Source organism: Parus major, chromosome 1 (genome assembly GCF_001522545.3).
Source record: "Parus major isolate Abel chromosome 1, Parus_major1.1, whole genome shotgun sequence".
Taxonomy (NCBI): domain Eukaryota; kingdom Metazoa; phylum Chordata; class Aves; order Passeriformes; family Paridae; genus Parus; species Parus major.
Window position 1 is genome coordinate 98,290,320 of NC_031768.1, and position 143,118 is coordinate 98,433,437.

At 40.8% G+C, this 143,118-nt stretch overlaps 6 protein-coding genes and 1 long non-coding RNA gene across 19 annotated transcripts in view; 2 read left to right on the top strand and 5 right to left on the bottom strand.

Moving 5' to 3' along the window:
* Positions 1-3,816: 3,816 nt before the first annotated feature.
* On the top strand, positions 3,817-36,610 carry MAP3K7CL (MAP3K7 C-terminal like). 2 transcript variants are annotated; one of them, XM_015645879.3, is made up of 6 exons: positions 3,817-4,286; positions 6,357-6,501; positions 7,021-7,129; positions 15,104-15,162; positions 23,403-23,518; positions 33,900-36,610. In XM_015645879.3, exons 3-6 carry the CDS (start codon positions 7,060-7,062, stop codon positions 34,078-34,080), a joined length of 426 nt encoding a protein of 141 aa, XP_015501365.1. In that variant the 5' UTR covers positions 3,817-4,286; positions 6,357-6,501; positions 7,021-7,059; the 3' UTR covers positions 34,081-36,610. The 2 variants fall into 2 exon arrangements, with proteins under 2 accessions (XP_015501365.1, XP_033373949.1); XM_033518058.1 differs by lacking the exons at positions 3,817-4,286; positions 6,357-6,501 and adding an exon at positions 6,710-6,764.
* Positions 36,611-44,305: 7,695 nt separating this feature from the next.
* LOC117245167 lies at positions 44,306-52,835 on the bottom strand. The gene is made up of 3 exons (XR_004499509.1): positions 52,198-52,835; positions 46,579-52,123; positions 44,306-44,516 (listed from the first exon to the last, which is right to left on the bottom strand). It is a non-coding gene; the product is annotated as an uncharacterized LOC117245167 (long non-coding RNA).
* A 6,162-nt stretch (positions 52,836-58,997) lies between these two features.
* BACH1 (BTB domain and CNC homolog 1) lies at positions 58,998-93,103 on the top strand. Of its 6 annotated transcripts, none has more exons than XM_033518078.1 (9): positions 58,998-59,100; positions 70,728-71,025; positions 72,802-74,187; positions 75,931-76,137; positions 81,187-81,279; positions 87,631-87,799; positions 89,893-90,684; positions 90,836-91,014; positions 91,118-93,103. In XM_033518078.1, exons 2-6 carry the CDS (start codon positions 70,786-70,788, stop codon positions 87,721-87,723), a joined length of 2,019 nt encoding a protein of 672 aa, XP_033373969.1. In that variant the 5' UTR covers positions 58,998-59,100; positions 70,728-70,785; the 3' UTR covers positions 87,724-87,799; positions 89,893-90,684; positions 90,836-91,014; positions 91,118-93,103. The 6 variants fall into 6 exon arrangements, with proteins under 6 accessions (XP_033373969.1, XP_033373972.1, XP_033373973.1 ...); XM_033518081.1 differs by having other exon boundaries at positions 87,631-87,740; XM_033518082.1 differs by lacking the exon at positions 87,631-87,799.
* Positions 93,104-93,855: 752 nt separating this feature from the next.
* PAXBP1 (PAX3 and PAX7 binding protein 1) lies at positions 93,856-116,455 on the bottom strand. The gene is made up of 18 exons (XM_015623983.2): positions 115,923-116,455; positions 115,036-115,164; positions 113,284-113,460; positions 111,978-112,199; positions 111,315-111,418; positions 110,728-110,948; positions 109,619-109,808; positions 105,503-105,626; positions 103,492-103,591; positions 102,911-103,026; positions 100,329-100,528; positions 98,816-98,960; positions 98,543-98,664; positions 97,846-97,922; positions 97,515-97,581; positions 95,859-96,005; positions 95,324-95,478; positions 93,856-94,142 (listed from the first exon to the last, which is right to left on the bottom strand). Exons 1-18 carry the CDS (start codon positions 116,380-116,382, stop codon positions 94,025-94,027), a joined length of 2,874 nt encoding a protein of 957 aa, XP_015479469.1. The 5' UTR covers positions 116,383-116,455; the 3' UTR covers positions 93,856-94,024.
* Positions 116,456-118,510: 2,055 nt separating this feature from the next.
* Positions 118,511-119,755, bottom strand: C1H21orf62 (chromosome 1 C21orf62 homolog). Its single transcript, XM_015617369.3, is given in 2 exon segments — positions 118,511-119,659; positions 119,661-119,755. Coding segments are annotated over 2 exon segments (666 nt in total). The 5' UTR covers positions 119,729-119,755; the 3' UTR covers positions 118,511-119,061.
* Positions 119,756-121,589: 1,834 nt separating this feature from the next.
* Positions 121,590-138,317, bottom strand: IL18BP (interleukin 18 binding protein). 3 transcript variants are annotated; one of them, XR_001521380.3, is made up of 8 exons: positions 137,319-138,317; positions 137,034-137,096; positions 136,747-136,812; positions 136,380-136,509; positions 136,135-136,261; positions 133,625-133,759; positions 132,285-132,396; positions 121,590-127,325 (listed from the first exon to the last, which is right to left on the bottom strand). XR_001521380.3 is itself a non-coding variant. In XM_015626323.3 (8 exons), exons 1-7 carry the CDS (start codon positions 137,326-137,328, stop codon positions 132,323-132,325), a joined length of 543 nt encoding a protein of 180 aa, XP_015481809.1. In that variant the 5' UTR covers positions 137,329-138,317; the 3' UTR covers positions 121,590-127,325; positions 132,285-132,322. The 3 variants fall into 3 exon arrangements, 2 of the variants coding, with proteins under 2 accessions (XP_015481809.1, XP_015481799.1); XM_015626323.3 differs by having other exon boundaries at positions 132,285-132,334; XM_015626313.3 differs by lacking the exon at positions 121,590-127,325 and having other exon boundaries at positions 132,282-132,396.
* A 308-nt stretch (positions 138,318-138,625) lies between these two features.
* Positions 138,626-143,118, bottom strand: part of RNF121 (ring finger protein 121) — a 15,454-nt gene continuing 10,961 nt past the window's right edge. For 2 of the 5 annotated variants that reach the window (XM_015626274.3, XM_015626280.3), the window contains exons 7-9: positions 141,928-142,061; positions 140,244-140,345; positions 139,816-139,936 (exon numbers count right to left, since the gene is read on the bottom strand). In XM_015626274.3, the coding sequence (XP_015481760.1) occupies positions 139,816-139,936; positions 140,244-140,345; positions 141,928-142,061 (357 nt within the window). Of the gene's footprint in view, positions 139,951-140,243; positions 140,371-141,927; positions 142,062-143,118 lie in introns of all 5 variants that reach the window. The other 3 variants (XM_015626264.3, XM_015626299.2, XM_015626289.3) reach the window with 3 other exon arrangements.

Consider the following 143,118-nt stretch of genomic DNA (forward strand, 5'->3'; position numbering starts at 1 on the left):
CTGTGGAAGTGATGGAGTTTTTCACTAGTCAGGTTTTCAAATAATTCACAATGTAGTTATTTGCAAATGATCTTAATGCAGGTGTGAAAATTTCTGGGTTAGCTCCTGTAAGTCTACATTACCTTGATTAAGCCAATCTTTAATTTTTCAGGAATGATCTTTATTAAACCTGTGTGATCCCATGTAAGTGAATTCAGCTATTGCATATCAATTTGCCATTAATTCTAAATTTGCTTATGCCTTCTTTTGTAAGTCAGTGCACAATGTGTTTTTCCTGCTGGTGTTAATGATTTTATTAATCTGGTGGAATTCAGCCATTCATGAGACTAGAGCTTTTTCTGAGTTAAAATACTACCTAGGCAAGGAGACCAGAGGTAATAACCTCAGAACAATAAGGAAATGCTCTCTTGGTTGCTCCAGTTGTCTGGATATGCGATGTTAGATTGTGAGAGATTTTTGCTCTGTGTGCAATTTCAGGCAATACTTTTTTTTTTTTTTTAATTTCTTCTCAGAACATCTTCCATATGCTAGAATATTTAAAGTGTATTTTTAAATAGTGACTGGCAATCTGCAAAACACCATTTTAGTATGAATGAGGTCATATGCTACTAAAATACTACTTATACTGGGACACTGAGATGAATTGAAAGTAGCACAGCTAAAAAGTGAAAGCAACAGGTGTTTTATTAGATTGCAGATATTGGCTTTTTTAAACATCTGTAGAATAACTGATACTTCATCCTAAAGCTTCTTGAAAATTTGCATGTTTCTACTACTGAATATCAGTAAGTCCCAGTCTTCCTAATTTAGAGTATATTCCTTAAAGGAATATACTGGTTTTGACTAATAAAACACGATATCCTAGCACATCACCAGTTTGATAATGTGATGCAGGACTGAAAGAATTTTGGTTGGATACCAGGCACCTGATGACTAAGAGTATTCTGGAAAAGGAACAGGGTAGACCGTGCTCCTACACACCCAAAAAGACCCAAAACCTTGGAGTTATCAGCATTCTGTAATTTTCAGAGAGATGACTGTAAGGTATATGTGCAGTCTATCAGGGAGAAGTATTTTTTGTGTTGCAAGAAATTGGAGAGTAATTTGTTTTGGTTAATCACCTGTTTAGTTAATTGAGAATTGTGGGATTTATCTCTACCCAAATGCTTTAGACTAGGAATTTGAGCAAGTTAATGAAGTGAAGCAACCTAGACTTCAATTTCCCCATTGTTTAAAATTGAGATCTTCCCTAGTTTACTCCTATAAGGATTAATTTTTTTTTTAATTTAAAGAATGTTTTAAAATATGCTGTTTGAGTCCCTGTTGTTGAGAGTTTTAGCACAATCATCTCAAGAACAGATAGATGAAAAAGCAATTACAGTCAAATCATTCATCCAGATGCTTCTAATTTGATCTTCTGTGTGCAGAATGCTATAGTAGTCTCACATTTTAAAAATATGTCAGCTCCCATAAAGTAGTAGTTTCAGGTGACTAATAAATTATGTAAAGCACAGAGCTGATACTTAAATGCAAATTTGGGACCTTTTGGTTTGTGCAGTTTTGGATCTTAGCCCACAGTTCAAAAGCAGCACACTTCACAGAAAAGTGTGACTGTGTCCAGTTCTGGGCTCCTCAGGACAAGAAAGACATGGAGATACTGGAGAGGGTCCAACAGAGGTCACAAAGATGATGAGGGTTCTAGAGCATCTCTTATGAGGAGTGACTGTGGTAGCTGGGTCTTTTTAGTCTGGAGAAGACTGAAATGAGGTCTCAATAATCCATACAAATATTTCCATGGAGGATGCCAAGAGGATGGTGCCAGACTCTTGTCAGTGGTGCCCAGTGACAGGACAAGGAGCAATGGCTATAAACTGAAACACAAGAAGTTTCGCCCAAATATGAGGAAGAACTTCTTTCCATGGAGCAGGGCAAAGCACTGGAACAGGCAGCTCAGGGTCTTGTGAAATCTCCCTCTCTGGAGACATTCAAATCCACCTGGATGCATTTCCTGTGTCATCTGTTCCAGATGACCCTGCCTTGGCAGGAGAGGTTGGACGAGTTGATCTCCAGAGGTCCCTTCCAAGCCTAAAAGCTCTGTGATTCCATGAGTCCATGAATAATACAGATGTAACTAGAAACAGTGAAATTTCAAAAACTTGGATACAGTGGCTACAAGACATAAAATGATGTACTTAATTTGCAAATGCACATGCTATTTAAACTGAGAACAACAGAAGTGTCATTCTGGAAATGTGCAGTGTTTGAGCCATCTGGAAAAAACCACTCTGCACTATTCAGACTTCATTTCTGTCCAAGATCCTTACTATCATGGCTACTGGAAATTTTGCCTGTCTTAATGTTTTATGTAAAGAGCCCTTCTTAGGCTTTACTGTAATGGCATGTAATAAAGGTACAAATACCATCTGAATACCCTCTGTCTGTACAAAACAATATCTTATGATTTGGGGAAAACCCTGGCTCCCTGAAAACTGATGCAGAATGTTTTTTGTGACTCCATTGGAGCCAGGATTTTCTGTATCTTCCGGCAAATACTTTCACAGTAATTGGATGTGGAGCTGGAGATCAATACCAGCTGCTGATGATATTGAGCTATAGAATGTTGTTTGCATTGATTGTTGTGATCAGAGGCAAGTCTGTCTTCTGCCCCTTCCAAAGGAGGCATTTAGGGAGGAACCCTCAATCTTTTCAGAAGCACATCAAGAGAAGAGAAAATGGTCAGTGTAGTCATAGGTGCAGTCCAGCTTTCCACTAGCTGTTTGGGCCAGAGCTCTGAAATCCTACTGCAGTTAAAGACAGCATCAAGAAATACCTAACTAATGCTATATCTGTCTGATGCCTTCCCAAGTCATTGGTGAGGTAAAGGTAGTATGGGTAGGATATTTTTGCAGTTTAGTAATTTTGAAGTATAAAAAAGGTCTTTTGAGGCCACAAGGGCAACTGCTAGCTTCCAGAGTTTTGCCCTAATGAGATCAGTCTTGGACTAGGGCCAGAAGGTGCAAGACTGAGGAAGGATGAAAATTTAACTTCAGACCTTTATGTCTTTATTTGTCCTGCAGCCTCTCTATATCTCAGCTGAGCCAAGGGAATCTAGGAATGTGTTTATACAGATCTGGGTTAGATAAACCCTTTCCATTTAGAATTTAAAGATGAAATATACCTTCACATACATTTTGAAGGAGACCCCCCTTTTCAAGCACAAAACAACAAAGATATTCTGTAAAATAATTTTGACATTTTCCTCCATTTTTCTCAATTTGTTCTAATGACAGTGGTAGCACTCAATCAAAGAAGTCATGTAGATAGTACATGTGCATGATAGGGATTAAACTTTTATTTTCATGCAACAGAAAGGAAATCTTTAGGTTGAAGAAATTAATTTCTTGTAATATTTCAAGATGTATCTATTAAATTGCTTGTCAGTAGTTTGAAAAGAAAAAGCTATCTGAAATCACACTGGGAAATCCTCTGAGTTCAGGCAAATCTCTGATTGAATCAGCTTCATTTATCACTGCCATCTCTGGCTGATCTATAAATACATCTGCTTTTACAGCCTACACATTCTGAAATTTGCTTGTTATCTCCTCAGAAGAGAAGGGCTAGTGGCTGTTCTTAAACAATCCTGGTTTAGCCAAAACCAACACAAAGGTAAGCCTGAAAGACCAAGCCCATCAGTTGTTGTTAGCTTTGATAGTCACTGCTATCATTTGCGAGTGTGCCTGTAGCCAGTCCAAGTTGGCAGCGTCAGCCCAAGCTGATTGGAGCTGCAGACATTTTTGCTGACTGGAGTCATGCTATCTTTGCCAGTTTGCTGGAATAGACACAGACACTGATTGGGTCATGCTGAAAACATTCCTGTCCTATGAAGCAAGTCTGTTTGTATTTCAGGTTTGCCAGGACTAATGAATTAAAAATCTTGGGCTCACAACAGTTTGCTGCTTAATAATGCCTGTGACAGAAGGATTTTTTACACTCCCTGAAGTGTGACAGCATCCTAATCCCTCATCCCGGGCAAGGCAAGGAAGGAAAAGCAGAATTGTTGAGAAACGTGGAAAAGGGTTATCTTTTGAGACAGCAAAGCCTATGGGAAGTGCAGGTAGCAGCTTGTTGCCCTGACAGCTGTCTCAGCTTCTCAGACCTTGTCAGTTTGTTGCTATGCAGCAGGTGCAGCCTTTTCTTTTATTGAAGCTTTACTCCATAAAGGCAACGACAAGCCAAGGCAGTGGCTGGCCCTGGATTATACAAGTGCAGACACTCCGCTAAGTGAGGTAAGGCAACAGGTGTGAAAAAATCCATAGAGCTGTAACAGCATTTAATCTGAGTTCTGCTGCAGGTTTTTTACAGAGGAACAGCAGCCAGACAGTTCTATAGGCAATTGTTGGGAAGATGAGAGCTGCAAATTAAATCTCATTCAGTTCCAGGTTGCCCACTCACTCTCATCTCTGTCTAAAGAGATACTGTTCTTCATCCATGGAGAAAGCATGTGGGAAATTGGGAGCAGTTGGTCTGCATGTTTCCTAATACCACCTTGTTTGCACACAGGCTTCTTCCATCATTCTCTGTTCTCTGTGATTGCTTTTTGTCATGAAGAGCTGGAGGATTTCACAAAAAAAGGAGCAAAGGGATAAATGCAATATCAAAAAAATCATAACAGGGTAAATGCTGTGTATAAACATGAATTATTTTTTTTCTGAATTAAAATCAAATGAAAACTTTCTTTTGTGTTTCAATAGAAATCACCATTTCTTACTGACAAGGCATTGATTTTTGCCCTCACAGAGTAAGTAGATGGTTAAAAGAGTTAATTCAAAAACCTTGCACACCACAGAGTATGTGATTGGGATAAAATAACAGTCTTGTAGCAACATTGTTATGGAAACTTTAAAAACTCTAGTAGAACATATAATTTTAATTTCTTAGGCTATGATGTGAAATGTGAAGTATGCTCTTATGAGGAAGACTACTTGAGATAGTCAATGTCAGGGAAAAGTGTATGAACAGCACAGAACAATGAACAACATTGTTTTAAGAATTTGTTTGCCACTCAAAATCTCATCATTCTGAGGGGTTTTTTCTTTACCTGTTATTGAGAAGTAAGGAAGGGAAATATGTTAAAGAATTTTTCATTGGTCATTCTGTTGCATTTTTAAAACAATGAGATGTTTTGGATGTTTCTTATAAAGTGAGGGTGGAGAAGAGATCTTGAATGCTTCGAAGGTAAAAATTGTTCACTCTGATGCAATGCACTTCAAAATAAAATATTTCAGTTGACTCCAAGGGTCCTTTCTTGAATCTAAAAGCATACATGGCTGCAATTTATTTGGCTTTTCTTTGCCTGTGCTCCATAGATAACAGTTCCATTTTTGTAGGTCTTTAATACTAGTAATGGGGAATTAAGATCAATCCCTGATACCCTTTGTATACTAGCAGAAAGATACACTTTTAGCTTCAAATAAAATTTATTCAAAGTAAGGATTTTAAATTATTTGTTTTTGTTGTAAGAAAAGATTATGCACTTCAAATAACAAGTAACCATATCACTCTGCTAGCTAAATATCGAAAGAGACAAAGCAAATAAATAAGAAATTCTGAAATCAAACCAAATTTGATCCTCTTCCACTGATTGCATGGCAATGATGCCAGAGAAGTGTTTGATTCACTTGTGCACCACCAAGGAAGATTATACTCCTGAAACAGTGTTCTGTTCTATTGACTTTTTGAGACTGACAAATAATTCAGTATGAATTAGAATGACTTGGTAGAATTTTCATGCAATACAATAGCTACTGAAAAAATGCAAGACTACTGGCTTAGGAAACTGGCTCTTGTTTTCATTAGCTAAATGCTCTGGTGTCTGCTGACAATGAATTAGTAAATCCACTGTATTTTTCTGATTAATTTGGTTTCTAAATCTCTGAGAAGTTTTTACTGTAACTTAAAAGCATAATTGTCCACATATTTGGTATGAATACAATGCGTGCTGGATATCAGTCCAGAGTCCTAAAATAATTTCTTTATGGGTACATCTTTTGCATGCAGAAAGTCCCACTGTCTTCACATTCTCCACACATGGTGCTCATGAGAAGATTAATCTTTTTTTAATTTTAGCAGCGCTTGTGTTAGATAATCAAGGGGATTGTTTGCATTCAGCTATTCAATAGGGTTTAACCAAAACTGTTCACTCAAAAGGTTAAATATACATAGTAGAACTCAGAGTACAACTTTTCAGGGCACAGAGATGTTTTAATTACACGATTAGAAAGTAGCTAATTCTTTTGTTGCTCAACAATTCTTTAGTGCCATATTTGAAATGAACTAGCAGTTTTCTTAATGGACAGGATTTCATCACAGTAAAATCACTTTTTGGAATTGATGGTCTCAGAAGAAAGACGGAAGACTGAGTAAGGTCCCAACCCAGGAGCCAAATCCATGCAGACAGACCCCTACACCTGCACAGGCTTCCACTGAAGAATCACCACCAAGGTTTGGAGACACCATGAATTTTTGGTCATGAAGTGTGTGACTTGCAGGCACGGTTGGACTGGGGGAGTATGGGTGGAAGGTAGGAGGATGAGTGCCTCCTCATTGACACCATGTGGAGTGGTGTGCACGGTTCCAATCACAGGGCAGGCTTGGGGTCATGTTACTCTCAACTCCCCACCCCTTCTTCCTTCTTCACCTTCAGAACCAGGCAGCATTGCCACGAGTCAAGGCTTGCTGAAGGGGCAATGGCGGGGAGCAAGCAGGTGAGAAGAGAGGCAGCTACCTTTGCCATCATTCTTTCTAATCTATAAATAGCAAAAATAAAAGGAGTCTCTGCACTGAATTTCACTTAAATTCTTTTTAAATGGAAAAGTGAAATGGCGCTCCCTTGACTTTGATTCTAAACATTGCTTAGCTAGGATGGGAAAGGCAGCTGTGAGTGCATGAAAAGCATTAAAACTCATTTGTTGAATGATGTCACGTGCTCTGTAATAAATATATTTTTTTGTATTATTGCAGCTGGAACAAACAAGTAAAAGCATTGACTCAAGTGCCCACATGATCACCACTGCCAGGGTACCTGCTGATAAGCCAGTACGAATTGCCTTCAGCCTTAATGATTCCCCAGGTAATTTATGGAGTTAAAACACAGTGCTTTTAAATTTAAACCACAACTGCTTTTAAATTTTACATTAACTTACCAGTGTTTACAATATCAAACCTAGTCCAGTGTAATGGATGGATTTTTTTTTTCTAAGTGGTAGCATGTGATCAGTTTTCCTGTCTGATAACTTTTAATGTTTCCATTAACAATTTCATTAGACTAAACCCACTAGATTGACAATTTACATCTTTACTTTCTTTCAGTGGTTTGTGGAATGCAATTAGGACTGCAATTAACTATCATATTTACCTACATATGCAGTATGTCTGATTTTGTGGAATGGTAAAACAAGAAAAGTAAAAGGAAAAACTTGCATGAGCCTAGAGCAGGAAGAGACTTTTTCTAGGAGGAAGGTTGGAAAGTGCCACACATGCCCAGCTTGGTGAAAGGTTTCAGGAAACAGGTGCCCCACATGGCATGTTCTCTGAGACAGCAGCAGAAATTTCATTGATGTTTGTCCTATCAGCTTGTGCAGAGGGAGTATTAAGCTATGTAAACACATGGACGCTTTAGAGTAGATAAATATTATTGGTTTGCACCTTCAATATTATTAAGAACCAGAGAGCTGTTGCCAAACAGTGAAAGTCAAAATTAAATAAATCAAAGGGGAATCTGAAAAGCATCCAAAAAAAGTTGGCTGTTGCTTTTGATAAAGGTGAGCGCGTGGAGTCAGGACTGAGATGTGTTTATGGCATGAGGTAAAGGACAGCTGAAACCTAGGCTGTTAAGTGCTTTATGAGACTCCATGCATTGTAGGATAATGTGTGAGGTCACTGCCTGAGGTTTGTGTGAACAGAATCTCAGCTTGAATGCAATTTTCTATTTTAAAAATATTTTAGAATATGCATTATCTGTCCTAGCTAATTGTTGTGTATTATTAATTTTCAGCTACAATACTGAAATATAATCTCATCCCCTAAGCAAGGGAATTAAAAACCAAATATCTTCATATATTATTAAATCTAACTTGCAATTCATAAAGATGAGTGACAAAGAAAGATTGGGACAAGGAATATAAAGAAACACATGGTAATTTATATACCCTTTTTCATAAATTAAAATAACCTAGTAATTACATTTTTATTTCAGAAAGCAGTAAGGAATCATTCGCTTCTCTCAAGGCACAGTCACATGGTAAATTTCTTGCAGCAATTATAGCATAAATAGGTCTTGAAGAGAAATGTAAAAGGAAGGGGAGTGCTTTTACAAATTATGAAAAGAGAATGCTAATGTGAGACACTGAAAACAAGTCAGGGAAAGCTGAGACCATGGGAAAATCAAAGAGAGCAGAGTGGTTTGTGACAAGAGACGGCAGTAGGAAATGACAAGGTTGTGAATAGCTTGGAAGAAGGGGACATGAAAGGCAGGAAGCCTCACTTCCTTGACATTGCATCATATTTTATTTTTTACTTTTTTACCCTGCTAATAATTGCAGCCTCTCTCTTAACATTTACAAAAATAAACTCAATTACAGAAAGGTAATCTTTTCCTTCTACATATTGTTAAATTGTTCCAAATGTTAAAATTGTTAATATTTTGAATGCTTTATTGTCTATATACAAATGTTCTTGCAGTATGCAATCCAGAATCTTTGTGAGTGCAGATCAAAAAAAAACCAGCAACCAGTGAGTGCCATGTTCCCCTCTGCATCACATCCCTTTGGGGGCTACCAGGAGGTGTAAACTAACATTATTGTTTTACTATGTCATGAGAACTTCAAGCATTTTTATGTTAGATATATTTCTAGAAGGCAAAGAAAATAAGCTTTTAATAGGTGTGAAAATTTCCAGCAAACCACAGTTGAACCAAGAGTGTACAAATAAATATTTAACACCTTTTTTTTAAGATGAGCTACAAAAACATTCAACAGATAGACCTTTAGGTATTCCTTAGCAGGTGCTTTTTTTTCCCCCTTACTCTTTTATATTTTTTCACCTTTTTTTTCTCATGGACAATGATATTTGCTTTCAGTTCAAAGTGAAGTTTGAACAGGAGTTACCTGATGTTTGATAGTAAAGCATCAGCTGAAGCTCATGCACTGCTAGGATATAGTAAGTTCTTGGCAAGGGCTAAGTGGTGAGGAAATCTCTCTGACTTAAGCTTTTCCCTAAATTCTACCTCACTTGAAAGACATGGTGACACATTTCACCAAGCAAGGCTGCATTCTCCTTCCGGGGGCTGTGCAACTGCTTATGAGGAGGAACTGACAGCATAACTGGATATAAAAAGAGGAATTGGAATGTTTCTTCTGGTTAGCAATTATCTCACTGGCTAGGATTGTAACCAAGCAGTGGGTGTGAGGAGCAGTGAAAGGAAAAACTACTCTCAGCTTATGAGAAGAAGTTACTTTGTGTTAACTGAACTACAAGACCAGAGCTGGCTTATCCTGAGTGTACAAGAAATAATGTGCCTTACATTATTTGTCAGTCAACCCCTGATGACTGAAATTCTGGCCAGCTTTGTGAGGTATTTTTGATGTAAAAGTAGAGTAATCAGTTCCTTAAAAGTCTCAGGAGCAGCCCATCAGTGGCTGCTATGTAAGAAGACAGTTTTATTGTGTCTCTTATTTCTGTATATGTAAATGTCTATATATGGCTCTTTCACTGATGTTCACTAATACATGTTTCCCAGGGTGTATTGCACACTGTGTTGTAACAGTTTGACTTAAGGTACCATTTTAAAGTAATTAATTAGAAATATACTATTTCCACCTACCTTACATCACTTGGAAATTAATGCAGCTTGAACTGAATGTTGTGTTCCAAAATTCAACTAAGTGTTCCAGAGTTGAAAATTCATTGTGGTTTGTCAGCATCAATTTCATTTAACTGGTGAAATTCACTATCTCCTAATTTTTATCAATCTTAAAAATATGTGAACTTCATGGAATTTAGACAGCTGGATTTATTTTGTGTAATAGTTCAAAGGGAAGATTTGTAAGTTCATAACTCTTCACCTTGCCTCCTAGAATAAAAGCTTGAATCTAGCTGAAAAGTTCTGCTCATAGTATGCAGTGATAAATGACTGTGTCTGAAATTGTTAGTGACTTCTTTAATTTTAACTTAGTCTACCTCTGATAGTACTTTCCAGAAAAATCACTGACAACAAAGACAAAACATACACCTCCTAATGAACCTGACAGACAGTGGAACAGTGTCATATTTTTGCAAGCATCGCAAAATTACTTATTTTACTCCTCTTTATGCTCATTATCCTAGTGCCTACAAGGAAATTTTTGCTTTTCTAGTTTAACATGCAAGACTGTTTTGCTGTGGTTGCTTCTTCAAAAACAACCTTCAGATTCCTACCCCACCCTCATATTGGTTATAATGGCCACAGAAGTTTTCCAGCACATTGATTGTCAAACAGCAAGGATTGCTAAAATATATGGCTAAAATTTACAGAGCTAATTTCCTAAATCTTCACCAAATCTACAGGGCTCGGTTCTTGGGGAATTAGGTGGGAAATCAGGTGAGATATTCTCAAAGGGACATTCATCTCAGGATACTCAGTCTTGAGTGGTGGTATATGAAATAGAAGGATTTTGCTCTTACCTGTTCCATTATGGACTGTTTCTATTTTTGGGAGGTCCACAACTCTTATTATTGAGCAAGCCTTCACATCCTATTCCTGGGTGCGGCAGTGACCGTTCCCCACTATTTTACGAGTGAGGTAACTGCGAGGTTGTGTAAGGTCGTGTCGGGCAGGGCTGTGAATAGAAGCCCTGGAGCTCCACAGAGCAGTGCCAAGTCGCAGTCACTTAGCCACACAGCCTTCCAGGATGAATCTGATGAGTCTATGCTTGTCTGTCAGTATCCAGGCCCAGAGCTGCTGGATATCACAGCCCTCCCAGGGCCAAGACTGGACCCTGACAGGCAGTTTGCCACTGTTGTTTGGGCAACTTGTGATGCTTGTTGTTCAGTGTTCAGTTCAGTTTGAGCACTTTTCCTGTGCAAGGGCTGATCCACTTACAGGATAGCAACCTACTTATGTTACCAATTTAATTCTTTAATTTAGAAGGGGAGATCTGAATACATTGGCCCACACATGTAGGAGGAAAAAAAAATAGGACCTGACTGTATAATTAAATACTGGATCATAACTCAGTTACTCAAGGAAGCAGAGCTGTGATTGGCATTTCCTAAGTTTCAAGTGCTTGATTTAGCAACCTTAATGTGCTTTCAACACATTTAATTTTTTTATATTCTATTTCTGTCTATCTAAGTGAAGATCATAGAGAAACTAATTTTTAAGATTATACTGCAAGTGAATCAGATGTTGTTCTTAAAGGATTTACTGCCTTTAGCTCACAGTTTAGTTAAATGGAACAGCCATATAGGAAAAGATTTAGGTATTACACTTCATTGTGCCAGACACTGTGTCAGTCAGCAACATGTGAAGGATTTCTCTCATTTGACTACATGATGGAGGTCTGGGATGTTGGAATCCCCAGGAGGCCAGAACATGATTAAAGAAGTGAAGCTTTCCAGAAATCAAGCTTCATTCTCAAATGTGCAACTTTAGCATGTATCAGGGCTAGTAGTGAACTTTTTGTACAATCAGTGTTAATAGAGTTCAGATGCTCTTTGTTACAAATGACAGTTTTCAGCAACTAGCCAAGTTGATCATCTAAACCTCATGAAACAAACATGAAAATCACACTATTTCATGCACATGAATTGAATCTTTAGTTAAGAACACATAGGTTTTATCCAGGATGCAGGACTTAAGGGCATTTTTAAGTATAGAACTGCAAAATTAGATTTGGGATCCATGGGAAATCAGGAAATGCTACTCATTCAGAAATTATGTTACAGATATATTAAGATATATTAAGCTGTAATGAAATCCCTGCTCTGATTCTTCCACATCACAGGATAGTGCTGTTGAGTTTGCTGGTATGGCCATAATATGCACATGTAGGTTTTCCCTCCTTTCTTACTTCCTTTTGACCAAAATCTTGACTCATTTTCAGGTGCAGTGAGTTGCTTTCTCTGATTTTAAATATATTTTTATTTTAAATGAAATAAGTTTTCAACACTGAGCTTGAATTATAAATCATTTTTCCTTATGTATTTTTATAGTGACTTTAGGGATGAGAGGTTGTTTTTACCTGGTGAAGAATCTGCCTAGATATTTTCAGAGATTTGTGGTACAGAAAAGCCACTAACTCTTTTATAAAAGGGGTCTTTGATTATATCAGTGATTCCTTATAATAATCTAGATTTTAATTAAAAATTGATAATTAATTGAGAAAAGGGGAAAGAGTGGTATTTCAGAGTTTTGTGTTCTAGTTAAGGAGAGGTAGAGAGAAAATAAACACAGATCAGGAGATTGTTCAGAGAATGTTTTGATCTTCAGAATCATTTCCTTGGCATTTGAGTCTTTTATTTTTTGATTTTCAGAGTCAATAGATTTTTAAGGCTAGAAGTCAATGTGATTTTGACTGGTATTCTGTGTGTAAGGGCAATAGCAGTTCTTCAGAAAAAAATGGAAGAGTTTGTATCTTTCCTCTTCCTGAAAACACCCTCAAAATTTTTAAGAGGCAAATGAGTGCTTTAATTTGCTTTCCTCTTGTGTGAAATTTAAGGTTTCATCATTACCGAGTGGGTTTTATTGTTATTGTTGTGGTTGTTACTTTGACAACAGTGAAATAAAGACTGCTCTGGGGCAATAATTTATTTCACTGAAAGCTGTGGGGAAAGGCTTTTGCTGATCTTTTTGTGAAAAACAAGATTGCAGTTAGCTATGAGGATTTCTGTTTATTTTTGTTAACTAAATACTTCAGCTGAAATGCTCAAAAGAGCCTAAGAGAATTAGGAACTCAGGATAATTTCAAAACACTGAAGTCTGTAGCATTTCTCAATGGTGTTCTGCACATCAGATGATGATTTAAACAAGTCTTAAACTAGTATAACTAAAAAAAACCCTAGCAGCTGTTCAATAGATGCTAGGGCAAGCCCATTATAAAATGTACTATGGTATGTCATAATGGTTAGGATACCAGTACATTCTATTTTTAGTACCATTGACTCAGTCACTTGAGTTCAAAAAATAAGCAGGGAACATCTGTTTATTGAAAGGATTTCCTCTCCGTTAATTTCTCTCTCTATTCCATCCTTTAAAAAGTACTTCCAAAATTTTTAACTGGTTCCTGTAGGAGTATGATCCAATTTATTTTCCAATATTCTGATAGTGCATTAATTTTCTTATTAATATCTGATGCTCTGAAAATGTAATTACTGTCTGATGTTTCTTCAAAATTTTTTTAATCATTTGGAGTGTTGCTTTTGCTATCTTTTTCTGAATTTCAAAGGTGTTCAAGATCCCTCCATAAAGCTACACTACCAAAGACTGTACTGCTGGAATTGCCAAAACAAATAGCAGTTTAACTGCCACCCATGACTCTGGTCCAATATCTCTGTCAGAATATTTAGCAGCTATTCAGCCAAATACTTGTAGAGCAGCTGAAGCCCTAGTCAGACTGAGTCTTATTCTGTCCTTCCTTTTAGCCTTGCCATACGACTCATCTTTCTTCTTTTAGCATGTTAGTCTATTTATATCTTGTACAAGAAAGCAGTAGCAAATTAAAGGTAAACACTTGCATATTAGCATGGTACAATTCTATACAATTAAAGCAATTTAAGTATTTTCCAGAATGGACATGCTTGACATATGGTGTGAAGAAAGAAGGGGGACACTCACATGACATGGGTATGACTTTTTGGTAATGCTAGCAAGACAACTACTCCATGAAAATGCAGAAACTTCACTTTGTTTTCTGAGGAAGTTCAAGAGCTTTTGCTTTGGTATCACTATATTTTTTCTTCTTCTCTGAACATCTCTTCCCAGAGACTGCCTGGCTCTAGCTGTATTATTGAGCAAAGCTGTGACCAGTGTAAGCCAGTATGTTTATTTTTCACAGGATAAGGTGACTTATTCTACTTTCTCCCCCCAGCTTCCATTTCTGTATAACCACAGGCATCAGGAGAAAGAGATAGCAACTATTTGAAAAATAATTTACATCCTAGCCTGTACTCTTTTAGAATCCTGTTTTGTTATGAGGTCCTCTTGATCTTTTTGGGGCTTTGTTGCTGTGTTCAAGTCTCTAAGTACACAGAAGGTTGCAGGATCTGAAATGTGTTAACAATTTTCTCCTGTAAGAGTCATTCTTATTTAATTTTGACACATTACAAACAACTGACTGTAAGCTAATAGTAACACTCTCCTCACCTCCCATAACCTGTAGTAAGATGAATAAAGTCATCATAATCCGATGCAAAACTGAGAGTGTGAAAGTCACTAAGAAAGAAATATTGCACTGGCGCTACCAAGTGTGATTCATATTTCTGATCTCAGTCCAGCTACTAGTGGGCAGGTGTCCACATCACAACCCTGACATAACTGGCACAATCTGTCCCACCTTTGCTGGAAGTCTGTACTAAAAATAAACAAAAATAAACAGACAAACAACAACAACAACAAAAAACACCAACCAACCAAATAAATAAAACACAGCTTGGTTTGTTGTCGTGATTGAACTAACTTCAGCCCACAAGGATTGTAATTGACAGGTTAAAGTCCTTTAAGACAGTCCTTTACTTAGCAGTGTGATGGAGAGAGCTCAGGAAGAAAAACAGTTTAGATTTGTTTTATTAAATTATCACATGTTCTACTGGACTAACTGCTTTGTTTCTTAGTCACTGCAATGCAAAATAGACTTGCTGTATTTCCAGAATGTAAACTTATTTTATTACCAACCACTAGTATTTTCAAGGATTCTACTGAGGCATCTCAAGTGTAAAAGATAAGATGTGGAGGTGTTTTCGGGTTTGCTATATTACTGTCCGTATATGCAAAATAGAACTTCATCAAACAGATTGCTTGAAATGCCTTCTTTGGTATACAATGACTTCTAACATCGTGTTTACCTTTTAGATGATGCTTCCCCTGAAAACTTCTCTTTGGCATTTCCAGAACTAGATCAGCAGCTGCAGGTAAACTTTTCTTCTCTTATGACAGTTCTACTTCACATTCACTGTATTTGTTCTTGTAAAAAGCCTTTGGTTTTTACACTATGGTGGAAGTGTTTAGTGGTGCTTTTCTAGCCCATTAACATTTAATAAGGTCATATATATCCATAGAAGAAAACATTGTCTTTTCAAGATCTACAGAAAATTTTTAGTCCAACTGCAGAGAAATTGCTATTTTAACAATCTTGTCTGCTTTTAAGATTTTCTATCCAATTCCTGCAATGAGGAAAGTTCTTGTTCAATTGATGGGAGAAGGAATGAGACAGGCATTATACATCCTGATGCCTGCAAGCTGTGCTGACTGATACCATCAGCTTTTTCAGAAGCGTTCCAAGAGAATTCTTTGGTGACCAGTCTGATTTTTCAGCATAGGATGATGGGCCACAATATACTGGACAGTGAGCAGTTGATGGCAACTCCATGGTTCACCGGGCACAAAGACAGTTCTGCATCCAGGGATTATTTCCCTTTCCTCTGTGGTGGTTCTGGTGTGTTTGCTGGCTTTTGTAGACTACTTCAGGTCATCTGCTTTCCCAGGAGCATTCAGACCTACTCTGATATTTCACTATGAAGGGAGTTGTTTCCTGACTGTAAATTGAGAAAAACATTAGTAGACCATCCATTGTCCAATAATGTCATCTTTCCTGTACCCATCAACTTGTGAAACAGCATGGGAGGGCTGCTGACTTCAAGGGCTGACACTTCTGTCCTCCTGCTCTCATCAAAAGGATGACTGAGAAAAGAATGGAGGAATACAGACTCTTCTTGCTCTATCCCTCTCATCCTGAGGATATGGCAGGTTCTTTAAGCATAAGTAGGAATTAATAATAGCTTAATATTTGGGACAAAAGGAACTGGCTAGTATGCTAACCTCTTTGTTCCACTAACCTTCCAGTGCAGCAAATATGATTGGTATTTTTTCTCCTTAGAATAATTCATTTTGAAAAAAGCAATCATGTTTCATGGCTGGAGCACTTAATTGAAAGTAAAGAACCTGCATTTTGTTTCCAGCTCTCTCAGTGACACATTGCCTAATCCTGGAGTTGCTTCATCACTCTATTAATCTCTGAAAGAGTTAATATTAATAATTAGGTTATTATTAATAATTAGGTTAATAATTTTTACTTTTTTTTGTTAAAGAGCATTAAGACCAGTGGGTGAAGATTTCTCTAAAAGAGCAAAGTATGATTATTATTGCTGCTGTTGATACATAAAAACAAAATTACTAGCATTATATATAAGTACTCTGCAGGACAAGCAATGGTGTTTTTATTATGACTTTTATGACTTCTACATTTCTGGAACCTATAATATATTCTAAATATGAAATTTCATTATAGGCTGAAAATGCTCCTCTGGAAGCATTCAAGTGTGCTGGATAGATAATAGTCCTTCAGTAAAAGTTTTTAAGTACACACTAGCACAATCCCACTAAATGTACCCAATTGGTCTGTTAAATACTTGACATTTGTTTCAAAAACACTTTCCTTTATTCTCACCATTTCAGTATGATAACAAAGAAACAAAGGCTTTCATTCATGTAATGTTCTTTTTATTATCCTTTATAAACTCTCTTGGTAATACCAGGGTAGCTGAAAGGATAACTTATGAGAACTACCTGTCTGACTCAAGCACTTCAAGAGTATAACTTTTTTGGTAGCACTTAATCCTTTAGCTTTTTTAGTTTATGTGCATATTTATATTTTAATGCCTTTCTGTTCATCCAAGGGCAGTGAAATCAATACAGGATTCTGAGCTGATGCAGAGGTTGCATTCACATTTAGCAATAAAAACTTGAATTTCCTTATTTTTGTCAATCTGTATCACAGCTTCATGTGATAACTATTTATTGTAATTACAATATTTTTAGTCTGCTTTAAAATTTCAAACAAGCAATAACTGTTGCAAAGTTATCATTTACCTTGTTAGATGTCTTAATAATTGTGGTTTTTTTCAATTGCTACAACCCAAACTGCTGCAGGTTTATCAGAACTGTATGGCATATGCTTGCAACTCATGCCAGCTTTGAAACAGGTAGCTCCTGTATTACAGAAACAAGTAAGATGGGCTTCACCAGAACCTACAGAAGTAGTTAACAGTGCTGTCCCTTGTCATTCCATCCATGCTTTTTTCTGTCCCAAAGTGCATTAATATAGAGCACACACATGAAGGGCTGTGTTAATGAACCTTTTAATCAACTGTGGCAATAGCAGCCTGAAATGCTTGAATTTGTAAGAATGCTGGTACATATGTTCATAATAAAAATACCATATCTTAGAGCCACAAGATTTTCACCAGTGTGCCATAAATACAGTCAGAAACATTTGAATTTTATTTAAAGAAGCAAACTATAAATGCAGGTTATGTGGCTATATAGTAATAAGCACCTTAAAAAAAAGGTAATAACTACAGATTTCAAGCATTCAAAGAAAAATTTTGAAACCTGTTTTAAAAACAAACAAGCAAACAAAAAGCCTAAATTAGCTGATCTTTAAGCTGGATTTTGAAAGCAACTTGAAAGCTATGTAAGTTCAGCGAGTCACTTGGAAAATCAGAGCCTTAGAATTCTATGTATGCAGGCAGCAGACCACAGCCTGAGTACCAAGCAATTTGCACCTCTGTTTTAGGCTTCAAGCCCTCGTCCTCCTATGTTAGGCCTTGGCAGACAACGTGGCTATTTGAGCAGAATTACCTACTGGTCCCACTTTTCCTCCCACAATCCTTCCATACCTATTCCCTGGGCAGCAGCATCAGATGGCAGGGCAAAGTTCAGTGCAGCCTCCCCTTGGCAGGGTAACAAACCCTGCTGTCCAAGCACTCAGCTCTACAGAGGTGGAGGTGGGATTGCCTGGAGAAAAGGTCCTTCTAGGAGACTTAGTGAAAAAGCTAATTCCCTGTAAAGACTCTTACTAAAGGACAGTTCTAGTTGCAGCTTCTTTCTGAAGAATAAAAATGATCAGTCTGTGTGTTCTGATGTACTAGCTAGCTTCAGACTAACATGTTTTATTTTCTAATTACTTTTTGAATGTTACGTTTTCCCACACATTCCAAGAAGTAGTTTGTAAGAAAACAACTCAACTACTATAAATCAAAATTGGTATGTGGTCAACCAGTCATGAAAGCCCCAACATGTGAGAACAGATTAGTTTAAGCTATATTTTCAGCTTTATTATTAAAAAAAAAAAAAAAGAATCACACATACAACTAAAATAACTTCCTGCTAAGTTATCAGTGAAACAATACTCATATTAACAAACTTCTTGCTTTCAATTCCTTTTTTTTGCAGTATTGGAAATTATTCTCTTCCCATTGACAAGCAATACCTGCTTATTTGGGCTTTGGTGTTTTTCCCCCCTCCAGTGTGGTGGGAAGTGCAGCAAGGGTAGGCTGGTTACACCTGTCACTGGGAATCTTTAAACTTTGCTTTGTGTAAAAGCTAGGCAGGTCCTAGGAAGGCACTTCCTTGCTTAGCTGCACAGTGACCCCTCTGATGGACACTTTACTATGGGTTATCTGCTGTATTTAGAAACATGCATCAGCATCCAAGGCCTTGTTGTTCAGGTCAGTGAATGGAGAGGAGGGTATCTAGTGTTAAGTACCTGCATTGCTATGTCCTGTGCGTTGCCTGTCGCATTCCAGCACTTCCTGTGACCTGCTCAGCTCATCTCTCTGTTCTCCATCAAAGTCTTTATTCCAGCTGAGAGTTTGATCCTCAGGAGGGAAGAACACAAGTCACATATGGATACACAGGGTGTTCTATAATTCTTAATCTTTCAAAAACAGGTTGGATGGGGCTCTGACTGACCTGGTCTAGTGGAAGGTGTCCCTGGCAGGAGGTTGGAACGAGGTGATCTCTAAAGTCCTTTCCAACACAAGACAATTCAATGGTTCTGTGATCTCTTCTCATGAAATTGTGAGAGAGACATTTATGTCATATTTTGTATTACAAACCTGTGTAGTTAGATGACTATAAAATTGCTGCAACAGAGAAAAAGCTCCAACCATTTATAACATCAATTTTTTAAGTCAAAGGATAGTTTTTCTTGCTTTAGTGGAGTATGCTCATATAAAAGAAGTAATGAAAATGTTATGAAAGGGGCAGTGTGTTGTGTATGATATAAGCATTTAGCAGAAACCTTGTTTACTCTGGAACTTTAATTGCTTCTACTTAATGCCAGGATTCTTGTTAGACACATGAATTTATTTTAGAAAGTTCAAAAGCATTATGTGTTTTTAAAGAGGATGCTGTAATATTTTTACTATGTATTGATTTCCATGAGAATTCCTAGAGCACTGTGTCGCTGTATTATTAGATTTTGATTGCCTATGAACTTGATAAGTCCCCTGTAAAGCTGCTGTGATAACTTTGGTCTTAGATTATGTAAAACAATTTTATGCATGTATGTTAGCATGTATGCATGTTCACCAAGTCAGAGCATCATACTAAGGTTAGAAAAGAATGAAAAATCTCCCAGGAAGGAGAGCAAAACTCAAAATTGCTCTCATCCATTTGATGAGAATGTTTGTAGGAAAGACAACCGTTTGCTTTCACAGTAAAACTAGACTAGACTAGATGTATCCTAAGATGGATATCTGAAACTGGTGGAAGAGTTCCATTTTCACAACAAAAAAGTAGCTGCAATGTGCTATTTTTGCTTGGCACAATGTGATTTTTTCTGTCATAGAAAAGTGAACAAGGCCATATAATGAACAATGGCCACATTCAAAATATTGACATTGTATTTTCCAGTTTTCCAGAAGAGTTCAGCTGAAAGTTATCAAATTTACAAAAAGCAAGACACCACTCCTTAATTGGATAAGTGTTGAAGACTTCTAGATAAATTAATGTGAGCTGGAAAAACTTTCTGATACATTTTTTTCTGGAAACTTCAGCTTTTTCAGATTTTTTTTTTCTCAGTTAAATACATAAATGCAAGTAAACACTGGTGAATCAAAAAAATTAACTGTTTTAAAGTTTTTGAACAGTTGAGTGGCACTGTGGAATGGATAGCAATATGGAATGCTGATTTTCATATGGCAAGGCAAAAGAACTTGTCATGTGAGTGAAGCAAAAAAAACCCCAAAAACCTGAAAACTTTCATTCTGTGTCACCCCAGAAAAGATTTTATTTAGAAGACCTCCTTCAACCTGCCCTATAAATTAGACAGAGAGGAGGCCACTCAGATGTTTAGAGGAATGGAGCACCTCTCCTACAAGGAAAGCAGATCCCTTCCAACCCAAACCAAAATCTGTGATTTTGTTTCTTCATGAACTGCTTTTGCATGTCATCTTCCAACACCTTACACTTCTGGATTCTGAACAAAAGCCTAAATAAACAGTGCATATGTCTTGTAAACATCTACATATATATGTGCAGTTACAAGATAGTCTATAAAAGGATCTCTTAGCATCTACCTGCTGAATTCTGTATAACATTTGTCAGTGTTACAGTGAGTTACTCAACAAAACACAAGGAAAAATCAGACTTTGTTGAAAATGAAGCATAATAGGACAGTCCACCAGTATAACTTATAGCTGTAGCTTTTGTACTACTAGCTTTGTGAACATAATCAGAGATGCTGGCATGTGCATATTTTGCCAGCACAGGAAAATGAGGGTGGATGACACTGAAGCCTGAAATAAACAGGATTAAAAGTAGCAACTGTTGCCATTAAATGTAACTTACTTTGGCAAGGATGTTTTTTGCCTGTCTAGCAGGTATGCTTTTATTTATATTAATTCATGGACAGGCAAGTGCTTCTCAAAGTAGCAAGCTCAGTCTGTCCTAAGAGGAAGTCAAAGTATGGCTGTTTGCTTCTAAGTGAAAAAAAAACCGCAACGTTCTGTAAATTTAACTTAATTAAGGCCTTCTGAAATGAGTCACCTTGGTAAACTAGCAACCTCTTAACATAAAAATGTTATACAGACTTCACGGAATGCCATTGGGCATTCTGTACTGCAGTATCTGCAGTACTTCCCAGAGACATTTTAAAAAGTCCTTCCAGGTGGGATGGAGATTTGTATCTCTCCTTTTCCCATGTTACTGCAGTAGAAGGTGTTTGCTAAATAAGCCCGTTTCGTATCCTGCTGACCAGAAGTTACTCATGGATGTTGTAGATACTGTCTCTGGAGCCTTTCTTAGAAGAGAAGCAAACCAAATTCTCCAGTTCTGGCTCCCCCATCCCTGGCAGTGTTCAAGGCCAGGTTGGACAGGGCTCGGAGCAACCTGATCTAGTGGAAGATGTCCCTGCCCATGGCAAAGGGGATAGAATTAGATGTTGTTGAAGGTCCTTTCCAGCCCAAACCACTCTATGATATGATCCAAAGATATTCTATCTACTCATTTGAAAACATAATCACATTTATGTTTTAAAGAAAAATACACTAATAATTTAAAAGATTCTTGCTATAGTGCTTACTACCATCAGACAAATTGAAAAGAATTTTATGAACAGAAATTATTAAACTGATTGTATAAATTAACTTAGATGCTAAAATATCAGTGTAAGAAAAAATGTTACTGAAGAGGAAACAATAATAGGAAGGGGTTTAAAAGTCAGCAACTGGTTCTAAGTGAGACTTAGATACTAAGTTTCAGCATGACTAGATAATTTTTAGCGCTCTCTATATATATCTTTTGAGTGGGAAGCTGGAATATAGAAACCGAACAATGTTTTAATTTTTAAACTGGTTTAAACCAGCTAGATTAGGGGAAACTAAACTGGAAGAAATTCCAAGGTGTTTTTCACTTTGTTTTGTTTTGTTTTTCTTTTGAAGTATCACTGTTTGGGGACTTTTCCCTTGGTACTGTTCAAAATGGTTTTATTGTGATGCACTTGTTGGTGGCTGATCTCTGGTAGATAGCAGAGATGCTGCTTTGGCTCGTCCATGCATTCTTGGATTAGAGCACTGAGACTTCTATATTCAGTCCTGCTAAATTTATGCTTATTATTTGGGTGGCTATATGAATGGTGCTATTGCTCATCCACATTGAAATGCAATTAAAAGCCCTTTATTAGGGATTAGATTAATCAAATATTGTGCTGCCCTTTTCCTGGGTTCCAAAAATCTTCAAGATCAAGAAGAATGAAACAATGTGGTGTAAAACAATTCTGCTGCAGCAGTTTTTGAATGTTGAATATGAGTGTCTGTGTTAAAATTTCAGTGAAGAATCACATATCAACTAAAAGTACTTGCAAGCTCCATATATTACTTACATCTGTGCTTTGGGTTATGTCTGATGCCAGTTTACCCCATCTCCTGAACAAAAATGATTTTATCTTTGTCTCTGAATATGTTTAGTAAAATTTAAATTTCCACTCCAGATAAAACAAAGGATTACAAGATCATAAATAAGAAAAGTCTGACTGCTTGTGCTTTTCTTTTCCTAATAAAGGACAGGAAGAAATGCAAAATAATCTACTAATATTGTGAAACACAACTGGATGTTATTTAACTGGGCAGTAAAGGAACTATTTTAAGTGTTTCCTATTACTTCAAACAGGTGGTTCAAGCATGCTATTTGGAGTTCACTTACAGTCAATAGATTCATGGTTAATAACTTAAAAATTCTTTCTAAAAGTGTTATAACCAAAATGTGGCAGTCAAACCTGAAGCCTGAATTAAGATGCATTATTTTTTAAGGAGCAAAAAGCACCTACATTTAACCAAAATGTATTTTCAAGAATTTGATTAAATTTACATAAGGAGTCTGAGGACAGCTTGGTTTTATTTGCCATATTTATTATATTCAGTGTGCACTGAAAAGAAGTTGATCTTGCTGCAATGATGTCCTGGCAGTGTAAAAATATATGTGATAGGTCTGACCAATGCATCATCTTTAGCATTTACTTATCACTAATTGAAAAAGAGGGAGATAAGGGGGAAATTATTTGAAAAACCTTCAGGGATATTTTGCAAAGCTGACAAGGAGAGTTCTGAAAATTCTCAAAATGTTTGAAGTTTTAAGCATATGCTTGAAGTTGTACGCATATTCTTACACAGGGAACTGTTTTAGACTTTTCCCTTCCATGAAAGGCCATCACTAGGAATAGCTGACCATATACTGCAGTTAAGGGAATAAAATCTTTAGATATTCTCACAGGAATTTAGATAAATATTGTATCTTTCAAAATATGTGGGTTTTTAACTAATATTTCATTCAAAAAGCAGTGGGGTGTTTTTTCTTCTTTTTTTCCTTAAAGCCTCTGCCTCCCTGCCATGACTCTAAGGAATCTATGCAGGTGTATAAACAGCACTGCAAAATAGCAGAAGAGTACCATGAGGTCAAGAAAGAAATTGCTCTGCTGGAAGAAAGAAAGTGAGTAACTTTCCCAAAGGATTTACTCTCCTATATTCTCTTTGTAAAACCCTGTTTGAACCATGAAGGTTTAACATTGTATGTTCTGACCTTATATACATATACACCTATATATGTATATACTTATTTATACACACCTTATAAATGTGGCCTTCCACTATCTGGAGGAAGACTACAAGATGAAGAGAGACTATTTATAAGGGCCTGGAGTGACAGAACAAGGGAATGGCTTCGAACTGACAGAGGGCAGGGATAGATGGGATACTAGGAAGAAATTCTTCCCTGTGAGGGTACTGAGGCCTTGGCACAGGTTGCCCAGAAAAGCTGTGGCTGTGCTATCCCTGGAAGTGTTCAAGGGCAGGCTGGACAGGGCTTGGAGCAAGCTGGGTTAGTGGAAGGTGTCCCCTGCCTGTGACATGGGGTTGGAACTGCATTATCTTTGGGGTCCCTTTTACCCCAATCCATTCTATGATCCTATGATTTCATGCCACTGCCTGATGGTCACAGAAGAGCACAAGTTGGCCATTGTTCTATAGGATCAATTGAGGCCACTAAGGGCTGTCATAGTTTTGGGCCCTCACCTTTGTGGATATCCCTTAAAACCTTCACTGACAAGCCTCCAAGTCACATAACAATCCAGTTCAGCTGGTGCAGGTTCCTTTTCAATTTTACTTTATTCAATAAACTTTGCACGCTTTACTGAAGAACAAAATGGATCCTCATTTAGGCTTTGAATGTTTGACAGTATTAGAAAACATGTTTCTGTGAGGTGCTTTGTTTTTGTGTACACTGGTTCAATATACATTGGCATTTCAGGTGTTCATACCCAAAGTGAATAAGCTGGAGACTTTTTTTCTTGTCTATGGCCTGTACTCACAGCCCTGTCATCTTTTACCTGACTATTAAATGGCAAAGGGCACTCTGTGGCTGTCAGTCCCTTTCCACAAGAAACCTGAAAAAGAAGCTCAGAGAGAGGAAAGAAGGTGAGTAGTAAATCTCTGCCCAGCTGACCTTGCAGTTCAGCCAAGTTTGCATGGTGTCTTGGTTTGAAAAGGCAGGCATCTGCTAAGGAAGGCAGAAACCTCCCTTGAAATGGAAAAATCTCCCCCCTCAGAATTATTATGATTGTGAAATCAAGGGGCTCTCAAGCAAAGATATGGGAATAAGAATAACAGTTCTTTATTAGGAAAATTAAAATAAAAATGCAGTAGTACAAAAAGCCACTGAGAGTCAGAGTACAACCTAACACCCTGTCGGTCATGGTGTTGGTAGTAGTCCGATTAAATGGTGGCTACAGTCCTCTTGGAGTGACAGATGTGGTTCTGTTGAAGCAGTGATCCTGTAGAAAGGGTGTAGTTTACCTCTGAAGGTCAGTGATGGTGAGATGGGTCTGATCTTCCTCTGGGAATCCAGTGGAAATGGCTGCTTGTGGTGTTCCAAGTCTCAGATTATGTCCAGGTAGGAATGCTGGGCTCCTCCCACTGAGTGGAGCATCTCACAATGGGATGATGTAATTTTATCAGTCATGTAATGAGACTCAATGGCCCATTATCAGAAGAGATCCCACTGGAGGGAGGATGGGTCATGGAAGAGATAAAGAACACTGCCCTGCCTGGTTTTAACAGCTGGTAATAGAATACATACTTCTGATTACATCTTGCATTGCAACCCAAGACACATGGGAATCTGCAGCTGCAGAAGCAGGATGATGGGAGGGAAACTGTTGAAATCCTGTAGTCTTACAGGACTGCCAAAGAACTCCCTGAATCCAAGCTATGCAGGGTAAGAAAGTGAGATATCTTTATTTGGGTTGATGGCTATAGGCACAACATAGTTACTTTTTGCCTAAAGTGTCAAAGCTAGTTGAAGTTTCCCACTGCAAATTCACTGAAGGATCTGTGTGACACTCATGCCACAGACTGTGTCTGTCGGCACAGATGCCAACAGACTGTAACAAAAGCTTAAAAAGAAGATGTCCAATGTAATGGGAGAATGTATTTTGTGTTTGATTCATATTTGCAGTGTTTGCATTTGATTCACCATTAATTGAACTTGGCCAATCAAAAGAAATTGGTATTTTTAAAAAGATTAGAAGATAAGTGATTTTTTTAAATTTGCAATGATTTTTCAAATTTTGTTGTTTAATGTAAGCTGCTTACCTATGTATCTAGCAATCAACCACGTGTCTTTGTCTACTCTACCAAGTGCAATATAAAATATTAAATGATTAAGTGCTTGACTTTAGTTGTATAAACACCAAAGGTAGCCTTCAATCATTTGAGTTTTAGAGTCCACTAATATAAATCCATTATTATTAATACTGGCACAATGTTGAATCAGTTATGCCTATTTATGAAGAATGCTTGGAGCCCATGAAAATGAGACATTCACATATATTTTTGCACTTTCTGGAATTAAAAAAAAAAAGTTGCTGTTTGAATGCAATTTTTTTTATCTATAAATCTGTGGTACTAGCTAAATTAGACAAGGTTTGCTTCTTGAGAACAGCAGGTAGATGTACAAAATTGTTTACCTGAACTCACAACTATCCTAATCAACCTCTGAACCCAGAGGTCAGCCTCTCAGTGGTGCTTATCCTGGATGAATTAAAGGGCTTCAGGCTGGCATTTTCCTTCATTCCACCAGTGGATGTCAACAGTGAAACAATGTCAGGAAGCTTTCACCACTGCCATCTTTACTGAACCTGTTCTGGGAATTCCATGCCCCAGTAAACATATGTTATGAGTGGCTGTATAAAGCAACAAATGGAATTGTATTACTGAGACTTTTATATACTTTCTAATTACATATTTGCAGCCTTGTGTTCACATGCTGTACAGTGTGAAATGCCTAAATGTGACATATCAGGGCAGCAACTTTCATACCTCCCATGTGTCTTAATCTGAAAAAGTGATCCTACAGCACTGGGATCAAAGATGTTTAATTTCCTACAAGCTGGTGCACTGTGGTTGCCTGATTTTGAGGTTTAACAAGCTGCAAATGCCAACTGAAGATACTTTTTCTCCAAATATGGGCTGTTTATAACCCCTTCCTCCAGGAGGGTTACCAGTTTTGTAGTATTTTGGAGCAGGTCTCATAAGAATGCCTTCCCCCATTACATATCCTTCCTTTCTGTAGCAGTCTGTTTTTATTAAACCCTCCAAAATTAACTGGGGTCTCTTTACCACATGAAGTTTGGTTGAAATTGAAAGGTTGATTAGAAAGTTATTAGGACACATGTAACTTTACACACACGTAAACAAACAAACCTGAACATGATAGCATTGATTTTTATCTAAAACTAGATAGAAAGGGAGTGTAAGTGTGGAGGCAAAAGAGTAAGTGAGAAGTAAAGGAGAGTTTTGCTCTCGTGTTCACTGATTTATGTGTAAAATCTTTCCCAGCACTTACAGTAAGAGAGTTAAAAGTAGTTTGGTGGCTAGCATATACTGAATGAAGAGTGGATTATAATGGCTGGTGTGGCATGCATGTTTTGCATTGTGTGTGTACATATATGTATATATATATATATATATATGTATATGTATTTATATGTGTGTGTATACTTATATATGAATATACTTACATATGCACCTTATAACTGTGGCATTTCACTACCTGAAAGGAGCCTGCAAGAAAGATGGAGAGACTATTTACAAGGGTGTGTAGAGATAGAACAAGACAGAATGCTTTTAAACTGATAGAGAGTAGGTTTGGATTGGATATGAAGAAGAAATTCTTCTCTGTGAGGATGTTGGGACACTGGAAATGGTTGCCCAGACAGCCCTGGCTGCCCCATCACTGGAAGTAGTGAGTATTCCATTTTTAAAAGGGAAGAATGCTTTGACTTGTCTAAAAAGTCTGATGAGATGCACAAGCTTTTAGCCTCAAAACCAATTACGAACAAATTGAAAATATGGAGTTTGGAATTTTCTAAAATTTGCCCCTGCTGTAGGTGTCTTCTTCTACATTTGAACTTGAATGTATGTAAACGAAGATTTCCAATTGTCTGCTACACCTGCTATCTATTGTCTATTTCCCTTAGATATTATTTTGATAAAATGGACAATGATTAAGTCCATCCCTTGTAATGGGAACAAACAGATTTTATAATGTTTTTCAATGTACATTTTTACCAAAGGTGATCATAAGTGCTGTTGGATGGTATCCTTGCCAGTGCTCCCAACTTCTTTCCACAGATCAATTCACCTGTGTCATTCCAATGACAAGTCTCACCTGTCAGTTTCTGCACCTATGGTGCCTGCTGATAGTACACACAATGCTGAGGGATATGACTGACAGAAAAAAAAGCAGAAAATTGATTGAGCAAATATTTTCTATTTGTTGGCTAGGAGGAAGAAATGTTACCCTGTAACCCTGTACAGGTATTAGAGCTATTTAGAGAAAGAAAAAAAAAAAAAAAAAAAAAAAGGGAATAGAGTTAATTCTACTTTGAACAATTTTATTTCCAACCTCCAAAGTTCAGTGTAACCAAACATAAAATAATATATGCAGGTATATTTTTATATCATTTTATAAGAAAGAGAAAGCTGTAAAACATTGTATTAACAATAGTGAAAAACATTGAATCTTACAACTTTTCAAAGGCTTTTATTTCTGCTCATCTTTACGTGTAATGTGAGCATTGAGTATGCCAAAGCAAAAAGTCAGTGAAATGAAATGACAAGGGTGGATTTTCATCAAGGCAAAAACAAAGCTTATTTACTTTTATTCTTTTGTGCAATATAGATGGCAAGAGAATGTACTAGGTTGGCAGTAGGAGAGATGACAAATATTTCACAGGAAAATGGGAAATGTGAGAGAGAAAAAGAGGTTGCGTTTTCAAAAAAGGGAAAATCAAAGGACAAAACAAATAAGGATGGGAAAAGAGGTTACTCAAGAAAAAAAAAATAAACAAGAATTTTAAAGAACATTGGGTAGATTTTTTTTCTAATTTAATCCTAGCTTTGTTTGCTATCTTCACTCAGACTTCACATTTATGCCAGAAATACATAGTACAAGGGAAAAAACCGCTCTGGAATGGGAGACATGATTGAAAATAAAGGAAAGGGTGTGGAAGCAAGAACACACCACATTTAGGGCACAGAATGTAATTTAATTTATGTTCCAGAAACACACACGTATTTCCATAACAGATGGTTTTGGGTATCTAACTTTGGGTGAAAGGGATGAGATGGCTGGTTATTTTGAGCACTTGTTATATTGCTATTACTAGATAATGACCCTGGATTATGTAGTTAAATATTAGAGTTGCCATGGTTGCTAGCTGTATCTTATATTCTTAGCACTGGATGGTTATCTCTTTTTCCTCCTCCAGACAATTTTAATATAACTCTACAGAAAATATCATTTGATTACCACCTGGTTTAGGATCACTCATTTTCTTGGCCATGGATATGATTTCTTTTCCTTCTTTTACACATTAGACATAGAATCATAGAATTGTTAAGACTGGAAAATCCCTTTAGGATTATCAAGTCCAACCACCAACCCAGCACCACCTCCCTGTTCACCATTAAACTGTGTCCTCGAGTGCCACCTCTACATGTTTTTTTAATACCTCCAGGGATGGTGACTCAACCACTTCCCTGGGCAGCCTATTCCAGTGCTTGACAAACCTTTCAATTAAAAAGTTTTCCTGATATCTAATCTGAACCTCCCCTGGGACAACCTGAGGCTGTTTCCTCTTTTCTTGTCCCTTGTTCCCTGGGAGCAGAGCCCAACCTCCACCTGGCTACATGCTCCTGTCAGGGAGTTGTGGAGAGTGAAAAGGTCCCCCTGATCCTTCTTTTCTCCAGGCTGAGCCCCTCCAGCTCCTTCAGCTGCTGTGGTGCTCCAGACACTTCCCCAGTTCCGTTCCTTTCTCTGGACACACTCTAGCCCCTCAATGTCTCTCTAGTAGTGAAAGACCCAGAACTGGACTCAGGACTCGAGGTGTGGCCTCAGCAGTGCCCAGCACAGGGGAATAGTCACTGACTGCCCTGATCCTGCTGGACACGCTGTTGGTGATAAAATCCAGGATCCCAATGGCCTTCTTGGCAAATGACATGCAGTGGAGATGTCTGCTTCATTTTGTGGGAACCTTTCATATGTTTTAGCTTGCTCTCATGACCATATGACTGTTTCTATGCTTTTTAGACCAGAGGATTTCTCCAGGTACAGCTTCTTGAGTGTCTTTCCCAACACTGTGAAGACAAGTAGTTTCCAGACTTCCAGCTACTTCAGAAAAGGATTGGTGTAAACCTTAAAGGCAGCATTTTAGCTCAATAATTTTCCCATTTGAGACCTTTTTCTTCATCATCTCGCATATATGCAAAATATATGTTACTTGCCAAATACTAGAAATTAAATTACAGCTTTTCTAATACAGAAAGACCTCCTCTTCTAGAAGAAATGTTCTTGCCTTTGGAAGGTCATTTCCAACTCAAACTGTTCTATCATTCTATGATGATTTATGTGTTGGTATCTGAGACACATTTTCATTTACATTAAAGCAGAATTTAACGCCTTTAATGGTGTTGTTGTTGAATTAGTTAGGTGACTTCAAACATGCAAGGACAATCTCCTCAGACAGCAGTTACCTTACACAGTCTCATAATTCCCCCTGATGGGAAAGACATGCCAAATGTGGGAAGAGGAAATGACCTTATGGCCACCAGTACAGACCAGTTGTTGGGAAGATACTTTACTGCCACAGATGCATGATCCTGAATAACTTGTTCATAACGGGGGAAAGGAAAATCTGATTCTTTGTATTTTGGAAACTGTTTACCTTGCGTTCAGTCCAACTCTAAATACACTTATCTCCAGACAGATTTATCTGCTTAGTCTGTCACTTTTCTTTATATTTCTTCCTTGTGAATATGAGTGTTGAGGAGCTCTGTTCTCTGCATGTTTAGTCATTAAGGCCAGAACAAGAGAAATAATTTCCTTAAACCATGCTGTGTTTTTCTCCTGCTTGTAGTTTATTGGTTTATGATGCAAATCACTAATGTTGCCCTCCCCAAAAAAGAACACTTCAAGTGCATGTTACAGATTGTCTCAAAGCTTTGAGCAACTCAGTTTAGAAAATACCTTATCAATACTGTTAATATTTAAACCTGGAGTAACCATTAACAGAAAACACAGATTACACAGTGCTACATGTATTTATTAAGCATCCACAACAAAGTCTAGATGGTGCAAGAGCTTAGTATGGTGTTCTTTAACCTCTGACAACTAAGTTCAAATCTTGGATTAGATCAGATGTAAATGATAGTTACTGTCCTCATCCTTTTGTGAGCTCAGTAAACTACACCATTCATAACATTTAGCAATTCCCTGGTACTCTAATTTTAGATCTGTGGCAGGCTGACAGTATTAGCCTGAAACATCACCCTATCCCGTAAACAGGTGTGGATCCTGATGGGAAGGGACTAAGTAGGTTCTGCTGACTCAGAAGTGGGCAATTTTACTACCTCAGTGCAAGGAAACTACTTTCTGTGAGGGAGGTTCAAGAGTGTGGACTACAGCAATGAGTATATTTTGATTTTAATGCACTTATAATTTGTTTGATAGCAAAGCTAAATTCTGGGGAGAGGAGAGGGAAGTTATCTGTGCTGCTTGAATATTACTGGAGAGCAGCATGAAAGCTATGCCAGCACAGAATGTCATCAAATCAGGACTGACCTTCATTACTAGAACTGTCTGAGCTTGCACGTTGTTTGTCTGTGCCTCTCCTGGCTCAAATCCAGGATAGTCAGTACCATTCCTGAAAGTTCCCACAGAAAAGGTTTGCTGCTTTTAAGATGCTGATTTCCTAGTGGTGTGTTCATTGTATCTCCCATTTAAGAAGGCTGTAATTACTCATCAATGTAAGAAAAGTAAGGAAGAATGATTCTGAATTAATTTGTTTGGACACTTCAGATTTAAGAGTTTTTGAAACAGTAATTTGAAAGAGCTTAATTTAGCCCTTCAGTCCAACATTGCACCAGAGAATAATTGCAAAGAAGTATTGCAGAAGTTCTCATTTGGTCTCCAGAGATAAGAGCCTTTCAGAGGAAGTCCAGGGAGACTGAAAAACAAAAACCAAACCAAACAAACAAACAAAAAAAAAACCCAAAAACAAGCATCTGGAGTTGTAAAACCTCATTGTCCCTGAATGTATTTCTCACATTAAATCACTTCTCCATGGCCTCTGGCCCATGAATAAGAGCTGTCTAGCAAGATTGTCTTGACTTCTTTGAAAACTGGTTTATCTACAATGGCCCAACCACAGAGAAATGAACCTATTAGTGGCTTGATGTGTTTAAAACTTGTACAGCTATATTGTGTTAAATGTAAACAGAATTTACCGAGCAAAAATACCCTCTTGATGTTTCCTCTCAAAGGCCTGGCTGAATGTACCTGTCACCTGGTGAAAGGAAAAATAAGAGGCTTTGCTGCAGCATAGCTGCTCTGCATTACCTCAGTAGTATAAAACAAAGATATCATATAGGAGGATGCCTATATGCTGCCTCTTTGGCTGATTTTAAAAATTCTGAAAAAGCTGACAACTGTCTTTTTTTTCTTTCTTTTTTTTTCTTTTTTTTTTTTTTTTTAAATCTATGGGAAGCACAGCTGGTAGAAATGGCTGTACCAAAGTGTCTCTTCTAACTTGTGACTCCTTTAACTGCAGCAACTATGACTGTAAACAGTCAACTAAACCATGGACAAACTCTGCTATCACTGAAAGCTGCAGTAAAGACAGAGGAAAGTCAGACTGATTCTTAAAGAGGGCCACACAGAATTGTTTTTCAAAAGCCAGACTTACAGTTTTGCAGTTCTAAGTGGGAGCTTGTCAGCTACAAGTAACATAAGTTATCAGCAAACACAGAAATGTTATCTTTTTGTGAATACTCTGACCTGTGGGAATAGAATTCCTGATCTGTAGGCATTTCCTGTCTGAAAGCACTGGTCTAGCCTGACAAGTGGGCTCCCTTAAGGACTGCAGTGAAATCTATCCACTATGAAGGCATTAATAACTTCCTGCTGATGATCTACAAGCATTGTTTTGACATGAGTGAGAAATTATGTCACAGGGCTATGAACAGTTAGAAGATTAACTAATCTCTGAGACAGAATGATCAAAAGAATCTTTTAGAAGAGGCTTCCTGTAACGGGTGAATTTTGGCTTAAAGGGAAAAAAAACCTCAGAGGCCAAGCTAGCCTAGTGAGTTACAAAGGGGAGAACAATTAGGTACTCTGTGAGTTACTCATGCCTTCAGTGTTTTAAAATCTCTTTTGTCTTAACTTATGCTGAGGTAATTTTGGTTGATACTATATGGGAAACTCCAGCTCCTGGCCAGCTCTGGGAATACAGGGCACTGTGACTCCATCCAAAAGAAGTAACAGCTTAAATCCTCTTGTGTCTGTACTTAAGAGGACCAGGAGGGGTCAGGTTTGCATCTATATCACTTTTCCTCAGCAACAGGGCTAAGGTCTGAGCTTAAACACATTATAGAAACAATATATGCAGTTCAGTGTCTACTACTTGCTGGATTTGTTTGTAGTAGAGAAAAGGAAACCAGGCTCACTTCACAGAACTTACTGATAAATCTAACCAACCAAACAAAAACACCTTGCTCTCTTTCAATGATATCTGGTATTAAGAGAAAAATAAGTTGTTATTGTTCTGTCAAAGTATTAGCAAGTCATCTCCAGGAACTTGATTCTCCACTGTGAACTGTGTGCTCAACTCCTACTGAAGTTAGAGATCACAGAATCATACAATCAATAGAATAGTTTGGATTGGGAGGGACCTTAAAGCTCATCCAGTTCCACCCCCTGCCATTGACAGGGACAGCTTCCACTAGACCAGGTTGCTCCAAGCCCCATCCAACCTGGCCTTGAATACTTCCAGGGATGGGGCAGTCACAGGTTCTGGGCAACCTGTGCCAGGGCCTCAACACCCTCATAGGGAAGAATTTCTTCCCAATATCCCATTTCCTGCTCTCTTTCAGTTTAAAGCCATTCCCTTGTATTGTCACCTGTGTCAAGAGTCCCTCTCCAGCTCTGTTGGAACCTCTTTTGGTACTGGAAGGTGGTCTAAGGTCTCCACAAAGTCTTCTCTTCTGCTGAACAGTCCCAAACACAGACATATGAACACAGTATTTTTCAGGCTTGGTCACTGAATAGCAAACCTATCCAAGATTTTGGAAGCATAGTCTTTTAAAGGGGAAAACAGGACTCCTAAAAATTAATTCTGTAGGTCCTTGTTTCACACAAATTCAAGTAATAAAAATAAGTTAACAACCCACAGCCCATCTTTGACCTAACACATGACAACAAATTTTTGCCAACTGCTATTTTTAATATTTGGGGTTTTTTTCATAATCGTCAGAAAGGAGCTGATTGCCAGACTGGAACAAGTGGAAAAAGAAAGCATGGATGCTGCTCAGCTGGCTAAGGAGTATGCAGAACTGACAGAGGAGAACCGAACACTGAAGCTGGCCCAGACGCAGTGCGTGGAGCAACTGGAAAAGCTCAGGATACAGTACCAAAAAAGACAGGGTTCCTCATAACTCCCAACTAGCTCATGTGAGGCAGTTCATACAGGATTGGTCCTGTGCTGGAAAGAGATTTTAAAATAAAGATCTGTTTAATATGTTACAACACTTTACTACAGATACAGAGTATGTAGAAGTCTATATTTGATTTAATGCTTGCCACCCAGTAGCGTATTATAATGGATATTTCATCCATTATATAATAGATGTTTTATTTCAAGTAATGTAATTGAAGTTAATCTATCCCCATTATATGTTCTAGTGGATCATGTTTCTTTTCTAAACATATTTCTTCCAATTTAAGAAGATATGGACACACTAGAAAATTATATAAATAGTCTCTGTGTTGGAAATTTGGATCATACTAAAGCATACGGCAGGGATGATGTTAATATATGGAATAGATATATGTTAATTTTAGTCCAGTGAATTCTTTTTAAATTATTTTCCTCATGCCTAAAGTGTTTGGAAGTTATCTTGAAGCAGATCTCCTCACTAGTAAAAACTATACTTCATGTCAACGTCACACTGTTGTATAAAATCTGAAAAACTGCACATTAAAAATTGAAGTTACAAAATATTTTTTTATCAAAAAAGTGCACTGCCAGTGATAATTTGCAAGTTATAAAATTAAAGGGAAACAGAAGAGATCAAATTTTTCTTCCTCAAGTGTAAAGATTACTTGAGTGTCTTTTTAGTGTACTTTTTGGCATGCAAGAAATGAAAAATTAATGTAAGAATCATAGTTCCATCATAGTTTCAACTGAGATTATGTCAGTGAAATTATTGTGAGGATCTTTTGTTCTTATTTTCTGGTCTATTTTGAAACATAAAAGGCTGTAAGTAGGGACAGGAGTTCTGTGATACACAAACAACTGGGAAGTAAAATGTCAGTTTCACTTGCTCTATTTATCCCTTTATTTTCTTAGATCAACTTAAAAATCTTCATTATACTTCTATTTCTATTCATACAGCAGTTTTTTCATTAAAAGTGGATGTAGAAAAGCCCTTTTATATTCTGAATGTTCTCAAATCACCTTGTATTTTAAACTCTGTTTGACAGATGCAGCTTGTTACATCTTCATGAGCTTGGAATTCAACTTAGTATGTTATTAGTACTGAAATGTGTCTTAGTAATTGAAATTATGAACTTAAGATTTGCACCAGGACTTAGCTTTGATTATTATCATTAATCTATCATGAAAATGGGATTTCATGTTTATCAGAACAATTCCTGGCAGCAAAGGGGACAAAAAAAATAATTGCAAGCTGCCTGTAATTTTTCTGTGCTAATTGCCTACAGTATTCCCTGCAGCACAGGTGGGAAAACTGGCTCTGCGTTACTCCAAGCACCTGGCACTGCAGCAGGACAGCATGAAGAGGTAGTAGGAGAGGACAACCTTGTTTCCACTTCTCTTCCTGAGCCACCAGGGCAGCATCAGCATCCAAACTTGGCACTCTTCCTGCTGTACCCGGGAAATCACCACTCTTGAGGCATGTGCTTCCTGCTGGGATGCTCCCTGAGCAGTGTAACACTCTATTATTCCTCTTTCCTTATTATCCGAGGATGCAGTTTGCACTGTACCTTGTGGGAGTTGAAGAGGGAAAAACCCCATAGTTAATAAAAACCACTTGGAATATCGGGCCTGGAAATGCTGGAAAAGCCTTGTTTGAGTTTTCAACTGATGGGAAACAACTTAAAGAGAAATCAGAGCTTTACTCTGAGCACAGACCACCACAGAACCTAGAATGTACTTTTTTTTTGCTTGTGTTTATGTGTTTTGAACAAGACAATTCTCATTTTAAAACGGTTTGTCATTTTGGTCAAAGGTTTTTCCATCTAGCCTTGAAAACATCATCCAATCAGAAAATTTCAGTGAATTAATTGAAAACCATATAAAGTACATAAGTACATAAAATTAGTTTATTGACAGACTGGCTTTGGATGCAAAATGGATCAGACAGCAGACCTTTACTTACTTACTTATTTACTTACAAATAACTGTGTTCACCTTGAAATTTTCTATATAAGTGCAGTCTCTATGCTTTAGATATCAGGAAAATTACAGACCATATGCTGGGAGAAAAACCTGAGGGAGGGCCACAGTCAGGTAGAGAAGGAAAGCTGGGTTTCATTTGTGACAATCAGTACTTTGAGAATAGTTAGGGAGTATGTTTTTCCTAACCTGTAGGCACTGACCAGTGTAGAAGAATTCAAGAAATATTTTACAGATGTGCAGACACCAAATTTTTGGTGTGGTCCAGCCTACCAGCCTGGATAAATATGAAATTCTTAAACCATCCCAAACTAATTTAAGTCAAAGATTTATATTCAACTTGGACTGTAGCTATGTGCAATCAAATTTTCCTCCTGCTTTTAGTTATGGTGAAAGTAAAAATAACAGTCTTGTATCAACATGTTTGCCTGCATGCATGCTCATGTGCCTGAGAGAAGGGACTCAGAGAAATTGTATTGCAATACAATTGAGTAAAACTGATAAAGAAATACCAAGGAAGAAAAATTAAAAGTATCTCTTGAAAACTATTTTTATGAGAAAAAATGCTTGGGGAAGTGGGATTCAAAGGCAAGAAGGTACAGAAGTGGAATTTTCAAAAAATATTCATAGACAAGTTAAATTAAAATGTAGCATAGTCAACATAATGCAGAAAATCATCCAGGTGTTGAAAAGAGCAAAGGTAGCTGGAACAACCTTCTGAGAGATGACTGCTGTATCTATCATCCATCTCTTGATTTGTTTATCAAGGGCATAATAATGAGAAATATTTTCACATTCAGTAACTCTCCAGTTTTGACATGCTGAGTTTTTCTCTAGATAGTGGAGCTCTACTGACTAAATAGCTGAAATTAAGTTTTTTAGCTTAATTTCAAGCATTCAAAGCATTTATCATACCGATCCTGTATTTTTCACATAGACAATATGATCTATGTCCTGGTTGAAGTGGTTTGTATGTTGGGTCCTGTTGTATGTATCACACTATAAAAACAAGTTTTATACAATTATTTCAAAGAAGGTTTTACATTGTATTTCACCCAAGAATTTAGAAACCAGTTTTTGAAATCAAGTACCAATGAAAGGTTCACTTTTATAGCATGTGATTACAACCTGTGAGAGCTGCAGCTGTATTACAAAGTGTATTTCTTGCTGTTATCCAGGTTATTCAGCTTAGAAAAAGTAAGCATGCCACCACCATGGTAAATGCATTTGCTTCAAACCACTTAAGAAGCAGTGAAGTACATGGGTTTAAAATAAAAACAAGACCTGTGCTTTCCACTTCTATCATTGCTAACTAACTTTCTTCCATCATAAAGAATGCTGAACAAACTCAGTTTAAGGCTTCCAGTTAAAAAGGATATGACTCATGCGGTCTTGAAACAGCCAGAGCCAAGGGTGACTTGACACTTGGAAAGTCTGGAAGATGAGGAGCTGTTTGAGTTCAATGCCTTTTTAAAAAAAAATGTTTCCCTTTTCAAGATTACCTCTGTTTTGTCTGTTTTTGTGAATTAATGGTCTTTGGAAGTGTGTCACCTTTCCCCAGAGGCTTTATTGCCATCTAGGCCTTTGTGAGGATTACACGCTGTTAACAGTGGGGACAGGTGGGACAGAGAGGTGTTCTCAGCCTGCCTTTGGGCTGTGTGGTTGGGGAGCTCTGCCACATGAGCCTTTGCTGCTTCATCTCCAGTCACAGGACACCTTGCAGAAATGAGCTAGTCACAGTAATAATCATGAAGCCACTTGGTGTTTTTCCCTACCTAAAATTCTTCTCTTGATCAATGCACAAAGTGGAAGTGTCTAAAGGAACTGGGATTCTTGTCTGGAGGAGACTTGCCTCTCTTTCTGTGGGGGTACAAAATGTGAAATGGTGGAAGAACAGGGCTGCAGGGAAAGGAAGTTTGGTCCAGGCAGTGATGTAACAGGAAGAGCACTGGGCCTGTTGAGCAGGATTGTGAAGAGAGTTAACAAAACCTGGGTGCTGCCATGACTTTTTTCTCCCACCTTCATACTCCCACAGCTATACCTGTGCACCCACAGTTCTGAGGATCTTCTCCCGCCTGGTGGAATGTCATAGCATGCACATGCATGGATGATATGGTGATAAATATCCTTGGAAAACCTATCATGGAACTATGAACTGTCTTCATGACAGGCCTGGAAGACGTGCAGCAATGAAAGACTAAGGCTGAACAAGTACCAAAAATCTGGGTTCTGCTGTCCATCTTGATGTACTTTTCTGGGACAAGACCAGACACTGACTGCATGACTGCACCATGGTGCACATTACAGAGGGAGGGGAAGGTAGCAAAGCAGAGCTGGAGGGGCAGCCTCGACCTCACCATTTCCTCCACTGAGTGGCTTGGTTTTGCAATGTTAAACTGGGAGTTATCAAGATGGTCTTTAAGATGCACACCAAAACTGTGAGGTTGACACTTCAAATTCAAAGTAGATTATTTTCTAAGAATGAAAAATCTACCTTGCTTGGGACAGTGCCAGTCACCTCTAGGTTCTTCAGTGCTCCTAACAAGTAATGTCATGTGTTACTCATATGAATGAAAGATTACAACCATTCACAAATCACTGTTATCTTCAACCCAGGCTTCCTCCACTGCATGGTTTATGCTGTAGAAAGCACAAGATTTAGCATATGAGTCACTCTGCTTTTATACACACCAATTATCAGTTCCCCCTTCTAAACCTCAGTTCCTTTAATTCCCCTGACCACAATCCATCCCCACTGAGTAAGTAGCGTCAGTCTAGAGCTCAGATCCAGCTGTCTGACGATCTTATGACATGGTCTGATGATCACCATGTGCTCAAGGTGGTTTCCAAATGCTACATATGATGTTTTGTGGTTCGGTGCTGGTATGTGACAGCAAGGAATTCTACCAGCCTGCAGGTGCCTGCTGTGAGACATGCTTGGTTTCCATGAAATGGTTAGAAAATATGAGAATAGGTGGTCTGTGGATTTTGTTATTTGTCTGAATCTTAGACTAAATTTTAATACAGGAATTAGGGAAACAAAATGAGGATGTGTGTGCTGATGTAACAAATGTGCAGCCAGATGCCAAACTGTGCTTTGGGTGCTCAGAATGAGTTAAGTGATATGAGAACTGTAAATGATGGAAAGGAAGTAGGTACAGCCAGGAAAAGGAACTGGTGAGCGAGCTGTTGCCTTAACTGCTTGCTTTCTGGCTGCTTATGGCTCGCACCAAGAGAATGCATAGCCTGTTGCCCTTAGCTCAGCATTAAGAAGCTCAGCATTTTGTTTGGATGTGTCCCAACACTTTTCCAAGTCTAGTTTACACTAAAATTTTGTACTGAAATATTCACTTCAGTAAGGTTATGTTTTTGTCAACTCTGTCTAGAATTAACAGAGTTAAGATGTGATACAGATGTCAGAGCATTGCAGATGGTTCTTCTACAGAAAGAGGAATAACAAGTATCAGGATATGACTATTCTGCTAATCATGAAATCATAGAAAATCTTGAGTTGGGAGGGTCCCATAAGGGTAATTGAGCCCAATTCTATGCCAACTGCTGTATTTGCATTAAAGATAAATAAAACCTTGGTAAATAGCCTGTGTAGAGTAAAAAATGCACTGAAGCAAGAGCACTTCAGTACTAAAATAACTGCAGCCCCACTAATGGTCTTTTGCTGCTTTCACTGCACGCATTTGGTACTTTCAGGAACTAAATCCCCAGTTTCCCACATGAAGGAATAGCAACAGTGTGATGTTCCCTGATTGAAAAGTTTCACCTCTGCCTTGTAACTTTCTTACATGTGTATGACAAACCTCAGTGCACAGCCCCGATTGTCTTGTGGCCACAGACTTCTCCACAGCCATTTCATCACAGTGTTCTCCCCAGCCTGGGTCTTTGACCCACATTTCTCTGCTGTGGGTGGACAGCTCAAATAAGCCAACCACTCTGAACATTTTTAAGCAGTCAGAAGTAAATGCATCATTTAACATTACCTGCTAAGAACCTTGATTGTCTTGTGGTCAGACCCTTTTTTCTTCCTGGTCTGCAAGTACATCAGTATATATGTTTACTCCTTAGATGTCAGTACAAAAAAATACAAATGCTAATGTTCATGGAAGACAGACCCACATTCAGACATACTCCTATGTATGATGTTCTAAATAATAGACTTATTCAGGTGTTCCCTCCATATCTGTGAAAATAAAAGCCAGTTACTCACATATGAAGAAGTACTTCCTGATGAAATTATCTGTGGCAAGAATGCAAACACTTCTTTTTGAAATAATTTCAAAAAAAGGAGTATTCTTTCAAGCAAAAAAACCCCAAACCACCCACATTACAGTTCCCAGCTAATATAAATTACATCCAGCTATGTACTAACTGCTAAAATTGTGTTTAAATCTATTTATAACCCTTCAAATAGCTCTCAGTAATTTACATTGGTGGTTGGTGGAACAGTCCCTTACATTTGACTGAGCTCCCTCTGGTGGGTAATGGGACATTATTATTATAAAGCAGAGATACCTAAGAAAACATCCAATTATGTTTGTCCAAGTGGAGCTTTATTTATTTGTTTATAGCAAATAATTTTTATATAACTAGGCAAAGGTCAGTGTACAAATTTACCACTATCTGATCACACTGAAACTACCCAAAGATCAATATCCAATATTTTTAAAATACTAGAGATACTTCAGTGGAGGTGTAGTTTTCAACAATACCTAACACTGAACAGCACCTAACAGGAACACCCAAGTTAAAAGAGTTCTGGTGTCCTACAAAAGCTGAGAGAGCTGTAATTAAAAATTATTACTGAAACTGAAAGAGGGTAGGTTTAGGTTAGATTTTTGGAAAAAAATACTTCTTTGTGAGTGTTGTGAGACCCTGGCACAGATAGCCCAGAGAAGCTTGGCTGCCCCTTCCCTGGAAGTGTTCAAGGGAAGGTTATACAGAACTTAGAGAAACCACATCTAGTGGAAGGTGCCTGCCCAAGGGGAGTGGAATTTAATGATCTTTGAGGTCCCTTCAACCCAAACCATTCTATGATTCTATCGATTATATAATAAAATCTCTGTTTGTTCAAACTACCTTTGGAGTTCAGTTGGATTTATATGCTTAGAAATCTGGCCTATATAGCTTTAGACAGTACTGACCGACTGCAGGCACTTTGCTGTGCTTATTTAATGGTATAATAACTATGAGTCAAATATGTTTTAAATAACACAGTACAGAACAACTGACAAACATACCTCTTTTTTGCTAGTAAATTTCAATATACCTTAAATCTCATACACCCTGGTATTAATAAGTGACTCATTTCTAAAAGAAAGTACAAGTGTTCTCTTCCTATTTTTCTCTTTGTATTTAGGCTAAGTAATCTGAATAGGGGAAGTGTCAGGCTTCGGAAGTGTGTCCTAATGCGTGGGCAAGGTTCCAACCACAGTCTGAGTTTCAACGACCCAAAGTGGTTGTGCTGGAATACTAGGACAGCTTTACTAGTAATGAATTTAGTGGCTCTTGAACATCCCACAGTCTATTTGAACAAACTTGTTTCTGGAAAATTTGGGTTCCTAGAGCATGCTGACAGAAAAAGAGCAGAAAAAGCATGCTACTAAGTTTGGTACTTTAGCTGCTTCAGAATTCATCTTCAATTAATAAAAAGAGTTTTGTCATTTGGCTGAAACATGGTAAGAGGTAAAATTCTAGTTACATCTAGTTGTATTTAAAGATGAGACATGAAGACAAAAGGTAAGGAGGATTTTACCAGACATCATTTTTACTGGCAGAGACCTTTGTATCTCCTGAGTATGACTGTATATGCAATGTTTTCAAATGTTTATGATATTCTTCTAATCCTGTAAATTCTGTTCAAGGAAATTTCAACTCAGTTTGATTGCCAGATAAATTCTAGCTCTTATATTACTGTCCAAAAGGAAATCATCACTGAATGTTTCTCACGAGAAAGTGGCATTTAAAACTGCTTAACATTGCTTTTGAAATGAAGGTGTCCAAGTTTAAATGAGCAAGACTTCCTGGTAAGAAATCAGTAACGCCAGAAAGGCACCTCATGGTAAACTGGATTTAGGCTCTGGTTCAAACAGCACTTACCATGGGGCACTGTGGCCACATCAAACAAATCTCTTGAACATATACCTAACTTGAAGCAATGAGTAGTTCTCACTGCTTTGCCAGAAGGACTATTCAAAATAGGGTTATTCATACTCTGAAGTGTTTTGCTGGGTTGAGGCCAGAGAGACCAGTGCCTCCAGCTTGATCCTTGACTGTTTTGTGATTAATTGGAATTTCTGTATGTAATTTGTATTATTTATTTATCTATGTAGTTGGAATTTATTACATACTTGGAGTTTTCAAACGGTGTGCTGCAACAGGACCTTTCTATTGAGCTGTCTACCAGGGGGCTAAAAAGATCTTCACAGCAGCTATCAGCAGGGAGGACCTTCGTGCGGTAAGGTGCGTACAAAACCATCTTGCTGCAGCACCATGAGCTGGTCCAGATCCAGTTGCAGCTGCCACACAAACCAGATGCTTGTAATGCAGAAGTGGTGAACAAAAAGTTCTCTTTGTCATTCCTGGTAAGCACATTTGTTTCCACTCACACAACTATAGCCATGCCAGCCCATAAGAAGTGACTCTGTAGGGTCATTTTATGAAACTATATGAGTTTAAAAATAAAAAAGCAAGAAAACACAGAAGAAAAGTATTTACAAAGCACTATAAAATACATTTAGAAATAGCTCTTAACTGGCAGACTAACAGCATAATGCTACTTTTAGTAGTCTTTTTGAATTTCAGAAATTCTCCTCTTGGTTTTTTTTTTTGGGGAGGGGGGGAAATATAGCAGAAATACTGGATTAGGACAAAAATGCCATGGGTGTCTGTCAGATAGATTCAATTCCTCCTTTTTTCTCTCTTTACCCCTCCCTGTTCCTCCAGCAAGAGGAGATCTCAGCTGCTTCAAAGATGAGATAATCAAATGTTTCCCACAGTTGTGGTTGTGGCACCCTTTTGTTGGAGAAAGTACATTCTGCTTTTGATGTAGGAACAGGGAAGAGGAGGAGTGTTTGGGTTAAAGGTGGGTCCTCTGCTCTCCACATGAATTGCTACTTGAATTTGGATGTGTGACAGGTAAATGAAATTTTCAGTTTGCATGTGGTAAGTAGAGATGCAAAGCTAAAATATTGCCCAGCTGAATTTATTCTGTAACCCAAGAACTTTGATGCACTGGCAATAATTCAGCACACAGATCTGTCTCCTCATAAATGCACACTTCACACAGGCATATGTGGTCACAGATAATTTTGCTTGTGATTTCATCTTACAATTTGATTCTTCCATGCTATCAATGCCATTCCTTTAGTCTTTGTAAACTGTTAAGGAAGAATATATCAAGCCCAAACACAAAATAATCCATATCTGGACCTAGGAAGGAAGAAGACTGCCTCTAAATTTGGCTTGAACCTGTTACTACTTTTTTGATTTGCTAATCAGAATCACCAATCAGTACTAATCAAAACCAAAGCTTTCCCTTCTTTTTCCCTCCTTCTTCCCTTCCCTCTTTCTTTACCTTTTTTTTGTTTGTTTGTTTGGGTTTTTTGTTGTTGTTGTTGTTTGTTTTTTTTACCTAGTCAGGAGTATTAAAAGCTATACCTACAAAAGATAAGGAAGTTTGAGTGCCTTTATAAGATGTCAGATAGCAGTGAGCTCAGACCTATCATGACATGTACAACTGAACAAATAAAATGACTGTCTTGGTTTGAAAAGACAGGTGTCTGCTAAGGAAACCAGGAGCCCCCTTTGAAATGGAAAAATGTAAACCCACTCTTCCCTTAAGAATTATTATAATTGTGAAATCAAGGCTCTCAGGCAAAGATATGGGAATAGGAATAACAGTTCTTTACTAGGAAAAATAAAATAAAAACACAGTAGTACAAAAAAACATTGAGAGTCAGAGTACAACCTGACACCCTGTTGGTCAGGGTGTTGGTAGTAGTCCAACTGGTTGCTGCAGTCCTCTTGGAGTGACAGATGTGGTTCTGTTGAATCAGTGATCCTGTAGAAAGGTGTAGTTTTCCTCTGAAGGTCCAGTGATGATGAGATGGGTCTGATCTTCCTCTGGGAATCCAGTGAAAAAGGCTGCCTGTGGTGTTCCAAGTCTCAGATTATGTCCAGGTAGGAATGCTGGGCTCCTGCCCCTGGGTGGAGCATCTCACAATGGGATGATGTAATTTTATCAGTCATGTAATGAGACTCAATGGCCCATTATCAGAAGAGATCCCACTGGAGGGAGGATGGGTTGTGGAAAAGATAAAGAACACTGCCCCACTTGGTTTTAACAAATGGTAATAGAACACATATCTTTGGTTACATCTTGCATTGCAGCCCAAGACACTGTTTTAGCATTTGTAGGTTTTTGTCTGATGAAGCACTTTCCTGTTTCAAGAGAAGGATTTTCTTAACATCTCTCTGCTGCAAGCAGAGGATTTATGAAACACATCAGCTAGTCTGAGCCTCACTGATACGTAATTGAGAAATTTTATTTTAAAACAACTAAATAAATAAATATTTCCAGCCCGATTTAAATATTTATCAAACACATTTCTAAATACTTTTTTAGTTAAAAGAGTCAGTGCCAGCTAAAGGATGAAGTTAGAAGGAGTAGTCTACACTGGGCTTAGATTTCTCACTGTGAAATTTATGCTGAGTTTTCAAAATGAAGTAGGATTTGTGTAAGCAGCATGCAGAGTCTCTTGGGACTTCATTCTCAGGGACTAGGGAATATAGCTTTCTGAGTATCATTTTTTTTCTGAAATAAACAAAAAATTGACATGCTACATCATGCCAGACTTCAGCTTTGAAAACTGAGACTGTATAAAGATCTCATCTGACATCTGACAAGAAGTTGGACAACACAGAAAATGCCCCAGTGAGATGTGAGCAACTAAGATCACATGTTATCTGGGGCTGATGCTGCTCTGGGAATGGGGTCAAGAGCAGGCAGTAAATGTTTGTACAAACTTTAAGTGCCTGGGATAGAGTTCTTTTACTTCTGCATTGACTATTTAGGGATGTAAGGGTCTAGCCACTGCCAGCTGAGTCTCTATGCCCCTCTTCCCCTGCTGTGAGGGTGCTGAGGTCATGGCACAAGTTGCCCAGAGAAGTTGCAGCTGCACTATCCCTGGAGGTGTTCAAGACCAGGTTGGATGGGGCTTGGAGCAACCTGGTCTAGTGGAAACCATCCCTGCCCATGGAAGGGGTGTTGGAACAAGATGATCTTAAAGTCTCTTCTAACCCAAACCATTCTATGGTTCTATGATTCACTTAAAACTTTGCTCTCTGCACTCAAGTGAGTGATGTCTTGGACTGTTATTAAGATTGAGACTCCTGGTATTCTGAGTCATGTTATGTGAATATAAACAGTACCTAAAACTCAAGTTCTGAGTAGCATCAGCACCATACTGTTCTGGCTTTGCTTGAAAAAACATCCCAGAAACTAACTACTTATCTACCAACTATTCTGCCAAATCACACAAAGGTGGATATGGCACAGGCACAAACACAACACAGGATAAGGAATTTCAGATCCTTATGATAAGTCTGTGAAGATGCAGACATTGCTCTCCTGGGTTTCATGTAAAGCCCCACTGTGGGCAACACCCAGCACAGCAGGTTTGTGTGGCCTCTGTTCCTTATGGAGTCACCTCCAACTTTTGCAGGGCAAAGCAGAGCAAAAGGGCTGCTCCCTCCACAACCTGATCTGCTGATTATGCCTGTTGCTCTTCACATAATTGGTAAAAGACATCAAAGTTTGTAGAGAACAGAAAATGTGGCCCTTTGTTACCAGGATTCCAGAGGCACTAAAGAGGTAGCAAAGAAGCCAAAACTATTTCAAGCATGCATGGGAAACAGTCCTGTAGCTCCAGAGAGCTCTAGTGCACTCAACAATAAAAAGAAAATCAAATGGAAAATGAGACTGAAAGTACAATAGTACAGTGGAAACATTCCTGTTTAAAAAAAAAAAAAAAAAAAGCAACAGTTTTAAAAAATATTACCATGTTCCTGCAATGAAGAAGTATGAGACACAGTGACAGTTGTCTATACTATATGGACAATTATATTCAAGAAGAACTTGAGCTTTTTCAGGGTTCAACTTGCAGCTTCTTCCAACTAGTGGAAATTCTGGAGAAAGACAGCTGATCAGGGGCAGAATGCTGCTTTCCTAACATGCTGAAAGAATGTTATTGCTCGGTGATCTGAGCTAAGAAATGCAGGAAATATACCCTAAAAATAAGTTTGCTCATCTGCACTCTTTGACCTCTACAAGGTTTTGATGCTCAAGAACAGACTTAGCAGAGTAGTAAAGGTCAGGAAGATGAGCACCATAAACTTTGTGACAGTGTGAGTGGGTCTTCTGGAACTTCCTCAGAAAACTGTTTGGGACCATTTCATTCACACACAACAAACAGGAGGAGAAAAGCATGCAGTGATTTCCTACCAATCCTCTTCTCCAGAGCCAGTCTGTAGGACCAAAAACTCCAGGACACATCTGCTGATTCATCTCTGGTGCTGCAGGAACTCCTGGAAACTCCAAGCAGGACCAGATCCCCAAGGAAGGGAGGGAGGAAGCAAGGGAAAGAGAGAGGCAGCCAGGCATAGTGCCTGGGCTGCTTGGCATCCTTTGCTGTGCCCACTTATCACACTTTGCCCTCACTCTGGACAGCAGATCTGGAATGTTATTTTTTTCCGTTGCTACTCCAGGTAATTCTTTCTTTCTTCTTGTTACTAATTTTCTTTAAAGCTGGGCTATGAAGTCAACTCCTGTTTCATCCTGCCTTTTGCCTAATTATTTCTGAAACCCTGTTCACAGTTTAACCATCCATCATTAGTTTGAGACAACAGTACTTTTTGATAAAGCAGAAAGGTTTAATCTTAATGCTGTTTAAGTCCCAGGGCTGAACTTTTCTGTTACCTGTTCTCTGCTAGAATTTTTGTTTATCATTTCCTTTTTTGAATTCAATAATTTCATTGTGTTTTGTGTTAGAATTGCTCTAACCTTCTGTCAGATGGCTCTCTATAGAAAAGTTAACTTAATACCCACACCAATGTTTTATTAAAAGAAAAGAAGGATTTATTTGTAGCAACACAACTGTCTTAATTTATTAAAAGCCAATTAATTTTCTTAATGGGAAGTTTTTCCCTGATTGTAAGAGTCTGTTGCAATTAACTACTTGTTTTATAATTACTCTGCTTTCCAATCTCTTACAGATTTGTTGATTTATTTTTCCTAAATGCTCTTTTGAACTCCTTTCCTTTTTAATTTTTTTTAACTAACAGCAACAGGTTTTCTCCCTAGTATAAGCTTATTTCTCTGTCACAGCTTGTAGGGTAGGGAGAAGACTATCTCTGGTATGTCTGCTCTGACATTGATATGGAGGCACCTTTCCTTTCTGGAACTCATTTTCATAGAAGTTTGTTTTCTGCTTTTAACTGATAATGGAAACGTATTTTGTACTTCAACAGCTTCTATAAGCATGCTGACTTTAAATTCAACTCACAGCAACACAATTTTTCTCACCACCTCTCATTTGTTTTCCAGAGAAATTTTTGGTTAACTAATTCTAATTCATTCCATCAATAGTTAAACTTGATGTTTTCACTGTAAGGATATTCCAGGGCTTTATCTACCTAAATGCCATTTTTTTCCTTCAGATGAAGCTTCATTTTAATATTTTATATATTATAAATATATATATATACACAGTAATACTTGCTCAACTATAATGGCTGTGTAGCCAATGAATCAAGAATATCTTGGATCTGGAAGTTAGCTAGCAGTTGACAATATTGTATTTTGCTCTTTGAAACTCTGACAGCATCTGAAAAAGCTCAGTTTAATCCAAGCTAACTATCACAGTTTTTATGGCCTGGTCCCTCTTTTTTATAACTCTTGTATTCCAAGCTTAAAATAATGCAGATGGATTAAAATAAAATCCAGGTGGTATCTTCAGAAGAGCAGTGTTTGATCAACATAAACAGGTTAATGTCTGGAGAACTAATGATCAGAAGGGGATGAGAAGAACTAAGGAAAACTGGTGATAGCAGTTTGGGGTTTTGTGGCTTTTTAGAAATTTCTACCAAAGTAATTCAAAGAATACTCAGAGGAATGTAATGGAAAGTCTTGTCAGCTTCAAAGACAGTGTCCCCCACCACCAGAAAACAGGCTGAGGAAGTCGGAGCACACAGGCAGAGGATGAACCCTGATCCTGTCATGTTGCAAATGGGTCCTTTACCTGCAACTTTTGTAATATTTTGTGAGAAGGGAGGGAAAACAAGAAACAGAACCCTAGTGTTTGGGTACCAGAGCTCTCCACCTAATTTCATGCTTCTGTTTTTGAAATATAATTCACAACTCTGAGGTGAGGGGTCAAGTCCTCTCTGTTTCCAGCAAGGCACCCCAGTCGGAAGGCAAAGGGCTGCATTTTGTCAGAGGCCGGATTCGCCTGTGCTCACAGACTGAGGACATTGGAAATGCCACTCCTGCACCTCAAAACTCAAGCACTGCACCTAATCAGGGACAAGGCAACAGCTTTCCTGGGCTGTGACTGGTCTGTGCATACACAGCTGGGGGCGCTGAGAAGATGCTCAGGTCAGACAGGGAAGGATGGAGTGAATCGAGCTGTGTGCAGCAGGACAAACAAGGAACATGCTGCTTAGTTTTGCATTTTGGATGTAAGTGGAGGTAAGTTTTAGAAAACCAGGTGTATTTGTATGCCTAGATATACCCAGGCATAGTTCCAAACTCCTCCCACAGAGCAGTATTTGCAGTTGTGCTACTCTGTCACCAGCTCAGGGCTGCTGTTTGAACTGCTTTATCAAATGCAGTGCTTCAAACACACCAGCTATTATGAAGTTGCCTCCCTCCCCTTTCAGAACAGTTAATATTTTACTTCTTCTAGCTCCCCAGAAGAATCACTAAGAGCAATACTTGCAAAATAAAACATATGGTCTTTCATTTTGGAACACAAGTTTTTGCTAATGTCTTTGCTATTTATTTAGGTAGAGGCCCTGCCTAAGCTTAGGGTAGAAGTGAAGGTGGGTCCACAGACCCCAGCTAATACAGTAACCCTTGCAAGGAAAGACACTGAGAGCAGCAGACCCCTCCAAGTCTGAGCTATGCAAACCCCTGAAAAGTTCCTGGGGTGTGGGTGTGCTCTGCTTTCCCAGGGGGCACTTGCTTTCAAACTAAGACCAAGAGCCTTGAAGAACAGGCTCCCCAGGGCAGAGGTCATATCTGAGCAAGCCTGCCAGTGCTCAAGGAGCATTTGGACAATGCTCTCAGGCACAGGATGGGATTCTTGGGGCTGCCCTGTGCAGAGTAAGGAGCTGGACTTCGAAAATCCTTTTGGGACCCTTCCAACAAAGGATATTCTGTGATTCTATGATTCTATGATCATGCTTTTCTTTGTCAGAGACCTCTATCACAGGCTTTATCTGGTGAAAATGCTGTCTTTCCTGATCGAGAGAAATACATTATTTATCATCATTCATCAGGGGATTTATAGTACCAGTGGCTTTGTGTCATCTTGCACATTAATTCACAACCTTCTGGTTGTCCACCTGTTCTGGTAAATCACAGCTTTCTCCAGCAGCAGCAGCAGCAGCAGCAGACTGCTCCCCAGTACACGTTATTTTTTTCACCACTCTTAAGATATACTGTAATTTAAGAAATGCCATGAAAATAACACAAAATAAATACTTAATCTAAATATACTTTTATATTTAATATTTAAAATAACACTATCTGAGTTAAGAAGTTGCTTCTAATGTTGATTTCTCTACTCTCACCACAATCAGCAGTGTAAAAACTTGGCAGCAGTTGAATTCAAACAACTGCACCACTTGTGATAATCAATAGTGTTATTTCAAAACCAGAAAGTACCTAGAAAATACAACTGACTCCTCAGCAGTTTTTTTTCTGCTGCATCATTTCCACTGCAATTGGCAAATAACAAAAAACCCCAAGCAAGCTGTTCATGTCCTGACAGAAATAAGTTTTCCTTTGTCCTGTGTAACTGAGAACCTTTAAACCCAAATCTATACAGAAATATACATTTGAGATGTTTCTCGAAATTTTTAAGTGGTTATCAAAAATGTTTCTCATTATGCAACAGCAAATATTGATACCAATGATAGCCAACTTTATATTAATAGAAACATGTGAAGCTTAGTCATCATGTCCTTATGAATACAACTGCTGGCAACAAAAACAATTAAAAGTTTCTTGTTGGAAGAAGAACAGTACTAGTCCGAATCAACGTGCCTGTGATGACATGTGACCTCTCTGTCAAACAGGCAAGATTTGGACAATGAGAGACAGAACGGGTAGAGCCTCAAATTGTGTTTTATCTATATGTTACTTTACATTTCAGCTAATCTGAATGAATAATGACAGACAGGTTTAAAAGCCTCACATACAGAACAGTTGTGAAAAAAGTAATTTTCCGAAGATGGTGAAACTGGTCAATAATTATTATTACACAAGGGCATTTTCCCCAAACTGGTTTTACACAAAATATCTATTACTCCTTGTTATGTGAGATTAGTGTCTGGAAGTTTCCTTCTCATTCTGCTATATCCTTTCAGTTTGTTAAATCATACTGTGCCATCAATGGAACTGCCAATTGGTATTAAAATAGCACAGATCAGAAGGATGAAGAAACATTTATCTGAGATTTCCTGATATGCAACAGAACAGGGTATGTTTTGAATAGATTTTTAAAGGCTTGGTCACTCAGATCTTAGTGGAGTGTGACTACTCTTCTACTAATGTACACGTGCTCTATTAAATGTCTTAGTCCTAGCAGAAGAGGGATTCAGCCCATACTATATTCCACTTTGCTCTCTCTTTGGAGTATTTAACTCACAGCCCTAGACTTGTATAATTTTGCATTGAAATTCCTTACACAGGCTATTAGTGCCAGTCCCAAGGCCTACATTCCCAGCTGCAGTGGCAGTTGATTTTCATTCCCAAATGCTTCTGTTATATTTGTTATTTTACTTCAGAAACACTGTTAAAAATGTCCCTGTATTGTTCACCCTCATGATCCACACCTCATGATCTATTAATAAGGCAGGAGTCACTACTGTGTATTTACATGCACTTTCTGCATGTATTTATTAAATTCATGTTCAGAGAAAAACATCTAATTTTGATTCATCTAAGGCATGTGAGGGAGCACTCAGAGCTGACAGCTTGTGTCTTATCATGTCCAAACCTTACTGTGCTCTGCCATGGCTGCAAGCAAAGATGTAAACAAGTTGACCCTAACTTGCAAACCTCCACCTAAACTCCAGAATCCCAAATTCACCAAGTCATTCTGAGGTGGAGGAATATGAGGAAAAGCAGGTAATATGCACAGGTACAACACACTACGGAGAACATCACTGCCACAGGGCATTTTGAGAGGTTAGTCAGCAGCAGACTGCTCTCCCAAGCACTTCCCCTGGATGCCCCAAGAGTAGCAGAGTGTTTGGCATAAAGTAGAGAAGACTACTCTGCAGGTCCTACAAATGGTCACATCCTCTTAGAAAGGCTGTAAGGGTCTTGCCCTCTTGGGCATCCACCCACAGACAACAGTCTTACACAAAGCCTTACTATAACCAGCTACATAATGAGACATCCTTGAGTCAATACAGCTGGAATTTGCTAGACAGATAAAAAGAGGAGAATTTTGTACTGGAGAAAAGAATCACAGTGGCACAGGAAATACTAAAGGAAAATTAATCTCCTAAGCAAAACAACAGTCTGGAATCACCTTACATGAAATTCAAGTTTGTAGGTCTCTTTAATCAGGAAGTAAGTGGGCAAAGAAGAACCCACAAAAATTGGATTCTCTCCCAGGTTTTTGGTAGTGTGGCAGCCCTTCACTTTCTCTGCCGTCCCTCCTTTTCCTCAACCTTCCAAATACTTGCTGAGAGGTAAAGCAGCCAACACGTAATTAAGCCGGTCTTTCCTTGGGATTGAAAGCCCTATGTGAGCTCTGCAAGAAACAGATAGGGGCCAATTTCAGGAAAGACACAAAGTTTGGAAAGAAACTATCACTGATATACTCACAGACTGCTTCTCACCGCTGCACTCAAGCCTAGTGTACACTTGACCATTTTGGATGTCAAACCAGCCCCAAGGCATACTGTAACAGTAGGCTGCTGCACAGTCCAGGATGTATTTAGAAAGCCCTCATTGACTTCTTCAGGTACTTTTTTTTGCAGACTGTTTTGTACTTTTTGCCAGAGTAGCACCCAGGCTCCAACAACACTCAAGACCTGCACTGTCATTAAGAGGATATATTTACAGGTTTGTATGAAAAAAAGCAAGCCTCAAAATTGTTTGAATCATGCAAGAACAGCACCAGAAAATTTTGCTGACTTAATATGTCTTTCACTAGGTATCTTGGCCTATTTCAGCCTTCCTTTAGTACTTCATCCCCATTAAGCAAAAGCTGAGGGAGGATCTTAGCAGGTGAAAACCAGAGGGATGGTATAAAGATGATGGACATGGGCTCTTCACAATGACACCCAGTGACAGGCAACTGGCACAAACTGGAGCACAGGAAGCTCCATCTGAACATCAGGGAATCCCTTTCCACTGTACAAGTGACCAAGCACTGGCAGAGGTTGATCAGAGAGACTGTGGAGTCTCCATCCCTGGAGATATCATAAAGTGTCTAGGCATGGCCCTGGACCCTGTGTAGCCCTGCTTGAGCAGGGGGTTTGGACCAGATGTACCTTAAAACCCCAGCCATGCTGTGATTCTGTGGGAATCTGGGGGAAAAGAAACAGTGTGTTCCTGAGATAAGCTTTAACACTGGTTTCAAGACGCTCCTACTTGCACTGTGAGAAACCCAGCTCCAAAAGGTTTCTAAAAAAAGGTTGTGAGTCTCCTCCAGTCCTGGTACAATCAGACTCCTGAGGTGTGGATCCTGAGTTGTGCAAAAGAGGGAGAAGAAAAGTACGGACAGTAGGAAAGTCGCTGATTATTGTGAGCTAAGCTATACCTCCTAAGACAAAAAATTAGCTAAGAACCAAGTTATCAGGAAATGACACTGTATAATCAGTTCCATCAGTTCTATAACTAGTTCCAGATTTGCAAGTGCACTTTCCAATTGTCAGCTTGCTGCTTTCAGCAACTTTCGTCCTCTGAGAAGCACCAACCACTAGTTTGTGCATCATCCAATGGTCTGGTTTTGAGAAGCTATCAGAGCCAGTACAGGGAATTGCAGGCTTATGTCTCTCTCTCTCTCTCTTTTAATTTTTAATTTTTATTTTTAATGTTTATGTTGATGGCAATATCTCCTTCTGTGTCTGATTTGCACTAAGCTACTTTCTGCTGTGTGTAGCAGCTTTGGTGACTTTCACAGAACTAAGCTAGAGATAAAATCAAAAGTAGAGTTAAAAATGGCCTCATTTTCCCTTCAGTAGAGTTCTGCACTTAAACCCTGACTCATCATGACTTGCAGTCACACCCAGGCCCATGATGAGCTGACTGGCCAGTCTTGAGAACAGAAGGCAATCCAGATAGACACAGCAGATGGGTGAAGGTTGGCTCCCTCCTCTTACTGGATCACCACAGTGACAAACAAACCAGAAATCACTCTGGTTTCTCAACTGAGGTTCCAGCTTGGTAATGAGTCCCAGAAACTGTACAGCCTCTGTTGTGGGGCATTTTAATGTGCAGCTCTAGACAGAAGTAGATACTGAATCAATTTTTCCTCTGTTATGACAAATGGGGAAATGCACAACCTCAGGAAAATAAATAACCTTTTCTGAAAGCTGTAACAGGAGAGTGACTATAACAGTCAAACAATTTTCCTGGCAAGTCACTGCATGATCAATACATGACTTGCAGGTTACAATAAGAACCTTATGCTGTAAAATTAAAACTTAGCCAAGTGCAGGGTGCTCTTCCCTACTTTTGGTGTGCTTTCCAGCCTTAGCCAAGTCTTCAAATACATCATTCACTTCTGCAATCATTCTGTGTAGCAAAGGCAAAGTGGGTGATCATAAAGAAGAATTTATTTAAGCAAAAGAGTAGCTTCATAAGGTACTTTTAAAATTTTATCATCCTGCAAAAGATATATTGGTTTATGCAACTGTCAGACACCTCTGAAAACAAATGCATTTTCATTCTTCTCTATTCTTGTCCCCATATATACACAGTAGCCTTCAGACAGCCTAAGTACAAGTCCTTCAGAAGCTTTCTACCAATAAATGTTAAAATTAATCTTTCTTCAGGCATTAGACTCAAAAAGAAAATATGCTTTATTTCCATATTTTCTTTCAGAGTACTTGAACTGTTTCAGTCTAGTGCCTGAAAACCTAACCTTTTGAGTCATTTAACCAGTGTTTTTGTTGCTCATCTGTCTGTCTTGGTTGCGTCTGACCTCTGGGATGATTGCAATAGAAAAAACACTCAGTTTTTCTTTCTTTCCTTTCTTCACTATGACTCAACATCCTTCTCCTCTCAGGGGTATGACTACAGTTCATAGGGAATAGGTCCAAAGTTTCAACATTTTAAGTTTCTCACCCACAAATACTTTTGTCATTTAAGAAATCTCAGGGTACCTATTTTTGCAGATGTACTGAACATTCCCTGGGTTATAATCTGGGGTGGGGGGTTTACATTTTTCTAGAGAAGCAACAAACCAGTACCCCAGATAGCCCCAATAATGAAATTCTGAGGAATAAACTTCTGGGTTAAGGCAGTTCAGAGTGAAAGCAATAACCAGATATGTGTGGGAATATTGCACTACCAGCAATTACTTATCCTAATCTAAGCATATGCAAAGGGGTCATCCCAAATTGCTACTTCAGGAGACTCCCAATAGACTGTATTATAAATTAAAGAAAACAGATGTGTTCTTTCCACCCAAGTAGTTTGTTTTGTGAAGAGATGACTCTTTTCCCCAGCAGGGAAAATCCTTCACAGGGGGATGGCACATGGAAATGGTGGGGTCTGTTATGCATTTAGTCGGTGGTCCAGTAAAAACACATCCTCAGTCTCCCGAGCATCAGGTGTTTGACCAGGTCTCCCTCCATCTTCCCAAACTCCTGGTGTTTCCATCAGTCCATGTGTGGATATGCATCTGGCTGGAAACTAAGAGCCTGCTGGTTTCAGGCTCAGCAGTTTTCTACCACAGGGATTTAATTCACCCAGAGCCCTCCCAGGTGTGATCTTACAGCATTACTCGAGGCTGGAAACACTCATCAAGCCCTGCATGACATACTCTGGTTTTCCCACCTTGAATTTCCTCACAGGGTTCAAGAGAGCTACGGTGTGAAAATGCCTGGTCTGAACAGCCTGACTGCAGTAATTTCACCTCCTGAACATCTCTGGTCTTCTCCCAGATCAATCAGCTCAGGCATTGCTGTCTGACAAAATTACAGCCATTGACAGTGTTAACTCCAAGCTTCCAGGAAGGCAAATCCATTTTTCATTAATAAATCATTTTCCTCTTTTAAGTTAAACTCTTATAAGGCATTTTTAGCTGTCCTGCTGCAATTCTCACTCTTTTGTCTTTTCATACAGCTCTCCCAGCCTATCTAAGTAGATCTCATTTTCCACAGCTAGACACTTTTAAATTTGTTTCCCACCTTTTTGCCATTGTTTACTCATGGTTTGTATCCCTTCTCACAGAATCAAAAATAATTCTCATTCTATTCAAGAAGTCCTTTATTCCCCATTGAAATGTTACTTATTTTAATTATTAATTAATTAAATTTAATTATGAATGCTTAATTTAAGGATGATGGTTTTAAAAATGATATGGGGGGGAAGGTAGCAAACCACATTTAACACCAGTTTTCATTTTAAGAAGATTTGCTGTAAATCTTGACCATATCAGCTGTAGGTTTAAGAGAACCACACTTACAATTGCATTTTAAAAGATAGTTTTCTAGCATAGGATTTACTTCTAGATAGAAAGTATTCTTTTTCTCATTTTTTGTAAAGAGGGAATGTTAAAATAATTTCCTATGATTAACACCATCCCTTCCCAGGACGAACAAAAGACTTTTGTAAGACAGAAACCACAAAAAATAAGCATGTGTGTTCCCAAGGATTAGAACAGTATTACACCACATACACCAGAAGACAGTATGGAAATAAATTCTAAAATAGTGCATTAAAAAGCTTCAAAAACCATTTAAAAATAAGAGCCAGTTTTTCAGCTCATAAATATTGACACAGTCCTGAGGTTTCAATCACTTAGATACATACCACAGTAGCTCCTTGATAGCTCAATTTACAGTTAGAAAATGTTATCTAAATGTAGATTAGAAAACAGCTTTTGTGTTTGCAAGTTCACTGGAGGGAGTAGCTTGGCTTCCATTTACTGGAATGTGAAATGGACGAATCTTGTATATGATGCCTACAGAAGTCATGTTTGATGTGGCCGTGTGTGCAACAGGGTCATCAGCCTCTCCCCTATGAAACTAGAAGTTGGGTCCTCAGCATCAATTTTTCCTGATGACTCCCCAGCACTTTTGCTATGAAGGATTCTGATGGCAGCATCCTGCAGAACTATGTGGCCATGGGTTTAATCTGGGAGTTATGTCTGTAGCCTAACCCAATCATACATATTTCCACCACAGAAGCATGGGGCAGGTATCTCCAAAAGGAGATTCATGACAGACACCAGCCACAGAGAGGGAACAATTACCCCATGGAGATGCCTACCTAGCTCCGTCAACCACGCAGGACCCTAGATGAGTAGCTTAGACTAGACAGCTAAATTTTAGATGGCTGAGATAGGTGAGATGAATCACTTTTAGCCCTGGGATATGTCACAATTTAGCTCTGGAGAATTTATTAGTCAAGCTGCTATGGCAGGAAACCAGCTTCAGTATAGAAAGGATAAAAAGAGGAGACAAAGGCAGATGAGAACACACCCAGTATTAAAGATGGCCTAAATATTCCATAGTATAGCCTGTGCACTGTAGTCCTCACAACTAACCTGCAGATTAGAGCACTTTCATCTCTCTAGGCCAGTATCAGTCCACAGACCAGCCAGAGCTCAATAAATTGAGTTACAAACTAGTGGTAGCTGAGGCTGGAGCTTTTAGAGTGCCAGAAGCAATAAACAACACAGAGACAGCTACAGCCAGGCTTCATAAGGAATTGACAACTTTTGATAGAATGGGACTTAGAGTCCCATTAATGCCACCAATGTATCAGAAAAAGAAATCTATTTCAAAAAAGGGACATTTTCCCTTGCTTTCTTCTGATGATATTGTTATTATTTGTTATTATGCATGCTAATGTTGTGAGCATTTATCATCTAAGTTTTTATATTGTTTTAAATACTTAAAACATTTATTATTCATCTGCAGTGAGATGTGTCCTTGATTTTCAGCTTAGATTCCCAGATTTCCTTTTTACTTCTCCTTTTTAGGAAAAAAAAATGACTAGTTTGTGTTTTTTTCCCCTCTTCTACTTGTATCTAATTTCAATGCAGAAAGTACTTATGCAGCCTATGAGTGAGAACCAAGCTATTACACTGTAACTTCACTCCCTATTGTGTGGGAAGTAAGAATTGCATCATTCCTAAGATACAGAACAGGAGATGAAGATCCCTTCTTGGTGGGTGCGGTCCAAGGTTTTGTAGTCAATCTTTCAGCCAAAGTAAGAGCTCCTTCTGTTTTGATTCATTTCTTCCCTTTTCTGTTTCCTTCTCTTCCCCACAAAAATCTTTGTGGAAGACCAAAATAACCCGAAAAACTCTAACTTTCAGTCTAGTAATAGGTATTTTAAATTTTATGCTTAAACACTGTAAACATATCATACTTCTGCAACTCAATTTTTATCATCTAAACAGTTGTCTTTAAGCTCCTCTCTTCCCGTGTGAATTCCAGGGGATCAGGAATTCTCAACATGTGTAAAACCGTGAGAACTACGAGTCACAAAAAACATAAAAAGCAGGCATAAAAACTCTGATTCAGAATACCTTAAGTATTCTTAGTACCCAAATCTCAAGCCAAACGCTACTTTTTGGATGTCATTACCTAAAATATCTGTTTTAATACCTAATATTTAAACTCCAACAAATTGCTTAGGTTATTTTGTAACTCAACTCTTTGTACTGGCAAATACATTGACTAACTAATAAATAAAAATAATTAAATTCTGCCTTCTTAACAAGGTGAAAGGCCATCAGTGAACAGACATTGAAGGAAAATCTATATTAGCCTCTACCAAAACTGAAAGCCTACTGCAAAAACAGCTGAAGTTGTGACACTTAAATCCAGCATAAATCAGTGTGTCACTCTACAAGACATAAAACCAATCATTCAAAGGCACACTAAATTGTTAAACTGGGTTAAAATATCTTTCAAATGAAATTCCCATCAGCGCTCTTAGCAGTGCCTCATTTGCTGTCACTAACGTTTATATTCAGGAGGTTCTGGAGGAGGCTGCCCTCAGTGCTGTCCTTGGACAAACAGGTACGTGGAATTTGGGAGGGAGGGAGAGAGAAGTCAGGGAAGCGGGCAGGCAGGGAAGGAAGGAAGGGAAGGCAGGGAGCGAAGACAGGCAGGGAAGGCAGGAAGGGAAGGCAGGGAGCGAAGACAGGCAGGGAAGGCAGGGAAGGCAGGGAAGGAAGGGAAGGAAGGGAAGGAAGGGAAGGAAGGGAAGGAAGGAGGGCAGGGGCCGGCAGAGGCCGGCGGGCGGCAGGACCCGGCGCTCGGCAGCCGCCCCGCGCGCCAGCACAGCCGCACATGCGCAGTGCACGGCGGTGTGGGCGGCCTCCCGGCGGCGGCGAGCGCCGGGTCCAATGGGCGCGCGGGGCGTGCGCGCGCGGGGGGGGGCGGGCGGTGCTGCGGGCAGTCACCTGACAGCGCGCGCCGCAGTCGGGCCGCAGCCGCAGCCGGGAGCGGCCGGGCCCGGGCGGCGCGCGCGGGGCGAGAAGGGACGGGCTGAGGCGGCGGCGCCGCTGCCCTCCGGCCCGCGGCGGCGGGCACCGAGGTAAAGCCCGGCCGCGCCGGACCGGCCGCCGGCGGGAGCGTCCGCGCTGAAGGGTTGGCGGCGGGGGTGCTAAGGCAGCGCCCTCCGGGCGGAGGGCGCGGTGGGGCGGGGGTCGCGGCGCGTTCGCGGGGGTGGTGTCAGCGGTGCGGCCTTTTCTCTCTCGCGGCACGCGCTCCCTGACCCTGCCCGGGCCGTGCCGGGTCGGGGGTCCCGCCCGCGGGGGCGCCGGGGCGGTGGCGGAGGCGCCCCGTCAGCGCCGGGCACCGGCGGCGGCTTTCCCTCGGCAGTGCCTTGCTGCGGGTGTTGCCCCCCTTCACCCGAGACCGCTCCTTGCTCGGTGCCTCGCCCCCGGTTAGCACGGGTGCCCTTGTGCCCCGCTGACACAGGCGTGACTCTCCCACGCCGCGTTCCCCGGTACCGTGCGAAAGGGCCAGGTCAGCCCCGCTGGGAAGTCGGCGGGAGCCCCGCTCTGCCGGGGTGAGGCGTGCAGCTGGTGTTTGTTTCCCTTTGCGGGGAGCCGGGGAAGGTCTCTTTTAGACTGTAAACAACGGAATACGAATCCTGTCCGTCCTGTTCTGTGCGGTGAGATCCTTGGCATGTTTTGGGGTTTGGTGAAATGTAGTAATCGCAAAAGAACAGGTAACCATTTTAGCCTGGCAGTAATGCCCAAATCATCTACAACTCGGTGTTTTGAATCCTTATTGAACTAAAAAAAGAAGGGAGAAAGTGTTCTGGTAGTAAAGATAACTATGTGTATAGTAATTTTTGATAGACGCGTTAGTTTGAGGCATTCGAGGAAGGCAGTTTCTCTGTGTGAAAAACATCTGGCTGCAGTAATGGAATAATTGCAGTCCAGAAGCACTGTAAATTAAGGTGATGCGGCACTCGGAATGCTCTAGCATATGGAGTCAGTTCTTTAATCTCAAGTATTGCACCACACAGCAAGAAAAGGAAGGACTGTATTCCTGTCAACATGATGAGTGTGAATTAAGCCATCTAAGGTAGACCACGAAATACGATTTTTAATGAGTTTAACTTTAAAGGTGACTTAAATAGCATAATTACTCTTGGATGCCCGAACTCAAGTGAGTAAGCTTGTGTACATTAGCAAACAGTGAGGCCCAGAATAGGCAGATTTGCAGAGAGAAACGGTTGTCACTGAAAACTGAATACTTACTGTTTTTTTCAGAAGGGCTTTCCTTGACCTGGCTTTGTAAATCTGAAAAAAAAAAAAAAAAAAACCTAAATCCATTAGTATTTGAGATTCTTAAGAGCTTCTAGAGTGTATTTTCCAATTTACTCTAAAAAAGAACCTACTCTTGTTGTCTGGTTCATCTTGTGAAGTGAACAAAGGCATAATAAATGGGGTATTTGGGAAGTTTCCTTCACTAGCACACTCATGATTTTAACCAGAATGCTGAAGTACAGCTTCAGCTTCCATCAGCTGTGTCTTTGAGTTTATATGTAATAATGTGGGAGATCTTAATGTGTTAAATGTTTAATTGCTTGTAGGTTCTAAAATTCTTATGCAAAGGGTATTTTGAATGCTAATAAATTTGTTATGATAGAAATGGTCTAGTATTAAAACCCATGCCCTTCACCTGATTGTTTGGATGAGGTGGGTGCTGTTGTTAGGTGTGGAATAGACAGACAGGTCTTTGCACTCGAGTTCTGTTAAGTCCCAAATAACTCTGTCCTATGGTTCATGGAAACATAGCTCAACAAGTCTCCTTGTCATGTCATCCCCACCTTCCAAGTTTGATAATGAAAGTGTTTCTATAAACACTTCATGGGTTTTCTTCTAACTGTAGTCCTGTCTTTCTCCCTGCACTGGGCATGCTGGTGTAGGGGCAAAGAAGAGTGATAAATCAGTCAGAGGGTTCGTGTTTGTGTCTGAATGCTGGCATTTTAGTTGTCCTGTAGAACTTGACCACTGAAAGTTTCATGGGGGAGGTTTTGGTGAGTAGGAAAAAGCACTGCGGTATTCATAATGTGAGTCCTGTTTATATCTAGTCCTTGGTTAAACCAGAGGTAGCATATTAGTTGATGCAAGTGTGGGTAGGAACAGAACATTGAGTGAGCCAAAATTAACTGCTGAACCAATCCTTAAGTTGTGTAGAATCAGCCTAGTGTGACCACAGTGGGGATAATGTGTGAGGTTCCACCTGGAGCTTTCCCTGCCCCCACCTCTAATTCAGAGGTAAGCAGTCTGGGGAGAGGACTAAAGGTGATGGAAAGGCTTACTTTGCTGCAACAGATCACAGACTGCTTCACAAGTCACTCTGTTTCCAGTAGTATGCAGTGTTTTTTTAGTTAAGACCCTTTTAAGGGTGGAAGAAAGTTTTGTTCTTGTTAAATATGAAGGGAAAATGTAGTATGTGGTATGAATTTGAGTTAGAAGGTCAGAGTAAGGCTCAACTGACTGATTAGCTACTGAAGCTTTAAAAAGGGGAAAGTGTGCTGTGAAGGGTAAATTGACTTTAGAAGCATTGGTGAAATACGAATAAATTGAGTTTAATCATTAATCATACATTGGAGAGTGGGAGAGGTGTAGCCAAGGGTATCAGTAACTCAATGTCTTTATATAAGAGCCTGTGTCTTAAAGAATATTCAATTAATCTTGAAAGTTGTGTTGAGATACTTTGTTTATGAATGACTTCATTTGAACTGTCAACATAATGTTTGTAGGTGTTAGGATCCAGTTTTGGCCCATTGACAAATACCTCGATAAGTAAATATATGGCACTTGCTCACCTGTTCATGATACTTTTAAGGTCATCAAATCACAGAATTCTGGAGTAGTTTGTGTTGGAAGGGACCTTAAAGATTATCGATTTCTAACCTACTGCCATGAGCAGGGACACCTTCCACTAGATCAGGTTGATCCAAGCGCTGTCCAGCCTGGCTTTGAACCCTTCCAGGGATGGGGCAGCCACAGCTTGTCTGGGCAACCTGTGCCAGGGCCTGACCACCCTCACAGGGAAGAATTTTTCTAATAGCTAAGCCTGCCTTCTGTCAATTTGAAGCCATTCTTCCTTGTCCTGTCAGTCTAGACCCTTGTCCAGAGTCCCTCTCCAGCTCCTCCTGGAGCCTCTTTAGGCCCTAGCAGGGGCTCTAAGGTCTCCCTGGAGCCTTCTCTTCTCCAGGATGAACACCCCCAGCTCTCACAGCCTGTCTCCAGCCCTCAGAGCACCTTTGTGTTCTTCTCTGAAATCATTCCAGAAGATCCATGTCCTTCTGATGCTGGGATCCTCAGAGCTGGAGATCGGGGTTTTATATGGTACCATCCCAAAAATGGTTATATTTAAGGGTCAGATAGTAAGATCGTGTCTTTTGACATCATATGTCAGATAGGAAATAGTCTGCAGTTTCAGGATGGGAAGACTCAGATGGCTTGATGTGATTTGGTGGAGACCTTTACTAGTGCTACTGTAGTAGCCTGGTACAGTGGTCTAGTGCATATATATACTTTAAAATTTTATATAGATATTGTTAGTTCTGATAAACCTGTGCTGTTCTGTTTTCATAGAAATGTTTCTGGAGTTCTTTCTGATTTATGTCTAAAATATTTGCAGATTTCTTTTAGTTTCACATACTGTGAAGAACAGTTGTGGAAGCAAATCAAAGTTAAACAGATAATTCCAGAAATGAGATTGTAAATATAATTTCCAACCAGTATGTTTTGACTTGGCAATATAGCTGTTTCACAGTTCTTTCAGGTTGTTTCTTGTATCCTTCTAGGTTAAAGTACATTAAATAGTTAATTTAGTATTCATCACAAATATTTTGAGATATGTACTTGTAAATGGGTTGTTACAGTCATTCAGGTAAAGTTATTCATGTGGTTTGTTGAACTGTAGCAATGAGTAGAATATGTAGCTCTAAATACAAAGGTATTTGTCCTTTAAGCAAAGGCAGGAGTTGACAGTAGATTTTAGTTGTGCATGCTTTACTTTTCCTAAGTGAATATTTTATTATCTAACCTAATTCTTATTTAAGAGAAAATAAAACTAGTTTTTATGTATATTTTTGGGGTGTTGTGTTTGTGGTTATTTTTGTTGTTGATAGGTACTTGGTATTTTTTTTAAAAGTTCTTTAGAAGGTCTGTGCATTGTTATTTTTTCAAGAGTAATTCTCTTTGAATACCAGTACAACTGAAGGGCTTTAAGTGATGGAATTTTTCAGAAGAGTTTCTGAAATCCCTTCAGACCTATTTCATTTTTTAGCAGTGAAACAAACCAAATCCCACAACATGATTTTTATCCCCAATCCAAAGATTAAACAATTAGTGTCATCTAAAATAATGGGAGACTGAAGAGTAGTTTGGGGTTTATTTGGCTTTGATACTGACTTTGTGTCATCCTCTGAGGGAAACTTTTTGAACTTCTGTTCTTTGGAAAATGCCTGTAGTTACATGGTCTCAATCTCTTTTTTCTTTTTAAAATTATGGCTTCTGGAGGCTTGTGACTACTAGCATTTCCCCATGCTTTTCCCCATGTCCCAACTTCTCATATAGCTTGCAAATACTGAGAAAAAAAAGTGTGTGTTTAGTCTTAGAACCTGGAAAACAAATTAAGACTCTTAGCACAGACTTAAGACTTGCCAGACTTCCCGTGATTCTTTTTAATACTCACTTGTGACTTGACAAGAGGCCAAATGCAGTGTTTAAAATTATGCTACAAAAATATGAACTAGTAATTTTTAAAAACCTCATTTATGTAATTAAGCTGTGAAGAATATCATCCAGGTGTTGGACTAATAAAGAAGACAATTTAGAATTATGACTGCTAATAACTGAAGATTAAATGTACTTTTTTCTTAAAGGAGAAAGCATTGTTCTTGAGCAGCAAAGCTTGCTCTTTGCTTTTTTTATCACTTTTTTCTTTCACAGTCTGTTTGAAGATGAAGGAATGAACATGGCACACTGAAATGCTTGTTCATTCTTTGTCAGCATAATGTGAATCAGCAGCTATTAACCATTGCAGGCATTCATCTGTAATGTAACTGTTTCCTTAAAAGGAGAGATAGCTGGCGGCAAGGACAGAGAGACAAAACTGCAGGAAAAAAGGCCTTGCTGTGTGTTTTGAATGAGCTGTGTCTTATCTAAACTGCCTTGTTTCAGCAGTAGTAAATGATAATGTCAATTGGAATGACTGACCTGCTAGAACTTACTCAATATGCTTATCAGCATAACAATAGTAGCACTAAGAGTTTGTTTTCTTCAGGCTATGTTTTTGATGGTATTTTATTGTATTTTTTCCAACTGTTGAGGAATTTGAAGTGTTCCAAGAATACAGACATGTTAGAGGCATGGTGCTACCTGAACAGACCATTGCTGTCTGCTAGGTGATAAATGAATCTTGCTAGTTTTATCATTTTGATGATCACATCTGAATTTACATCTGGGTTCTCAAGTTCAAACACCTTAGGGAGCAGGGACAGCCAAGGTGTGTCCTGCCTGGGCTCTGCAGCTGCCAAGGGGAGCTTTGCTTTCTGCTCTCTTACTTCAGAACTTCACCGCTGTACAAGTGTCACTTTACTGTGATTGCTAGAGAGGAGTGATATCCAGTGTGTTATTGCTGGATGATTGTTCATGAAGGAGAGATTAAGGAACAGGATTTTGTTTACATTTTAATAATTCAGGTAACCTTTAGCTGGATCATGTATAGGAATTATATGGTAGGTGCAGACTGGAAAAAAACCAAACACATGTAAACTGAGTTGATTTGAATGGTAGGGCTGCATTATTGATATCTGAGTCTAGGAATAAAAGGTTAGCACTTTATAGGAATATCTGAATTGGATTTATTCACTGATGGAAAACGAGGCTTTTGTTCTTTAAAAGAAAGCACTGAGCTCATAGGATGTAACTCTTGTAGCTTGAGCATTTTTGCTTGTTTTTTTGCTAGTTTATTGCCCCAGTTGCTCTTAGGTGTGTTACGATTGCTGGTAACAAGGTAGATTCCTGTATTTTATTTGGCAGTGAGTCTAAGAGACAATTGTTAGGTGTGGATCCTAGATTGGGTTAAATCTGGGTGCCTTTGGATGAATCCTCTCTTTTTCAATATTCAGCTGGTGATAAGGAAATTCCTGGTTACAGAGGCACAATGAGGTCCTGCTGGATAGGAGTAGCTGCTCTGCAAGGCTTACTGGAATGTCAGGTCCTCAGCTGTCCAGGAGGAGAGAGAGAGCGTCAAATGATTTCTGTATCAAAACCTTCTCCAGTCTACTCTGCTATTCAGTCTGGGTTTTTTTTTTCCTGAATTGGAAAAACTTGTAGTTTGGAGGGGAAAAAAGTACTTGGAAGTCAAACTTTGATATGTAGGGGGATGGATGCTGCCTCTGGATTTGGTGTTCCCATTGTATCTTGGTCACCACTGGACACTGGAATTTCATTTTCCAGGTCCTTAGATTTAGCATGAAGAATTAAGATTGTAAAGTGTAATCAGCTGTTTTTCCTGAAAGTCTAAGTCTTCAAAGTAGTAAAGGTATGACTGTCATTGATTTTCATGGGTTTCTGTGCTCTGATTTAGTATTTTTAATAACACTTGAAACATTAAGGCTCAGAATGTTTAAAAAGCATTTTCATAAACATGTACACAAAGGTGTGTGCTTTTGTCATCTTCAGTGACAACTTGATGCCTTTTAGCTTCCTTCAGCTCTTCCAGGACACTTGTTTGTCCACAGGATGTTGAGTGCACTCTTACATGTGGTGGTGCTGAGCTTGGGTGAAAGTTTGTCTACCTTGTGTGAGATTTTTGTGTGCATGAGAAATACCTCACACTATGATGAGTTATACTCTGCTACTATTTTCCTGCTCTTGTACTCTACCTGTGCTGGGTACATTCCTCAACAATGTTACTTGTTTTACTGCTATTTTTCTTCTGTAACTTAGCAGCAACAGTTCTTTATAGCTTTACCTGGTTTCAGCCATCATGATTCTCATCTTTGGAACACTTTCTTTTTTCTTTTATTTTTTTTTTAAACTATCAATGGGGAGACTTTATGGTTTTCCTGAGGATCTGCTCCAAGCGACTCTTTGAAGCAGAGATTGTGGTGCAAGGAAGTAAAGGATTTTATATCTACCTTTATTCTCCAGTCAGGTAGTAAAGAGCAATTATTGTTGCTGGTTGTAAGCAATCAGATGAGCAAACCTGCAGCCTAATTTTAGAGTACATTACACTCACTGTACCTCACTATTGCCTTCCTGTAATAATATAATGCATGACTTTGAATGCATGAGAAAAATGAACCTTGGATGAGATCATTATTTTACAATGAGTCCTGATAAGCATCTTGCTTTGGTCTCTATACTGTGCACTTAAACAAATGTATATTCCTTTTTTACATGTGGTTGCAGTACTGATTTTTATTAAGATAAGTATTTATATATTCTTTGGAAATAAATATATATATATATAGTCATTTGGATGTAGAGATGGCTAAATTTACTGAAGATATGGAAATTTTCACAGGTAACTGTTGGGCATAGTTTTCATGATTATATACTAATAGGCAGAAAAAAAATTGAGTTGCTTCTCTTTGATAAAGCAGAGTAAGGTTTTATAGCTAGTACTTAGGAGGAAATATTTTTGTCCTTATGCAAAGCATTATTTATCTCAAGATCACTGATAAAGAATGAAAACTTTGTAGTAGCAGGTTTGGTTTTGTTTTCAAAGTAGAGCTTGACGGACTGTGCTTCAAGTGTTTATGTAGCTTTTATACTAGCATGTGCATATGCTTATGTTCATGGGGTTTTTTAATTTTCAGTCTCACAAGTATGAGGTTATGAGGTGTGCAGGGTTTCAGGTGAGAGGAATTTGAGGAATGCTCACAGTGCTAGTTGTCTTCCATGAACTGAGGATTTGTAGTAAATGAGCTTTCATGTTGTTACTTCTTTAATCCTTCCTACCTGTGTTGTAAGAACTATTTTAAGTTTTGGAAGATCTTTTTGGACCCTCCATATTTTTGATGGTGATGTCCATTATAAATATCTTAAATAATATTCTTGCATGGTCTTTTTCCTTAGCATCTTTTGCATTCAGTCATATGGTTGTTGGCACCTCCTTTGTGAGCAGTGGTTTGACATACAGTCATCTGCTTGTGGAATACTTTTCCAAGTTATCTGTGCTTACTTTTAGTTTTTCTTGCTTGAAGGTTACTTTTAAAATACAAATAGCATTATAGGAGTTTTAGGCTGCTTTCCAAGGATATGATTTGTTATTGTTGTTTGTAGTATCAGTTTTCCTTTTTAATAGTTGGTTGCTGATGTTAATAATATTTCTGAGAGTGTAAAAAAGAGCCTAATAAATAATATTTTTAGGAAATTAAATTACGTAAAATGGACAGAAAAGCCTAGAAGGCCTTACCTTATGACAGTTGAAGCACAAACTTGTAAGTTTAATTGAATTGTTTTCTCTACTTCATACCTTTTCCCCTCCTTGTCCACGCTTTCAAAAATAAAACTAATTTTAAGAATTCTGAGTGCTCTATAAGAACAGTTATGGTAGAAGAGAAATTAAATGCAGAAGAGATGTACTTTTTCCTATGACAGTAAGGTTCTTGTTGTGGATGTGTGTACAATAAAGGTAGTTATAGAGAAGTTATTTTGTGCTCACACTGCTGTGGAAAATCTGGTTGGCTGTTGTGACAGATACTATCATAAGTGTGGTACTGTGCCCTTATTACACAGAAAACAGAATTCAGACATTCACAAGTTTGACCTCTGTTAGTTATTAAGTGTATCAGCTTTTTAGCTTTTTACAGTTGTTGCATTTTCTCTTTCCCATTTGATGCTTTTGTTTTCACCAGCATTTTCAGTTTTCTAGTGCTCTACCTTTGGATATCTTTTTATTTTGACAGTACCTAGATTTTACAAAAACTGAGGGCAATTTAGTGTTTGAGTGTAGTGTAGGGGTGGTGTTTGTTTTGGTTTTGTGGGGGTTTCTTAAAGGTTCTCTTAAAGTTTGAAATGCTTATTAAATGCTGCATTTTATATTATGGATACCTCAAAAAATTTGTCATCCTGTTTAACTAAAGAGGGGCCATAACTTGGCTGATAAAGTCCTCACAGTTACAAAGTACAACATTCTGTCAGACTAAAGTGTTATTTTATTCACTTCTCAAGAAACAGAAGGTAGTGTTTCAGTGTTGAAAGCTATTTTATTTTTTTTTTGGCAGCTGACACATTGGAAGCTCTCTCTCAGTGCTCCAAGTAGTCCACAAGCTGTTTTGAAAGGATGGTGTGTGCCTCACAGAGATAAGTGAGGAGGGTTAATTCTTCTCTGCATTCATTTGTCTTTAGCTATAAAAATAGAAATAAGCTAGTATTCCTTTTAGCCTTCTGTGCTATGGAAGTGTAATGAATTAAAGTGGATATTGGAATTGATTATTTTATCAGGAAAAACCCAAAAGCAGCATATATGATATGTTGGTTGTCTGTCTGAGGGTTCTTTCTTCAAAGAAAATAGAAAAAAAGTACACTTTAGGGCTTGTCTTTAACTGTAGTCTCCCTCATAAGGTTTGCCTAAGTGTTCACCCAGAATATGTCCTCATCTATAATACTTCCCTGCACTCCCCACCACTGTGGATTTAGTCTTCAGTTTTTCCATTTTGTCCTCTGTTCCATTTTCATGTTTTTTTACCTTGTAACAAATACACAGTCATACTTTATTAAACTCTGTGTGCTGTAAGATATGAGCAATATAATAAGTTAGGCTACAGAGCAATCCTGTTAGGAACATATCATTTATATTGCACTGGTTACTTCTCATAAGCTCTTATAAAAATAGAATTTCCTAAATAACAGTTCCATGAGGATTTAGTTTGTTCCCATGTAAATTGACTAGAAATTAAATATTTCCTAATTAATGAATCTGTAGTCTTGTTATTAGATATATGAAAACATTCAAACAGTTTCCTTCCAAAAATAGACCCTTTAGGATTAACAGTGCATGGTATATAGCACTTTTCTCTACCACCTCTTAGAGGGGAAAACTCAAGTTTGTGAAACATTTGGGATTTTCCCCTTAAAACTTTTGTTTTCACCATACATTTGTTCATTTTGTTGGTGAAGTTAAGCATACAGTGTTCCATAAGGGAGTGGGAAGGGCAGGTAATGCTGATGGTCTCTGCACTTTACTGGGGTCCAGACTAGTAGTGTGCTGCTATTGCCACTGAAAATGGGGATCTTTTTCTTCCCTTTTTCTGTTCATAAGTTCACTCAAATGCCTGTGTGCCATGAAAATAGCTTGAGCAGTGAGTAACCAGGAGCACAGCTGGCAGCATGGTTGCTTTTTCCACAGTGTGTTTAAATATGGCTATGCCCTCTACACTCCCTGTGTTGTGAAAGTTTCCCCACATCTGAAACCTGAGGATTTGCACTGGCTACAGTTTTATTATTGTTGGGAGCTGGCAGATGGTAACAACCTCTGTTGAGCAATAGAATGATGAGGTAGTCCCATGTCAGCTGAAGTGAATCTCCACATCTGCACTCAATTACAGGAACTCTGGGGTCAAGTGTAATCTGAATGCTTGGTTTGTTAAGCTGTAACGTGTCCTAGTAATGCCATATTATCTTTGTAGGATAGTTCCAAATCTGACTTAAGTGGTTTCTTGATCGAGCAAGGTTACTTCCTAATAATCTTTTTTCTTCCTTTTAATTGGAAGAAGGGCTCAATATTGAAAGTGAAATATGGTGTAAAGATCAGACTTGGAAATACTTTCAAACTTTGCACTCTCTAGCAGAGCGGCCTTCTCCCTAGCCCTTCTTTTTTTTTCTGCAAATTTAGGAATCTTGAGAACTGTTATATATGAGTTATATATTTCAAGGTTTTAAATATATAAAATCTTGAAACTATATTATTTAACTATAAATAATATTAAAAAATAAACTGTTATTTATTATCCACTGAATAGTGTTATTTGAGAACTTTGTCAGTAAAAAAAGGACAGTACTTCATTGTCAGGTGATCTGAATCATAATGATCCATTGAGAAATCAAACTTGTAACAAGTATGACAAATCAAATAGTCATGAACAGAAAAGGGGCAAATAAGAGTTTGCATTAAGGCAGGTAGAGAATTCAAACAAAACACCAACCTACTAGAGACAAAATCAGGGTATTTTACCAATGCCTGATTGGTTTATCAGACAAAATACTTTTGAAATAAGGCAGAACACATATATTTTAGCCAGCACTAGGTGAACCAGTAAATAGAAGTAGCTCACATAGTATTTTGGTGAATATTAGTTTAATGCATCTGTTTTATTTGTCTTTGCATTTTCATACTGTTGGAGTTAGAATATACCAATTACTAAGAGTGAAAGCTTAGAAAATTTCTAGGTGTTACAGTACATTTATGTTTCTGAATCACTTGGCAAGGAAGGAACTGTTCTTTATTGCTGAAGTCCATTTTATGGTCTGTGAGACTACAAAAGCAGTGTTAAGATATATGTATCAAGGTTTGGCTGCTTTAAATAGTCACAAGCCTGTGCTTATTTAAAGTACTGATTTGAGGAAGAATTAGACCAAGGCAGTGCACGTTTAACATCCCCCTGTTTCAGTACCGATAGGTTCCTGTTGGACATGACTTTCAGGGGTTCAGCTTCTTTCTTTGCTTCCCCAGGTCAGAAGCACAGAAGCATGCTTTCCACTGAGCCTCGCACTACCACCTGTGATACAGAATGTCTCTAAGTGAGAACAACAGTGTGGTGTTTGCCTATGAATCTTCAGTGCACAGCACCAACGTACTCCTCAGCCTTGATGATCAGCGAAAGCAAGATATCCTTTGTGATGTTACAATTTTAGTGGAAGATCAGCGATTTCGGGCTCACAAAGCTGTGCTTGCAGCTTGCAGCAGTTACTTCCTTTCAAGAATTGTGGGCCAGGTGGACGCTGATCTTATCATCACTTTACCGGAAGAGGTGAGTGTCACTCCCTTCTGCATCTTACCTGCCAATGCTTCTAATCTGCTTTGTTCTGTTCTCTTTTATGGTAGGAAGGCTGGGGTTTAACTGATGAGTTAGAGTAGGGGATTTAACAGCTGAAAGACAGCAGCCCACAATCTGAGATACCAGAAATATTTTTGAATTCAAGTGCTTCATCTGTATTATGTTGTAAAGACTAACTACTGTCATCTTGGTGTAAGGTCTGTTGTTTTTTAGACAGTGGCTTTATTCTTTGACTTTCATCCCAAATAAAAATTAAATAAATTACTACTGCAAGAGCTGCTTTTCGAGGTTAGTCACAGTAAGGGTCTTTCTAGGGTTTTTCCTTGTTTGAGCACAGCTAGCTAGAAATGTGTCAGAGAAAGTGAAAGGAGTGTCTGTCCTCTCCTGATCCTTGCACTTTTTGCAGTGTTTCCTTGGAGAAAATAGAAATAGAATAGAAATAAGGTACAGTTTTAAAATACCATTGTATTTTTATCTTTCAGTTTCATTTATGAATGCTACTTACTTGTAAAGCCACTTTAATGTTTTGTTAGCTACACTAAGTCTGAAGACATCTTGACAGCTTATGGATAAACTGTCTTTTACATTCTACTTCCCCACATTATAAAAGATGTATTAATGTAGTGGAGTAATCTCTAGATTCCACATGCTATTTTAAGAATTCTTTAGGTAGGTTGTAAGAGTTTGCAGACAGTAAAGAACTGGTCTCTGCAGATCTCATCAGCTTCCTTTCATTTGTTGTATTCTTTAAAAAGAATATACCAAACAACTACTAAAAAACAAAGTAAACAAACCCTCGACTGACTCTTAAATTGAATTCCATGAATAATACATTGTTTTGCTGGCAGAAGGATTCAGTGTAATTAATGCATTGATATAGTGCTTTATTTAGCATAAAATATTGTACATTTCAGTAAAGGTGGGGAGCAGTGTGTGGACTTGGTAATTTGAGTATTAATAGTGGACATACTGCTTTATTCTTCATTTGCAGAGAAAAGGCTAAAGGAAGTGTCATGTAGTTAGTAATCTCTATTGTATCTGCTTTTGGCTTTCCACTTGATTCCTTAGACATTTTTTCATGTGTAGAAGATCTTGTACAGTTTCTAATGATACAGTTTTTGTTAATCTCTGGATTCCCTGATGGGCAACTGTTGTGAAGACATAAATGTTCAGTTAAAGTCACTTGCTCTAAAGGGGCAACTGAGAATTATGTTTGGTATACAGTTTTTGAGTGCATTTCGTCCAATCAATGGGAGGAAGAAAAGAATTGGTGGCTGTAGTAATAAATAATCATATGTGGTTAGACTCCATTTTTGCATCAATGGTGCATAACACTAAGTGATTAACAGTAATTGTTCTTCAAAAACTACAATTAAATACTAGAAGCATACTCTGGTAATTAGAGTAATTAATATACAACTTGCTTTGAAATGTATCTTTGTGAGGTTGGAATCTAGTTACTGGTTTTCAGCATAGGACAATATTTTTCACTTTTAATACTATGTTGCCAGACCATTTTATTAGGAGATTGATCACAGTGAAGAAAACTGTTACAAAATATGCATGATAGAATTGTATCAGAAGAATTGTTTCAGAATGAGTTTGACAGGTTTTCACAGTAGAACAAGTCTGCTTTTTTTTTTATCCTGTCCCATGTCCTGCTGGCAGGACAGGTAAATTTGTGTATTTCCCTGCTTAAACCCAAATTGACCATAATACTATTTTTTTTTTCATTTGTTTTTGCAATAGGTAACACTTAAAGGATTTAGTCCTTTGCTTCAGTTTGCATATACAGCAAAACTTGTTTTAAATAAAGACAATGTGTCTGAAGTTTGCAAATGTGCAGAATTTTTGGGTGTACGCAACATTGAAGAGTCCTGCTTTCAGTTTCTCAAATTCAGATTTTTGGACTTTAAATTGGATCAGCAGGAATGTCCTAGGAAGAAATGTTGCACACAGCGTTGTCAGAAAGCAAACCCTAAAACTGACAGTGTAGATGATGGAGCCCTAGAAATAAATGATGAAGTAGAAGCACTTCTAGAAAAGGAATATAGTCAAACTCCTGACACAAAGCTCTGTAAAGATGAAGAAAATGCTAAATCATCGCCTGTTCTCCAAGATAATGCCAATCAAAACTGTGATCCTGTGCATTTAGAAAGGGGTAGTGCTTCCAGCTTATCTTCCCAATGCCCAAAGTATAGAAAATTCCAGAAAGCTTTTGGAAATGACAAAGTTCATACTTCAGAGTTTAATTCCAGTATTAAAGACATTCAGGTACCACCATTTGCAACTTCTCTTGAGAAGGAAATACCTGATAATGATGGCATACAAAAAGCTCAGGAGTGTGTGCCTATGCAGCTGATCTCAAACTGTGAAGAGACTCAGGTAGAAATGGAAGAAGGGGAAGAAGGCATTCAGAAAAAAGAAGAGTCAAAGAGAGATTCTGTAACTCGGAATGTGTCATGTCCTGTGGAGAAAATGGATCTTGTTGCTTTCCCCCAAAACTCTGCTGCACCTCATGGACTCAATTCTGTGTCTATTTTACATAGTTGTGAGCAATATGGTGACTTGAATTTCAGTAGTATGCAAAACAACACAGTCTTAGCTGAAAAAACTGTGTCAAGTACTGGAGCTGGAAATGACAAAACTGAAAGTCAAGGTAACCCATCTTCAAAGGTGGATTTGTGCATTAGGGAAGCCACTAACATCACCTCAGCTGGAGATCGAAGCAGTGTGGAGAGAGAGATAGCAGAACAGCTAGCACAGGGCTTCTGGAGTGATATTCACAGCACAGATGCCTGTCAAATACATTTACCACCTGCAGTTTCTAAAGAGTACTTGGAGCCAGTGTATTCGGGGAAAAAATCAGAGTGTCCATGGCTAGGGATCAGGATCAGTGAAAGCCCTGAACCTTGCTCTCAGCGAACTTTTACAACACTGAATTCTGTCAACTGCCCCTTTATAAGCAACCTTAGCACTGAAGGATGTTCCAACACCTCTGAAATAAACAGTGGAGATTATGTTCAGGAGCAGCAACAGTGTCCCTATAACTATGTGATAAGTTTGGGAGAGGATTCGGAGACTGACACTGAGGGAGACAGTGAATCCTGTTCTGCAAGAGAGCAAGAATGTGAGGTAAGAACATCCTGATCTATCCTTTGCTTCCCAGTCTCTTAAGGCTATATTAAAAAATCTAATTCTGAGTCTTTCGTGTTTTGTTGTTTTGGGGTATTCTTTCTGTGGCTGCTTTTAAAAAGTCTGGAACTGAAACGCTAAATAACTGCTCAGAAGTTTATATGGAAGGTCACTGTTAATTCAGAGAGACTGAACTAAAGTATGAAAGTATTTTTGGTCAGATACTGAAGTGTTAGATGTTTGCATATTAGATCTTTTAAGGTTTTTTTCTGGAACAACTGTCAAAAATGGTTTTGAGTCTTAAATTAAGGCATGAAGGTTTGTTCTTAGATATTTTTTTTCTTTTATCTGCTTCAGTTAGGTTTAAGAAAACTCTAAACTTCTTGGAACCTTTTTTTTATTAGAAACTTATTGGTTTTCTTGTTTTCATTCTGAGCTGTGGCATGAAGGTGGGAGAGAAATGATATTTCAGATATAATGTGAAGTGAAAATTAAGTTTTTAAGCTGGTTTCTGTGTATTTAAGACTGTTTAATAATATCACCTTCTCCAACAGTAAGGTTATTTTTGTTTCTCCAACTGCAGTTGGCACTTCCTTTCTTTGTTACTGCTTTAGTAGTGGTTTAGGCAGATAGAGGAGTGGTCTAGTCCTAAAAGATTTTGTGATATACCTGAAACAATTTCCATCTCAGTTCTTAGAATCATAGAATTGCAGTGTAAATCTGCAGGATGGATCATTCAATGTTAAAAAAATTCAGTTGTTCTTAAAGCACTAGGGTTTTTATCTTTTTAAGACACAGGCCCTTACTGAGACTGAACATAAGTGGAACTTGCCATCAATACAAAAAGCTGGAATGTCAACCAAAAGGCCAGAAATGGTTGAATACATTCTGCACCTTTATGTGGCAGAGAAGATAGCATCATTGCTGAGGACAGTACTCTGGGGTTTTTTATTACTTTTTTCCTGATTGTCACCAGTAGTAGCCAATCAGATAAAAGGTTTCTCTGTATTCTTTTTAAACTAAATTCAGATCTTTGACCACTGCAAGGTAACATATCCTGCTACTTACTACACTCAAATGTAAGGCTTAAAATAAAGTGTCTTTTGTTGGATACTCAAAAAACATGGTGATTATTTTATAAAGGTAAATATGTTTTTCATTATTAATCAATACTCTGTGATCTCAAATGCTTTTGTTGCTCAGGTATACAACAGTAGCAAGAGCCTGGTCCTCTCTCTTCTCCAACACTGAGAAATAAAAGACAAATATTGTAACTTTGGTATTTTAAAGAAATGCCTGTTTCAGATGAACTTTTCCTGCCAAAAAAAAGCCTTAGATATAATAAAAATGTATTCAGGATGCAGTCTTAATAGCAGCTTTGGGAAAACTTTAGACTGTATTAGTAGTGACTGTTAACACTTGTTTTGTACCTCACCAAATTGTAACTCATCTTCTTAGAGTGTATCACCTCCATACTTGGTATATTTTTGATACAAAAGTAGCTTTCATCCTGCTCTAAATATGCTTGTAATGATCTGGTGCAAATGTCCAAATACTCTATTGCACCCATGCTTGAACTCCTGTAGTTGGATCCCCTGGATTTTATCCCATCATCTGATGGTTATGTTAGTTTGTCTCTGAGATGGGTTGTGTGGTAAAGAATGCTTAAAATGGAAACTTGACAAGTTGGTGTTTGTGTGTATCAGTTCCACCTTGGATTTACAATTATATTTCACATTCTAGGTAAAACTGCCCTTTAATGCACAAAGGATTATCTCACTTTCCAGAAATGACTTCCAGTCATTTCTGAAAATGCATAAATTAACTCCTGAACAATTGGACTGTATTCATGATATCCGAAGACGAAGTAAAAATAGAATTGCAGCACAGCGGTGTCGCAAGAGGAAACTTGACTGCATACAAAATCTTGAATCTGAAATTGAAAAACTGGTATGTATAAATATTCATTGCTGTTATGTCTTTCTCTAAACATCTTGACTTGCTATCTGGCAGTAGCTTAAGAATGAGGTGGTTTACTACTTTTTCCACTCAAGCTTAAAAAACTTTTATCAGTCTTGTATAACTTCTTGATAGCAGTTCTAGATTTTTCTGAGCCTTGCTCTAAACTACACATATCTTTCCTTCTGTGGACTTGTTTCTATTCAAATAAAACATGCATCACAGCATAATTTTTGGTGACTCAAACTCGTGAGCTTTGACTTGAATTGTACAGAATGATTCCCACTGTTGTTCTACACTGGTTTTTTGCCTCTTCCCCTTTCTTGCTTTGAGATTTTATTCTTCAGCTCATGGTACTGCTCATGACGAAGTTTGCAGTTATGCAATTGTTAGTTGTGTAAGTTCTTGGGACATAGCAGCACAAGCTGGTGAACTGTTTCCTGAGTCTTGAATGCTAAAACAGAGACCCTTTCAGAAAGACGGAAGATACAGAAGAACTTGGGAAGTTGCTTGCCTTTTTAGCAGTTGTATCAAGATTTTAGCTGAGGAATTGATGCATCCAGATTTCTCTGCAGCCATCTGTTAATATTTCCTCTTCCTTAAGAAAGCAATAAAAAGACAAATATGTAATTTAAAAGAAATGTAGGTAATCTGAGGTTAGGATTATGCAAAAATAGCAATGGCAAGAAGATAATTGAGTGGCTTTTCAGAAAAACAAGTCTTTGACTCTCTCATCTCAGCTTCATAGTCAGTCATACCATGTGCACAAAATAGTTCAGTTGTTTAGGACTACTGTACTATTCTTGTTTGTGGAGCATTTTAGGCTTGGTGTACCTGAATTTCGTATCTGCATCAGCTGAAACATAGCAGTCGTGTTGCATTTTTTTGACTTCAAAGTGAAAAGGAAAATAAAATTGGAACCAAGTGAAATGGACTGGAAACTTATTTTCCTATGATCATCATCTTTCTCTGCATCTACTCCTATTTCTGCAATGAGGAGATAGTTTTTGAAGGAGGGATTGCAATGCCATAGAGCTCGGATGAGCTGACAGAGCAGGTTGTGCTCAATGAGGAAGGTGCTCTGTGAGGGAGGCTAATCAGGTGACTCTATTAATAACATCCTTACCAAAGAGAGAAGTTGCATTTCTGACATTTCAGAACTTTTTGCCTGGTTTTGTCATCATGTTGTCATTTCTGTTATGTAAGTCTGTCAATATTGTGCAATGCTTGGGCAGGGAATTAAAGGCTGATCTGCAAGATTAGACATGTGCTTGTTTAAGAGACTAATAATTATAACATAGTATCCTTCTTTCTGTGGACCTGTGCTGGAACAAACTGAATGTCTGCAGTTTGGCAGGTAACACTGTGCAAGGCCTAGATGATAAGTGTTGAATCTTGAGAACTGTGAGGTCTCAGTTATATGAATCATCCTCTAAGCAGAAACATGTTCCAGTTGCATTTTCTTTTTTTCAACTGTGCTGATAAATTTCTTCAGAAATTCCTGAAAAGACCCTGTTTGGAGCTGTTGACCATGCCTGATAGTCACAGATCATCAAATTTGTAAATGTTGTACCAAATACAAAAACATTAAGATCTGTCTAGGCATGATTTCCAAGTGGGTGGAAGAAAAGAGATGTCTTGGAACAGCTATATATGGTATATCCAGGTATCACATGATACACGTGCAAGGTACTTCATGCATGATGGATCCTGCCTTGTTCCTGTTCTGAGTCAGTTGTTTCTCAGACTGTTTAGACTTTGATCTTCTCATGGTATCATCTGTAACGTGGCTTTGAGAGGGAATAGAATGGTGTTGCTATAGTTTTACAGCTCTTGGCAAGTAGATAATACTGTGTATTACCAGTTAGGAAATACTTTTTGGTGGAATTCCTCATCCTGGTTTCCAGTATGTGCAGCATGTTGTCTTGTATTAGTTTCTATTTGGTGCTGTGTCAGTTTTTTTCTCTCTCAGAAGATACTTGTGGTGTGTTTCTTGGAAGAGTCCTATATTTGGAACAGAGTGACCCCTGCCTGACTAGAGGCTGGAGACTGACAGCTGGCAAGTAGCTTTGCTGACAGGCACCTTGGGACCTGGGCAGACAGTAGGCTGAGCATGGATCAGCAGCATGTCCAGACTGGAGAAAAAAGGCCATCTGTGTCCTGGGCTGTGTTGACAGGAACACAGCTGCTTGTTGGAGGGCAGTGTTTGTTACCTGTCTTGGCATGAGTAACACTGAATCTTTTGCTGGGTTTTCACCCCTCCCAGTTCCAGGAGTACATTGATAGACAGGAGGAAGGTTGGGTGAAGGGCACTGGGATGTCCAGGCCTGAACTACTTCTGTGGTGACAGGCAGAAGAAATGGGGCTTCTACCTGGAGAAGGGATAGGGAGACATAATGGTTACCTGCCTTCATCTCTGGGGTAGTCCTTGAAGTTATACAGTCCTTGGTAGTGGAAGATCTTCAGATTCCTGGGAGGAGTACTTGACACCAAGAGAACAAGAGACATGGTCTTAAATTACATGGGGGGATTTTATCTAAATATAAGGAAAGATTTTCTTCCAGTGGGGACAGGCAGGCAGTGGAGCAGTTCACCCTGAAAGGCTGTGCATGCCCTATCTTTGAGGGTTTTGTGGCATGACTGAGCAAAACCCTGAGCAGCCTGATCTCACCTGATCTCTGACTTTGTTCTGAGCACCAGGTCAGACTACAGACCTGCTGAGGTACCTCCCTTCCCAAGTGATTCTGTAAAATTTGAAATCTTAAGTTCTACTTATATTGAAGAAAAATACTTAGTGCTGAATGTGTTGTCTGGGAGAGTTACCTTTGATCATGTCTCATGTTCTTCTGTACTGATAGTCTTTTTTTTACCTCTCCATATAGCCTTTGATTATTGACCTTTCAGGTGAATCTTGTTGATCACTAATGTTCTGTATTTGAGAATACACAAGGACTACTTAAGCAGATGTTGACACGTTAGAAACATGTCTCTTTCAGAGACCATGTGTATATTCACATTCCTTGTGCTTTCTCCTGTACAATGGGATGACCCTGCCTGAGCAGGGAGGTTGGACTGGATGACCCACTGTGGTCCCTTCCAACCTGACCCATCCTTTGATTTTCACTTCAAGACTTTTAAAATGAGGGTACTTGCAAGGGGGAGCAGAGTAGAGGACAGCTGGTCTCAAGAAGCACAACTTTGCTGGAGATCCATGTCCTGGGGAGCATCAGGCACAGCATCCCCAGCCAGGCAAGAGTGGGTATTGTCCCACTCTGCTCTGCACTGGGGCAACCTCACCTTGAGCATTGTGTGCAGTTTTGGGCACCATGGTTTAAAAAATGGCGTTAAGCTGTCAGAGAGCATCCAAAGAAAGGTCATAAGGATGGTGTCTGAAGGGAGGAAATCCTATGAGATGTGACTGTGGGCATTTAGTCTGTTCAGCCTGGAGAAAAGGAGAATGAGGGGGACCTCATTGAGAATCTTCAACATCCTCAGGAGGGGCAGGTGCCAATCTGTGACCAGTAATGGGACTCAAGGAAACAGCATTAAGCTGAGTCATGGGAGGTTTAGGTTGGATATTATGAAGAGCCTGTTCCCCCCAGAGGGTGGTTGGACACTGGAGCAGACTCCCCAGGGCAGTGATCATAGCGCCAAGCCTGACAGAGCTCAAGAAGCATTTGGACAAAGTTCTCAGGCATAAGGTGCGACTCTTGAGGTATCCAGTGCAGGCCCAGGAGTTGGACTCGGTGACCCTGATGGGTCCTTTCCAGTGTGGCATATTTTATGATTAACAGCTGCTCCCAGTATGCTGACAAGTAGAAATTTATTTGCAAAGTCATCTTTGTACTAATTTTAGACAAAAAGAACTGGGAGCAACTCTTCTTCTTGCCCAATGCTGCCTAAACTTAATCAGTTCTTTCCAAAAGAAGTTGTAGAGGTTCTTTTTCTCTGCAAAAGGGGATGTGAGGAGGAGTGAAAATAATAAAACTTTGCAGGAGTGAGTTGCCATAACAATAGTTGAAACAATCATAGTCCCTATGATTAAAACTTGAAAACTGTTTAAAGCTTTGTGTGTCTTTGAAACTGTACCTTCTTTTAATTATTTAATTACAGGATTTAAAATGTATGTGTTGAGATATATTTGGATTTGGGTTCTTTGTCCTTTTCATTCAACTTCTTCATGATGATCTCGCTTTTGCTCCCTGTCCTTCTTTACCATTTCCTTATTTTTCTTTATGCAAAAGGTTGCTTGTTTCCATGATTTGATTTCTCAGTTAACAGTGTCTTTTCATCTTTAGCCAGTTCTATCAGAAGCCTCAGAAAAATTCACAACATTGAAGCAAAAAAAAAGCTTGATTTAATACAGGCTATTTTTTTCTACTTGATATTTATTAGTGAGTTGCTATGCTGTTTGTTGCCATGTGCTTGGACAGTCCTACTACATTATCTCTAGATTGTCAGCTCTTCAGCACATCCCCTTTCTTTACCTTTCTTAAAATTTTCTATCTAATTTAGGAACTGTACCTAACTCCACTGTTCGTCCTATAGTGGATTTGGCACTTCTTGTGAATGGAAGTTACTTTCACCTAGTGGAAAAGACTCAAAATGTGATGTTCAATTTTCAATATTTCAATTTTAAAATACAGAGCTCTGTGAAGACTGCTTAATGTTTTTTTTGACTCATTGGTAAAGGTTTGTGTTACCCTGTAGAACTAGTGTTTCAGGAATATTTACAGTAAATGCAACTATGTTTGATTTGTTCAGTAACTAGGAATTACTCCTTTGTCAGCCAGCATTAGTTTGGAAAAGGCTGCATATCTGAAAAAATGCATCAAATAGCTTAGTTGATGATGCTTTCAGAAAGGTTAGGATTGGCCTTTTGATATGTGTTTGATTGTGTTGCTGCTTACTTTCTTGATGCCAAATTATTTCTATTTCAGCGGATCAGAGTATTTAAAGTCTTGTTTTAGCTATGATAGGAGCTTAAACCATATTTTTTATGTTAAAATGTAGACTAAAACATGGTTTTTCTTTTTGCAGCAAACAGAGAAGGAGAATTTGCTGAAGGAAAGAAACCACATTTTATCAACTCTGGGTGAGACAAAGCAGAATCTGACTGGACTTTGCCAGCAGGTGTGTAAGGAAGCAGCCTTGAGTCAAGAGCAAATACAAATACTTGCAAAATATTCTTCTTCAGATTGTCCACTCTCATTTTTGTTCCCAAAAAGAGAACAAGCGGCTCCATCTGATAGCGAGCTTGTGGTACCAGCATCTGTAGAATCAGCAAATAGTCTTTCAGGTGTCACACCTACAGCTGAGCAGAGTTCCTGTTACCAGTGTGTCAAAAGCGTGTGTGAGGCCACGTACGATCAAGCACAGGAACTGCATCCAGTTTCTGCTAGAACATTGGAGCCAGCATCGCTCGCAGAGCCGTGTGGACAGAGCAGTGGCATCACAGACTTCTGCCAGCAAATGACTGACAAATGCACTACAGATGAGTGAATCTCTGCTTCCCACTGCCAGCCTCCCAGCATTGCCACTAGAAGTGGGATTGAGCATTATTAGAAAGTAACTTACTAAATGAGAGAAAAGATTAATCTTTTGAAACTACATTGACAATTACATGGTCACCATTATTACTTAGCAAGCTTTGGGTTTGCTCTGTGTAGTTCCAGAACATAATTTGTATGTGTCAGCCTTGGAGATTTTTCTGTGTGGTGATGCCAAGGAGAGTTCAGGAAAGCTGTTGGAAAGTATAAATTCCATGCACAGGTGCTTATTTATGAGGAAGTTTTGTTCATGTATAGAGCAGCCCACTCTGATTTATGCCACAGTACTTAATGCTACTCTGCATTTTAAGGAAAGCCTCCTGACAGCTGTTAATGCACAATGACTTCTATACCTAGAATTCTAAGACTTTTTTTTCCCTGGTAGACAAACCTTAAGAAGCATATATAGCTCTGTAAATGTTCATTTTGTAGATGAGCTAAGTAACATGACAGAGTGAGGAGATTCTGGCAAGTGCACTCTGGAATAGCTCCTTGCTTCCTGCTGTTCCCTTCCCTGTCCCAGAGAATTAACTTTTTACTGAATTAAAGTAGTAGGCTACTACTCGTAGTAGTAGAATTAATTAGTAGTAGGCTTTTATTGAATAAGTGCTTTTGTCTTGTCTCTCCAGTACAGAATTAACTGGAGCAGCAGAGGTGCTGCCACATACTGCTCTCTTCTCTAAATTTAGTGGGAGGAATAACAATGTACTTGGGATGGCAGACATCTGAAACTGGTGCAGTTCTCGGATGAGTGTGCATTGGATCCTGTGGCATCTGAATCCCATAGGCTTATTAAAACTCACTGCTGTATTGTGACATCCTGTCCTAGCACCTTCAAACTTGCTGCTTGTGGCAAGTTGGAATCAAAGTATTGTGAAAGTCAAAGGACAGAGTTCTTTTTTTCTTTTTTTCTTTTTTTTAAGGTATCCAGGCGCCACATGTTTTTCTTTCAGTGCCTAACTGCCTAAAGTAAGTTACAAATATTTGTTCTCTGATCACTGGGACCAGTAAAGTTCTATTTCAGAATCAGTCTTCAGGATACTTTATGGCTAAACCTATAGTATATTTTCAATGGCTTGTGCTATTAGCATAGATATATAAAAAGTTTATTGAAGAAATGAGCTGGAGATATTTCCTTCATTACTTTGTGAAGGAGAAATTCAGCTACTGAAAAGAATCCCCATTTTCTAGATTTTTACATAACAGTGGATGCATATTGTATACCAATGATGCTTTGTTATTTAGATTTTATTCTCACACCAGAACTAAGTATTGAACCTCACCACAGAAAACTTTGGGTTTACTGGTTTACAAAACATGAAGAATCTTGTACAAGCCAGTGGAATTCTTCATTTCCTACCTCAGAATGTGTATTAGCTTTTGTTTGTGCATTTAATGTCTGTGTGCATGTACAGTAGGCAGCAATTAAGCAAAGGCCCTTGTAAATATTGCTTTTCAGTTTTATCTTGCAGCGAGACAAAACTTGTTCTTGGCAAGGCTCTTTTTTTTTCCTCTCCCCACCATAGGTAACATAGCATTAATAAATACAGTAAGCCACTTATTTAAAATAAAATTTTAAAAATTTACAGATTTCAACAGGACTTCTCATAACCAGCACGTAACACAAATGACTACACTACCTCACCTATGGGATTGAAAGTTGATTCAAATCTCTAGTGAATCCTTGGATTTTCATCATAGATCATTGCTTTTTTAAGGGAAAAAATATGCTAATGGAGCATAGCTTGTATAAATCACAGTGCTTGCAGTAATTCAGAAATAAATACTACATGGCAGGCATCATGATAATTGAATTGAAATTCTTTTAAATTACTATAATTGAGATATGCTGATCCTGTATATGTATTACTTTATGAAGCTCTCTGGGATTTTTCTCCAGTTTCTGTAGATTCCTGATTAGTTTAATCCTGTCTCCCTCCCAGGCTGCCACCCTGGAAAGTATTTTTCTCTTATGCCTCCATTTTATTTAAAAAGCAAACCAACAAGAAACAATCAAAAACAAAATTCAAAGCCCAAACCTCTACTGTTCATAACTACTATCACTTTTAAAGCTGGTGATATTCTGAAATGACGTGGACAATGGCATTAAAGCATTGTCCTAATAGTGCACATAGCTGGAAATAGAATTCCTTGGGATAAACCGTTGTTGTAATAAGGTGGAGCATCTTTGTAGGAAATGGCTGTCTGGAAGCTTATCCAGTAGCCCAAAGCCCTGACACACTTGGCTGCAGATGTTGGAAAACACGGTCAGTGATGACCAAGTGTGAGGCTGGAATTTCACTAAAGGGTTGTGCTCCACTGCTGCAGTCTGGGTATCAGCCACAGCCTGAATTCCATATAGCTGATGGTGGAGGGATTCCAGGGCGGCAATCATGGCAGTCATTGACCTGTGATAAAAGTAACATCACATTTTTAAACCTGATATGAACTTGATGGAGTTTGAGAGTAGGTTTTTGCCTGACCAGCTGCATCTAAATATTTTTTTAAATATTTATTTAATACCATAGACCTACAAGTTGCATGTTGACTTCTATAGGCCTATATCATCAACTTGCAAATGTTACGAATGAATGACAATTTTATGATACAGAATTCTCAGGAAAATGTTTTTGGAGTTTGGTTTTATTTTTTTTTTTTCTTCCAGTAAAGAAAGACTCGATTTTGAAATTGTAAAATACTTTGTTAAAGCATGTTTTAAAGTACTTTGGACAGACTATCTTAAAGCCATAAGGGTATGATGGCATACAGATTGTAAAATAAAGATAATTACAACAGTTGATTTTGTATTTTTCATAATTCAGTATTTTCTAAGTCTACAATAAAAACCACTATCCTTTCTACAAAGGCTTTTCTATTTTGTATAAATTTTCTGCTGTGCAAGTGTCTACTGGTGCATTATTCATTCATAAAGCACTGCTCAAACTGTTCTGAAAATGGCAGCAAAGTATTCTCTGTATAGTTTATAAGTTTCATCGGCCCAAACCACTAGCTTAGGTTTCTTCAGTCAAAGCTGAAATCTAATAATCTGGAGAGGTAATTGTACCAAAGTTGGGTATCTACGAAACTGCTCACAATACTTCATCAGTAGTGTGTATTTTGTTCTATTGGTTTTCTCTTTTAGTTATATATTCTTAAATACATGAATATTCTTCTCAACCTACTGAAGATTAGATTTGCCATGTGGAAGACCTGCTGTTTCATATGAATAGCAGAGCCAAGATAGGCAGAATTTAAAATAAAAACCCTAGGAATGGTTAACAAGTAATGACTGAGAATGATATTGCAATGCAGGTAAGTTGAGTATATCTTGTGAACTTGAGAAATAACATTTAAGGTTTTCTTGATATATGATAATAGTCTAGTAAGAATTCAGTATGATACTTCAACAAGTTTTCTTAATTTTTTACAATCTATTATTTCATATTTACTGTGAAAGAAGAGGAGTTGGATGGGGAAGGGTTGGGAAGAAACAAGACTCAGTAATCAAAACTGCACCTCAGAATGTGTATATATTCAACTTCATTCACTTGTTGGAGGCCCTAAGTCTCAAGCTTTCAGGTGAACTGGCATGATTTTGTTTAAAAGTATTTGGTAATGAGCGAAACTCAAAAGTTGTAATTCCTATTGCAGTTCTATTTCTCAGCCCAGTGGCGATGAATCAGATGATACATTTCATGTCAGCCTGGCAATGTTTGGGACTTTTTCAGGCAATGATCTAGGAAATAAGAAAGATTTTCAGTGAACAGCCTCTGTTGGTTCTGAGTTTTCATTCCTGTTAGTTTGACTTGTTAAAAATACACTTGATTTGCTTTAATACAGGACCCACTAAAGTCCTTCAGATGGAGACTCAACAGGGCACTTACACAGGTCTGTCAGATACTTTTAGGTGGCAGTGAAAAATGGTGCATTAAATCAGCATGTGAAGGTAATTTAAATGCAGATGCTATAACACTGTTGGTTGGTATAGTTACATAATTGCTCGTTGTAATTACAGCTACCTATGTTTACAACATTTACTTGAATGGAGTGATCAGCTAGCAACTGTGTAAAAATCATTATTCTTAAAACATTGACAGTTTCTGTGCTTTCATGGCCTTTCTTTTTTCCTCCCACTACAAGAATTATAGTAAACCTTTTACATGCAAATCAAAATAGTGGGTGAAGGACTGAATGAAATTCTGTGCTTTGTGTTATACAGACTACCTGGATTTGGCTTGGTCCTCTCAGTTATAAAATCCACTGCTTCAGCTTTGTGGTGGACTTCAAACACTTGAAATTCTTACACAGAAATCTGGACTCTTGGCTGGTTGGAAATCTCAGGCTGATGGGCAACAACAGAGCTGTGTGTGGGGACATTCTTTTGCAGGCTTTGTCCTTTAGGTGTTTCTCTTCTGTTACATGCCAGGCTGACATGAACTGTGTAGTGTAGCCAGACCTGCGAGTGCAGAGCAACAGACTTTTAAATAAACCAAGTATTGAGGCTTGTATGCCCTCAGAGTTGCCATCAGAGGGCATGAGCCTGTTCAGCCCTCACCATCCATCTTTCGTAGTGCATTAAGGACAGAACTGGGAGCTGTCTCTGCCCTAAAAGGCGGTGTCTGTGCTGACCTCAGAAAGTAAAATTGTGTGTGTGTGCGTGACTCCCTTTGTGAACCCTGGACATATTCATGTAGTACTATGCAGCTCTGAGTTTCCAGGTTTATAGAAGGCAAATTAATCTCTTGCATTAAACTTTCTTATGTGTGTTGTCATTGGAAGTGAGGGAGAAAATACCGTGATGGGTGGTGGGCTCCTGAAAGAGGACGGCGGTGCCTTTCCTTGGGAAGGAAGGCACCTCGACACAGTATTGGTATGCAGATGTTGGGTGCCCAAGGGAGGTTAAGGCCAGCAACACCTTCCTCTCCTGATTGTGTCTGTGGGAGCAATCCCCACTGTTACTCAGTTTTGGGGGTGGAATCCGAGTTTCAGAGGTCAACTGACAAAGGATTACATTGCCTGTCCTTGGGAAGGAAAGCACCCAGCTCCAGTGCTGGTAGTGCACGTTTGTAGGGGACCCATGGAAATTCTTGGCCAAGAACAACTTTCTCTCTTGGCACTTTTTTTGTGGGAGCCATCCCCAGACATATTTTGGAGGTGGTGTCAAGACTCTGGAGTGGGTTCCTGAAAGGAGATTAAATTACCTTTCCTTGGGAAGGAAAGTACCTAGCCCCAGTATTGGTGGTGCAGATAATAAGATGCCCAGGGGAGTTAACAGCCAGGAATACTTCATTTTCTTGGAAACCTTTGTGTGGGAGCAATCCCTGGACAGGGATTCAATTCTGGAGCTCAGCTTCACATTTCAGTGTTGGGCTCGTGAAAGGATGACAGCATCTTTCCTTGGGAAGGAATGTATTGCCAGTGTTGGTGATTCAGATGAAAGTCTGCCCAGAGGTGGTAACAGCCAGCAACAACTTTCTGTCCTGGATGCTTTTGTGTGAGATCAGTCCCTCAATGTATTCAGGACCGAATTAATTCACAATGTGTTGGAGCCTGGCTCCAATTTTCAGAGCAGGTCTTGTGAAAAAGAATGGCAATACCTATCCATAGAAAGGACAGAACCTGATCCCACTGGAGGTGTTGGAAGTGGGAGGTGCCCAGGGAGTATAACAGCCAACAATAGGGTTCTTTTCTAGCACTTTTCCTATGGGAGCAATCCCCGGTTGCATTCAGTTTTGGAGCTGGTATCCAAAGTTAGGAGAGGGGCTTTCTGAACAAGTATGGCAGTAGCTCTCCTTGGGAAGGAAGTACCAGTACATACTCTCAGTGTTGGCAATGCAGATGATAGCTGTTCATGGCATATAAAGGCTAGCAAGGGGTTTCTGTCCTGGCACATTTTGTGTGAGAGTAATTCAGAATGTATTCCATAATTCTGCAGGTAGTATGCAGAATTGGTAAGCGGCTCCTGAAGGAGGAAGCACCTTTCCTGAGGAAGGAAGGCATGTATGGACAGTTTGGGTGCTCCGGATGATCATCTGCCTGATGGAGGTAAAGGCCAACATCAGCTTTCTGTCCTGGAACCTTCTGTGTGGGAGCAATCCTTGAAGGTAATCAGTTTTGGAGCCCAACTCGAATTTTCAGTTAGTTTTATGAGAGGATGACAGCATTTCCCCTAGGAAAAGAAAATAACTCCTGTGTTGGTGCTGCAAAGACAAATCAGAGGAGTAAAGGCCAGCAAGAGCATTTTCTCCTGGAACCTTATGTGTGGGAGAAAATCTTAAACATATTTAATTTTGGAGCTCAGCTGCAAGTTCCAGAGGTGGGATTCTGAAATAGGAAGTCACTACTTTTCTTTGGGAAGAAATGCACAATAGTCTGAGTGTTGGTGGGAATTTGTCTTTGTCCTGGAAGATCAAGGAGAGCAAACCAGATACATCAAAATAAATTATTTACTCTCATAGTCTTCAGATGACAACATCCCCTATTTGGTTACCACCTCCAAAAAAGAATCAGTCTGGGCTTTGAGCCCAAACAAAAGGTGCCAGGACAGAAAGCTTGTGCTGGCATTTACCTCTCCTGGGCAGCCTTTCATCTGCACCACCCCTGTGGGGACCAAGTGCTTTCCTTCCAAAGGTGAATGTACCGCCATAAATTTCAGAATGCCTCCTCCAAAATTTGAATCTGGGTACCATCATTAAAAACATCCAGGGATTGCTCCCAAATGAAAGATGCCAGAACACAAAGCTGATACTGGTCCTTCTCTCTCCTTGGCAGACTGTCATCTGCTTCACAAATATTGTGGCTTAGTGCTTTTCTGCCAAAGGAGAGGCAGCCTCATCCACTTTCTGGAGCCCACATCCAAAATTGAAATACAACCTTCAAATCTGAATTGGTCCCAAAATTGAGGCTATACAGGAGACCCTATGAGAACAAACTGTTACTGGCTTTTAGCTCTCCTGAGCAGCCTGTTGACTTCAACCACCACTGGGGCTACGTGCTTTCCTCCACAAGGAAAGATACTGCCATGCACTTTTTGAAGGGCATATGCAAAAATTAAATTCAATCTCCAAAACTAAATAGGGCACAGGATTACTCTCACAAAAAAAAAAAAATAGCCCCAAGAAGAAAGGTTTTGTTGCTGTTTACCTCACCTGGGCAGCCTACCATCTATACAAAAAATACTGGGGCAAGGTGCCTTCCTTTTCCCTGAAGGCTGTTTCACCCTCTTTCTCTCTCCCTCCTACAAATTTGGATACCACTGCTCAATTGAATACATCCAGGGAATGATCCCACACAAGAGGTTTCAGAACAGGAAGGAGTTGCTGGGCTTTACCTCTGTGAGGCAGCCTCTCATCTGCAACTGCCACACTGGGACACAGTGCTTTCCTTCTCCAGTAAAAGCACAGTCATCCTTCTCCAGGAGCTTACAGCAACATTTGCCTACCACTCCAATATTGAATTTGTCCTAGGATTGATCTAAGAGAGAAAGGTGCCAGGATAGAAGGGGCTTTACCTTCACTGGGCAGACAATCCTCTGCAGGATGAGCTCGCTTACGTTTCCAAGGAAAGGTAATGTGATTCACATTCAGGATAATAGCTCTGACAAATGGATCTAAACTGCTAAGGGAAGAAGTGTTGCTGGTCTTTACCTCCCCTGGGTAAGTTATTGTCTCCTACTGAAACACATGGTCTAGGTGCTTTCCTTCCCATGTAAAAGAACTGTAGTTCTCTTTCAGGATGCCTCCTGCAATTTTGAATACATCCAAGGATTGCTTGCACAAAAAAACATTTTAGGACAGAAACTTCTTGCTGGCCTTTACCTCCCCTTGTGATCTGGACCAGCAACACTGGCAGTATGTTCTTTATTTCCAAAGGGATGGTACTGGCACTCAGTTCCTGGACCCCACTGGACCACACTTCAGAAATTTCAGGCTAAGCTCAAAAATTGAGTATGTCCAAGGGATTGCTCCAACTCAACAGGTGCCAGGCTGGAAAACTGTTGCTGGCCTTCACCTCCAGTGGGCAGCCTGTGATCAGCACTTAAAAACACTGGTTCTCCAGGTTTTCCTTCCCATGGAACAATAGTTTCCCAGTTGTAAGAGGGAGTGAGTGCTGCTGGAACGTAATGTGAATTAAGGGTTGTAAATGGAATCTGAAGGCCAGACAAACTTCTCTGTCCTGCTACATTGCTTTTTGCCAGTACTGACAATTTCGACTTGGGATGTGCACACTTCATCGCTTCTGGAGGATCAGGAAGGACATTCACCTCTTTTGCAACAATGCTGCCGCCATCATGTGGAGCTGAGCAACCACGACAGGGAAGGTAAGAGACCATGAGCTTTTTATTGTGACACTGTTAGTGTGGGAGCAATTAGTAAACTGTTTGGGATCTTGGGTCTGTAACAGGGAAAGAATGGGAAGGTATATAGAGAAGGAAACTGAGTAGAACCAGGGAATGCACAGGCTGCAAGTGGAAGGTGATGCCCAGCCCTTTTGTTTTGTTCTAGGACCTTTCTCTGGGGGATTTTTGAGATTTCAAATTGGCAGATGGACTCACCAGACTGTAGGAGTATGAGACCCTACATACAGCTGGCAAGAAGAGTGCCTAGCCCCAGTGTTTGTGAGGCACTGATAGGCAGTGAGGAGAAGGGGCAGTCCAGCAATTCCTTCTTTACTGGTACATTTTTCTGTGTGAGCCGTAGCTATTTAATTTCCTGTATCCACAGCAGCTATTCCAAAAGTCCAATTATGTCCTTTTGGGTCCTTGAAATACCCACTCCTGAGGTAATCAGGAAAAAATACTTCATAGAGCTGAAGTTTGGTCAAGTTTGGTAACTACTCTTTGTTCTTCTTCTTCCCATGACATCTCTGCCAATGACCTGGAATATGCTCTGTGAGAATTTCTGCCATACAATTTGTGTACACTGGACTTCATCTGGATTTACAAGGGACTGCTCATGATTTGAATCCTTATGGATCATCTCCAGCACAGGTAATTCCAAGATACTGGGTACCTTGCTCCACAGCGTTCCACTTGTCTCAGGGTGCTACTCAATAATCCTTGAGCAAATGCCTTTCCCTCACACTTGACTTGACTTGAAGGAGTTGCCTTCAGAGCCTGAGAGTTTCTGTCCTCGTCCCAGCGCCCTCCATGTTCACATCCCAGGACAAGGATCCCAGTTCCCTGGCATCACTACCATCCTGTTCCATATCATGGGCCAGGATATCCCAGCGCTGGAGTAGCCAGGTCACCAGGGGCTCATCTAACTGGCGGCTGGAACCTTTTCACATATCTTACAGCTCACTCACTGACATGGACCAGGTGATTTTCTCTGTCCCTGCTTCTTCCTCCTGTCCTAAGGGCCCTGCTTTGCCATCCCTCACTAACTGAACTGATTTTGTCTTGGATTCCTTCTTCTGTGCAGGGGTGACTGCTCCCAGCAGCACGGGTTGTTCCCCTGGTTCAGCTGCAGTTGGTGTAGCCACTGTGCCTGCTGCTCTGTTTCTTCCTCCTCCTCCCCCGAGGCTGCTGTCTACTGACCACCAGTGTCCAAGAAAGAGTAGCCAGGGCCAAACACACTGCAGTAAGCTGCTCATCTCTGGAGTTGCCACAGCATTCTCCTTGCAAATATTCTGTCACTTTATCAGTCCTGTATTTGTTCAGGGGTGAACTCCCAAACCACTGGAGCAGAGAATTTCTCAAAAAATTGGCCAATTTTCTCACACATTCCATACCACTCATGACTATTCCCCCTCAGGACATGTCTGAATGGCCTTCTTGGAAATCTCTGTTCTGCCTCCAAACGTGACTCTAAAAGAGTGTGGACTGCACTGAAACAGCAGACACAGGAACAAGAACATGCAACATTGCTTTCCTTACCATCCAAAGGGAATTCAGAATTCTCAAATGCTGTTGTAACAGGCCTGAAGGAGGAAAAGGAGAGAGAAAAGGTGGAAAATCATCCTTCCCCTGTTCCCCCCCACAGGCTGGGTATGGTTATTAATAGACTCTCAAAGGTAGTGCTGATGTAAGGGCAGGAGAGCAGCACTGAATACACATCCCAGAGTACCCTCATTGCCCTTGATGTTATCATATCATAAACTCAGATCCCACAGTACAACAACAAAGAAATGCTAATCCTTGTCCCTGCTCTGTAAAAGGCCACCCCAAGGAGCAAGTACAGGAATACAGGAACAGAGCCAGGGTTAGGTACCACACCCACAGGAACCGACCAAGCACCACTGTGACCAGTGGCTCTGGCCCTAATACAGCAAATGCTGAAATCAAGTTTGTTTCCAACCCACTCTTTTGTGGGTTGTGCCCTCACTGTGCCTCACACTGGGAAGCCAAGTGAGGCTGTCTTGATTTAGGAATGGTACTTCCCAGATTTACTGCTCCCACTGAAACCACTCTAAACTATGAGCCACTTGCTGCTCACTTCTTCCCCTCCCCAAGGCAGGAGATTTGGGGTCACAAAAGGCAAAGATCATGGGTTGAGATAGGAACAATTTACTAGAGAACAGCAACAAGAGAAAAAAACAGGAACAGTATCAATAACAAAAAGAACTGCCACCACTCCCTCAGCTCCAATTGACACTTACCTGTCACTCCCTGCCCTTGTCCAAGGTCCCTCTCCAGCTCTCACAGGCTCCTTTCAGGTCCTCTTCAAGATACTTAAATCAGTAGCACTTTTAGCACAGAAAGATCAAATCTGTCACTATTAAATCATGCAACTACAACGGTATTTGAAATATCTAAACTCTGATTTATGCAGGTATGTGAATTACAGTGTTCATCCTATTGTGTTCACTCCAGAAACCCAGCTTTGAAAGGTTAGGTTTTTTTGACATGTTGGAATAGACAACCAGAACTGGCACCCACATCATTTCCTTCACTCCCTCCCTAAAGGAACAAAGCTTACCAAGTTGCACTGCAACAACTCCTTGACAGATGAATTTATTGAAGCAGTTTTTAAAAGCAAGTATTTCTGAGTGTGCTCCATCAATCCCAGCTGTTAAAAAAAACAACTCTCCCGTGTCCCAAGGAAGCGTGCATGTTACAAATGCTATGTGTTTAATATACTCATTTATACCACATGACATAAGCATAAATACTATTCAGTATGCAAATTAATTGCTTCAGTTACCCTAAAAAAAGAGTTGGGCACACATGGAGAATAGCTCTTAGCCCAAGGCTCTTACAGCTGTCCACCTGCCTTAGACCCCAAAATCAAGTCACTGTTCTCATGTCTGACACAAGTCAGTGTTCTCATGTATCTCAACAGATTTTTCTGAAGTGGTTTTTTGCTTATACTTAAATGCTTTGGGTTTTTTAGGACTATACTTAGAAGATATTTAGTGGAAAGTGTAACATTTGAATATTTGCTACAATATAAATACTTTAAAGGTTTTTTTCACCTTCATTTTGTTCCATATCTTCAGCCACTCTAATCTGAAGAAATAGGTTTCATGAATGACATTACAAAACAAAACCAAAAATACAAAGGAAACAAACAAAAAAACAAACCCAACCCCCAAAAATACTGGTACAACTTAAGGAACTTAGAAAATGAAGGAGGGTCCAGAATTCATAGGTAAACCATTAGTCCTACAAAATGAGAGATGTTTGAGCTTAGGAAGTGCCACCATCTCATGAACAATAATCACAAATTCTCAGTGTTTGCCTGTATAAAAAACAAAAATTTGACCATTTATGCAAATTTTTCTTTTGAAGTTGTAAGAGTTCCATATTCTGAATGCACATCACTTTTTACTTACTCCACAGATGCTTTTTAAAGGTCAGGATCCACTTCGATGCATCCCTACTCTTCAACTTGTGACTTTTCACATACTTGAATCTTTTACCACCCCTTTTGACCAATAATATGATCATTTTATTGTCAAAATAAGTATTTTTTAGCAAATGAAAAGCTTGTTGCAACAGTACAACATCTCCATATCCAGTGTGAAAGCAACATGGTGGTATAAATATCTGCATACATTGTATTACACAGAATCTATTCTATACATTCCAGTTAACCATGAAACAATTTACAGGAGTAGATGACCACTGATTAAGGGCACAAAGTATTTTTGTGAACAAGATTTTGAGAAACCTGAGGGAAAATCTGGTTTCTAAAAAGATGACAACCTTGGGATTCCATTTTTGTTTTCAATGAAGTCAATGATTTTATTTTTAAGGATGCTGTATATAAGAATGCACTTTGTATTAAAACAAAGATCAATACTTTACAGTTTAAGAAACTTTACATATGTACATAAATTACACATCAGGAATGGTTTTAAAGCTCAAAATGAATGGTGGTAAAAGTCTATTTTCCTTCTATTAGAATCTTGAACTCTTTTACATTGTGATCATTTGCAACAGTAATGGCATGATCCAGGGCTCGGATACTTGCTAGAAGCTTTATGATCTGCTTGATGTGCTCCCTAAAAAAGAGGCAGGAAAAGTCAATACAGAAACAGAACAATCAATGGCATGGATTAATTTTCCAACAGAAGACTACATTATGAATGCATATATTTCATATTCCTGTTGCAGATTTATTACATTTGCTTAGTAAGTGTCAAGGCAACAGATTTTTAAATGCTGGGAAAAAAGCAGAAGAGAGAAATCAGAATATAGCCTGCTATGAAAACGGGATAATTGGATTTTTCTCTTGCAATAAAAATTTTTACTAAGTCATCATTTCACCTGGTGAAGAAAGTTCTTTCTTTTAAATTTAGAAACACACCACCAAAAGAGAGCTCAAAAACTTAAATGAACTTCAATCCCAAACTATTACACTAAAACACAGGACTGTACCAGCACTGGAGACTGTTCATTCTTGCACTGTTGCTGTTCCCTTAGCATGTCAGGTTACTTGGCCAGCAGTAATATGTCTAACACAAACTTTTAGTTAAGCTGATCATAGGATCCAAGTAAAATTACTCTTGGATCTCAGGCAAAACAGGTTCATCTAGTTGGTTGTGTAAATAGTCAGAACTTTTGAACTGTTTGCAATTTAGAAGCCTCTCTGCAGGACTTAGCAACAGGCTCACAAAGTGAAACACTCCAAACATGGTAGCATCAAAATTTGGCAGAATCATAGAATTCTTTGGCTTGGAAGGTACCTTAAAGCTTATCTCAGTCCAACACCCTGCTATGGACAGGGACACCTTCCAACAGCCCAGGTTGCTCAGAGCTCCATCCAACAAGGCCTTTGAGCATTTCTAGGGACAGGAAGCTTCTCTGGGCAACCTGTGCCAGGGCCACCTTCAGAGCCAAGAATTCTGTCCCCAATATCTAACATAACTATCTCCTCCTTCAGGTTTAAAGCCACTCTTCCTTGTCCTGACAGTATCTGCCCATATAAAAAGTATTTCTCCCTGCTTTTTATAAACCCCCTTAAGAATCCAGGACACTTGGCAGTAGTGCAAAATACATTATCAGTGTCTCAGTATTTTCAGAAGTTGCTATTTTCAGACACCTTAAAAATATCCATTTCTAACATGTGAATTCAATTAAGTTTCCAAAGACAGACAGCAGGATGGAGAGTGTAACCCATGTTTGCATTCACCAGAAAAATGAATCACAAGAACTGCAACTGCTTTAACTCAAAATAAGTTACCTTGCATTCCTCTTCTCTACATCAGAGGAACCAATGCTGTTTCTGTAAATTGTATCAGCCAGGTGAACAAGGTATCTACAGAAGTTTTCTAGCTGGGAAATAGTCTTGTCTCCTGTTAGATTAGTGAACCACTGCTTAGGGAAGCAAGCAATTACCTATGAAAAACAGGAAAAAGGAAGTTAAACACAACATAACAAAATTTTTAAAAGCTATGTAACATAACTTGTGAAGTCTGCCTAGTAAGACTGCAGGACAAGGCCCAATGGAGTGAAAATATGAGAAAACTACAAAAAACCCCACACCAAAATCCAAGCAGTAAAGCACTGAAACCCACAGTATACCTAATCCATCTACAGGCATGAGCCAGAGAAGGTTCTTTCTTTAGTCTGTGTACTAAAAAAAAAATAAAATCTGTTTTTCACAGACTACAGCTTTTGAGGTATCAAAGCCAAGATTTCATAGGCAATGTCAAGTTTCAACTATATATTCCTTTCAGTTGAAATCCATCATTTAAACATTGCTTGATTTTACTTACACTTTGAGCTTTCTTAATGCTGTCCTCTCCATATTCTGAGTTTTGAAAAGCCATAAGAATATATCTATTTAGTAATCCATCTATGGACAGCTCCTGCAGAGTTTTGTTTGAAAGGATTCCATACCACTGGAGAAAGTTTCCCAATAACTGAAAATACAGCACAGGGAAAATAACTGACTGAAACCAGAGAGTTAATCAAACACATCAAACATTTTGAAATATTTTAAATGTTTTGCAAACCTATTCAGAACACAGTCTCCCTTGCTGCTGCAATTTAAATAGAAAATTCCAGAGAAGAGTTCTGTTTGTGTGATCATGGAGAGCAGCTGTCCAATCAACATCAGCCTCTACTTTTCTGTTTATCTGGGAGTTAATTTTCTTCACAGTCTTTTATTGGAAATAAACTATGACATCCACAGCTTTGAGCACCCCTATTCCCCAAAGCAGTATATTTTATTCTGACAAGCACAAGGATACAAAAAACCTGAGTAAGCCAAGTGACCCCATAACATTTAGTTGAAATAATGGTCCTTCCACTTGACAATCTTCCAACTACAAAACCAATTAGACTGCAAAAGACCTCTGAGATCAAGTCCACTCTTAGACCAAACACCACCCTGTCAACTCAACCAGAATATGGAATGCCATGTCCACCTCTGTAAACACCTCCAGGAACGTTGTTAGGCTCCATTTCCATGGTTAATTATCCTTTCTGTGAAAAAATTCTTCCTGATGTCCATCCTGAAGCTCTCCTGGCACAGCTTGAGGACATTCCCTCTCACCCTGTTTCTGGCTGCCTGGGAGCAGAGCCAGACTCCACCTGGCCCTGCCCCACTGTCAGGCAGTGATAAGGTGTCCCTGTCCCTGTCCTGTCTCCCCCATTTCCTGCCTCCTCTTCTCCAGGCTAAACAACCCCAACTGCCTCAGATGCTCCTAGGACTTTCCCTCTAGATCATTTCCAGCTCTGTTCCCATCCCTGAACATGCTGCAGCCCCTCAATGTCCTTCCTGAATTGAGGAGCCCAGAGCTGGACACAGCATTTGAGGTGTGGCCTCAGCAGTGCCAAGCACAGAGGGACAGTCACTCCCTGGTCCTTCTGGACACAGCACTGCTGGTACAAATGCCCTTGACCTTCTTGCCCATCTGGGCACACCTGGCTCACCTTCAGCTTCTGCTGACCTTCACCCTCAGGGCCTTTCCTGCCCAGCAGCTTTCCAGCCACTCTGCCCTGCAGGCTGCAGCTCTGTACCACGGACAAAGCGTACCCAGCACTTGGCCTTGCTGACCCTCATCCCACGGGCCCCATCAATCCAGGTCTCTCTGCAGAGCCTTCCTGTCCTCCAGCAGATCAACACTCCTGCCCAACTTGGTGTCATCCACAGATTTACTGAGGGTGCACTTGATCCCCTCATCCAGATCATCAGTAGGGATATAAAACAGGACTGGGCCCAAAACTGAGCCCTGGGGGACACCACTAGTGACCGGACACACCGTGAAGAGGGCACAGTGCATTATCAAAGACTAAGAATCTGGAGTTGGAGTTTTTGCAAATTAAGTTGAAGCAGTTTCCATCTACCATTTTCCACAAATTTGAGGAGGATTTTATTGCTACACTGTCTTAAACCAAAGATCTACCAGATGTATTTACTGACTTACCTTAACAGAGGACCAAAACTGACGTTGGAAAAACAAATATGGACCAGAGTTCTTGTTTTCTAAGATGCTGGAAAGTAAAAAATTTCTTTAATGAGCAACCAAGACTAAACCTCTGTCTTTAATTTGCTGGCTTTTTCCTTCCAACACACAGTACATTTCCATAAATATTCCCTTTCATCCTTCTTGTCTTTGCTAAATGCTCCCAGAAGGATGACAAAAGATCTCCTGTACCCAGGCACTGAAACACACTGGGAAAAACCCCTCCTAAGTATGGACTGAACACAGTGACTTGCTAAGAAAGGTCTAACATGGTAGTTGAAAGTAAACTTACTTTTTTGGATACAAGGGCATGAATACATCATCATCTAGTGTTCTCCTCATTCTTAGCAACAACGCTTTTAACAGCATCTGAAACAGGTAATTTTTTTTTTAATGTCCAATGCACTGCTTAGTAGTTAAACATTCAGAAACTGGTTTTTAACAACAAAGAACACTTGTGACCATAACAGTAAACATACATACATACATATTTGACCACACAAATAAACCATCTTAAAGAAGTTCTGTAATAATTAACAGAGCTGAAATTTGACATTTAATATTTTTGAAATTGAATTTTCTGAAATTTGAATTTTTTTAATTTTTCAATTAAAACCTGAACTTTTAATACCAGTTCCTGGATTCACAGAAGGCACATAAAACAATCCAGTTTGTAGGCAATACATTTGAAAAGGCTACAAAGATCTAAAAAAGAAAAGCCTGAGTATTTGTAGGCAACCCTTAAAGCAAAACTGGAGATCAACAAGTCTTAGAACATCTGGTGTATCTTTTTATCACTAGTATCTGTTTTGGAGAAGTTCCACTTAATTTCTTCTTTTAATTTATCATCATCATACTCCCCACAAACAGGCCACAGAGCATATTTTTAAAATAATTAAAAAATTATTTTTCTTGGTGTATTTCCCAACATAAGGTATTAAAAATGTATTCAAATTCTTTAATTTATGCAACATATTTAAGAAACTTACTTGTGTATTTTTGTTTTCTGCATTCACCACTGAAGGATATCCATCTATTAGTTTCTGTACAATTGCTACCATTCTAGACGTCTGTGTAGTAGAAAAGGGATCCCAGATATTTTCAGAAATTACTGTAAGAGATTAAAGAATTACTCCACTTTACAAATACTCAAATACAAGTACAGAGACATCCATGCAATTATTTATGAAGCAGAAAAATCTGAAAGCACAAACAAGCATCAGACTCCACAACCCCTTCCCTCCCATTTTCTAAGCCTATACCTGTTAATTTAGGAAGAACAACTCTCTCTACAATGGTAGGCAACAGTGAAATATCAGCATCATCTTTCACCTGCTCCTGCTCTTCACAGCCATAAAACAGCAATGACTCAAACCACAGCATTGTTTCAAAATCTCGACACTTGCCCTAATAAAAAAAGAATCTGGGTTAGATCCCTAAACAAAGATTTTAAGTTACCACATAGAAAAAGTGTTACATATGCAAGTACAATACACTCACAAAAACAGCTTTAAACACTCTGCCAAATGAACCAATTGATTCTACCAGCACAGCCCCTAGATGTAATGAAAAGAGAAAATGGCTGAAGCAAGATTGTTTTTTTTTAGCAGCTTCTGCCCCACAGATTTTAACTCCTATTTCCACCTGAGCCAAAAAAAGCCTACAGATTAGGGTACAAGTCAGAAGTACAGCTCAATTGTGCTGCATTATAAAATTATGCCTTTTGGATTTAAAGCCTCTCTTTATGAGCACCTTGTAATTTTTCTGCCTTAACAAAATGCTTACCAGGATCAGTAACAGAGACTAATAAATACAGTTAGACTTGACCATTCTGTACCATGTCTCCAACTAACATAAGCTTTGTTTTGTCAACCTGAAAAACTCAGAGAGATGGCATGGGAGAAGAGAGAATGCACAAAGAATGTTTTAAATTTAATGAGGGCATCTTTCTTAGATTTTTCCTTGTTTGATTAATGAAGTCAAATTTCTCTGAAGAGGAGTCATGCCTTCCCCTCCTCTGCACTTGGAGAAGAGGTGACAGAAAAACCCCTTTTGCAGATATTCTCTTGGCAGTTAACGAACAAAAGAAGCACTTCTGAAAAAAGGAGGAACAGAGAGGGAGTCAAAAGCTACCTGAACTGTTTGTCCTGGTGGCATCACATGAAAGCATACACATGCAGGCTGGACAAGGAATGTGTGCCAGGGATACTCGGCTGCCACAGTGCTGTCCTGTTTTTCCCATGTTCCCTACATAATAACTGGGCAGTGAGTACTATGGGAAAGACTTAGAAATTGCCAGCCAGAATTCTACAGGGTATGGAGATGTAGCTGAGAGACAGATACATAACCTAGAGACACTAGGTTGTAATTCCACAAGCTTCATAGTTCCATTTCTAATAAAACAACATTATCTAGAGTCAGAATTTTCTCTGAAGTATTTCAAAGACTAAATGCATTTTCATAGAACCATACAATGGTTTGGGTTGGAAGGGACCTTAATGATTACCTAGTTCCAACCCACTACCATGGGCAATTTTGGTTGGCCACTTCCTGAGAAGGAACTGGCAGCATGCCAAAATGAACTCCAGTCTGCTGGGAACATAAAGGATCAACTAGTCCAGACACTCCCCAGAAAAACTTTGCCTCAAGACAGGTGCCCATTTGAAATCTCATCCCTAGAACACACATCAAAGGTGCAATTTATTTTGCTCTGCTGAAGTGTCAAAGAACCACCATGTAGCAGCTAACATAGAAGCTGCTTGCAGAGAAGCTTACCTCCAAAGGAGTCCAGGTAAGCAGCTGAAGTCTGATTAAAGGGTTAAACAACTTTGGTAAACAGAGGCCAATATAAGCATCCTTATAAGAAGCAAAGTACTTGGAGCGCCAAGCTTCAAACTGTGACTTAATGCAATCAATCGAGTAAAAGCTTTCCAAAACATCTTCGAAAACTTTGCTGGATTCTTTCAGTATACGATCTAGCAAGGGAGAAAAGAAACAAAAAGTTAACCACCTACTCCTTGTAATGCCTCTTTCAAGACATTTTTTGATGCTCACTGGCATAAGCCCATAAACAAAACAAAAAAAACCTCCATCATCTTTAGATGATCTGTTACTCCTGCCTCAAACACACAAAGCTATAGAGACAGGAGCATGTGAGTACTCTCAAATAGACTGTTTTATTGCAGGTCTTACTTTATATATTTCATGGAAGGATTTTAAGTTACCAGACATAATTAGGATTGGTGACATACTGGGCTGTGTTCAGAGTGGATCTAACTTCAAAGTTGGCCTTGCTTTGCATGGGAGTTTTAACCCCATGATCTCCAGCCCCCTCCCAACTCTGATTATTCTACATCTTTGATAATCTAAGTGCAAATATAGGAGGTCATCTCAGATAAGCCAACTGAACTGGCACTTCAGACAGGGTGGGTCCTGGCAGAGACCATGCTAAAATGCTGTGCAGAACATGCCTGCTGGCACTGGGCCGTGATTACAATCCTCTAGCACCTTCTTTTCTATTTTTATTTTTTTATTTGCAGTACCAGTATTCTATGCAGTCCAGACCTTTTCCTCTATATATTATTTTCCCTTCATCTTTTCTACTTCTCAGGGTTAGTTTCATTCTAATAAGTTGTATTTGCCACAGCTGCAGTTGTAAATGTTTGGTTACAGTAGTAACCCTTACACAACAAGCACAACTAGTACACACAGCAGGCAGAGACAGGGCTGAGGGAAGAGGAGATTATGTCATATAACCAATTTTCATATTGGGCTTAAGAAAAACCACTACATAAAAAGCCAGTAGGTGCAAAGTGCACTCCTCTGTTCCACTGCTTTTTCTGGACTAACATCACAGCTACGAACAATAGCAAAAAAGCTTTACAAACACTATGCCTATTCAGAAACTGAAAAAATTTCTACAAAATGCTTTTGCACACATAAACTGCCAAGTTACCAAGTGCAATTCAGCCCCATTGAGTCTAGATAATTTAATTTAGCTAAGTTTATTATAGCACCAAACAACCCCGACCACTTCTTCTGTTTATCCAAGACCCCTCCCTGTATGCAGAAAACCAGTGTAACCATAAAATTGCAGTAAATCAGCCAGTGACTAGAGGTGTGCAAACTGCACTTCCAAAGGCCCTAGCAGCTAGACAGGTCATCTAATTGCTTTTCTAATACGTTTATACTTTGGGTCTCCACAATCACCTACAGCAATGACTTTGCCATTTATTGCCTTCTCTGTGGGAAATGACCTCTTTATTTTAAACCTATCCTATCACTTAATTTCATGGTCCCTAACTCTCATACTGTGAAAAGTCAATACTGTTCTCCTACTTGAAGAGACCAAAACCAATCAATCCCTCCTCAAATGCAACACAAGCAATTCTATGTATACGATCCTTACTGCTCTCCTCCTCCTCACTTCTAACCTGATTCTCTTTTAATCAGAGCTAACACTAATTGTACCACCAGATTTTTCTGCAGTGTTTGCATTCAACATTGTTTCCTATCATCTGCAAACTTTGCTAGGCTGCAACAAGACTCTACAAAACTTTTGTCACTGCATTTCTAGAAGCTTATTCACAACTCCACTACATACTTGTCATGAACCAAAAAAAGATTTTTAAAGCACTGAGGTTTTCAAAATTTCACAAGTAAGATAAACACATATTTCAAGAATGATAAATTATTTTACAAATTGGAAGGAAGACTTACTGATGGTCTAAAACCTTACTGCTTGCCAGCAAAAGCAAGTTTGAACTAAATAAACAGAATCTCACTAAGGATGGGCTATCCAGTCAGATGGTGATAGAGGCTATTCTGGTCACACTGATGATCCAGGAATCAAAAGTTCCCAAACTCCTTCCAAAATATGGTGAAGTATATAAATAGGGCTGCATTTGGATCAATTCTTTTTCCTGTCAAATATTTGGTACTTTGTTACATAAGACAACTGGGATTGTTCAACCTGGAGAAGTTTCAAGGTAACTTAACTGTGGCCTTAGAATACTTGAAGGCAGTCTCCAGGATGGAGAGGGACTATTTACAAGGGCCTGAAGTACCAGGACAAGGGGGAAGGCTTCCCACTGACAGAAGGCAAGGTTAGATGGGATATTGGGAAGAAACTCTCCCCTGTGAGGGTGATGAGGCCCTGGCACAGGTTGCTCAGAGAAACTGTGACTGCCCCATGCCTAGAAGTGCTCAAGGCCAGGTTGGATGGGGCTTGGAGCAACCTGGTCTAGTGGAAGATGCTCCTGCCCATGGCAGGGAGTTGGAACTGGGTGGGCTTTAAGCTCCCTTCCAACCCAGACCATGCTGTGATTCTGTGATAAAGCCTGGGTAGCTTTTCTAACCTCGCTCCAAGTTGAAGTTTGTGATATCTGTTGAAGTTTCCTCGTCATCACTGGAAAGGCCTTCAAGGTGATCTGCCATCTTCCCAGTTTGCTCTCTTGCTTGTCTACGGCGAGCTCTGGAAGGGAAGAGCAGTATAAACCAGCTATAGTAAAGAAAGAGAAATGAGCTGTTTTCCCCACCTGTACAAGGAATACCCCCACTTAGGCTTGTCCTTTTAGTTCTAGGAAAGTCAAGCTGAAAAAAACTTTTACTATGTCACCACCTCAAGCATTCCATTATGCTGCTGCCTCAAACAATGAAAAGAAAGAAAACCAGCAAAGACCATATAGCTGTGGAATGTATTTACTTTGCTTTCTTTTAGTGATTTTCAAACAGTATCATGGAATGTTTTGTTTTGTACACTTGCATGGTAGTCTGGGATGTATAAGAATATCCCTGCCCAGCATACCAGCTGAAGTGTTTTCTTCCCTTTGCAAGGAAGAAGCAAACATTGCCACACATGTTAGTATGTCACAGAGGACAGCTGTACCTTGCAAGCAGACAAAGACTCCTAAAGGAGGAAAGAAATCTCATTCTCTACCTTCTAGCCTCTCTTTCTGCAGTTCGACGCTTGACTTGCTCTTGATAGATCACTCTGTCTCGCCCAAAAGAATCAAGATTTGGTGCCATCAGAGCTTTGTCTGTAAAATTACATTGATGAAAATTAAAATGTTTATTTATGATTCTATAAATGTGCTGTAGGCAGTTTCATAAGAGCCTTTTACCCACTTTTAAACTAAATGCAATTTGAAATAGAAAGTTGAAGTATAAAAAAAGAAAAAAAAACAACCAACAATGCCCCCCAGAAGCCTGAATTCACGATGTGTAGAGATTATAACAGAAAGCAGTGGAGTTTGGAAAAATTTCCACTTAAATGTCAAATAGTCACTGCACTTCCCTCTTATTTCTCTCACAACAGTGCTGAACTACATAAAAGTCAACAGTTTTAACAGAAATAGCTGAAATGAAGTGTCCAAGAAAAGTGCTCCTTAGATAAACACATTCACCACATAATTTTTGAGAAGAAAACTAGCAAAAAAAAGCAGACAAGAGTGACTGGGGAATATACATTATTTCAGAGCTCTAGTCACAGTGTTTCTAAGTTCTTTTGCTTTAGATTGCCTGAAGTTTAAAACACATCAAAATCTACAGAAAGATAAACCATCTTCCCTCCTCTTTTCAAGCTCCGCTTATCTATGCTCCTGGCTATAGAAAACAACACAGCTAGAACAGCAACCACTGCTCAAGTCCACCATTAAAGTTTAAACATTAACAAGTAAACAACAGCCTATCCAAACTTCAGGAATAAATTTACATGTTCTGACAAAATGTCTTTACAAATTCGTCATTTAAAGTATTAATGCCAATCTATGTCAGCAATCCAATTCAATACCTGAACTCCTAAGAGCCTTATCTAAACTTCCAGATACTGAATAAAATCTCTGTAAAACCCAACCTCAGCAATGAGAACTATTCCCATCCTATCATTAAATTTCATTATAAAAGAATCCATTCTAAGCTTTTAGGAAATAGGTTTCTAGTTCTCACAGCAGCATTTTCATGATAAAACTGCAAGGCCATCTGATGCCTGCAACTCCAAATAACAGTTCTAGAAAGAATATGTATGCTAACCACTCTATAAAGGAACAACCAACTCTGACACCCTAACACTTCATCATCTTCAGTGAGTTCTAGCTAATGGTATTAACAAGATTTCATCTGAAAACTGTGGCAGAACAGGGAAATGGCATTGATTATAGAATTTTCCATCAGCAACAGGACAGAAAGCCATTTTTAAAAATGGGAAACTATAAAGCATAAAGAGGACTCCTATTAATAGGATATTTCATCCATTGATTTAATAGGCTGAATAAAACCTCCTCCAAGAAACATTGACTTCCATCCAAGTTAACATTTATGCTTTTGTAGTTTTACATACTGAAGAGTAATCACTGTAAGACACCCCGTCAGTGAGAATTCCCCATCCACAAATTCACAGTGAACAGGAATTTTAAGTAGGTATTCTTAAGCTGTATTTCATACAGGGTTACTGTATTAGTCTGATTAGTCTTCCAGTTCTTTAATTTACCAGTTAAGTATCTGAAATCAAATACTTACACTGGCTACAAAACAGAACATCAGACAGAAGTCTAGCCCAGTGTTTTGTGGCTTTATACAGTTAACTGTACATGTTAAAGAACATTTATAGATTCAGGAAGGTTAAAATAAATTTTTTAGAAGTCCTGATATAAGAAGAAAATGGGGAGTCACATACTACCACTACTCCCACAGCCACCATGCATATATTTTTAGTGCTAGGAAGGAGAAAATTTAGTTAAGAGAAACAGAAACGAGAGATTAAGTAAGAGTTACAGTGGTTTAGAATTTAAAACAAAACAGAGAACTTTCATCTAAACTTGCTTCTACTAATATCAAGAGTAAGAATAAACTTTAATAAGACAGTCATACATTAAACATTTACATTTCAATTAAATCATACTATGTAAACAAGGTTGTTTAATGAATAATAAAAACCTTCAAGATGGACTGACTTGAATGGCTTGAAAACTCCGAAGATTCATCTTTAATATCATCTTGTCGTCTTTGGACAAGGCGGGAAGCTCGCTGTTTGTACAGCTGGTGCATTGCAGATTCAAGTTCGTTAATCAGAGGCACCTGTAAAAATACAACACACCACGTAATACCCGGATCCTGAGCTGCTCAGCTTCTGGGGTCCCAGTCTATTCCGGAGCAAAATGCTGTCACTGTGCTCCCAGCAGCACAAAGTCCTGGCTTTTACTCGTTTGTATCATTTGCACCAGGAAATAGTTCAAGGTGTGAAAAATGCATACATTTAACATTGGCAGCTTTCAATCAGAACAAGAGCAGTCTGAAAGCAACTTCCATGGATTGGATGACCCTACACAGACAGACATCCTATTTAGAGAGTGCAATATTCTTTCCAGTACTCTTGTGTTCCCTAGCAAGTGTGTAATGTGTTGCATAAAGGTCTGCAATTCTCAGACGTCGACTGTTTCCCATCTACCTTTAAACAAGAATGCAGTATTCTGTACTTTGGTGAGAAAATATGCTGACTGTACACAGTGAAAAAACTACCCATCAAGCTAACCTACTGATGCCAGCAGCTACTGTTTTGCTCTAACTCTTCACAGCATATGCTGAAATATTACTGAAATGAAATCAAACCCTGCATAAGGGTGTTATGCCAACAGGTAATTTAAATAAGTCAAATACTCCTCTAGCTTATCACTAAAATTAAAGTAGTACAATTTGCACAAGTTATGCATTAAGTATAACCTTGAATTAATCAGGTAGATCAGGTCAGACCTATCACTTTTTTTTTCCCTTAATGAACTATTTTAGTAGCATCTTTAACAAAAATAGATATTATGACAGCCAGGGATTTCCTGACATTATATAGTAGGCTCACTGCTCATTTTTTTTATCATTTCCTGGGACAAGTTAAAATTAGATCATTATAAATATTCAAATGCAAACCAGAAGTTTTCACAATCTCTTAATGTGGAAAGGCAAGTCCTTTTGGTATGAACACTTAAGCCATGTCCTCCTTACCTCTGAGACGTATGCTTACTCCACAGTCTTCCAGTCTTTTATATTTCATTGCTGCCTACCATCCAGGATTATGGGTTTTTTTCCAAAACAAAATATAAAATCAGAAATTGTTTCCTAATGTATTTTAGAATGTGACTCAGCAGCTATTAAAGAACCTCCTTTAGTAACATGTAAAATTCTGAGTTTATAGTTACAGGGCCATTTCAGCTCGCTGAGACTGACACACACACCAGAGAAGAAAAAGAAATTAGCTTTGTGGGATAAACTGGGCTCCAGGGATTAAAATGAAAGCAGTTCTGCACCACCTCAAAACAAATGCAACTTTCTTTTGGAGAAAAGACTAGAAAGAAAGACAAGGAGGGAATAAACTTCCAAGTGCTGGAAGTTTATATTCAGAATTTAAGACCACTTTGAAAACAGAAATAACAGTTTAAAAAGAATTGTTTTACTGCAGTTTACCATAGAAAATACAGTTTCTTCTCTTAAGCATGAAGAGGAAATTCTAAGATTGAAAACTTAAATGAAAATTTTTCAAAGCATCTCTAGTTTTTTTTCTGTAATTTTCTCAGGATTAAAAAAGAACCCTAGTAATGTATTCAGATATATGAATCCAGTCAAAATATTTCCCATTTAGAATACAAGAGACTTAGCAGCCCTTATTCTTCTTTAATCAATACTGTGGGGTTAATGAGTGACTCAAAATTTCACTGACTACTATAAAGTTACAGTCCTCATTCCCTGTTTTATTTAGTCAATACCTTAAATTCAGTGTTTTCAAGGGGATTTTTTTGTTCACTTTCCCTGTATACAGTGGAAGAGCAAAAGCAGAAAGGTCTCCAAACATTTAGATCACAAGAAAAATCCTGACACACAGAGCATGTTTTGGTAGTTCACTTCTGCAGGTAAAGTAACAACTCATCTACTTATGCTTTCACAGGTATGCCCAGAACAATTCAATCTTTCTGTATCCACTGTATGTTCCTACATTCAAAATGTAGAAGTGTCATTGCGACTCACCAGCCTTCTCAGAAAGCATAATTTTGACAGTAATTACTTCTGAAGGAAGTCATGCAGCCATCTTCCACTCTACTGGTTGTCTTTTTATTGGGGAAAAACGGGTATTACACGGGATTTGACCTTTCTAGTGCTTGTTTCTAAAATCTGTGTAATCTTGTCATACTCTCTGCTGAGCCTTAAGAATGGGCAAAGTGACCCTAACATTCATATTTAAAGATATGTTTTCGTATATGTATGTATATACACATATGGTATTATTACACATACATATACACATATCCTCATGTGTATTATAATAACTACATACATTATAAATAATAATAACAATAATAACACTTTAAATAGAAACAGTCAGGGCCACAGGTTCTACAAAAAAGCTGAAGGTAATTTATAATTTATCTACACTCAAAAAAATGCTGTCCTTCTGCATTTCATTTAAATAAAAACTGATACTGATTTTATTACTTGATTTTGTCCCCTTCCAACACCTTCTTTTTAGAAAACTTTTCAGTGTCTCGTTCTGGACAAGTGTTACTGGTTCTGAATCTGAGGGTACTTTTGTCATGCTGAAAGCACTGAATTCCAAACCACATTATCTGGACAAACAATATAAAAATAAATTAAATGCTCCTGTTAGACTGCATCACCTGCTGCTTTTGCAACTCGCTTTACATTCGAGTACAGCAGCAGCCTCCACCTGAAACCAGCAAAACCCCGTGAATGCCCCTAAGAAGCCTGAGATGATAAAAGTCACATTTTAAGAATATTTGAACAAGACCACTTATGCTATCAAGGAGAACCTCCAGACATGGTTTATAGCTATCACAAGGTAATTTAACAAAAGGTCTTTAGAAAGGTCTTTAACAAAAGGTCTGTAGAAAGAAAACACTGAATAGAGACTTCAGAAATAAAAATTTATCACAGAGTAATAATGTAAAAACTTATCTTTAGTAGGAATTCAGCCATCTGGGTAACCAGCACTGCCAGAGATGCTTAGAAAAGTACCTTTATTAGATAATTTTCAAGAGCTAATGCTAATACTGACTCAGGAATATGGCTTCCTAAGTGAACAATCAATTGCAACTAATCAGTTACACTAATCAGTCAGCTGGGCGAATTAACTGTCCTACACTTCCTGGGTTTGTTCATGACATAGTTATGTTCACTTTACAGGACAAAGACTGGACTGGACTCTCCCAATTCCACTAATAACGGACAATTAATGTCTAGCACCCAAAGTGCTTTTCCATTCCTCTCCCAAAGCTAAAGGGCTAGGCAAGCAGTAGCTTAAAACTACTCAGTTATTCTGACAAGATACTGAGAAATTAATATATTACTACTGTATTTAAGTCAGAAGACAAGGAAGAAATAGCCAATATACTGCTAACTGAATTCTACAGCTTCTGTGTGTGCCTAATTAATATATATATATTCATCAGTTTCTACTATATTTACAACAAAGTAAGTAATCAAAGCACAGTGCATAATAAAAGAAAAAATACTAAGTCTTTGACTTAGAGATAGATGAAAATATTACACTACATGAAACAAATATATTTTTAAGTCTGTGTGTCTTTCAACAGCTATGCTAGTTTTAAAACTTCTCTCCTTCAGACTCCAGAGCAATACCAAGAAACATCTGCAGGAGGAAGTTTATAATAAGAAAGAAAATACAAGTCTCAGCTATTGTGTACCCCAAGCATTCCAAAAAGCAGCAATGTCATAATTCAGTCCTCACTTTTGCTAACCTGATATCCAACACAAGTAAAAGGAGTATCTGAGTAAAGTTGAAATGCCAGAGTATCTACCAAAATCCTGAAGACATAAAATGTGCAAGTTTTTAGACAATCTAAAGTCAGTGAGCTGGGAAGAGAGACTTCTGATAATCAGCTTAGCATGGTAAAAAGTTCTTTTCAATCCTCAAATAACCAAACCTTTAGAAGAATATGCTCTCAAAGGACTTTTTTTCAAAATCAGAGGGAGAAGTGGTGTTTGGCATGTAATGAGACCTTTTTTTTTTTTTTTTTTTAAAGAGATTAATGTTTTTGCATCCTTACCTTTTCACTGAAACACTCAAGCAAGTCTTGGACATACCCTCGCATTTCTTGCAAAAACTTATACCGTTCACCAATACCCCCAGAAGACCCTTCTAATCTTTCAATTGCCTTGGTAGAGTCCTCTTGGCTTTGCTGGTGTTTCTCATATTGCTGCCGATTGGCTTTGTGAATTTCTTTCATAGAGTCCAACCTGAAGGGCAATGGATAAATAGTAAATTTACATCCAAAAGTCTATTTCAGACCATTGAGACATCAAACAGACAGTACAGTGCAAGTACTGAGCCAATACACGGGAAATTTTGCAAAGACATTCTCGACCTTTGATTTCTCCCCTCTCTTCATGAACTAAGGCTAATGATTGGAACTCAACTGCTAGACTATGCTGTAGTGCACTGCACTGGCCATTCCTACAAACTTTTACAGGAGTTGATAGCACACAGAATAGTGCAAGGCTGTCCCTAATGAAAAGCTGGCTGGACAGCTTGGGGGGGGATGCGAACTACAGCTTATACAAAGCATTCTGTTTCCTCTACTAACTCGACTCATTGTCAAAGGCTGCAACACTACAAGGCATACAAACCAATTTCAAAGACATGTGAAGTACAAGCTGTTTGTTACATATGATTTCTCATTTCAACTGTGTTGTTCATTCTGTACCTTTTGTGTACCTAACAAGCAGATTACAGTGTTTAAGCCAAAAAATCCCCGTATACACTAAAAATTAAATTCTTTATCTATTGAAGGGGAAATATCTGATTCACAGTTTAAAGGAATGCAGCTTGATAAGCTAAACACCTCACTGGCCTTTCATTTCTTCACTATAAGACTGTGCAGTGTCCAGAAGATGCAACTCAGACCTCTCTTCAACAAGATCAATGGCCTCATATTTAAAGTTTCACTTCAGAGAAGCAATCCAAGGAGACTCGAACAAAGTGTCAATGTCATCTTCACTTTGAGCTTTTTTGCCATTTTTTTTTTTTAAAATGGATGTGCCAGTCAGTACTTTTCCAGCGATGAAACTCTGTGTTTGCTCACCGAGACTAAAAGACACCTGAGGAACAGAAACCTAGGGTACAGGTCTTTAAGTCTAAAAAGATGGTCTGTCCTACCTGTCTTTAAGCTGTTTCTTTACCAAATCAATAGTAACAGGAGTCATCTCATTACTGGGAGTTTTGAAAGGAACTGTATTATCTGTTTTTTGAGACTTGTTTTCTGATGATCCATACGCAGCATAGGTGTATGGAATGCCGTACGATGAACCGTAAGACAGTGTCTGGTAAGTGTTCTGGTAGTACACATTATTCACTTCTGCAGGCTGGCTTGGTTGAACCTAGTGGCAGAGGAAATGCAATTGTAGTATATTAGGCTTTAAAGAAAGGGGAAATTTACTTTTTTACACATCTGAAATCAAAGTGAAAAATGTAAGCAGATACAGTTACAAAATGTAATTATCAAGGGGATTTAAGCATCCAGTATCTAAGGTAGAAGAAACAAATGCCCACAAGAAGGTAAATGGACAAATTCTTAGTATCAATACCATTCTAAATACTTATACTATTTCTCTTTAAAGAGCATCAGAATTTACAGACTTAATTTCTCAAATGAAACAGCCTCCTGTAAACAAATCAAGTTTGTAAAGGATTTAGCCAATACTTGCAGAAACAAATCAAAAAAGAGTGCACAATTATATACATGCCTGGGGTATGTTGATTCCTTTTCGTATCTGCTCTTGCTCCCATCTACTGAGCTCTTCATCTTGCTCCCCTGCCACTAGTGCTTCATCATCGCTTCCTTCAATACCTTCATACAAGTACAAAAGAAGATAATGTATTCATGATTATAAGGGTCATGAATTCAAAAACCTGAAACCATGCTTCAGTGAGAAAATCTCACAGTATTTTCCTTTCCTTTTCATGAGGAATTAAGGACACTGGCCTGTGAATTATTAGCACAGGGGTTCCACTTGAAAGATCTAATGGGAAAATTTGCAATTCACTGCTGGTAAAATCCTCGAACGTCTAACTCCTTTTCCAAAAGGATATTTTACCTGCTTGACAGCAAGAAGAATTCTGTATCAAACCTTTTTTTTTCACAACTATATACTTCCTAAAAACAGAGTACAGGAAAAACAAGAACTGATCCTTAGTGTAAGTTTCTATCACAGTCAGCAGTGTGCACAGGAACATAGTTTTGTGCTCAGGATTTTACAAACATATTCCATTATGTAGTACTTTGCCTCAGAAATGTTATGCAACTCCAGATTGTTTGAAAAACATGTTGTTTAAAATGCTGAATAGGAGCACTCGCAGTGAAAACAGTGTGAATATTTATCAGCTGACCTTCCAAAAAAAGGGTTTACCTATTTCCTCAGCAATCTTTTGCCTCTGGGATTTTTCCTTCACTGTAAAAACTATCCTCCTCTTCTCGTCATCATCTTCATCATCACTGGCATCATTTTCATCTTCTCGAACAAGGCGGCTTTTACCTGGTTCACTGTCAACGGGGGTAAAGTCTCCAAGTTCACGAGCCATTTGACGCTTTTTCCTAGCGGCATGAATAAAAGCAGCATCTGGAATTTCTCCTAAAGACAGATGCGTGCACTGTTAAACAACCACTTTAACAAAACAGGTGTTACAATTTCTTATTGCTCATCTCTGTCACTGCACCAAATCACCTCTGCACACGGAAAAAAAATGTGAGGGGAAACAAATCCATACTCACACAAAATATTTGCAAGCAACTTAGATGCTAAACATGTCAACTTTCTGAGCAGATACCCTCAAAGTTGGGATCGTCACAGAAAGTCTGGCTCTGCTTCCAGCAGCTCATGTCATAAGAGCAGAAGCCTGATGCTCCTATGAGAAATATTCCTAAAGAAGAGGAAGCCCTTTACAGGAGCTGACTATTGCAAAGGGAGATAGAAAATGAGGTGTCACTTCCCATCCCAATACTGCTCCCAGCTCTTCTTATTTTGGGGGAATAAAAAGCATCAACAGTTTCAACAGTCAGTCATCGGTCAGGGAATAAGAGGACTCCAAATTAGACACAGTTAATATACAGAAGATTGTACAATCAAGGGGAAACATGAAAAGTGCCAGACCTAATTGAAAACTCTAAAATCTGCAGCACAAAACTTAATGCAACTTACATAAGTCTTATCAATCAATGTGTGGACCCAGGACACCCATCTGGTATTTGGGGAACAGACTACCATAATTAGCAAACTAGTTTCAAAAATATTTTTCCTAGAGTGATTTCTCTGACCTCAGGGCCTGACTAGAATCTCAGTATACAAAACAGGATAGGAGAGTATTTCAGACACCTTGCAGACCCATAACTGAAACATTTGAACTAAAGAAGAGATTTTAACTGAAAGCAGTTAAATCTCATGTGAAGTCAGCTATTCCAAATCTAGATTTTCTTTCAGTTTGTCATCTATTTGAGAGACAAATTCCTGCTTCTGACATCAGGATGAAGCATTCTGTAGCAAAACATATTCTCTCATAAGGCTTGTAAAACTGAACAACCTTTAAAAAATAGCAGTTTCTGTAATTCTCAGATGCTAAATTGCTGGAAACTATTTCCTAATCTCTCTCACACATTAGTCTGCTGTAAACATTGCCTAAATCACTTGGTAACTTATCAAACATAATACAAAAACCAACCTGGGCGGAGAACATTCAGTGATGACAGAGCACTTGAAAAAGCACCACCTGCTTTTGGTTTTTCTTCTTCCTTCTCACTTTCAACTTCCATTTCTTCCTCACCATGCTCACTGTTTGCAGTCCCATCTTCTTGGCCTATATCCTTATTCTGTCCTGTCTTTTCTAGTGGTGCTTCAACTGATAAGACAGCAAAGTCCATGTTTTACTCCTTTTATAAAGATCACTCAGAAGTATTTTTTTAAGATATAACAATCAAAAGTGAAAATCAAATGAAAATGTTAAATAATAATTTTACTGTTTGAGATCTAGAAAAATACACTTTCTTAATTGTGATTAAATCACTGACATACTCTCAAAACAAAATGTGACAAGGCAGGCCCCAGCAACTACTAAACATTCCCCATATTGTTAAGTATTAAGAAAGTGGGCGAACTCAACTTTGTGCAACCTTGTCAAAGTCTCTTACATATGCAATGAGAAAGCACTGCCTGTGTTACACCAAATCTTTCCACAAGCACCAGATGATTTCAAAAGAACCCTTCATTTTCCTCTCAGGCTACAACCTATATTAGGTGGGTAACATAGATACAGGCAGCAAGTACAAATAATATATAAAAAAATGCATGTTAAACCCAGCTACTCAATCCAAGCTGCACATATCTGACATTTCAGACTCAAGCACTTGTTTAGAGAATCCAGGCTTCTCTCTCAGTTGCAGCCTTGAAGTCTTTGAACTATAGCCACATGAATCAGGGAGAGCAAAACAAACAGCAATGAAACAAACATTGCCCACACAGCCATGTGCAAAATGCAATGTTTTAAGGGTCTTCATGACAGAAGCAAGAATCCAGGTTTCCACAGATGAACTAAACATTAGCCACAGAAATGATAATTTCTGGTTTTGCTCGTGCCCCACGTCACTGCATAGGCAATTTAAAGGATTCTAATAAGAAAGAATCTGTGAGTTTTCTAAATGCAGGCAAAACCTTTAAAAATAATTTCATTAAATTTTAAAATATTTCCTGCATGGGACCATGTTCAACCCCCATGTGCTTCTCTAGATCATTGCAATCTTTAGATCATAAGCCTCCCAGCTCGAGCTAGTAGTATTATATAATCCAAGTCAAAACTTAAGTGGAAAAGCAACCACTACACTTTACCAATAAGCTTCCCAAAACCCAACAGTACAATGAAACTGAGGTCCCAGGCTCTACTTGAAGCTCTCAAGGACTGTACATTGAACAGATCCTTTTGCTCCAACACTTTCAGTCTGTTATCTACTCAAAGGTTCAAGTCCTGAAACAAGCAGCTCTTGAACAATTAATAACAAAGACCACCACTCTGCTCACCCCCACAATCTTCCTGTTCAAAGAAAATGCATTACAAGGGCACATTCTGTCAGACAAGCACCAGAAATATTTTCAAACTAATGTAATTCCTTCCTAATTCAATAAGCAACTCATCTGTCATAAACACAGCTGCAGTTCAGAATACTGATGTCTATTTGACAACCATATAACAGAGCTGAGAAGTTCCATCCTTCTATGTTAATTTCTACATGAGAATCAAAGAACTCTCTACCAACTGCACAACAGCATTCCTAAGGCTCACGTAACACATTTCATCTGTGCTTTACTTCAGCTCTAAACGTGAAATCCTCTAGAAGACTAACGATCCATCCTGAAAACAAGAAATTAAATTACAGTACTTAAGCTCTTCCACTACAAAAGTTACTATTAATTTTGCAGTTACCATCTGTTGGAGAATTGACCTCTGTTCTAACTTTTGATTTTTCAAGATCTTCTTTGTATTCTTTCTTCAACTGTTTTACAATCTTTTTGCTGTAACTTGATTTCTTCACTTTGAAAACTTCTTCAGTTTCTTTAAAAGAGAAATTGGATAATATTACATTCATTAGATCTCTCAAGCATACTTACTAGCTAAATCTCTTAATTTTGTACCTGGAACTTCACAAATTGCCATTAACAAACATTGTAGGGTTTTTTCAAAGTCTTATTCTACGCTTTCAGTATTTCCATCAAGATTTCAAATCACGAGTCTGAGAAAAAAGTTTCAGTGATTTCAAGAGAATTCCTTCCAAGACGACTCAAAACTATACGGATTGTTCGGACAACAGGCAGTGAGTCCGAGGTGACCCATGAACACCAGCCACATCAGACTAAAACAAACTCGACACAAAGCCACAGGACACATGCTCCTCAGCCAGTGCTGCTGGCTCCAGGGGGAGACTACGGGCTGCACCTACTCCCGCACAAACCTGCGGGCTACCCAGGGGCAGTGAACGCAGCACAGGTGATGCACCAGCGACACAGAAACAGAGGCAATTTGAACCCCTATATCATAACTAGGCCCGCTGGGAGCATGATGGCTCCGCAGGAGCCAGGTCGGGCCGGGGAAGGCGCGGGCATCCCTGGCCGCCCGTACCGTGCCCCCAGGGCTCGCCCCCTCTTACGTGATCCCACATCACCGCACGCCACACGGGGGAACTGCCTTAAGTAATAAATATTGATCCCAACTCTCTTGGAGGGCCGGGGGAGGCCCAGTGCAGGCTGAGCAACTCCAGGTCCCTTCCATTCCCCCAAGAAGCTACCCAAAAGCCAGGCAACGACCCGCCTCACCCTCCTCCTCGTCCTGGAAGCTAAGCAGGCTGGCCCTCGGCACCTCTTTGTTCTCCCGCGAACGCTTCTTCTCCTTGGGGCGCCCGGCCGCCGGCAGCCCATTGCCCTGCTGGGGCTGCGGCGGCGGCGGAGGAGGGCGCAGGACAGCGGGCGCCGGCAGAACCCCCAGGCCTGCCCGGTCGCTTCCCATCAAGCCCAGCCCCAAGCCGAGAGCCGCGCCGTAGCTCGCTGCACAGGCGAAGGCCGCGGGGCTGCCGGGCAGGGAGAGGGGCACGCAGCCGGCGGGCAGCGGCAGAAGCCCGGCGCCCGACGCCAGCGGCATGGCGGCCTCGCTGGGCCCTTCCCCCGCCGCCCCGACAGCCGGCGCCGGCTCCTGAGGCGGCTCCTCGTCGCGCTCCTCATCCTCCTCCTCCGAGTCATTCCGCTTCCGCACATTCACCCTCCGCGCCTTGCGGAACATCCCGCCGGGCACCGACCGGCCGCCCCGCCAGGCCCCGGTGCCGCCCGCTCCAGCCGCCCCGCGCCGCGGCCCAGGCCCGGCCCCGCGAGCATGGCACCGCCGCCCGCAGCGCCCCCTGCCGCCGGCTCCACTACCGACGGGCGGAGGACGCGGCACTGCGCCTGCGCGCCGGGGAGCGCGCCGAGCGGGCTCGAGCGGCCCGGGCCGCCCCCGCTAACCCCTCACGGCAGCCGCCATCTTGCGTCGGGAGAGCCGCGCGAGCCGGGCGGGAAGGGGGAAAGGGGAGGGAGGGAGGAAGAGGAGGGCCGGGTAATGTAAATATAAAGTGAGTTATATTAAAGAAAAGATTCATCGTATGAGACGAGTTTATTTTACAAAATTTGTTTTATTACACCAGACATACACGTATTTTGGAGACATTGCTGTGGAAAAACACTGCGACTTTCTAATGCAGTACTTGCATAGGGCAAATCTATATAAAATAGAATTGGGAGGATCAGGTTCTTGGTATCCGTTGGGGCCGAATAGGGCCTTTGGGAAGATCTCCACAATATCGGAGCTGTGGATTTCTGTAGTTCAGGATTTTTTGCTCTTTCCAGAAAAAAAATCCTGCAGTGGTTTCTTGGGTACTGGAATAAAAGGTCTTTTGCACCAGCCTTATTCAGAACACTACAGTGGCAAAAGTAACTGGCAATTTAATTTGCTCTGTTAGAAAGCCCATGTACTATTAACCTTGTTTCTTCCCAAGGCCAGAATACATACATCCTCAGCTACTGCCGCATGTGTGAATTTTTGGACATCACAGTTATGGTAATGGGGAATTACTGTGACTTCAGCACATTTTTTACCAGAGGGCAGCAGATCTTTGCTGAAGATCATCGAGGTTTCATTTTTCCAGATTTTGGAGAAAGCCTTGGTAACATTTAGAAATCAATATATTTGTGTATGTGTGCTGCCTTCAAGTTTGTGAAGGCAAGATTAGTTCCCTTGCAGATACAGCTGGAGAAGGTAGTTCCTGGGAAGATTACATGAATTATGTCTGTAATAGACAGTCATGAGAAGTATCACTAGAAGTATTTGTAATTTGGAGAAAAAGTCTTATGGTTTGTTGCCAAGGTGCTGACAAAGGAAACTACATCTTTACAACAGCTGATTCAATTGTTCTCTCCATTAGTTAAATGGAGTTCCGTAACCAGCTTGCAAACACCACTGTGCTAAAACCAATTCCATCGTTAGCACATTGTTGATTTCAGAGGGAAAGCTCACAGGTTCAAAGTAATGGGGGGTGGACATGTATTTAAGTCTTCTGAAAAATTGTTTTGCTTCCTAGCAAATCTGCTCCATCATTGATTACAGTTATATCAATATAATTATTTAAAATATAAATAACTTTTCTTTAAAATTGCAGCAGCTTCACTGGTTCCTCAGAATCATGATAGCCATTCCCCATAGTGTGCAGAGAATCATGGAATCTCAGATTGGTTTAGGTTGGAAGAGCCCTTCAAGACCACCCAGTTTAATCCCCCCTGCCACAGGCAGGGATACCTTCCACAAACCATGTTGCTTCAAGCTCCATCCACCCTGGCTTTGGATACTTCCAGGGATGGAGCAGCCACAGCTTCTCTGGGCTGAAGTTTTCTTGTATTTTGTCTCAGTTTCGTGTAATCCATTGCTGGGAATGCAAAGCTCTTACAACTTGCTATTTTTCAAAGCCTTTATTGTACTATATGGATGGATACAGCCTTAGTCGTATCTCATGGAATTCAAAACCTCTCACAGAATTCAAACACAGGCAAGAAGCAGACTGAACTATTTTAACAGTCCTGGTATATGTTTTTCAGGGGATGACAACCTTTCTCGTGCAACACATCTGAAAATTGTCTGCCTGAAGCCTCGCCTCCCTTGTCAGATGAGACTCATTGTATGGGGTATTTCTACTCTCTCTTATGGGAGAACATGACCAATTTGCCATTATCACAAAAGCTGGAGCTCCCTGCATTTAGGGAATTGCAGGTGTCAGCACATCTGTCATGCAGGTGGCATCCTCTCCCTGGAAAAATATGGATCAGCTGAAGTGGTCCAGTGGAGAGTATGGGCCATTCACTTAAGTGTTAGACTTCCTGGTCCTTGTGGGTCCCTTCCAACCCAGAGTATTCTGTGATCTGGAAATAAAGATTATGTATGAAATAAGGAAGAAAGGACAGATGCAAGGAAATACCTGCTTCACAGAGGGAAGTCCCATACCTGTTTCCTAAATCGCTGAGCATAATGGGAGTAGATTGCACCTTGTAAAACAACCGTGAATTTACCTGCTGAGCTGCAATCTAACCTGAGTGGTTCTCTGGGGGTCTTGGATTCTTCTGCAGTGGGAACTATATGATTATGCCTTTTCTGTCCAAGACACAACCTTAAAACAAAATTTATCTGCAGATTTCAATTCTCGACTTAGAATACATAAACAAATTCTAACAGTGCTTTGGAAAACAGTAGTTTCACATTTACTTTGTTCTTTAAGAAAGTGTTTGCTGAATTAATCTGATGAATCTCTTACATCAAACACCTCTTTGTAGAGTTCTCTCACAGTCCCCTTGTGTATCCTCTTAGACAAACCGGGACAGACTTAAAAGCATCCCATCACTCTTTGCAGCCTCCCTCTTACTACTGACTGCTTTAAATTACTCAGTAAATGAATGTTACAACATAGCTCTCATTGTCTGAGGTTGAGAAAACATCTAAGTACAGCAGGCTGGGAAAGTGCTTTATGATACTAGAGACGTTTTCCACACTGTATGACTTCAGCAATGAATATCCATTGAAAACTGAGGTATCCAGAAAAGAAATACGTGAAAGCATTTGCCTGTCTTTGTTGTGTGCCTCAAGCAAGTCTTTGTCATTATTGCTGCTGCTGGAGATGGTTACACTCTGGTCTGGAAATTGTCCCTTGACCTTGTTTACCTGGAGCTTTTGAATTCCCCAAATGGCCAAATATTCTGTTGGGAGAGGAGTGGTACCACAGAAGGACAGCTTCAAATCCCACACCCTTGTGAAGTTGAGGACCATCCCCAGCACAGAGGTGTCTGTGAACCAGATGCTTAGGTGGCTGTTGTAGGTAGTTTTTTCCATGGTAGGAGGCAGCACTGTTTTGTAGTTGCACATCAAGTTTGCCAGGCAGTAATCACAGTCATGGATAGCCACAGAACAGCTGCAGTTGTGAATTGTGTTTTCCTCAGTCAAAATTAGCATGTGATTCTTCTGATTTCTCAGAAAAACTGATGTGTATGCCAAGGAATCTGGCCAAAATGAGAGCCAGAAAAATGGAGAAAGCAGGGTAGACTATTGGCTTCATTAGTAGGTACCAAGCTGCCAAGTGTCTTCTCCTTATACTGAGTGATTTAGATCACATGGCTTTAACTTCTGAGAAAAAACAATTTCTTTACTATACTAAAGATCTCTCAATGGTTAATATTACTTTGCTTTTCCACTCATTACTTGTCGCATACCTGGCCTATTTAGAGTCATACTGCAGTTCTGCATTAAGGGGAAACCACAACTACACTGATTTAGAAAATGGATTGTGACTAAAGTTTGGGATTCTTTTTTTGTGCTTTTTTTGCTCTAAGTGGTTTCATCTGCTTATAACACATTGAACACATTCTTCTCTATGCAGACAGCTCCTTGGTCTGGCATGTGCAGAGGTAAGGACAGGACAAGGAGTTGTGCAGGACAATTCTTGCTTGTTTCTCCTTTCTGCCTTTTTTGCTTCCAACCAAACAGTGGTGACAAAGGACCCTGTTCTCCACTTCACTGAGTGAGGCAGTCTGAGAAGGCCTAGCAGCAATAGCTTTGTTTTACACCTGAATTGCTAAGTAACATTGTGATAACCTTTCCCTTAAACTGATTGTGGGATATTGTTGGGGATTATGTATTCTTCCTTTTATTTTTTCTTACCAATAGAATTTTTCCTCATTAGTTGTGGGGAAACCTGACTGCTGGTACTTATTGGGTGCTTGAGAAGAGTTTGGCTGGGCTCAGGGGAAAGGGAAGTTGCAGGTACAAGGGAGGGCAGGGGCAGCTAAGGATAGAGCTGCTTCTTCTTGTTCTTGTTCTTCTTGTTCTTCTTCTTCTTCATCATCTTCTTCTTTGTCTTCTTCATCTTTGTCATCTTCTTCTTTGTCCTCTTCGTCATCTTCATCATCATCATCTTCATTGTCATCTTCATTGTCTCCTTCTTCTTCATCTTCGTTGTCTTCCTTGTCTTCATTTTCTTCTTCTTCTGTGGCCGCTTGCACCCCCTGTACTGCCAGGACATCCTGCAGTGCCAGCCACTGCTGTGGAGCTTCTGATACATCTTATCCACTGGCCTGGGATTTCTGCTCATTCCTGCCCTTCCAGCAGGGTGTTCCTCAGAATCCTGCAGGAGCAGGGGGGTCGACTGCCCACAGGGGGTTTGTGAAGCAAAGCCTCTCTTCCATCCTTTCCTGCCTTGGCCAAGAAGGCTGTCACGGGGTCCCTGGTTCTGTTTTGTTATTAATGCCATAGTTGTTGTTGTTTGTTTGCCTTGTTATACATACTAATAAAAAACTATTATTCCTATCCCCATATCTTTGCCTGAGAACCTCTTAATTTCAAAATTAGAATAATTCAAAGGGAGGTAGGTTACACTTTTCATTCCAGGGAAGGCTCCTGCCTTCTCTAGCAAACACCTGTCTTCCAAAACAAGACAGATGTACTGGGAAAATGGAGGGAGGGAAAGCACTTAAGGGCAGAAGTATTGCTGGGCACAGCACATATCCTTCTGAGCTATGTGAAATGCTGACAAAACCCAATTTATATCCATGTGAAGCTACATCTGCTCCAGCCTTAGTCTGTAAGTTTTAAAGACCAAGGACCACTATGTCTTGCACAGCAACTACTACGGGATAGATCCAGGCTTTGTCAGTTGCTCTGCCCCTCCTTATTTTACCCTAGCAAAGCAAAATAGCAACTTCACACATACCTATGACAATGGAGCAAGTTTCCATCCCAGCCATGGGCCACCTCAAACGGTTAGGAGCATGTTTGGTGGGGCTCTTGGATTCTCAGCTGCCAGTCCTTTGGTCTTCAGAGTGGGTTTGAATTTTACCAGGAGCATCTGTGTTTTCCTGACATATTATTATTATATGATGGTACAGGCAATGAAACACGGTGCGATTTCTTAACACAAATTATAAAGATGTTGGAAAGTTTGTTTAATTTGATGCAACTGTTTTGAAACACAAGGAGCATTAGAGACAAATTTTGACCAAAGATGACAGATTCTAGTGACAGCAGCAGTAGGGCACATGCTGGACAGAATTAGGTCCTTATCATGTAAAAAGACTGATTCACATCCATAATGTTTGTCTGCAGCGCTTCAGAAAACGTGGCAATATACCTACAGTTTTGCAGACTTCTGTTACTCATATTCTTGTTCCTGTTTATCCTATTCCTGTTCCTGTTCATTTTCTTATCTCATTGCTGTTTTAACTAAACTGTTCCTATCCCAACCCTTGAGCTGTGACTTTTGTGCCTCCAGCTGGAGGTGGGGGGAGGAGAGCATGGGAGGCTTTTTTAGTGTGAGTACTAAAGTGGAGAATACCATTCCCAAATCGTGACAGAAGGATGCAGACATTTAAGTTTTTAAATCAAATATTTCATATATGTTGTGGAACGTACCAGAAATTCCAGTCCAGCTGCTGGCTGATGTTTAACTCCAAAGGTCAGACTCACCCAAGCTATAGATGTTGTGGTATCATTATTGCTAGACATGTTTCCACTATCTAAGCATTTAATCACATTGGAAAATCTATTACTACACGTCCATACTGCTTATTTTCTCAGTCCTTAATAGTGGCTAAAAATTGTGATAGACCAGAAATCTGTGATATCAACACAGTTTCACAACTAAATGAAATTATTTTAAATTTTCTGTGTTGGAGGTAGTATTTGCAAGAAATCCTAGACAATGTCGACAACGTGAGTTTGGACTAAGTAAAAGAGATTCAAACTCCCACCTATGTCAAAAGAAGTGATGCTGCTTTTTCCACTTAACATTTGAGGGCTTAATATTCATAAAACATTAGATTAAAATACTTTGATGCATCCTCATTAGTTTTAACCCTTGTTTCTTTTATTTTTCTCAGTACCTGAAGAGTGGAGAACCTTTAAAGTTCTCTACTGGTTTGCAGCCAACCGATCAGGTTTAGCTTAGCTGATAACATTTAGGCCCCATCCATCAGAATCCAAACAAAATTCTAAATTCTGACATTCCAGGAAATTTAGACTCCAGAAATACATCTATTCTTCTCTGTTCCCTGCAAATCAGGAACATTCCTATCCAGTTCCCGAGATTTAGTTTCTGTGTGGCTTTGGTGAGAGATATGCAAGAAGAAATATACATTGCAGGTTATGTGTCTGGGAAGTGTCAAATGCAACACATCTTTTCTTAAGCTAACAACTACCTACAAAAAAGTATGCATTGTATGGTTCCTAATCAAACTACATTGCTGTCTCCACTCCTTAAGGCTTGGAAAATGATTTGCTTTAATTTTTAGGGATGGCAGAACTGCCCTCAGTAGAGCTCTTGGAGCCCTTTTTTGTAATATTGTCATTAAGATGAAATAAAATATGGGGTGATTTTCTTGCCTGATGTAGTTCTGTTCTCCATCATCATCCATCCAATTAAAAAGATGCAGTATTTCAGAAAACTATAGAATATGGTATGTGTGGTACATCTTTCCACCATGGTCTCTCTCTGAGCATTACCCACTTCCCTTGAGATAATTTATCCCTTGAACTCACCAAAATAGTTTTAGACATAACCTATAGAAATTCAAAGAATGCAGCAGTTTGTGCTAAATGTCAAGATTTTCTATGCAATTTTGTAGGGTAAACTGGTGGGTATGCCTTCATCTCTCCTCTAAGTTTTCAGTAAAATTTAGCTAGACTTCCAGTATAATCAGTACAACCATTTAAAGTCTCATCCACCTGACACAACGGATTTTACAACTGCTCTCCAAAAGCTATTTGACATGTCCTTGTGTAACGTAGCAGGTACAGAAGTTCTGTAAAAATCATAGAAGCCTTTTTCAGCTTTCTAGTTTATATTAGAAGACTTTTGAACTCAGGAAGCAAGAATAGGCTTTTAACTCTGAACTTGGCAAATTATCTGAAAGCTCTTTGGCTCACTGATGGGTAACCAAAACCTACCTGCCTTTATGTATCTGTTCTGATGAAAAGAATAACTCCTTTGTCTACAGAAGCTCAAGCTAAGAAGGAGCTGGTTTGCATTTTATTTCCATATAATTGTCCATTAGCTGGTTTAGACCATCATTCTTGTCCAACCTTATACTCAGTGTTCATCAATACTTGAAAGTGGCTGGAGTGATAAAACCCGTAACACATTTGCATAACAAAAGTGATTGAACTTTTAAATTATGAGTGAGATGATTAATAAATTCATTTTTATTAAAACACAGAATGACTCCATAGCCTAAATGTGGCATATACTAAGTGTCATATACTACTACTGAAGATTTGGTTTAAACTTTCAATCTAAAGAATCTAGTGCTCTACCAGGCTGCAAGATGACCTCCAGCAGAAATAATATCACCCTGGTAAATACCTCTCCTTGTCCAATCCAGCAAAAAATAAATTTGTCCAAGCAGATGGTGATTTATTCTAACAACATAGTTTCTCCATGGTGCTATTATTTCTAACAACATCCCAGACAACCACGGTTCAAATGATGCGTGCCTTCCACTCAACTGCACTGGTATTTGTTCTAAATTGGTCTCATACAGTCAGCTAAAAATTACACTGTGTTTTGAAATTATGCTCTGTGATTGCAATGTTTCCTTTTATGAATTACTGGTCAGTTTTTGTTCCAGTGGTAAACTTCAACAAATTCCCCCACCCCTGCAAAGGTAAATTAGAGATAAAGCCTACATTCCTGTCCTTTCTGTCTTTACATGCTCTGGTTTGGGACCTACAATTAGAAGTAAAAAAAACAAGAGGGCAGTAAAACTAGGAGATGAACAGCTACTGAGCCCTTTCACCATCACCACCACCACCCCACCTGGCTGCCCAGAATCGAAGTATGGCAAGCACTTAATGTGTGAGAACGAAGCGAGAAATCTGTGCATAAGAACACATTGGTGCCTAAATAGTTATTAGACTGTATTGCCCCAAAGATCTTTTCTTATGTCAGGGTAAAATGTCATCCAAATTCACTGAGCAGTGGTAGCACATTGCTACCCCATGGAAATTACTGATAGTTAATTCAATTCTTCAAACAGCTGAGAATGCTTCCCCAGCAGTTACCTACCAGTTACAGCATTATAACACCTCTGAAAAGTTTTGAAGTGTGGATTTTGGTTTCTACGAACTGAAGATACCTCAGTTCTGGTGTCAGATAGTAAAGATTCAGCAATTACAAGAAGAGTTCTGATACTGCCACTGCAACGGCTGTCTGGGAAATGGGGAGGTGGAAGTGAGATATGGTTGAGATGAAAAGATACTTAATTGTCCTGAAGCTGCTAATTATCAAGAAGACCTTGGTGATTGGCATAATTTTCTTGATTTTCATGTGGCTGAAGTCTGAAGCTACCATTGTTTTCCTCGTAGACATCCCTGGGAGTGTTCAAGACCAGGTTGGACAGGGCTTTGATCAACCTGGTATAGTGGATATAGCAGAGGTTGGAATGAGCTGGGCTGTAAGGTGATTTCCAACCCAAAATATCCTGTCATTCTCTCAGGGGCTGGGTGGAGGAGAGGCAACTGCAGCCCAGAGTTGGGATGGAGGAATGAAGGAGAAACAAGGAGTAAGAATCCTTTTTCAACAAGTCAGGAAGCTCTTATCAGGGCAGAATATCCAGAAAGAGAACAAAACTGAGCTCCTGGGGCAGGCTTTTCTCTAACTTTACAAGCCTGTGTTGACCAAAAAGAAAAGGGAAAACATTTCTGTAAAAGAGCCACCCATGATGCTCCTTCTGTGGCTCCTGATTAGTGTGGAATATATCCAACCCAGTGTTTGTTGTTCAGTAATGAGTTGTTCCTTCCATGCAAGAGCTAGCTGAGATCCTAGAAGCTGCCTCAGAGTCCCTGCAGCCTGCAGTGCTGGCCTGGGAGGGGTAAGGCCACTGCTGTTTGCAGCTGCAATCTCTGCAATAGAGAGGGGAGAAGGGAAGCTGCATTCTCTGCTTAGCAGCAATCAAAACTACCAATTATTTTAGGGAAATACTTCTAGTAGCAAAAACCTACTTCTGAAAAAAAACTATTCTGAGTGATCTAAATGTAGTAAATAATTTGTTCATTTTTTTTCCTGAATGGGGGGCCTCTCAGGCAAAAATCAGACTAGATATAAATAGCAGCAGAAAATTATTAGTTTGATTGTTTCAGCCATGCATGGTTTTAGATCTGTATCTTCCTTCCAGCATGGAAACCCGTGGTTTATTATGTGTTATCCCAAAGGTTTTCTAGCACAAGATTCCAGCCCTGTTCCTTTTGCTTCACAGGTTTTGATTGCTAAAGGGGATTTTCAGTGCTTATTTAGTAGTAGCATTATTTCAGTTTTTTTGAATCTGCTTTGATAATTCCACTTTATATTTTTCTCTCTAATTGCAGGTCTGTGTATTAAAAAACTACAAAAAAAGCAATAAAAAGCCTTTGACTACTGTGTGAGAATGCTACTGTCACAAGGAAAGTTTATCCTATTCAATGGAAGTTCCAAGCCTATGAAATTGATTTCTATTCTTTCTTCAAAAAAAAACTAATTAAAACCCCTCATTGACCACTTGTACTCACTCACATACACCTATCTGAAAGTGTAAAGAGGAGTTTAAATTGGAATAATTTTGTGCAGCTTGAGTAATGTACACAGGATGAATAGCAAACCAACTTTAGATCAAAATGTCATTTTGAACTGAGCAGGTGTTAAAATATAAGATTACAGGAAAATGCAATGAGTCAGTCCCTGAATAAACCTAATCTGAATCTTGACTGCAGACTAGCTACATAATCTGATCAGAAAACCCTAGGGAGACTGTGGCCTTGAGGAAAACAAAATGCTGGATTTGATGTTTTTACTCCATGGGAATTTTAGGAATTCCCTAAGTGGGCTGATTGCTGAGAGGAATTTTGTTTTCCTTCTCTGCTTAAAAAAATACTGTACTTATTTATTGCAAAGTCAGAAAGTACTTTGGACCTGATTAGTGTAAGAAATTTGATAACCAGGATGCCTTGGCAAGAAAAAACAGAGCTTTGAAGACTGCAAGAAGATTGAATCAGACTGGTGACAGGGAAGATTAAATCAAGTAGAAGAGATATTGCAAAAAGGTATAAATTTATATGTTTGTATGATGTTTAACCCAATCATTGTAGTAAAAAATTACTAGCTTTCCTAGAATGGTATACAAGCTTATGTAGCCCACAGTAAATTTGGATTCTGATCACCACTCAGTTGTCCCTGTCTCTCTCCATCACCAATACTTATTTAGTTAGTCCATAGATAAATTGAGGCAAGTAAGTTTGTGATCAAAGCTGAAGTTCTACAGCCTTTCAGGCTGCAGCACAATTCATTCTTGTTGTCAATAGCTTGGAAATTATATTTGCATCTGCTTGTGCAGCTGAACCCTGGGCTATTGGTATTAGGTTGCAGCAGTGGAGTGCTCAAGTGTAGTGGAACAAATTCCTTCCCAGTAAGATAAAAATGCAAGATAAAATAGGCAGTACTGTAGCACTGAACTTGAAAAACACACTTGAAATGTTCACTGTACGGGTATTTTGATTTTCAGGTGTACACAGACTCCAGGAGAGGCAATTCTTCTATAAACACCTCTTTAAAATCCTCAAGCCTGTCCATCCTATGCAGAGCTTCTTTCCACAGCAGAGGCAAACATTACAGCGGGGAAGGCTGTAGCATGGAACTGCAGGGAGACAGAAAAACAGGAGAAAATTCAAGAGAAAAGAGGACATTTTCTTCTCCCAAAGAACTGGGAGTGGCGATACCTTCCCTTTTCCCCCCAGATGAAGGTTACCCTCAGCAGGTCAAAGCCCGATTATTCCCAGCCCTGAGAAAGCAGGAAGGAGGCATGTGCAAGAACTTCATTTTCATGCTGTGTTTCATACATGCAGTCTGCACTTTTGCTAATAAAGAGTAGGGGACCAGGATGAGTGGCAGGATTTGCTTTGCCAGAACAATCCTTGAGCTATTCCAGCTTGGAGGTGTGCACAATACATGCTGTCTGTGCGAGGGAAGGCAGATACACACTGACCTGGGTATTCACATTTGAATTGCATCACAATAAGAATTTACATAAATGAAAAGTGAGAAGAAAGATTAATGAAGATAAATAAATATTTACCAGCATGGGAGGAGAGAACTGTTTTGCACAGATGTAAGGTAGAATGATTGGTGGAGTTGCTCTCTGGGATTTAAAGTCCAAGTTTTCAAAAAAACACACAAGTGTATATCCATGCATAAAGCATGAATGTGCAGGCTCACAATTACACAATTATATTTTCATACAAGAAGTATTTCTGTAATTGTAAGGTATGCACAGTCAAAGCCCTGTTTATTCATGTGTCCTTAGAAAGAGACACCTTCTGGGAAGCCAGGTGTCCCAAGGATGGGTGGTCAGCACTGTCCAAAAAAACAGAGCTACCCTTGGTGGCTCAAGCTGAGCACTTCAAAACTGAAGTACTTACATTCCTTTTTAAAAGATTTTTTTAAATTTTCATTTTTTATGTCAAACCAACTACTCCCTGCAACAAGGGCACTTACACTGAGTGAACTTTAGGAAAGGAAGCTTGACTGCAATTTTGGTTATTTCCCAGTACCCTTTCTAATGTGACCTGGACAAAAGTTCAAGTTAAATATTACATGAAACTAAAGATTTGCTAATCCCAAAACATAATGCTGAAAATTAGTCTATTGTAGAACTAAATTTTCTATTGTTCAGATCCCAAATAAGGGGAAAAAAAGTGAGATCAGAAAGCTGCATGATCAAAAAAACTGCGGTCACTAAGCAACAGGAGACTGAAACTCTGGAGCAGGGTACCTTGGGGCCAGATACCTCAGCTTTGTTCACTGAGACAATGGATGTTGTCATTGCCATTGAGACTCCAGAGCTACACAGAGATTGTATATTTACTTTAGTTTGTCCTTACTGTATCACTGACTTTATTTATAAATTAAATGGCAGAATAAAACAGAGGTCCTAGATGCTCTTTCCTTGAGTCTTCTCTTCCAATGCTCTTCTCAAGGCAGTTTTAACTGAATGTGTCAAATCCTGTTGGCTGGAATAATTCCCATGATAATTCCTGTCCCTTTCTAAGATTTGCCTAAAGGAGTCTTTGCAAAATGGAGCAAAATCTCTCAACCATTCTTTGTGGTTATTCTTCATATAACTATTGATTATTACCTTAGGCATACAGGTACAATGTATAAACAATTGCAACACATGAAAGGCAAATTTTACAGAATCTGTTACTTCATCTTCATTATAAAGCAACAAATTTGAAACATAAATGTGGCGACGTGCCTCTGAGGAGGCAAAAGAGTTACATTGTCCCACCCTAAACCCCTTGTGAAGGGCGGCCCAGGAGTTCTGATGGGGTTTGAGTCCCTGGGGGGTTCTCCCTTGCTGTGTTTCTAGTGGTCCCTGACCCTGAACTCCACCCTCAAGGGTGGAAACCCTCGGGGGTTCTGTCCCTCAAAAAACCCCTGCTCAGCCTCTGTTCGGGGCTCTGTTCTGGACCTGAGTTTGTTCCCATGCTGAATAAATGGTTTCATGAACCGGGAGCCCGTCTCGTTGGTGTCCCATGCTGGTCCCCAGAATCCTGCTGCTTCCCTGGATGAGATCCTGCAGTTGCGGACTGCAACACATAAATACCTGCTGGGAAGGGTTACTGAAAAGGGAAACAGCCTCATTCATAAAAATACAAGCTACTAAATGTTTCTCTCTTATCTACCTCTCACCTTTAAAGCCACACATGGAAAACACCATCTTTGTGGCATGTTTTACATTCCTGTTTTCACAGCAGAGTACCTACTGAATGCTAGAATTTCTGCTGCTAGCCTGGGACTAACTGTGCTGATTATCAGTGAGATTATTTACAAGAACTGATAAGCAGCTTCACAAGGAAATGCAGTAGGAGTACCCTAAAAAATCACAAGGCAACGTGCTGTGGAGCAAAGGCACTCTAGTAGGGCACATGTAAGGAACAAAGACTAAGATTTGCTGTGATTCAGATGAAAATATATTTGCTGCTTTTTCAAAAACAATGCCTGGCCTTTATATGCTCCAGGTCCCTGTGAGAATGACTGATACTGGTACACAGTATCAGCATACCAAAGTCAGGAGGAGTAAGGGTGCCATTCAGAGCCTGGACATCCAGGCACTTTTTTTTCCTAGCAAATGCCCAAGCCATGAGCAGACAGTTTCTCCAGAAAGCTATGGGAAATGGTGTCAAGGCTTTGCTAAACCCCAGGAAGACAATCCACAGCCTTTCACTCGCCCCCTGAGCAGGTCATCTTGTCACAGCAGCCAGATTGGTCAAGCAGGGCTTGCCTTTCACAAACCCATGTTGGCTGGGCCTGATCCCTGGTTGTCCTGCATGTGCCACATGATGGCACTCAGAATGGTCTGCTCTGTCACCTTTTGAGGTACCTGAGACTTTTCCTTATTCTTTGTCTCTGGGTTTCCCCAGCCATCCAATAAAGGAGATTCTTAGCCCTCATTTTGTGGTAAATGTATGTATAGAAACATTTATTTCATTGTCTTTTACAGCAGTGGCCAGATAGGCTTCTATTCTTCTTGTTTTCTCTCTGCGTAACCTCATTACATTCTTGTTGCTTACCTGACTTGCTGTCTCTTTCAAATGTCATAAACTCTTCTTTTTACTCTGAGTTCCAGACAAAGTTCTTCTCCCTCTGGCTCTTCTTTTAGCATAGCCTGCTCCTGTGCCCTGAAGATTCATTCTTACAGCACGTCCAGCCTTCCTGGACTCCTTTGCTGTTCAGGACAGCCTCCTGAGAGACTCTGTCAACCAAAGTCTGCTCTCAGGGAGTCCAAGGTGGCAGTTCTGCTGACTGTCTTCCTTACTGCTCCAAAAATCCAAAACTCTATCCTTTCAAGGTCACTGTGCCCAGGATGGCCTCCCACCACGCACTAGTCCTTCTCTCCTCACAAACAGCATGTCCAGGAGGTGCCTTCCCTAGCTGCCCTCTCACCAGCTGTCAGAAACATCTCTTCCACACACTCCAGGAACCTCCTGAACTCTCTCCTCTGTGCTGGATTGTATTTTCAGCAGATGTCTGCTGTGTTGAAGCCCCCATGAAGACAAGGGCTGGCCATCATGAGGCCTTGTCTGCCTCTTGGTCAGGTGATCTGTACCCAGCTACCACCTGGCTATCTGCCCTGTTGGCCTTCCCCACAATTCTTACCCACCAACCTTCGACACTTGCATCACCACTGTCAAACTCTAGACAGTCAAAACACTCCTTCACATACAGGACTACCCCACCACCCCTCATTCCTTGCCTGTCCCTTCTGAAGAGTTCACCACCATCCATTGCACCATTCCAGTGGTGCTAGTCATCCCACCATGTCTTTGTGATGGCAACGATGCCATAGTTTTCCTCCTGCACCATGCCTTCCAGGATCTCATGTTTGCTGTCCACGCTGCAGGCACTGGGGGAGATGTACTGGGTTGTCAATCCTGATACCTTTTTGGATTTTGGAGCTTTCTGGGGAGAGAAGCTCCAATTCCTGAATGGCCATTCTCAGGAGCTTCCATGGTTTCTGGCACATCAATAACACTTGCACTCTTGCTGCTTCATGGATCTCTATCTCCTGTGTCTACTGAGATGGTAGCCTGAACGACCATCCTTAGAACAGTGTCAAGCCACTCCCAGGCTTATCTCAAGTGACCTGGTTTTCATCCCCTTCCCCCTTCAAATCCAATTTAAGGCTCATTCAACATGCCCTACTAAGTCCTGCACAAAGATCCTTTTCCCTCTGAGACAGGTATAGCCAGTCTGTCACCAGTAGGCTTGTTGTTATCTAAACCATCCCATGATCAAAGCCCCCAAAATTCTGTTGGTGACACCTGGCTTAAAGCCAGGGATTTGTCTGCACAACTTTCCTATTTCTACCCTGAGCAGTGCACCCCCCAGGCCAACCTTCCCCAGTTTTACTACCTGGGAATATGCCTGGGGTCAGCTAGGTCCAATGGCCATATCCCTTCCCAAGTCCTTTCAAACCCCCACCCTACTTGCTGGTGGGGCAGCATGAGGAGCATCAAAGGCCTTGACGTGCAGTATTGACTGAAACATCCCTGGTTTATCAATGCTCCCTCCAGCAAAAATCCAAACCACAGCCCCAGGGAAGAAACAGAACTTCTCCTGCACCCAACATGGTACATTCTCAGGTCCTGTGGTACCCAATACCCCACCAGCCCCATCCCACCCTTAGCTATCATGCACAGATATAATTCCTTTAGTCTATGGACTATGAAATATCTATATATATATGTCTACTACTCCTATGAAATATCCATAAAATTCCCATAAAATGTCCACAAATCTTCACAAAATCATAGAATCATAGAATGGTTTGGGCTGGGAGGGACCTTAAAACTCATCTTGTTCCAACCCCCTGCCATGAGCAGGGATACCTTCCACTTGACCAGGTTGCTCTCCAGGCCCCATCCAACATTGAACCTTCCCAGGGATGGGGCATATACCCGCTCTAGTTTGGCCTTCTGCATGGCTGAAGTGCCTCCTGGGGTGTATCTTCTCTGTTGGGGGTTTATGCATGGCCACACACTTTGAGGTGTTCCAACATGACCTCCAGCACAGCCACAGATGCTTCAAGGTGTACCTTCTCCAGCATGGTTTTATTCTTGGGCCATATTTCCTTCAGAGGTGCTCCTGCAGCAGAATGGACATACCCATGGTCACTGATGAGGTGTGCTGCTTCCACATGGATACATCTACATGTCACAGTAAACAGAAGAATCCACTAATGAGAACCAGACTAATTTACAGTAAGGCATGCACAGGAGCCCTGTGGTTTTACTTTCCCTTCCTCCTTGGCCTCCAGGGCTGCCCTGGCCGGGCTCTCCTCCCACCAGAGCTTACTCCTCATCCCAGCTGCTCCAAGGGGACAGTGTCTCCTTCTCCTCACCAGGGTTCCCCAGCTAGATTCCTGCCCTCAACCAGGGATAGTGCTGCTTGCATTTCTCCCACTACAGCAAATCCTTCATGTGCCATCCCAGTGAGCCCCAGGACCCCTCCTCCTTGGTGTCCCCAGCACCTCAAACTCTCATCCCTTTGACCCCTCATCACCCATGGATATCCCCACATATCTGGCTGTTGTCCATCTCCCTGCTGGCTGATGGAGCCCCCTGTCTGGGGAAACCACAGCTCCTGATGGATGTGAACCTGACCAGTACATGGGGGTGATGGGTGACAATGGCCAAGTTGTTGCTGCCTGCATAGAAGGAGTCAGAGGTGGTTGAGCAACAAATGATAAATTTTTGGGGGTTCGCTTTGGCTTGAAAGGGTGCCTAGCTGTAGGCTGCCATCCCAGTGTCATCAGCATTGGCCCCATGGTCCCCCTGCTTTGTCTCTGAACATCCAAATCTGCTGTGCCCTGCTGTGCACACCCAGGTCCCCAGGGAGAGGTATTGCTGCTGACCTGAGCCACAGCCTAAACCATCCTCAGCAGCATGATGGGGACTGGGGCAGGCACTGCATCCCAGGTCAGGAGCACCCTGCACCCATGCACCCATAAGCTCAGGATATGCTGCTGGCTGGGATCCCAGTGGAGTTGCTCCTGGTGGGTGACACAGCAAAGCAGGTCTCAGCTGGTGTTGGCATCAGTGTCTGGGTCAGTGCTGGGATGTGTCAAGGAGGGGCTCTGCCCTGTGATGCAGATGGGGTGCTTTCCCTCAGCCTGCCCTGTGTCTCTCTGCAGCCCCTCCCAGGTCCCACCACCCTCCCTGACCTGACCTTGCTCCTGCTGCCACACCTCCCCAGCCACTCATGGAGCAACCAGTTGCTTCCCTGTCTGCAGCACCACAGCACCTGGGGGCTTCACTCAGGGTGACTCTGCCTGCCATGGAGCATCTGCTGGCCCCAGACCCTGGCCACCAGCAGCCCCCCACACCATCAAGACCTCCACCTCATCAAAGAGATAGTATGGAACATGACCCCCACCTTCTTAGCTGCTACTGTGTCCATGGGAACATCGCAGTACCACCAACCCATCCATGTTGGCTGCTCCACCTCCACCTCCCTCTGGAAAACGGGCACCCTGCCCTTCAACTGGGATGTCATCTTCATGATGGAGACCTGTTGCAGTGCATTTTTGTTCATTATATTTGATTCAATTACCTTCTGTATTGTTAAGTTGTATCTCCGCTCCCCCTTGTTAATAGTTTATAGTCCCAGTTGTGCCCTCCTACCCCAGTTGCCAGTCCACCCTGATACCTGCCCCTTGTTCCCGAATGTTCCCTGTTCCCCCTCCCATTAAGCTGTCAATCCTCCCTTGTGCCAACCTCCTGCCTGGACCATCCCCTTTGGAATTCCCCTATTCCTCCAAGCCCCACTGGCCCATGTGCCCCACTCTCCTCCCCTTGTGTTCCCCACTGGCTTATGTATTGTGTAACCCAGCCTTGTGCTCTTCCCCTAAGTCTTCCCTATTGGTTTATTATTTGTACACTCCCCTTGCTTACATGTACCCCTGTATCTTTTGTCTTTCATCCCTGGCACCTTCAAGAGAATGAATCCCTTTTGGAAGCCACATGGAAGACCTCTCCCTCATCCTTGCTCCTGCCCTCGAGGCTGGACAGCCAGTGCCGTAGAGCATCAGCCCTAATCTGCCCTGCTTCCCAGGAGCAGCCCACTCTTGGCTCGGTGCCGGGAGCTGGCTGGGGAAAAATCTGGCGCTGTGTCAGAGACCTGCTACAGTGTCCCTACCAAGGACTTGTTCCATAAGGACAAGGAGGTCCTCATCGTGCTTTTCCAGATGTTTGAGGTTGCTGAAATCACCCTCTTCCAGCTGTTTTCAATTGTGCTCAGCACCTACATCTGTGATTTTGTGAAAGGTGATGTCCCTGCAAGACAGTCTCTGCCACCGCTGGGCCATGGGGACATGCGGCAGGGAACGGTCCTGTCCCACCAGCTCTGCCAGGACAGGGAGGTCTCGATCTTAGTGGTGGGGAGGGCATGCCATGGACACACAGCCTTGCACATCTCAGAGCAGCTCTCACCTGTGGTTTGCAGTAGGGTCTGTGGGCAGCAAAGCGTGACACAGTGTGCCACAGTGTGCCACAGCATGGCACGAGATGGCATGGCAGGGCTGGGTGCCATGGTGTGCAGTGAGAAGTGTGCTGCTGCCATCACACTGCAGCAAGAAGGGGTCAGGGATGGAGCCACCAGCATCAGGGGAACAGCAGGACAGGATGGGGGACATGGAGATACCCGCACAGGGTCCTGCATGGCAGGTATCTGTGCTCAGCCTGGCCGTAGTGTCACTGCCCCCAGGACATTTGGCTGAGCCTGACAGAGGTCTTTGCTGAGTGGCAGCTGTGGTGTCAGGATGCAGCTGTGTGTGGGGTCTGTGAGAGGCTCTCCCAGGAATGGAGTCTGGAATTAACCGGGCTAGGGGGTACAGCAGGGCTGTCTTGGGCAGGTCCCTGCCCAGGTGGCTGCTCCACTGCTTGCCTTCCCCATGCTCTTAAGAGTCACTGTGGGACTGGGGTGTCCCCAGGGGGCTCCTGTGGCTCCCTGGGCTGAGGGCAGCTCATGGGGCCTGCACCTGGAGGCTTCTCCACTCCCCCCCACCCCCATCCCTATCCCTCCCACATTCTGAGCATCCTGAAGTGTGATGCCCCTAGCCCAGGGGTTGCTCAAAGGGTCTGGGATTTGTTCTCCAGCCTGTCCCACAGCCCAGTGGGTCACACCCTCCACAAGCACCTGAGTGAGCAAGAAGGGGCCTGGCAATAAAGAGCAGGTGGCATCCTGCCAGCACAGGATGGTTACAGGGGTTGCCCCATGGAGCTGCAATGCCAATGAGGAAGAGTCCCAACCCCTGCACATGCAGAGAGGGATGTGATGGGCCCATCTTCTGGTGTGCCTGGACCCCAAGGCTTCTCCCACCCACACTCTCCTCCAGGGCAGGGCACAGCTGTTGTGCCAGGTATTCCCTGAGCATAACTGGGAGTACTGTGGCTCTCTAGCCCTTCGCTAGGCAGGAAGGGGGTCAGGAATGGATCCTACACTTCATTGACACCAGGGCTACCTTGTCTCCCTCCCTCCTCATCCCACACGTGCCCTCTACACCCTTGGGCACCATCACCAGGATGCAGGTGACACTGGGAAGCCTTGATGTACTTTAATAAACTCTGGGGTCCCAAAGCCAGCTATGGGCAGGGCTGGTTCCAGCCCAGGCAGTGCTCCTGACTTGGCTTGGGGCACCAGGAGCCCCACTCACAGTGGGGCCAGCATATGTGGGGCCATGCAGTCCCCAAAGCAGAGGTGTCACAGAGATGGGCCTCCCTGGAGGTGTCACATGTGCATGCAGTGGTGGGTGTGGGGCTGTCAGAGCAGGGAGCTGCACTGCACGGTGCTCACTCAGCACCCAGCATGGGAATTGCTCCTCCATCTCAGCCCAGGCCCTCACTCTTCCCAGTGACGGGGGCCAGTGCTGGCGATGGCCATCGCACCTCCCTGGTGTCGACACCGAGGGGACTGAGCACCACGCAGGTGAAGTTGGTGTGCAGGTGCTGCTCGTTGAAGGAGCTGAAGTGCAGATCACGGTGCAGGGCCAGCCCCGAGGCCTGCAGCTCCTCTCTGGGGAGCCAGCAGGGACCAATCAGTGTCTGGTCCCGATGGGCAGGCACAGAGGCCCTGCCACAACCGGGGCTGCCCCGCTGTCACTGCCTCCCAGGCCTCCTGTCCCCATACTCACTGCACTGTCCCCTCACGCACAGCCCCATCCGGGTGCAGGCTCTCCACAAAGAAGCCGTTCTCCAGCCAGTAAAGCAGCGTTGACTCTGGAAGCCCACTCAAAGCCTCGCACGACACAGTCACGCTCTCGCCTGCAGCCGGAGGGAGGGTGAAAGGCAGGAGGCCTGCAAGGGTCCCCAGTGCCCCCCAGGCACAGGCACAGCCCCCCTCCTCAGCTAAGGGGAACATTCCCCCACCTCATCAGCACCCTGAAATCTCGGCTGTGGGTGGAGGATTCACCTTGTGTCTGCTGGAGGCTGGCACAGGAGCTGACCCCCACTGCAGCCTCCTCACCCTTAGGCCCTGCCATGCCCCCGAGGGTCTCTCACCTGGGCGGGGGAGCTCTGCTGGCATCCGCAGGGTGGTGATACGGGGTGGCTGCAAGGCCATGGCACCTGGGGGAGCAGAGTGAGGTGAGATGGGAGGTCAAGAGTGATCCCAAGACCCCATATTTTTGTAGTGGGTGAGCAGGCAGGGTCCCATAAAGGGATGGGGGCAATGCTCATCCCCAGAACCCTGAACAGGCCTCTTGAGGGGCACAGAGCCCAGGGTCCTTAAGGCCCGAGCTTAAGGCCTGAGCCTTGAGCTCCCCAGCCCCACAGTAACCCCCACTTACCTGTGCAGCAAGCAGTCAGGCTCCAGCAGAGCAGAAGGATCCAAGCAGGGCGTCCCAGGAGCTCTGCAGGCAAAAATGGACCTCAATGCTGGGCACCCAGGGATGCTCCCCATGAGCTTCGTGTGGTTCTCCCAAAATTACCTGAGCCTGCGATGGTCCCGTCCTCTCAGCATCCTCCCAGATGGCCATGGCACCCCCAGCATGCTCCCCCCAGGACTCCCCAAGTCGATGATCCCGTACCCTCGTATCCACCCAGCACCCCCCGAGTCTGGGATAGTCCCGTACCCCCCAGCATCCTCCTCCCGGAATCCCTCAAGTCGCGGCTAGTGTCCCTCAAGGCTGTCCACCCACCGCTCCGGTACACACGGAGAGCCCGTGGCTCAGACACGGGACGGCGGCGCTCGGGACCGCGGCGCTTTATGAGGCAGCCCGGGGAGGGGCGAGCGGCAGTGACTCACCGGGAGCCGCCCTCGGCCCCGGCCACGTGGCGCGGCGACACCGCACGGGGACCCTCACCTGGGCGCTGAGCTGTGTCAATGGCTCCTGTGCAGCCACGTCCCCGAGCCCCCTGAACGTGCCTAGTGTCTCCATGCCTCCTGCACCCGGGGACACACAGCCCTCAGGCACTCCTGTGATCCGCATCCCATGACCCCTTCCCCGCCCCACATCTCCCCCCCGCCCCTGGGGGACCATCCATGAGCTCCCCAGGGATGGAGGACTGGGGCCCAGCTGGGCCCCGCAGTGTCCGGCACAGAGGGCTCTGGCTGAGTGTCACAGGATTCTGAACATGCTGGTTCGTTCCCCCATGCTTTGGGATCAGAGACAAGGCAGGGTCTGCACAGGAGGAAGGAGGGTGAAGCACCCAGGAGACTGAGAATGACACTGCTGGGGGAGCTTGGGTGCTGGCCCCTCGGTGTCCCAGCCCATGCAGAACAACAGTGGATAGAAACCCCCAGGGCTTTAGTTCTTGGCTGTGGGAAGCCGTCTCCGTGTCCCACAGCAGTCCCCCACCCCTAGAGCCCCTTGACAGCAGACGTGGTTTCGACAACTCACTGGTGACAAAACCAGGGGCCAGCCCCCACACCCCATTCCCCAGCAGTGCCAAGGCTGGGACCCAGTGTGGGCACAGCAACAGGGCAGAAACAGCCACCTGAGTTACAGGCCCTGGTAAGGCTTGGAAAAAAGTCGCTAAACTCCCAATGAGTTTTATTATCTGTTCCCAGCACAGCAGGAAGGTGACAGGAACAGGAGTGTTATCTTAGAGACCTGGCAAGTGCAATCCATTCCCAGCCTCCTGCTGGGATGAGGCCAGTGTCTGCATCCTCCCTCCAGCAACCATGAGTGTCCAATGGGCAATGATGAGCCAGAGGCAGCTCCCTTGGCAGCTGCCAGCTCCTCTGACACCTTTCTGCTCCCACCACCACTAACCAGCTTAGCTCTGGATGCTACAGGGTTAAAGAGGTGGGCAGGAAATGCAGATGGGTGCTTGGTCATCATCTACACAATATCCTTCCCCTGGGAGAGATGAAAGGAGGAACCATGGCCCTGCCCTGCTGCAGGGAAGACGATAAAGAAAAACCCAGGGCCGTGTCTCTGTTTCCAGGGCTCTTATTTCGGTGTTTGGCACAACACTGCAATGTGGTTTTACCCAAAAGAAAACTCAAGAGGATGCAGCATGGCACTGGGGCTCCCCAGGGGGGAACACAGCCCACACAGCACCCACAGCCATGCCACTGCTATGGCCACTTCCCAAATCCCTTGAGCCAGGAGCTGCCTTGTAGCTCTCCACCAGACCCCAGTGCCCTCAGGGAATATGACTCAAGTCTCCATATGCCAAAATACCACCGCTGGCCCTGGGATTGGGGACTTTGCCCCCACCCACTACCAAAAATTTAGCCCAAAGCCACTTGCACCAGCAGGACTTTGGAATGGCTCCTACCAGCATGACCAGGAGAATGTCATGGAGTAATGCTGGGGCAGGGAAATGCCAGTACCAGCCCAACCTTCACTCCATCCCTTTTATTCCAGCGCCAAGAGCAATACCCAGTGAGGGCGGACCCGCGCCCTGGGGCAGGGGAACCCGCTTTTGGTGCTCTTGACTGTCACTGTTACCCAAAAGGGCACAGAGAGGAACAGCACTGGCCCCGCTCCATGCCTTGGCTGACCCCCCCCAAGCAGTTAGGGGACACCGCAGGACTCCAGGGAGGAACACAGAAAATTTGGGAGCATATAAAAGGGTTCCCCAAGGCAGAGCCCACCATCACCATGCTGGAGGGCAGCCTGGTTCCTGCTGGCATACCCATGGTGCCCAGAGCGGACCTGGCAGCCGGGGGTAGCCAGGCGACCTTCCATCCCCTCTTTCAGGGTGCTGGACTCTCCTCTGCAGCCCCCATATCCCATCCTCGCTGCCAGCAAGGCTGCTCCAGGGTGCTGGTGTTGGAGCTGGCAAAGCCTCAGCCTTTCTCCCTACGGCCTCCCCTAACAGAGTGGCAGGAGGGAGCTTGAGAACAGCCCCCAGCCCAAAGGTCAGCCCAGCAGGGCACTGCAAAGGGCAGGAGAGGTGCAGGGAAAGGGGACAAGCGTCTCTTTTTGGCTGCAATAGAAAGTTTTAAATATGCTCATTAAAATAACTTTTTTAAAAAATCCTCCCCTAGCCCCAGCAGGAGGGGCCTTGATGTTGCTGTCCTTGAGGGTGGCCAAGGTCCTGAGAGGCGACGGAGCAAAGCCAGCATCCCCGGTGGCAATGTCCTCTCGTGGTTCCGCGGCTCCCCACCACCTGCCCTTACTCCAGCCCCAGGATATAGTTGATTCCCTGGACCAGTCCAATGATCACTGGCTGCCAGGCCACCAAGTAGCGCAGCCAGTCCAGCAGCTGCCCGTACATGACGTGTGGCCTCTCCCAGCTGGGCAGGAAGGAGTTAAAGAGCCATGGGAAATGGATGAGAGGAGCATAGCCCACCCAGAAGTGACCCAAAGGTGCCCCTAAGCAGGGACAGAGAACACAGGTATCCAGGGAGGGATGGACAAGCACCCAGGGAAGGACACACGAGTCCTCATGGAGGCTGGCCTTGCTTGTGCTTTGCTGGGTCTCTGTCACAGCCGCATGCTGCAGCAACCTACCCAGGGTGCCAGGCAACCCTCATGCCCCTTGTGTGCTCTACCCACTGCTTCCCTTCCCAAAGTGCTGGCTCCCAGAAGGAGAAAGGATACGGATTACTGAACATCCTCTTGAGATCCACCTTCTCTTTGCAGTATGGACACGTCTGCTTCTTCCCAACAATGCACCAGCCCCGGATGCAGAACTCATGAAACCTGGGGATTGGCACGTTAAGGGGAACTGGAAGAGGGGGATACATGGCTCAGTGTGGTGGAATCCACCAAGTCCACGAAGTTCTCACAGAGCCATGGAAACATCCTGCCATGTGAGAATGGTGTATTGCACAACCGCAACCCTTTCCTAGAAGGTGCAGCAGCTTCCAGGGACAGCAGAAGGAGCTCATGGGGCAGCAGAATGGGGCCAGGGTGGTAGCACAAAGGCCATGACCAATGCATGGGCACCAGGGAGACTGAAACTCTTCAGTGATGGTGCTCAAGCACTGAGAAGGTTTGCACAGCCTAGGAGAGCTCTGTGAACTGCATGCATTTTGGAAGCCTTCTTGAAAGGCTTTCTGGAGATAAGCATTTAAGATACTTCTCTCTGAGTGAGGGTCTAACTTACAAATGCCTGCTATGCTCACTCATGAGGATTTGCACTATCTGAGCACAGAAGAAGTTACAGGAAACAGAGAAGATACAGGAAAACATGAGGCGGCTGCAGCTGACTCTGACACATACAGGGGTGTCACTGAGCAAATAAACTTTCCCTAGAATATCTCTGCTGGTGAGAGCATGGAAGAATGCCAGGGAGCAGCAGCAACAGGAGTCACTTCCTTGTCAGCCCTGGAGCCATCAATGCAGGAGTGCCCAACCAGCTGTCACCCCTGAGGACCACCAGGGGCACCAACCAGCTCCTCTGGCAGCCACACCACCCCAAGCTGCTGCAGTCCCAGGCCCTTTCAGTGTCAGTCATAAATCTCCCCAGCAGTTCCCAAGAGTTAAATTTAGGCTGAGAGTTTTACCAGCATGACCTTTGCTCAGACCCAGTTTGGAAACCACCTCGCAGGCAGCAACGCACACAGTGCCAGAGGACATCCCATCTCCACACTGAATCACCACAGGGAAAAAACCCTGACTTGCTGCCCCAGCTGGGGCTGAGCACCAACTAGGACTTCTAGTTTCAAAACCCACTTCCCATCAATCAGCTGACAGGAAGGACTGAGTGACTCCAGCATGCTGGAAACCCTGGAGGAGTTCTGGAGAAGGAGGAAGCTCCTGGACTGTGCCTAGAGCAGGTAGCAACTGGCAGTGCTGGACCAGGGGGGCCAGAAGTGTTTCTCCACAACTCTTTCTTATGGACCCACTGCAATGGGTTTCTGATGAGGGGCCAGTATGGCATGGAGCAGGGATGTCTCATGTCCCGACCTCACACCATCACTTTCCCCAGAACATCTGCTGGGGGCACTGCCAGGCAGATGAGTCACAGCAGATTTGTCAAAAGCAGGTAAAAACTGAGGTGCAGCTCCAAGCATGCTCTTGCTGAGCAGAGGTAGCCAGGGAGGAGAAGGAAGAGGAAACTTGTAAGTGGCAACAAAGTAATTCCAGGGACACCTCTTCCCATGCCAAGTCAGTGATGACACAGGCACAGATCACATGCAAATTCAGCTGGACGGCCCTGAGTCCCAGAACAGGCATTTCTTCACGGAGTGTGGGAGAAGCCATGGGGCAGGAGCTCCCTGCTGCCCACCCCAGCGTGGGGCCAGTGAGGCAGGGAGCTGGCACCTGCAGAGAAGGATACACGTGGTTGCAGGAGAGGCGGTAGGTGTTCTCAATGATCCCTTCCTCATTGACATCCACGAAGATCTGCTGGCCACAGACGGCACAGACGCTGTCGGAGAGGTGCTTGGTGGGCATTCCTGAGGCACTGTAGAACTGAGCGAGGGCAGAGCAGAGGGAGAGCGGTGACAGTGGCAGGGCATGTGCCCCGCGCCTGCAGGGCACAGCTAAGCTCTAAAGAGGGCTGGGCTCAGCGCCCCAGGCGTCCAGCCTTGGTCTTTGGGGCTTAAAAACCTTGTTACAGGTCCAGCTGCAGGAAACAACTACAACAGGACAGCTGCTCAGTGATGCAGTGGCCCATCACACCCCAGCCCCATGGTGAGGGGTCACCCTCGTTGCTCCCCAACAGCCAGGTGGGTTTTCAGTTGCCTGCCAGGGCCGTGCACCCAGGGCAGAGACTGAGTGAGACAGCAGGACAAGCTGGAGGTCACAGCTTTGACCCAAAATGGCAACCTTGGGCTGCCAGTCAGACACGGCCCCCACCTCCAGCCCTTCAGGTCCCCGACACTCATTCAGCAAAGCGCAGAGCAGCCACCCCTCTCCATTTCCAAGCCTGATGGCTCAGCACAGGCCTGACACAACACAGAGAGTGTGGGCACAAAACCAGGTCCCACACACTCCAGCTGCAAGGGACCCCTCAGGATCATTGATTCAAACTCCCTGCTCCACCGCACTACCTAGAACTAAACCATATGACCAAGAGACTCTTTGGACTCTGGCAGACTTGATGACATGATCATGTCCCTGGGGAGCCTGTTCCCTCTGGGTAAATAATCTTTATCCTATGTCCATTCTGCACTTCCCCTGATTCATCTTCATTTCCTCATGGCTTATTGCTGGACAACCACCTCCCCTGGCCACACAGTGATGCTGTGCTTGATGCACCCCAGGCCACAGCTGGCCCCTTTTAGCTGCCAGGACACACTACTGACTCATATTCAACTTGCTGTCAACACAAACTCCCTAATCCCTTTCCACAGAGCTCTCTCCAGACTCTTGTTCTCAAATTTGTATTTATAACCAGGATTACACCATCCCAAGTGGGGAATCTGGCACTTTCCCCTTTTAAATTTCACAGAGCTGGTGACTGCCCAGCTCTCTCTCAAGGAGGTCACAGTTCCTCCTGGTTTAGTATCATCAGCAAAAAATGCCT

What these genes read in the sequence shown, in the direction of transcription:
- MAP3K7CL (XM_033518058.1), top strand. An exon ending in AACTAGATCAGCAGCTGCAG is followed by an intron (nt 15,163 to 23,402) that starts GTAAACTTTTCT and finishes TTTTCCTTAAAG; the next exon opens with CCTCTGCCTCCCTGCCATGA. An exon ending in GCTCTGCTGGAAGAAAGAAA is followed by an intron (nt 23,519 to 33,899) that starts GTGAGTAACTTT and finishes CATAATCGTCAG; the next exon opens with AAAGGAGCTGATTGCCAGAC.
- PAXBP1 (XM_015623983.2), bottom strand. Translation starts at nt 116,382, where the DNA reads ATGTTCCGCAAGGCGCGGAGGGTGAATGTGCGGAAGCGGAATGACTCG. An exon ending in AAGAAACAGCTTAAAGACAG is followed by an intron (nt 109,809 to 110,727) that starts GTAGGACAGACC and finishes ATTGCCCTTCAG; the next exon opens with GTTGGACTCTATGAAAGAAA. An exon ending in CAGAAAACAAAAATACACAA is followed by an intron (nt 97,923 to 98,542) that starts GTAAGTTTCTTA and finishes TACCTGTTTCAG; the next exon opens with ATGCTGTTAAAAGCGTTGTT.
- IL18BP (XM_015626313.3), bottom strand. An exon ending in AGCAGAGCTCCCCCGCCCAG is followed by an intron (nt 136,510 to 136,746) that starts GTGAGAGACCCT and finishes CTCCGGCTGCAG; the next exon opens with GCGAGAGCGTGACTGTGTCG. An exon ending in TCGGTGTCGACACCAGGGAG is followed by an intron (nt 133,760 to 136,134) that starts GTGCGATGGCCA and finishes GCACTGCAACAG; the next exon opens with GTCTCCATCATGAAGATGAC.
- BACH1 (XM_015623997.3), top strand. Translation starts at nt 70,786, where the DNA reads ATGTCTCTAAGTGAGAACAACAGTGTGGTGTTTGCCTATGAATCTTCA. An exon ending in TCATCACTTTACCGGAAGAG is followed by an intron (nt 71,026 to 72,801) that starts GTGAGTGTCACT and finishes TTTTTGCAATAG; the next exon opens with GTAACACTTAAAGGATTTAG. An exon ending in AATCTGAAATTGAAAAACTG is followed by an intron (nt 76,138 to 81,186) that starts GTATGTATAAAT and finishes TTCTTTTTGCAG; the next exon opens with CAAACAGAGAAGGAGAATTT.